The sequence below is a fragment of the Sorex fumeus genome, unplaced genomic scaffold (genome assembly GCF_029834395.1).
Source record: "Sorex fumeus unplaced genomic scaffold, SorFum_2.1 ptg000081l, whole genome shotgun sequence".
NCBI classification, from domain to species: domain Eukaryota; kingdom Metazoa; phylum Chordata; class Mammalia; order Eulipotyphla; family Soricidae; genus Sorex; species Sorex fumeus.
This window is the reverse complement of record NW_026606138.1, coordinates 15,400,151-15,544,329: the sequence shown is the minus strand read 5'-3', so window position 1 is coordinate 15,544,329 and position 144,179 is coordinate 15,400,151. Positions and strand designations below refer to the sequence as shown.

Here is a 144,179-nt window from a genome sequence, read left to right as displayed (position 1 = left end):
ATATGGCGCCATGCCTCCCTGGGAGGGAAAGGGTGTTGCTCCCTTCCGCCTCCCCGTCCCCCCCCCCCCCCACCGCCCCTGGCAGCAAGGTGGCTGCCGCCTCAGAGCTTATTGGATAGCCAGGTATGACCTGGCAGTGATGGGGCAACAGTCTCATGGGAAGGGGGACAGTACCGGCTCATCCTTCATGCCCTACCGAGGTCATGAGTTGCCCCCCACGAGTGGCTTTCTGGCACAGCCATTAACACCAGATGCACAGAAACCAATCTCATAATTATCTGGCTCTTTGCAGAAATCCAAAATCATTATATGACTTATATAATGACATTATATGGTTCTCATAACCAGCTATAGAAAACAAAGTATTTCACAATGCCTTTTCAGCAATTCGGATTGTTGGGGGGGCGGGGAATTCTAAAACAACAATGGTGCATTTTTGTCGAGATAATGAATGTAATCAATGTAGAGAAGACTTAAGTGGAAATCATCTGTCTCACAGGCATTGGGAGGGGTAGAAAGGTGGGTTTATTGGGGTTCTCGGTGGTGAAAAATGAGTACTGGTGAAGGGAAAAGTGTTTGATCATTGTATGACTGAGACTTAAACCTGAAAACTTTGTAACTTTTCCCATAGTGATCCAATAATTAAATATAAGAAGAAAAAATAAAAATAAAAAATAAATAAAAAATAAAATATTTTGACATAAAAAATAAATTTAAAAAATTTAAAAAAATAAAATAAAAGCATGTGCTTTGAGATATCTTTCCAATCCCAGAAACACTAGTATTTCTAACAGAATTTTTTTTGTGTAATTTTTTCTCAAACACAATCTAGTTTGAGAATAGCTGCTTAACTCTGTGGAATAAATCTGAATCTACTGAATCGCCACTATCTGGGTTGGAAAGTGGATTTCAGACTTCTCACTCGGAAGTGCTGTTTGATTTCTATTTTTAACTTACTATTTGAAAAACACATCAAGCCTCACATGGATTGACCTTTTTGCTAATGTATTTCACCTAAATTAACAGAGACAATTAACTAATTTATATTGGGACTGTGCACTTTCCAGTTCACATTTATCAACTCTTAAATGCTTGATCTGGTGTTGCAATTTAAATTTTTTATTATTACCCTTTAAAACTGAAAAAATGTCTTACATCTAATTAGCTAAACTTACATATTCAATTAATAGATCCATTAGGGGTTGATGAGTATGGAGACAGAGCCAGGACACCATCTGCTTGCCAGTTGAAAGAATTCAAACCTCTGCTATGAAAAAGAAAAAAATCTGTTATAGTACTAAAACAACTTCAATTTTTAGTTTCACAAGTTCTGGGTACTATAATGCTCTTGAGTTTTACAGGCCTGTTAACATAAGGAAGACAATATGTTACCTGCATATAACTTCTTTCTATAGAAATATGAGTGTCAAAATTTTAAAAAACCACATATATCTGAAGATATTTTTATATAAATAATACAGGCCTAGATCATAATCTCAAATGATTTTTATTAAAATTGTTAAGAATATACACTCAATGAGAAAATTATTATTACAAGTTATAGCTATTAAGTTACTATAAGATACTTTAGGATCATTCCAAACTGTGTGGTTTTACATATTTGATATTATGGTCAAGCATTATTTTGGGAACTGAATGTTCCAGGAATTTTGTTGTATTTAAAATCTAGATAATTTGGATAGCTAAAATAAATTTCCAGAGTTATTTTCAGTTCTTAAAATTCTGGTTTCCTTTTTATCTGATCATGAAGAAATAGACTTTTTTTTTTGCAATTATAAAAAATCCACAAGTTCAAGAGGTGAGTGAAGGCTAGAATTTACTCAAAAAGCTCTTTTTTCTGTGCTAATACTATGAAGAAATAACTTTTTTGTCAATTTTTTCTTTTCTGGGGGCCTTAGGTCACAGAGGCAGAGTTTTTAGGGCTTACTCTTGGCTCTGTACTCAGGGTCATCCTGGTGGAGCTCAGGTTAGCATATAAAGTGCTGGAGATTGAACCCAGGTAGGCTTTGTACAAAGCAAATCTCTTGCCTGTGCTATCACTCTAGTAAAAAATAACTTTTAAAGCATGTGTTATATTTCACATTAAAGCAAGAGTTGAACAGGTGACTTTGCGCTTATGTCAACAGTGCGACAATAATAGCATTTAAGAAAGTGTGTTTTGGGTACTCTGTTGAACATTAAATTTTGTGGTGGGGTGTTTTCTGCTTGGTTTGGGGGTCTTTGTGATGCTCAGAAGGCTACCTCAGCATCATGTTCTGCAGTGTGCCTATTTATTTTCAGGTACCATGTTGCCAGAAATTGAACCTGGGCCTCCAGCATGCAAAGTATGTGTGCTATCTCTATAAACCATCTCCCTGCCCCCCCCATTAAAAATTTTATTGAATCACTGTGAGAAACAGAGTTACAAGAATTGTTCACAGTGGGGTTTCAGTCATACAGTGTTCCAACACCCAGCCCTCTACCAGTTCATATTCATATTTCCCAACACCGATGTTCCAAGATTCCTCCCCAACACCCTTCCACTAACCTGTCTCTATGACAGGCACTTTCCTTCTCTCTTGCTTTCTCTCTCTCTCTTTCTCTCTCACTCTCTCTGTCTTTCTCTTCCTCCCTCTTCGGGCATTATGGTTTGCAATATAGATACTGAGAAGTTACGATGTTTATTCCTTTACCTATTTTCAGCATGCAGTTCCTATACAATTATTTCCAACTATCTTTGTCATAATGGCATAATGGTCCCTTCTCTATTCCAACTGCCTTCTTTCCCAGCACTTGGAGCAAGCTTTCAATCATGGACCAATCCTCTCTTCCTTTGTTTCTATTGTCCTTGAGTATTAATCTCATATTATGTTTTTTTATATCCCACAAATGAGTGTAATAATTCTAAGTCTATCCCATTTCACTTAGCATGATACGCTCCATGCCCATCCATTTAGAAGCGAATTTCATAACTTCATTTTTCCTAACAGCTGCATACTATTCCATTGTGTAGATGTACTGTCCTCCCGTTATTCATCGATTTGCTCAAGCAGGACCAGTAATGTCTCCATTGTGAGACTTCTTGTTACTGTGTTTGGCATATTGAATACTCTTGGTAGCTTGCCAGCCTCTCTGAGAGGGGCAGAGGAATCAAACTCGGCTTGGCCGGGCTGACTGCGTGCAAGGCAAACGCCCAACCACTGTGCTATCACTCCAGCCCAGCTATAGTTTCTTTATCTAGCCATCTGTTCTCCAGCACTCGGGTTGTTTCCAGGTTTTGGCTATTGTGAATAGTGCTGCAATGAACACACAAGTGCAGGTAGCATTTCTGAAGTGTATTTTTGGGCCCCAGGGGGTACATTTCCAGAAGTGGTATTGCTGGGTCATATGGATTTTCAGTTTCTTGTTCTTTGAGGAATGCCCATATTGTTTTCCAGAAAGGTGCCAGTCTCTTGGATGGTACACTTTATCAGATGAGTATTGTGTAAATAATTTTTCCCAGCCTGCAGGCTGTCTTTGTATCTTGATTACCATTTCTTTTGAGTTGCAGGACTTCTTGTTTAACGTAGTCCCATTTGTTTATATTTGCTTCTGCTTCCTGGTCAGCAGTGTTTCATCCTTGAAGATTCCTTTAGCTTCAGTGTCATGGAGGATTCTGCCCACAGGTTTCTCCATGTGTCTTAAGGATTCAAGTCTGATATTGAGGTCTTTAATCCATTTTGATCTGACTTTTCTGCTGGTGTTAAAGGTCTGAGTTCATTTCTTTTCATTTAGCTGTCCCGTTTCCAACCGCCGCTTGTTGAAGAGGTTTTCCTTGCTCCACTTCACATTTCTTGCTCATGTATCAAAGTTTAGGTGACTGAAGGTCAGTGTCTGGGATATTCACCTCTATTCCATTGATATGCAAGTGTGTCTTTATTCCAATACTATACTGTTTTGATTACTACCTCTTTGTAGCAGAGGTTGAACTTGGGGAAAGTGATTCCTCTCATATTTTCAATCCCAAGGATTGCTTTAACTGTTTCATATGAATTTCAAGAGTTTGATCCATTACTTTGAAAAATATTATGGGTATCCTTATCGGGGCTGCACTGAATCTTTATAGTGCTTTGGCAGTGTTGTCTTTGGCCCTTTATTTTCACTTTGCACTACTTATATTCAAGCTGGCACTTCTTTCCCTTTTGTTTTCAGACTACACTCAGTGGTGTTCAGGGTTAACTCCTAATTTTGTGATTAGGAACCACTCCTATGGTTGCTGGACCATATGAAGTACTGGGAAATACCTTCCCACTGTTCCCTGTAGAGATGCAGGACTACATCTGCAGCCATGATTCTTGGATTACTGAAATGCCACATTCTTAACCTCCAAATACACAAGTACTAAGTCTTAACATCCTGGCAAAAGTATCAAAAGCACATTTATTACATATGTATTTTAACTCTTTTACTGGAGTACTGTGATTTAGGATATTGTTAATTATGTGTTCATGCATTCATCACCTCAACACCACACCCATCACAAGACAGCTTGTTTCCCTCCAACAGTATCCCAAATGCCCCTTCCAGCAATCCTACTCCCTCATATGAGCTCAGTTCATAGATAGAATCTTCAGTTTTGATGACTTTAACAATTTGTCGTTTTCTTACTATGTCTCTTTTAATCCCACATATGGGAGTGTTCTCTCTCTCTTTCTCTCTCTCTCTCTGTTTCTCTCTCTCTCTCTCTCTCTCTCTCTCTCTCTCTCTGTGTATTTTGGTGGTCAAGATCAAGACCTGGTGGTTCTCAAGGCTTATTCCCACAAGGATCACTCCTGGCAGGTTCAGGGGACCATATGGATATAAATGGGATTGAATATGGGTGGGCTGCGGTAAGACAAATGCATTACCCATTGTACTATTACTTTAGCCTCTCTCTCTCTCTCTCTCTCTCTCTCTCTTAAATGTGTAGGTGTCATACCAACACACATAAAAACATATATAGATGAATAGAGCTAATCTCTGAATTCCACAAAACTATAAAAAATTTTTAAAAGCTTCATTTTTATTTTTTCAAGGTGTATATTTTTAAAAATTAATATTATAATTCTGTGCCAATATACTTTATATTTATGTGAAACAGGTAAATATTATAGATGTAAAATTTAGTAAGAGTAAAAATTTAGAAGAAAATTGAGAAAAAATTATCTTCCTGCTAGAACAAAACAGGTTTTACAGAAATGCTATAATTGAATTTGACATTAGGTTTGAAGCATAAAACAGTTTTTCCTGGTGAGTAACAGAGAAAAAAAGATATTCCAAACACAAAAAAGTAGCACATACAATGGTACAGATGCATAGTAAAATTTTTTATGTTTAAATTAAAATACCGAATGAAACACTTGGTCAATATGGAAAGTGTAGGATTATGTCAGGAGGGTAAAAGAAATGATGAAAATGTACATTGGAAGGGGAGAGTCAGGTTAGTGATAGAGAGAATAGTGTTTTCAAAGAGAGCCTCACCAAAATAGACCTCCATACGCAGGAAGTTATATTCCTCCTTGTAGAAGTGAGGTCTCCGTTTGAGTCTGGGCCACCTTTATAACCTACCTACAATAGCATGTGTCAGGAGAGATACCAAGTGATCTTTAAGACCAGTAAAAGGCCAGAGGGATAGTGCAGGAGTAAGTTGCTTATCTTGCATATGATTGATCCCAATTCCATCTCTGGCACCACATATGGTTTCCAGAGCTCCACTAGGAATGATCCCTGAGCACAGAGCCAGAAGCAAGCCTTGAGTAAACATGCATGGCCCCTAAAAAATAAATTAAAAAGACTAGATCAATGGAGAATAAGGTTTCTGCCCACATCATCCTTCCTCCCTTATTTTCTCCCTCCCTTTGAATCCATGTCTTTGGAAGTCAGCAAGTGCGATGAAGGTCAGGTCAAATGGAGATGTTAGTGCTGGGGTTCTGACCTTCAACCCTAACCAAGTCACAGCCAACGTCATACACCAGATGTGAAATGAGCAAGTCTTATAATGACTACATAGAGTGGCTTTCTTACAGGGTCCAGGGGAAGCAGATCAGAAACAAATCCCATAGTTGTCTGACCTAACTTCTACCTGAATTCATCGTGAGAGACATTGTTGTTTTAATCCCCAAGGTTTGAGGTATTTTCCTCATTATGTATTTATTTTTGCAAGAGTATAAATGTTTATATGGTTTTGGGGGTACAATGTTACTCTATCATACCTACCACCAAATTGCCAATAACCTTCCATCCCTGTCCAGAAGGCATAGCTCTTCCATGCCCCCAGGACTTTGGTAACCTCAGTTCTGTAGCCATAGCCTAAGGGTTTGTTTCATCAGGTTGGTCCCTTACTTTGTTTTGGAAAATAGACAGTGGTTCAGAGTTGAGTTTCATTTTCAAAATACTGGTGGATTGGTGTTGGAACATTGTGTGCCTGAAACTCTATTATGAGAAACTTTGTAAATCAGAGTGCTTTAATATAAATTACATATACATATTGTGTGTTTTCAAAAGTCTGGCGGCGCTCTGTCTCTCCTGCTGCCCACGTTTGGTGGTCTCATGTCGCTTCTCCCACCCCAGGGAGTTCGATGGCGATGGGCAGGTGAAGGAAGGAAATGAGAGCCAGACTGGTTGATATCAATTGTAGTTTATTCCAATCTTCACTCCCCTTCTGCTTCTCTCTCTCAAGCCTGAGCCCCCCTCACCTCTGACTCTGCCCTCTGGAGCCCCAGCTCGAGCCCGAGCCTCAGCCTGAGCCTCCACCTGCGCCTTCTCCTCCCCTTAGCTCTTACAGTCTTAGTTTATAATAGCAATCACTTAGGGTGGTGACACAAAGGTGGGTTGAACATTAACAAATCAACAAAGAGAGGTAAGACCACTCCTCAAGGAGATTAACTCAAGGATAAAATCTCATCTAAAAAGATTATTCCAGATTATTAGGAGATCTGTTCAAGGGTGGGATCCCAACAAGGGTGTATTCTTTCCTCAGATAGTAATCTCCTTACATAGTTGTAGTAAATCTACTTCCAATATTTCTAGCAATCTCATTCTGTATGAGCACAGTAAGAGATAAAAACTTATAGTTTGGTTCTTCCTGAGGACATCTTACTATATATTCCACAATCCTCAGGCCAGGTTAGTTTTCCTAACCCCAGCAGGGTCCTAGTCTCGTCGTTACTTACCTTTGGATCATGACAGCATTTGTCCATGATCATGCCTTCAACTTATAGTTGAGTATCGTGGCGCTTTGGCTTGGCCCATTTTGATGCCAGGGTAGCTCAGAGCTTGCCCTGGGTCCATTCAGTCTCTCGTTGGGACCCTGCTTTTGGGGTGCTAGGAACTAAGGGCAACTGAGTCAAGAAAGCAGATGCCCAGGAGTAAATATTATTCAGAGTCAATCAACTCCCAAGTTACAAAGCATAATATTAACTGTCTTCCTGTGTCCATACAGAAAGGACATTGCTTTAAGGTAAATTATACGAAAGACATAACTTAAAATACAAGTTCAGTTTCTTTAGAAAGATCTGATCTTACAAGTTAACAGAATCTGATTAGGGAGAAAAGGTGATTAGCTGATTGCGGAGGGGAGCACAGAGTAGAGTTTACAGATAAACAGAGGAATGGGAGTGACTCGGGAGCACTGTGATGGGTATAACCCTATAAACCTAAGCTCCCCGTGGCAATCTTATCCTACACATATTACATATATATGTATTTCTACATAAGTACATATTTATGTATATGTACATGCATACATATACACACATATGTATAAATAAACAGTGGGAAACTGGTAAAGGTATTTTCATCAGGGAAGTTACATAAGAAATGCAAATTTGGGCTTGATCTTTAACATGTACTCTACCTTAAATATATATCTTGCGTGCTTGCCTCTGTTTCTTTGCTTGCATATTTCAACCCTGGAGAAGCCTATATTTTCTCTCTAGCATGTACTTCTCTCTTTCTCTTCTTGAGCTCTAGTGTGTGTGACACCTAGCACTGAAATCAAATTTTGTTTCAGTGGTAGGGGTCCCACACACTGAGATCAGATTGGAAAGAAATTTTGAGGGGAAAAAAGAAATGAGGAGAAAATTCAGTAATTGAGAAACATTAAAAGAAATTCAGTGAGGAGAAAAGTCCAAGGAGAAAATCTATGATGAGAGAAAATGAGAAGAATCATTGGTGAGAAGGAAGAAATGATGGTTCATGAAACATCAATGAGGAGAAAAATATAGAGGTAACTCAGTAACAAGTAAAACATATGAGGAAATAATTCTGTGAAAAAATTTCAAGAAGACAAGTCTTTAAAGATTAAAATCTGAGGAGAAAATTAAGAAAGGTGGGTTTAAAGGATCTTAGGAGAAATGTCTAAGGACTTATATCTTAGGTAAAAATTTTATGAGGATGGAATTCTATGCAAAATTTTTATGGGAAAAAGCCTCTGGAGAAATTTTATAAGAAAAAGTAAATTTAGGGAAAAATATAATGAAAGATTTTGTTGGTGAAAAGCTAGCAAGTAGAAAATTCTGTAAGTAAAGAGTCTTTAAGATGAAAAGTCTTGAGGATTCAAGTCTTATAAGAAAGATCATAAAGAAAGACTGAGAAAAATATGAGAGGAAAAGTCTAAGAAATAATACCTTAAGGAAAAAGTACATAAAATAGACTTTTTTTGAGGAAAGAGTCTGAGAACAAAAGATTTTTAGGGAAATACTGAAAAAAAGAGTTTAAGAAAAAGTGTGGGGAGAAAGGAAAAAAATGTATGAAGCAAAAAGTTAATGAAGAAAATGTCCTATGCGGAAGATACATATGGAAAGGAAGTTATTGGGAGTATGGTGGTGGTAGTGGGGGGGGGTGTGGAATGTGAGGATAAAAATCAGTGAGGATAAAAACAGTGTAGGAGAGAATTTTGTAAAGAAACGGTAAAAAAATATAACACCAGGAATCTATGAGGAAAAGGCATATGAATTCTTGGGTGGGTGGTGAGAGCATAAAAGAATAGAATTCTGCGAAGGAAATGTCATTGAGGAGAAAACTTTATGAGAATTCAAGTATGGGAATGAAAAACATGAGGAGAAAACTCTGAAGAGAAAATTCTATGAACAGGGCTCTCCGGGAGAGACAATGTAGGGGTTATGATCCTGTCTTACACACAGCTGACCTGATGAGAACTCTGCACTGTGTATGGTCTGAGCACCAAGCACCGCCAGGTGTCACTCCTGAGTGCAGAGCCAGAAATTGGATCTGAACACTGCCAAGTGTGACCCAACATACTCTCCTTCCTACTGCCTCACCAAAACCACCACCAATAAAGAAAATAAAATTCTGTGAACAAAATATTCTACAAAAATAATTATAGGAGGGGAGAAATATGTAAGGAAAATCTGTCTAAGATGAGTCAGTCAGGAGAAAAATCTTGTGAGAATAAATTTTCCAGAATTACATTACTGAGCAATTTTTCTAGATCAGGCTCTTACATATCCATTAACTTAATCCTCGTGGTAATTTCCGCAAATAAATATTCAATCTCCATTTACAGTTATGAAAAAAATGTTGAATCTAAGTGACATGCTCAAGTTCAAAAGGTTCAGAGTGATAAAGCAGAGCCTACATATTTTTACTATCAAACTCAGATTTTTTTTTTCACTATTTTCCAGGAATTGTGAGAAACTTAGGTTATAGTTTTATGAGAAAGTGTCAGTTATAATCATTTGGCTAATTTTTATTCACAGGGTGGTAAACTCAAATGATTGCCTAGATGCTCACATCTTAGCTGCTAATCCTTTGAGTATGTGGAAATATTCAGTAGCCTAGAGCATCTTGGTCATTCTGTATGACATTGTGAGAACTTGGCAGGTAGTTATTGCATTAAAATTTTTGATTCTGGAGAATACTATCTGAATTCAGGTCCTAATACTCCCACTTATTAATTATTATGCTGTAGCAATTATTGACACACCCTGTGACACCTTTTAAATGTGAATAATGATAGGACTGGGAGATTGCTCAGAAGTAAGGACATGTGCTTTCATGCGTAAGGACCTGTGTTTGATCTACAGTACATGCCTCCACCTCTAGCATCACCAGTGATATAGTACTATTTCTCCCAAAATCGCCATAGCAATGTTTCATCTCTAGGTTTAAGCATCAAATATTGAACCTGCATGCTTTGTTCACAGAGTATCTCCGGAAGAGACCCTTCTGCTTTCTGGACACTGTTTGGAAGTCCTCCCCCCAAAAGACAAAAAGGACTGGAGATATAGTTCAGCTTTATAACACTTGGTTTGCATGTGTGAGGTCCTGGGTTTGACCCTCAACACCACAAAAGAAGAAATATGGGTAATAATAGAGTCTATGTTGTGGATTTGATTAAATGTCTAAATGTAGAAAGCATGCTCAGAACATTTCCTAGAACAAAATTTGTGCTATTTAATCATTCAGCATTATTTCTTGTTTTTATTGTTACTATTATTACTATAATAACAATTATTATCACTAAAACTTAAAAACCTAAAACAGTTAATAAATAATCATGAAATCAGTATATCTTAGTAACACACCTTTATGTGTTTCTGTATGTGTGTATAGATATAAATATATATCACTATACATATATTTTTCTGAATATAACATTCCAACCAAGAATTAAGTATTCCCATTGTTCAGTACTTGGAATCTGTCTCTTGTTAGTCATCATGGCAGCTAGATAATACAGTGATGACTTGCATTTGTTAAGACTGTCAAACATAGCAAAGGAACAGGGAGTGGGTGGCTTGCACAACACAAGTTTGTTTGCTCACAACTTGTGAGCAACTTGGACTTTTAACCAAGGTTAAAAGTCCAAGATCAAGGTGTCAGTCATTTCTCCTGAGACCTCAGGTGACCACCCCCTTGCTCATTATTCACATGGCCTTTCTTCTCTGCATGCACATCTCTGGTATCTTTCTATGTCCAAATTTCCTTTAATAAGGAAACCAGTTAGATTGGATGAGGGCACACCCCAAGTTCTTATCTTAATGTAAATATAATTTATATGTCCTACATACAATTAATATTACATTGAGAGTAAGAGTGAGGGGACACTTCAACATATCAATTTGTAGAACAAAGAGGAGAGGGTACAACTCAACCCACAATTCCATGCCACAGATCTTTCTTGCTTGTCAGAGTTCACATTTTACCATTTCTCTCTTCTAGGACAGATCTATCCGAGCATCTGTTTTCACTAACAAAAAGCAATCCAATGAGCATCATCACTCTCAGGTCTTGTAGAAATAGAAAAACTTTATTTATTTATTTATTTAATGTAGGAGTACAGCTATTTATTCAGCCACTGATTAGGCTGATTGAATTGGGCATGAATTCCACCTTACTTTTTTTTTCATTTTTTAATAATTTTATTTATTGAATCACTGTGAGAGCAGTTACAAAACTTTCAGGTTTAAGTCTTGAAAGAGTTCTACATTGTACATTTCATTCTACAATGAAGCACCCATACCTTTACCAGTGCCTATTCTCCACCACCAAAAACCCCAGAAAACCCCCATCCCAAACCCTCCCCCTACCTGTGGGGCAGATGACCTCCACACCTCCACATTACTCTCTCTCAACTTTGATTGCATTCAATATTTTGACACCTGACCCACCATTATTATTTGGGATTTTACCCCAACATTTGGATCTGCCAAAAAGACAACAGTAGACAATTTGTTTTCTATTATAAATAACGTATGATGTCAATTTTTAAATTCCGAAATTTTAACTATTAAATCTGGAGGAATTTATGCAAAGACCAGCTGGGTTCCAAGATTTGTTCCTGAGTCTCTGGGATCATAGCCATTTAGCAGCTTGATCAGGAGCCAGAGAGGCTGTTCATGGGTGATGACTTGTGGTCTCGTTGAAACAGGGAGGAAAGGGCCGGCTCCATCCCCATCCCACAAAGCCCTGCGTGTCTCATCACTGAGGGCCCAAACCTGACTGTCCAATGGCCTTTGGTGGATGGCAGCCACCGAGCCACCAAAGAAGAGCAGGCGGAGGGACAGCACCCTTACCCCCTTGGGGTGGCCCAGCGACAGTAACCTTCTGCATGGTCGGGACGCATTGCTGCCAAAAGCCGCTGGGTTTCAAGATTTGTTTCTGATTCTCTGGGATCATGGCCGTTAAGCAGCTTGATCAGGAGCCAGAGAGGCCATTCATGGGTGGTAACTTGGGGTCTTGTTGGGAAGTGGAGGAAAGGGCCGGCTCCACCCCCATCCTGTGAGGCCCTGCATGTCTTGTCACTGCGGGCCCAAACCTGACTGTCCAATGGCCTTTGGAGGATGGCGGCCACTGAGCCACCAATGGGGAGAAGGTGGAGGGACAGCACCCTTTCCCCCTTGGGGTGGTCTGGCGACAGTAACCTACTGCGGGGTCCAGACGCATTTCTGCCAAAAGCCGCTCAGTTTCGAGATTTGTTTCTGAGTCTCTGGAATCATGGCTGTTAAGCAGCTTAATCAGAAGCCAGAGAGGTCATTTGTGGGTGGCAACTCAGGGTCTTGTTGGGATGGGGAGGAAAGGGCCGGCTCCACCCCCATCCCCTAAGGCCCTGCGTGTCCCATCACTGCAGGCCCAAACCTGACTGTCCAGTGACCTCTGGAAGAGGCAGTCACCGGGCCACCAAGGGGAACAAGCCAAGGCACAAAATCTATTCCCACTTGGGGTGGCCCAGCGCTGGTAACCTACTGCAGGGACCAGATGCAGTTCTGCCAAAAGCCATTGGGTTTCGAGATTTATTTCTGAGTCTCTGGGATCATGGCCCTTAAGCAGTTCTATCAGGAACCAGAGAGGTCTTGCCTTCAATTATATAGCTGAGCCAGAGGTGGTTTGTGGGTGTGTCTCCCACATACCTAACTTTTGGCTCTTTACTTTTTTGGTAAACTTTGCCCCAAGTTTTTGGGGTCTGGCCAAAGACACAGCAGCAATTTTGGGGCATCTCGAAGTCTGAAGGTGCCATCAGGCTGCTGATGCACTCGCCTCACAGGTACAGATTGACCTGCTGGCGGCACCATACCCCCAGAAAAAATAGAAAAACTTTATAAAGTTTGCAGTCATAAAAGCAACCTCACCTTACATGGGGAGAGTAACACCACCAAGTTCCTTCACTAGAAACTACTTGTTAGTTGTGTATGTTTCATCTCATACCTGATTTTACTATGTTTGTGTGACGTTAGGATTTTTATGTTATTTGGAATGATTTGGTAGGTTTTTCAGGGGTCTGAGATTGCTGAAAAGTATTTCCACATCAAAATGGAAATTGCTTCCTCACTCTACACCCTATCAACTTATGGGAAAATATGTTGACCTGTCTACAGGGTAGGAGCTTCAGTCCCTTGACAATGTTATGCAAAGTCCCATAATTTTCCAAATATTGGAAAATGTTGGCAGCAGGAGATGACACATAGACACATGATTGAAATAGTGCTTAGTTAAGTCTCTTGAGCTTCTAGCTGCATTGCTAGAAAGAGTAAAAAGAGTAAAGCTCTATCTGAAGGTCCTCTGCGTAGAGTGTCTTTGAGCGTCCAGGTGCTGCAGCAAGGAACCTTTATGGGATCCAGACAGTGTATCTGCTATACATGCCAAGATAGATCAGTGGACTTTCTGTGGTTTTACTCCAAAGAGAGCTGGTCATTTAACTTGAAAGGGTAAGTTGACATTTCCAGGGCAGTCAGCAAAACACCTCAACAGAAAGAAAAGGGCAAAGACTAGAGGGAACAGCCAAGGAAGTAATGGAAGAACAAGGAGAGATTAGATTCACATCTGTGTATCAGTTAGCGCCAGGCTGTCCCAGAAAGTTTTCATGAAAAGACAAGCTCCTGCAATGAACTTAGCCAAAAAGTTTGAATCATCATATTACTCAGATTTCTGTCTTTTTTAATAGGAGTTCAAGTCTTTGGTAGAAACAAACAACAGAGTAAGTAATCAAAGCAGCAGGCTATGACTATTGGCTAATACCATTGATAGCCATTTGAGGCTTCCACTGCTATCAATGGCCTAAGCTCATAAAGAAAAGTATGATGAGTTGTTACTAACTTAACTCACAGGGTATTATACCGGGAGAAAGAATTCCAATAGTGGAATTTCTTCCTTCACAGCTGGGACCAATTTTAATTGATAATTCATGATGATTAACAGACAAAAGCTATTAACATTGCTGGTGACTACACAACAGAGGATGAACGTTGTTCTCAAGCTTATGCTTGAACGCATTAGTCTGACTTACAAGCTAAATCCATGTTCTTCTCACCTCATCTTTTGTCAACTGCGAAAATCTGAAATGCTTCCAGACCTGCACTAAAGTGAAAGGAACTAGAGAGCATATAACTTGGCTCTTAATCACGTTTTTCTCTTTTGCATAAGGCATTTCTTGTACAATATCATTAGCATAAGTAGAGGGCTGTGTAATCACAAGCAAAGGAGAGTGGATTCAGTGATTCAACATCTGCGATTTTTAAAACACTTGTTAGATTTTCTGATTATTCCCCTAGAGTCCACTAACGCCATACATTTTGTTCTATTATTTAATTTAAAACATTTCTCTCTACTAAAGTAGATTTGCCTCTGTATCAATAACAACCTGGACTTCTTTATCTTTTCTTTCTTTGAAGATTAAAAATTAGTTTATTAGCTTATTGAAAAAAGTGAACCTCAGATATTTTTCAGCTACTTCTATTCTGATCAGTCTTCTTTTTAAAAACTGTTTTTAATTTTTTTTACTTTGGGCCACACCCATAAATACTAAGGACTTACTTCTGGCTCTGCATTCAGGTCAGGATGGGGATGACTGACCCATATGGGGTGTGGGACATCAAACAAGAGTCAACCACGTACAAGGCAAACACCCTACCCACTGTACAATCTCTTCAGCCCCAAATCTTCCTATCTTAACTTACAAGATAGGAAAATTATTAAGTTGCTCAACTACAATGGCAAGATATGGGAAAACAAAATTTAATTCGGGCTATATCAAAATGAAAAGCTTTTATGCGGCAAAGGAAAATATTAGAAAAACAAAGACAGTTTACCGAATCAAGAAGATATTTGCATATCACACATCTATTAAGATCTTAAATACCTATGGCATGTAATGAACTTACAAAACTCAGCAATGAAAGACCCAAACATCCCAATTTAAAAATGGATAAATTTTAATACACACTGTGCAAGAGAGGACATAAGTATGGTCAATGGGCATATGAAAAGATGCTCATCATCACTTATTATTTGGGAAATAAAACCATAATTAAATACCACCTTGAACCCGTGGAAATATCTTACATCAACATGAATAATAAGCAATGGCAAGATATGAAGAAAATAGAACCGTCACACACTGTTGGTCAAAATGTAAATTGGTGCAATCAATTGCATTGTTTTGGTTAGTTTAAGGGCCAGATCCAGAGGTGCTAAGGGCTTACTCCTGTCTCTGTGCTCAGGGATCACTCCTGGCAGTGGTGCCAAAGTTCAAACTAAGGTTGACCACATGCCAGACAAATATCTTCCCTTCCCTATTCCCCAGTCCAGATTTCTTTTATGTTAAAATAGTTCTCAATTCTTTGTATGTGTTTTTAATTCAGGCCTTACATTTGATAAAAACAAATAAGAAAAGAATCTCATTATTTGTGCTACCGTATGATTTACATCCTATATTTAGCTGCTACTGTGAATTTGTGATGCTATTTAACTGGTTCATGTCCAAATTTTATAGGCAAGACATTTCATGAGTGATGTTAGAGATAACAATCTTTTGAGGACGACTAACAATGCATTTTTACTATGTAAAATTAAGTCAAAGAAATATTTATTTGCTATATATCATGCATATTATAATCACAATGGCAGTACCATTCAGTTGACTTCAGAATTCCTATATTTAACATTGCCACTACATAGTGGCTATATTGGTTTGTGGCTGATATTGTTTTAAAAAGGCTATATAATCTAGCAATATTTTGGAAGCTATGATACCTCTATCAAATAATCTTTGTTTAATTATTTACTATTTGTTTTATATGCTTAATATTTACTTAGAATTAGTACTGACTCATGGGATAAATATAATAATGACTCATTCCTTCGTAGAGTCTCTGATAGGAACTAGTCAGAAGACTATAATCATCTTCTCCTTAGTCATGCCTAAAATGAAAGATAGCTAGTTTTTAGTTCTAGATAATTCAGAATTTCAAAATAGTTCCCCTCTCAAATGTTAGACATTCTTTAGAAACATTGAGTCAATTCACAAGACTTTCCTTAAGTCATTTTAGACAATAGGCATCTCTTGAGTCTCTATTATTTTCCTTTTTCTTCATTCTTTTTTTTAGCTTTTTGGGTCACACCTGGCAATGCTCAGGGGTTACTCCTGGCTCTACACTCAGGAATTCCTTCTGGCGTTTCTCGGCGGACCATATGGGATGCTGGGAATCGAACCCAGGTTAACTCTGGGCAAGGCAAACGGTCTATCCGCTGTGCTATCACTCCAGCCCATCATTTGTTTCTTTTTAGACTTCTACTTTAAGAGAAAAAACTTTATGAGGTGCTCTAGGCATAAAAAGTACGACATAGATTCTTTTCTCAGGGACTAAATTTGGTAGGTAAGATAGTGAACACCTAAAAAACTCTAATTTTATGTATACAGAAAAAACAAAGATTATGAAAATTTTATTTAGAAGAATTGTCACTTGTCACTTGTCATTGTGCTGATCATCGATTTGCTCAAGCAGTTGCCAGTAACAACTCCATTCGTCCCTGTCATGTGCTAGCGTAGCCCAGTGGCCTACTGGGGGCTCTTTCAAGGTCAGGGGAATGAATTCCGTTATTGTTACTGTTTTTGGCATATTGAATACACCACTGATAGCTTTCACGGCTCTGTCATGCGGGCAGGATACTCTTGGTAGCTTGTCGTGCTCTCCGAGAGGGACAGAGGCAGCGATGCAGGAGATTCTGCATGGCTCTGTTCCAGGAGCTTTGTTTTATAGTCTCTGGATGTTGGCCCTTGATGAGATTACATGGCACCGGGGGCACTTTGTGGGTGTGACTGCCAAACTACTGAAAAACTGGGGATCTGGGTGGAGGAGGCCCAGTCCTGATCCAAGCAGGCTTGGAGATCTCAGCCATGGGTCCTGAATACCTGGGTTCCTCTGTCAGTTCCTTCATGCGTGAGGCTCATCTGAGTGTGTGGAGCGTGGCCTTGAGTATGGCTTCAGCTAGGTTCTGTAGGTTTTTTGTTGATGAAGTTCTGCTTGGGGCGGGAAGCAAACTCAACCTGCCCCCCTCCAAGGGGGCCCGGGTGAAGACAGCCTGATGTGGGGGCAGGAGAAAAAAATCCTTAGGAGAATTACATAAAAATTTTTAGTGGCAATCCAGAAGAGAATTCTTCAATCTTGAAAAATATGGAAGATTGAATTTGGCAGGAATAAAGGTGAAAGCATATAAAAAATCAGAGGACTATTTGTTGCCTCTAGTTAAAGTAATGAGATAAGGGATAAGGACAGAAAAATGAATTAACACAATGCAGAGATTACAAATATTACTGAATATTAGGAAGGTTGGTCTTCCTTCCTTCCTTCCCTCTTCCCTTCTTTCCTTGATTCCTCCCACCCTTCCTCCCTTTTCTTCCTCCCAGTTCCTTCCTCCCTTCCTCCCTCCCTCCCTCCCTCCCTCCCTCCTTACCATCCTTCTTTCCTTCCTTGCTTTTTTCCTTCCTTCTTTCCTTCCTCTTTCTTTCTTTCTTTCTTTCTTTCTTTCTTTCTTTCTTTCTTTCTTTCTTTCTTTCTTTCTCTCTTTCTTTCTCTCTCTCTCTTTCTTTCTTTCTTTCTTTCTTTCTTTCGCTCTCTCTCTCTTTCTTTCTTTCTCCCTCCCTCCCTCCCTCCCTCCCTCCCTCCCTCCCTCCCTCCCTTCCTTCCTTCCTTCCTTCCTTCCTTCCTTCCTTCCTTCCTTCCTTCTTTCCTTCTTTCCTTCCTTCCATGTAAACACTACTAAATGGAGTGTGAACCTCTACACCCCCAGTTTTCATGTGTTTAAGAACAACAATGAATTGTTCAACCCCAAAATGACTAGCTCTACTGAATGTGCAAGAACCCCAACCAGATGTGTGATCACCAGCCATCACCACAACCAAATGTGAAAGCACCACAACCAAGCTGTTTGTGATCTATACCCTCCATCACTGCAACAGCAAAGGAAAGGAAGAAGAAAAATAAACTAGTTTTAACATTAAGGGAAGCAATATTATTATACTTTTGCCTATTCAGTAGGCAAAGGGTACAAATGACTCAAATGCCTATTAATTAGTGAATAAATAAACACATATGTCATGTCATTATTGGCAACCATAAAAGGAAATAAAAACATCATATGATATGAAAAAAATCAGTCACAAAGCACTACATACATGAGTTCATTTATGATAAAATATCCCAAATATGGCCAGAGAGATAGCTCAATGAGGCTTAACAAAGCTTTGCATGCAGGAGGCCCAAGTTCAGTCCCCAGAACAGCACAGTCCCGTGAACACTATAGGGAGGGACTCCTGAACATAGATCCAGGAGTAGCTCTTGAGTGTCACCAGGTGTGGCCCTAAACGACAATAAGAGTTCCAGGAGCTGGAAAGAACACATGGTTAAGGTGTTTGCCTTGTACACTGCTGATTCCAGTCTAATTCTCAGCTTTGCGTATGATCCCTGAGTACTGTGAAGAGTAACCCCTGAGTATAGAGCCAGGACTAAGCCCTGAGTACTGTGAGGAGTACTGCCAGAAGTGACAAAAAAAAAAAAAACCAACCCTAAACTAAAAAGGTTTCAAAGAAACAAATATATATGTATATTAGATTAATGATCAACTGGTGGGACTGGGTAGTAGAAAGGAAATTGGTGGATGACAAAACTATAGATAGTGGGGTTTTACTGGGAAGAATGATGCACTCTAAAATGATTAATGATCAGTGCACAGCTCTCAATATATTAAAAGTCATTGGATACTTCATGTGGATGGATTGTGTAAGATGGAAATTAGTCGCGATATAACTATTTGATAAATGAGGACAATGAACACAATGATCAGAAGTATTGGTTTTTGTAAGATGGTCATGGAGGATGAATACTGAAAACTGACTTTAGAAATTGATGATTAAATTTATTGGTGACCTTTAAAAGGGGGGTTTCTTTTCTGAATTGCTGGTAGCAGAAGTCAGTGGGTAATAAGGAAGTGAAGACAAAGCTCTAGGACATGAACTCTTCCAACTTCCCCCAACTCAGTACTGACATTTGCTTAAAAATATTCCCATTCAAATATTTCCATTACTATGAATTATTTCTGGAGAAATAATTCTTTTGGGTCAGGACTTTCCTTTTTACCTGAGTTCTTGAACTCACTTTCTGCTCTCAGTCCTAGAATTTTTCCTGATTTATTGTTTTCCTTCTCCTTTGTATTAGAAAGAAACATCAGGTAAATCCAAACTGAGAAACATTCTACAATTAGCCTGTGATATTTAAAAGTATCTAGATCAAAAAAGTCCAGAAAGATGGCAGCATTCTTTTAGATTAAGATGAAAGAATTAGCATAATAACTAAATATGACTTATAATTATATAATTTTTGTATAATTTAATATACTATGTTTTAAAATTTGGTGAGGACCTCACCCAGCAGTACTTAGGAACTACTTTTTGCTCAGTGCTCCTGAGGTTGCTTCCAGTTGTGTTCAAGGGAGGACATGTGGTAAAAAATAGAATCTTAAAAAATATAGACATAAACTGTCATTAATAGTATTACAATGGTGCCCAAAGTAAAAATAATTTAAAAGTAAAGTATAGATAAATTGATTATCATGTGAGATATTTAATACAGTTATCTCATAGTTCAATCTCAGTGACATTTCAAACAAAAAAAATAGTAAACTAGAGAATATGTACCAAAGACAGTCAGTTTTATGGTAGATATAATGATTATGTATTTTATGACTAATTTTTGTAATCACAGTAAGGGAGACCAGAAAGATTCTTAAATTTTAATATTTGAGACACTTTGCTGGACAACTACAGAATCAAAGAAAAAAATCATGATAGAAATAAAAAAATAATAGAGCAAATCTTTTTAGATAAAATTAAAACCAAACGTGAAAAATTACTTTAGATGTTTTATTCTATCAGCTGTTGAAACTAATATTTTTTTTATAATTTATTTATTTATTGAATCACTGTGGGAAAAGTTACAAAGCTTTCAGGTTTAGGTCTCGGTCATACAAACATCAAACACACTTCCCTTTACCAATACTTATTTTTCACCACGTAGAGCCCCAATAAACCCCTACCTCCCACCCCTCCCAATGCCTGTGAGGCAGATGAATTCTAGTTAACACTCTATCTACTTTGACTAGATTCATTGTTTCAGTAAAAGATGCACCATTATTATTTAGAGTTTACCCCCCTAAATCAGACCTGTTGAAAAAGCATTTTGAAATGATTTGCTTTCTACAGCTGGGTTCAAGAATTAAATGATGCTATTACGGCCACGCGGTTTTGGATTTCTGCTATTTTACTTATTAACCCTGGAAGTATTTCTACTGAGAGTCAGATAATTAAGAGATTGGTTTCTGTGCTCTGGAGTCATGGCCATGCCGGAGAGCCGCTTGTGGGGGGCAACTGGTGACCTCGGTAGGGCGTGAAGGACGAGCTGGGAACGCCCCCCTTCCCATGAGGTTTTAGTCGCCCCATCATCACCGGCTCATACCTGGCTCTCCACAAGGCTCCCATGTGGCTGCCATCTTTCTTTCCAGAGCGAAACTGATTTTTAAAAACTTTATTTTAATCATTGTGCTTACAAGTTTATGATAATTCCAATGGTACAGTGAGCATCACCGCATCACAGTAAGGATCTTTTTACATTTATCCTTCTTTGGCTTTATGAAAAATTTTGAATACATAAACCTATCAAATTTTGTGTTAGATCTGGGAAATTTACAGTTGTTATTTTTCAAATATTTCTACAAAAATATCAGAATATTATAAGCACTTCAACCTTCAATTTTTTTAAAAAAATTTTTTTCTAGTTTACCCCTCAATGTATCCACATATCAAGCAGACATAATATTCGGCAGTTGTCCTTAATTGTTTCTGAAAAATTCTCAAGGAAAAGACCATTTCACCTGGATGAGTTCTAAATCAAATCAGGAAAACACAGGCTTTGAATTAAGTTGTCCACAGATCACTAGCTAAATAAAAATAATGACAATCCTTTGAAGCTTTGAAGAAATCTTTTTTTTAAAATTTTTATTAGTGAAACACCATGAGGTAGAATTGTAGACTTACAAATTTTTGTGCTTGGGTTTCAGTTGTACGATGATCGAATACCCAACAAATAGTTCACTTACAATATATTTTAATTTAAATTGAATCACCTTGAGACAGAGCATTACAAATTTGCTCATGATTGTATTTCAGTCGTACAAAATATATTGTAAGTACATCATGCACTTTGCCCCAATTTAGAAGTTAGACCTTATTTTATTGTTTTTTGTTTTATTTTGGTTTGGTTTTAGGACTACAATTGTCAGTGCTCAAATGACAATGTCAATTGTCATTACTCCTAGTTTTGTGCTCAGGGATCATTCCTGACAGAGTTCAGAGTACTATGTGAGGCATCAAACCCTAGTTGTGTACCTATGAGGCAAGTGCATTATCCACTGTTCTTTCAAGCCCCAGAATTAGGTATGTCTTCAAGGAGCCTAGTACTGAAATAGGATCTATCTATCTATCTATCTATCTATCTACTATTTCAAGTGTTGAAATAGGGGATATACATGTAGCATCCTAGTACCTATTAGTGGAGGATAGTATTTAAAACCAAAAATCTGGACCCTTGGAGTACTTATCGTTACAGGGATGTTGCAACCCTGTGGTTCTCTCAGTGGACAGAGGTAAAGAACACTTAACACACATGTATTTTAAAGATACATGCATATAAACATGCATATATACACACAAGTACCTACAAATATTTTAATATATATCTCTCTTTTTATTTTACTCCTAACTCAAACCTGACACCACAGTTTATTCTAGTTTTTTCCCATATCCATACTTGAAACTTCTTTATCTGATAGTGAGAAATTAGTCTCTTTTATCCTTAATTTATTTATTTAGGATAGATAGATAAATAGTAACCACCTTTCCATTTTTATCCTCATGTTTACCTTTATAAGATGTCATTTTGTCCTTGGTCAGACTGTAAGATTCACTTTATATTCTGATTTCATCTTCTCTGCAACTACCCACTTCAGCCAGACTAACTTCCTTTCCTTTCTTTGGACACTTGATTATCTGTATTTTCTATCTGGATTTCTTCCTTTTTGGATCTTCATAGGACTGAATCCTACAGTCATTTTAATTTATTTTTTTAAATTAAAAAAATTAATTCACACTTTAAATTTGTCTCTTCTTAGATAGATTTTTTTAAAAAAATGTATAACTTAAAGTAAGTTGCTAGGCACTGATCTATTTTATCATTAACAGAGATTTTTCCTTGACTCTTTTTATAATATTATATTTCCCTTGTTAACATGTTTGTAAATATTGCATCAAGCTATCTCAGAGTAGAAGACTTTTCAGTTCTGATCATTGCTGTGCCCCAATGGCCACTGCTTACACTTAATAATGCTTACCTAATAAGTGAATTAATGTCATTATTTGGTGTTGACTGGTACAGAAGGGCTAAAGGAAAGACTGAATGTGTTGTTTACATCTGAGATTTAGAAATAATCTGACGTTTGTGGGAGAGGACGTGTTGGACACACCCACTGGTGCTAAGGGGCCATTTCTTGATCTGAACTCAAGGGCCACACTTGGTGGTGCAAGATTCAAACATGTCACTGCAGGTCCCTCACACTGGGCAAGGACCTTGACCTCTGGACTACCTCTCCAGGTCATAATCTAACTTTTTTTTTTTTTTTTTGCTTTTTGGGTCACACCCTACTTTGGACAAACTTGCAGGCTATCGAATATAGCCTGCCCACAGGGCAGAGTCTGGCAAACTCCCCATGGCGTACCAAATATGCCAAATACCAGTAACAATGATGGGTCTCATTCTCCTAAAGAGCCTTGAATATAATCTCAGGGCTAGGATGAAAGAGACGTTACTGGGGGCTGCTCGAGGCAATCGACGAATAACAGGATGATGAAATGAAAAAAATGAAATGGGTCACACCCAGCAATGCTCAGGGGTTGTTCCTGGCTCTGCATCCAGGAATCACTCCTGGTGGTGCTCGGGGGACCATATGGGATACCAGGGATTGAACCCAGGTCAGTCACATGCAAGGCAAATGCCCTCCCTGCTGTACTATCACTCCAGCCTCAATAACATAATTCTTGTTTGGGTAAAAAAAACCATGGAGATTTAAGAACAAATTAAGAGATAATCAGAAAGCTTTAATTGTAAGATGCCAAACTATTTGCTGATGGGAGTAATTGCTATTTGTTGACTATATAGCAACTTTAAATACATACATACATCCTCTGACTTATGTTTAAGAAAAGAACATAATAAACTTTTATTATTAGTTATAATTACTGAGTAATGTTTGCTTCTTGCCAGTTGAATGCTTTGTATTTATTTCATTAAATAAGAAAATTTATGTCATTTGCATTGTACTTAATGAGTGGTTCAAAGTTAATAACTAAACTAAAAAAATCTTTCTGTCTGGAGAGATAGTACAAAACATAAGTCATTTGCCTTCCATGTGGTTGAGTCTGGTTTGATCCTCAGCATCATGTATGGTTCCCTGAGCACCACCAGAAATGCCTCTTGAGCAAAGAACTAGGAGTAAGCCCTGAATACCACCAGATGTGATCCAATCCACCTCTTATTCTGCCAGAAAGTCTTCACACGTGCAATAGATCTTTAGATTATATATCTTGTCACGTGTCATTTGTCATCCTGTTGATCATTGGTTTGCTCAAGCAGGCACCAGTAACAACTCCATTCATCCCTGTCATGTGCTAGTGTAGCCCAATGGCCTACTGGGGCTCTTTCAGGGTCAGGGGAATGAGGTTCGTTATTGTTACTGTTTTTTTGGCATATTGAATATGCCAGGGGTAGCTTGCCAGGCTCTGCCATAGATTATATATAATAAAGGAAAATTGAAAAGCAGAACAAATTTGAACCTAAGTTGAATAGGAAATTTAAGATATCTATAAAGTTCCTAGCACAGCAGAGTCTGGCAAGCTACCCGTGATGTATTCGATATGCCAAAATCAGTAACAATAATAGGGTCTCATTCCCCTGACCCTGAAAGAGCCCCCAATATGCCATTGGGCTATGCTAGCACGCGACAAGGACGAATGGAGATGTTACCGGTGCCCACTTGAGCAAATCGATGAACAATGGGGAGACAAGTGATACAAGTGATAAAGTTCCTAAGGCACTATGTTGGTGTTGTTAATGGTGTTGATGGTAGTGGTGGTGGTCTTAGTGATCTACCAAGCAGTGTCAAGGTGCTCAGGGCTATGTACAGTGACACTCAACTAATCTGGTGGCAGTTGATCTAGGGCCAGAGAAAGCAGTGCTCTCTGGCCTGTTAATGCTGAGAGCCATCAGGTTCATCCTGGAGGACATTGGGGGCCTCCAGAACAGCACTCAGAGGTGTTCAGGTGTCTTAAGGCAATCTGAAGTCTTCTATAGGTATCAGGTAAGAATTTAGCCTAAGTGAATCATGACACTATTCATCATCCTAGAAATACAAGATTCAAAATTAAAGGGACCTCAGGCACAGGACACTACTGAATGTGGCCCCTGTAACTATTAAAAACATTTTAAAAAATTAAACAGAAACACAGAAGCATAATTTATGCATTTAACTACCCAGCTAAATATCTTTCCCATAGAAAGAAAGATAGCGCAAATAAAAGTAGTATCTTGATACTGTTTAAGTCACCCTGAATAATACAAACTTAGTTCTGAGAATATGTGAATAATTTTGACTGAGTAAAAAATAAAATAATAGGGTTTTTTTTGAGGGGGGCTTTCACAAAAATTGTGCTCAAAGCTTTGATCCTGGCTGTGTTCAGGGCTTACCCCTGAATCTGCACTCAAGGATCACTTCTGGTGGCCTAGGGAACTCATTTGTGGTGCTGGGAATGGAACCCAGGTCACCTGCATACAAGGTAAGTGCCTTACTCACTGTGTAATGTCTCCACTGTAGCACTGCACTGTCCTCCTGTTATTCATCGATTTCCTTGAGCAGGGGGCCCAGTAACGTCTCCATTGTGAGACTTGTTACTGTTTTTGGCATATTGAATACATCACCGGTAGCTTGCTGAGCTTTGCCGTGAGGGCGGGATACTCTCGGTAGCTTGCCAGGCTCTCCGAGAGGGGCGGAAGAATCGAACTCCGGTCGGCCTTGTCAGCTGCGTGCAAAGCAAATGCCCTACCCACTGTGCTATCGCTCTAGCCTGATTCAATATGTGCTCTCTTCGGCAGCACATATACTAAAATTGGAACGATACAGAGAAGATTGGCATGGTCCCTGTGCAAGTGTGTGTTTTCAAAAGGCCCGCGGCACTCTATCTCTCCCGCTGCCCGTGTTAGGTAGTTTCACGCCGCTTCCCCCACCCCGAGGAGGTCAATGGCAATGGGCAGGTAAAGGAAGGAACAAGGGTAAGGCTGGTCAGTATCAATTGTAATTTATTCCAATCTTCTCTTCTGCTTCTCTCTCTCTCTCTCTCTCTCTGAGCCTGAGCCCCTCTCACTTCTGACTCTGCCCCCTGGAGCCCGAAGTCTCTCTATCCCCCCAAATAGATCTTTTTTAAAGTTCAATGTTTAATTTTGGACTAATTTGCTACACTTATATACATTCTCAATTCATAAAAATAGATTATTTGATGTTAATAGCATAGTATTTACTCTGTGCTAGAAATTATGATAGAAACTTTACATAGGTTATCATCATTACATCCCCATGAGGTAGAGAGGTAGATCAACTCCGTTTGCAGACAATGGATTAGGTACAACAAATCTAAGTGACATATCCAAAAGTCCCAATTGTTAGAGATACATTTGAACTCAAAAAATCAACCTCTCAATTCTGATGACGTTTCCGTTTCATTTTTATTTGTTGTTCAAGCAGCATGCCCGAAGTGAAAAACAACCATCCCTACCACCATCAGCACAACTGGCCTCTCGGTGTAGTTTTTGATTTGACTGCCTCTGAATTCAAGCCACTTGCACATTCAGTGTCTTTGGTCAGTGACTCTAAGTCTTGTCTCTGATAAAGATTCGTTGACAAATTCTGCAAGGCTTGTAGTAAGTGATCAACAATAGTTCACTATTAAAAGTTTCAGTTACTGGATCCTAAAACTGAAAGGGTACTAAGTTATTTTGTTTTTAAATCTAAACTCTTCAGCTTAGAAATCCGGGAACTGAAACCAAAAAAGGCAAGTAAAAGTTACTCTTAAGCGTTCATTGTTAAGGTCCTTGACTGTTTATTCTGTTTATTCAAGCAACATTCTCACATTCATTCACTGAATAAACATGTCAGACATAGTTTGTAACATTTTAAGTAAAGAGCATGGATACAGAAAAACCATATGAAATATGAATTTAGACACTTGAACTCAGTATTTGGGTCAGCTGTCCCCAAAGTTTTTCTGTACTTCATGATACCCTGAACTGGGTTTTTAAAATACCTGTCTGTATTTGTTTTTGATTTTATGATGAAAAGATATATTCCTAGATATATATTTATTAGATATCTTTTTTAGGTATCCTTTATTTCTATCCTTAATTTCTATTTGTTTTGAGTGGTTTGGTTACTAACACAAAGTCTCATGATGGAGACGTTACTGGGCCCGCTCGAGCAAATCGATGAACAAGGGGAGGACAGTGACAGTGACAGGTTACTAACAGGGATCAGGAGTTGGCCCAGGCTCTGTGTGACAGATCCACACCTATATTGCACAGGGGACCATATGGTGCTGCATATAGAACATAGGCCTCCTGCATACAAAAGCTGAGCTATTTTCCTAGACTCTGTTTCAGGTCTCTTTTCTTTTAGTTTTTCGTGTGTGTGTGTGTGTGTGTGTGTGTGTGTGTGTGTGTGTGTGTATGTGTGTGTGTGTGGAGGGTGGGTGTCTGGGGACAGATATGAAGGGAGGTGATTGGGAAGTGATGTTAAGGGCTTATTCCTGGATCTTTGTTTAGAAATTACTTTTCCTGGCAGTGCTCAGGTGACCATATGTGTTTCCAGGGATGTAAACTAGGTTGTCTATGTGTGAGACATACACTGAAAGACCTGTAATATCTCTCCGGCACTAGAACTTTTTGAATCTATAGATTTCCCTTTAATTCCTTTCTCTATGATTTATCTATGAAGAACTTTGATCATTTCATTTATTTAGTTGACAAAATTCTGGATTTTGCTAATTGTATCATCAAAGTGCCTTTCAGCTAATTTCTCAGACTTCTGTGTTTTTCTGCAAGTCAGGAACTGTGCCCAGAGATTGTACCAGACTTAGTTAAATCTCTGACAAAACTAGGTCTGGCATTCTTTGTTAGGAGGCACATGGTGTCTACTTTTCACTCTTTCTTGTTGTTGCCATTGTTAGCAGTCACTGTTTCTTAATGCATTCTAATTCAGTCATTTTGTTTCATATATTTGCTTCAATAAGTTTATAGGAAGAAATTCTGCTTCATTTTGCATTTACCCAGTCATCATGTTCATAGAGATAAAGAGGATAATTTTTTTTATTAACCCAAGTTTAAAGGTCATAGATTTACTCAGGAGATGACCAATTAATTAAAAACTCTTTCAGTGGGGCTGAAGCGATAGCAGTGGGTAGGGTGTTTGCCTTGCATGCAGCCAACATGGCCAACCCCCTCAGAGAGCTCGGCCAGCTACCAAGAGTATCTTGCCCACACAGCAAAGCCTGGCAAGCTACCCGTGACGTATTCAATATGCCAAACACAGTAATAAGTCTCACAAGGTTACTGGGCCCACTCCAGCAAATCGATGAACAATGGGTGGACAGTGACAGTGACTCAAGTTTAAAGGTCATAGATTCACTCAGGAGATGACCAATTAATTAAAAACTCTTTCAATGGGACTGAAGTATAGCACAGCAGGTAGGGCGTTTGCCTTGCAAGCAACCAACCTGAGTTCGATTCCCAGCATCCCATATGGTTCCCTGAGCACTTCCAGGAGGAATTCCTGAGTGCAGAGCCAGGAGTAACCCCTGTGGATGTGACCCAAAAAGAAAAAAAAATCTTTCAAATACCAAGCAAGAAAATTTTTCAATCAAAATCATGGGATCTGGAGATGACAAGGCAGAGCTGAGAATCAGACATTAAATTATTTGATTAAATGTGAAGGAAGAGAGAGAAGAGTTTTTAGGGAGAAATGATGAGATTTGATCTTAGAACAGAAAGTATAGGCACTAGAGCCGTAGTACAATAGATAGGGTATTTGCCTTGCACATGGTTGATCTGGGTTCAATCCCTGACATCTCATATAGTCCCCCGAGTACTTCCAGGAGTAATTACTAAGTTTAGAGCCAGGGGTAATCCCTGAGTATCACTGAGTGTGGATAAAAAGCAAATAAACAACAGCAAAAAGAATAGTAAGTGTGGTTAGTTCATGAAAGATGATATTGTAAGCTATGGGAAAGGATTAAGTGGGTAGGCCACATAATGACCCATATTTCAAAGTAACTATTATTGTAAGATAAAGAAAAGGCCAGAATGGAGGACACAGTGCATTTGTGAAATATAGAATTGTTTTCGAGGGGGACAGTGGAAAAGATTTAAAAAAAATTCATAAGCTCTTAGGCTTTTAAAGAAATGTTAAAGAGGCTTTGTCCTTAGAATATTTGCTCATCCTCAACTAGAGGGTGATTCAAAATAATTCATGATTATAGTATTGGTCAACCATCACTCAGGTTTCATAAAGGAAAACATGATGAAGATAAATGACAGGTCTGATTAAAAAAGGGAGGAAATTACAGTGGTGGAGAGGAGTGAGTCAGAAGTTATTCTTGGTAGGCAAACTGAGCCAGACTAGAGTGGGAATAATACTGCTTTATCAGGGAAGCGCTTAGAGTGTTTCAGCTGGAAAACTTGAATGAAATTGGAGAGATCCATGGGATCCACTGGGACCAATTGACTGATGATCTTAAATGTTGGGCTCAAAGAGTACATTGATCTGATAAGTAAGAGGAAGCCATTGTATACAGGAAATGGTAGGATGAGTGAATTTGGAGAAATAATTGTCTGAGTTGTACAATAAGTCAGTTAAGATAGTACTTTAGGGCATTGACTCATGGTACATGAAATAAAAGCTTTCCCAAAGATGTTCACATTCTGATACCCAGAACTGGTGAACATTGTTTTATACAGCAAAGCGAACTTCTAAGTGTGTCTGAGTGTGGACATGTAAATGTTCCATGATCCTATGTGATTATGGAACACAGGATCATATTCTAGAGTACCTGAGAGGGCCAAATCTAATGAGAAGGATATGAGGCAGGAGATCAGAGTGAATAATAGAGGAGGCAACAGAAGTAAGAAGTTGGATGGAGTGTAGGAAGAGGCCACAAACCAGAATGCAGGTGGCCTCTACAAACAGGGAAAAGGAAGGAAATAGGATATTGAAGAAGGAGTTTAATCAGGAACTGCCAGTAGTCCTCATGAAACTGCATGGTGCTTGGGATCAAAAAACTGTTGCTCAGCCAGCTGAGATGACTCTCCTAACTGATTAAATACTTTGATTTCAAACTTCTGACTTTCAGAACTATTAGAAAATAAATATTCACTGTTTTAAGCCACTGAAATTTTTTAAATTTGTTTCAATGGTTATAGAAAACTATTATAGAAAACTATTGAGAGACTGGTAGAAACAATTGTTTTACATAGAAAAATACACTAATGCACACCAGCACACTGGTATTTTAAAAAATAATGGGACTTTTATAGACCCACTAAAAATTATCTATGGACCTTATAGGATGTATTGTTTGCATATTAAAACTCTAGAACTCATAGAATTTTTTCTGAGATTTTATTTATTTATTTATTTTTCTTGATGATTTTTTTTTTTTTTTAGTGAGACACCATGAGGTACAGTTGTAGACTTACACATTTTTCTGTTTGGGTTTCAATTATACAATGATCAAATACCCATCCCTCCACCAACGCCCATTTCCTGCCAACATGGATCCCAGTATCCCTCCCACTCCCCATCCCCCCCATCCCACCCTGCCTCTGTGGCAGGGCATACCCTTTTGGTGAACTCATAGAATATTTTAATACTTTTTGTACATAACGAAAAAGTGTTCCACATAATCTGGGTTCCGTGGGACTTCACTCTTGTATAAGACTCGGCCCAAGTGTCTGGAAAGCAGCCTGGAGCATGATGGCGGTTGGGTAGTGGAGGCCGGCTGCCGGTGCTTGGTCCCTTGGGGCGGGGATGGCTCTTGCCCACCCCCCTCTAGGGTTCCCTGAGTAAAAACAGCCTGGTGCAGAGTCCGGTGGCATGGTTCTGGGGACCTCATTTTACACTCCTGTCTGGGAGGAGCAGCTGTGAGTTCTGGAGGGTGGTTGATGAGGAGATTATCTGGTGCCGCAGTGTGTGGCTTATGGGTGTGACCCCTGGGTCACTGGAGACTGGGGGAAGTAAGCAGAGGATCTCTGCTCCTGGGTCCTGTTGAGTCCAGAGTCCAAGGTCACAAAGTTCTGCATTATCTGGGTTCTGTGGGACTTCACTCCTGCATGAGGCTTGGCCCAAGCATCCAGAAAGTGGCCTGGAGCATGGCAGCAGTTGGGTAGTAGAGGTCAGCTGCTGAGGCTGGGTCCCATGGGGTGGGGAGGGCTCTCGCCTACCCCCCTCAAGGCTGCTCCTTCCATATGGGAGTATAAAATGAGGCCCTCCCCCATAACTATGCCACCGAACTCTGTGCCAGGCCCCAAAGTCCTCCCCACCCCAAGGGACCCAGCCCCGGCTGCCGACCTCCACTACCCAACCGCTGCCATGCTCCAGGCTGCTTTCTGGACCACACGGCTGCAAAGCAGCTGTGTGACACATCATGAAACACTTCCTACCCATTTTCCATAATTACCACACCATGTTTGATGGAGTTCAGACAACAGATCATAGAGAGAAATAAATAAATAAATAAATAAATACACAAGAAATAAGAAATAAGAGAGAACTGGAGCAGATTCAGAAGGAGCTAAGTGTTCTAGAAGAGAATAATAAGAGTGGAAGAAATGAGCGGCTTATACTCTCCCATCAGTGAGGATAGCACAGTGCCTCAATTTGAAGCTCCTTCTCCATCACACAGGTACAAAGCTTCAGACTTCCACTTGCTTAGGATTTATGTTTTTTAAAATGCACATATGGTACTATGACTTGGGAGCATTTTTCATGAAATGTACAAAACCCCTGAGAAAGTACTTTTGGTCATGATCTAGCAGTGAGGTTTGGATGGCCCATCTGTTGTTTCCTTACTGCTTTGAATTTTCATGCCAGGAATAGTCAGTGAGTAGAGTATTAGAATATTATGAACTGTTGGATTGTGAGTTTGATACATTTCTTGAGATAATCTGAAATCAGCTCAGACAGAATTAAAATGTGTAATTTGGGAGCATGAAATGGAAATACTAGAGACCTATTTGATGAAATAAAGCCTTTCACTTTCTCCCAGATTTTTGCATTTTTTTCTTGGCAGATTACTTTCCCCAGGCTTAAAATGAGGACATTTTAAGTGATAGTACAGTGGGTAGGTGTTTGCTTAGCAGGTGGCCAGCCCAGGTTCGATCCCCGGCATCCCATATCTTCCTCCAGCACCTCCAGGAGTAATTCCTGAGTGCAGAGCCAGGAGGAACCCCTGAGCATAGCTGAGCGTAACCCAAAAAGAAAAAAAATAGGGCATTAGACCTGTTGGTTTAGATCTTTTATCTCCCACTAACAGGTTTGATTAAGATTCCCCTTCTGTTCCTCTGCAGGGTCAGAATGCATATTCCTCTCACTCATGACTATTTCCCTCTAGTTCAGAGGAGTGGTCACAGGAAGGAGTCTTTTATGTTTGTGAGGGAAATGTATGAGGCCCCGTCTAGCTTTAAAGTTCTATTTGGTGCATTATACATTATCTAAGGACTGGAGTGATAGCACAGCGGCTAGTGCATTTGCCTTGCAAGCGGCCAATCCAGGTTCAATTCCTCCGCCCCTCTCGGAGAGCCCGGAAAGCTACCAAGAGCATCTCGCCTGCACAGCAAAGCCTGGCAAGCTCCCCATGACGTATTTGATATGCCAAGAACAGTAACAAGAAGTCTCACTTTTTGTTGTGAGATGTTACTGATTCCCACTCAAGCAAATTGATGAACAACAGGAGGACAGTGCTACATATATATATATACATATATATATATATATATATATATATATATATACATGCCTCTTGGAGAGCCTGGCATACTACTGAGAGTATCCCACCCACACGGGCAGAGCCTGGTAAGCTCCCTGTCGCGTATTCAATATGCCAAAACCGGTAACTGTAACAAGTCTCATTTCCCTGACCCTGAAAGAGCCTCCAATTGTTGGGAAAGATGAGTGAGGAGAGGCTGCTAAAGTCTCAGGGCTGGGGGGAATAGAGACATCATTGGAGTTCGCTTGAGTAAATCGACAAATAATGGGATGACAGCGATACAGTGATACAGTGAATGAAAAAGTGTAGGGTGGTGTCAATGAGAGAGAAAAAGATGCTACAGATGTAAGCAATTAAAAGGTATACAGCTAAATCTGCAGAACATGGACAGAGATACAGTAAATGTGACTTCCAGATTGAAAGTCTGGGAATCCAGGAAGATATGTTATCAAGAAAAGAGAAGGTAAGAAAGCAAGAAACTTTGCTGGGAAAAGATAAAGGTTAAACCCATGATAAAGGGTGTGTACAGGGACCAAAATAAAAATTCTTGGTTAATTTCAGGACTTGGGCTATCAAAAAGGGAATATTTGTGTTTACAGAAACCCTAGAAGCAAATCTGGGCTTTATGGAGGGGCCCAAGGTAGAGACTTTTAGGGTTCTTGTGCAACTATGAATTGAATGGATCTATAGAAGTGATAGAATGTTGGTTATCATGGAAACCAGAGTCCTAGGCTTGAGGATGGTGCACTAGACTTGTACTCACCAACAATCAATCTTGTATACACCTATAATCAACAAGATGTATTGATTACTATCTGAGAAACATCAGGACCAAATATGTTCCAAGAAAGAAGGGAATTTAGAAACTCTAGGTCAAGAGCTAATTGACTTGGCACATATGTTGCCTGAGCCCTTGTGCTGCTTGTGCCCATGTGGCTGAGCACATGTGGCCCCCACATCTCCCCTCTTGAGATGTGTTCTTTCATGCTTTCATTTCCAATGCTGGGATGTGTGTAGGTGCTCCCTCAGTCTCTGGAGAAGCCTGTGTTCTCTCTTGATTGCCTGACTCTCCCACTTTCTCTCCCTCTTTCCCCTTTCTTTAGAAACTTTCAAAAAATCTGTTTTTACTTCAGAAAGAAAAAAAGAAAGAAAGGAAAAGAATTCATTATCTCTAAGATCAGTAAGTGGGTCTTTTGGGAAAGAGCTATTCAAATGTAAATTTTTATTTACTGGCTCCTGTTAGAAATAAGCAATTCTAAATTGGCATCAAAATATCAAAAATAGAAGCAAGAGAAGTTAAAGCAAAACCTCAATACAGCTTGGTACCCAAGGGTACAATAAGGGCTGTCCAAGGAATACTATACTAGACTCTGGTCAGAGGGCATATGAATAATGAGCCAATGTTAATATCTTAGAACTCTAGAAAAAGTGTCACCCGGACTGATAGTACAGTGGGTAGGGCACTTACCTTGCACACAGATGAACCAGGTTCACTCCGCAGCATCATATAGGGCACCTAGAGCCCTGCCAGGAGTCCTGAGCTCAGAGCAAGGGGTACACCCTGAGCACAACTGGGTGTGGCTCAGAAAGAAGAAAAAGAATAATAAAAGATGGTACCTCTACCAAATGAAGACCAATAAAGTAAACTGACTCTGAATGTTAATGGGGGAGACAATATAAAATTCTGGAAATAGGAAAATCTTGGCTCATTTCAGGGATCCTCTAGTTGCTGTTCTTCCCAGAGCAATGTTGTAATCAGGAAGCCAAGTTTCCTCATCTTTACAGCTGCAATAACAATACTTCCTTTGTAAGGATTGTTACCTGTGGTGCTCAGCAAATGTGATTGCTATCAGTGAGATTAGGCAGCTGCCAAATTGTGCCCTGGAAATGGGTTGCAGATATGAAAGTGTTCATCTAATCTTGTCCTGTATGAAGAGGGTGTTACTTTGAAACTATGACCCACTCAATTGTTATGAAACACCTGAGGTCATTATTATTTCATCATTAAGTAAAGGAGCTGTCTGGTATTTAGAAAATTCACAAAGAGTAGTAACACGCATTGTGTACTTATGATGTGCCATGTGGGTTACATTTTATTGATTTCTATTTCAAAGCAATCCTTTTGAAGTCTGAGCTATTAAAATCCCTTTTCTACAAGGGAGAAAACTGAGGTGCTACGCAGTTAATGACTTGCCCAAACTTTTTAGGTGGTGGAAGGAAGGATAAGCCTAAACTCTCTTAGTTTTGGGATGAATTCATCTCTATAGTCTCAAAAGAAAGAATGCTCTCCAGAACAAAAAGGCAGCATGACCTATATCAATGCTATGTTCTTGTTTCATGCAGGGCTAGAGGTCTTCTGAGTAGAAAGAGATACACTAACTGGGTTATTTCCGGATCTCCCCTAGGTTATTTCCTGATGGGGTACTAGACAATTGGAAACAAATCCTGGTTGCTGTGCTAGAGGTGGGAATGAGGAAGGTTAGTGCCAAGAGTTATCTGAAGGACAGTAACTGAGGTTAAAATTCAGTATGAGAACAAGAGACCACCTGAAGAAACACCCAGTACTAGAGCAGATGAATTCAAAGATAAAAGACTATTAAGAGGAAGGGTCTATAAAAGAGAGCTAGTGAGATGCATCATCAGATTCAGGAATATCTGAAGCCTAAAGACAATCCTTGAGTGTGAGATGAGAAATGAATTTTTTTCCTGAAGAGTTCCAGCCAACTGAAAAGTTATTTAATGCAATCAGTTTCCTCTAGTCTAATCTATTTCTAAGTTTAATATTTCTAAGAGTAATATGGTATTTCTGAAGACGTCACTACTGAACAGGTGTGTGCTGATCTGCAAAGAGAAATAACATGGTTGTTTTTCACATTGCAGATTAACAGGCACCTCATTAGTCAGTATCTTAGAAATTTGACAAATTACATTTATCTTCCAGGGCAGGGGGTGGGGCTTGGTCACAGCTGGACAGCATAATAAAATTACATTTTTAGACCTGCCAAGCTAAATGTAACCATCCTGGATTTCATTTCATTCCACTCAAAGGAATTAGGAATCTCCTTTCCTACAACCTCTTGCTTTTTTTTCTATTCAAAATATAAATAATAATTTAATGAAAATTAAAATTTGTATAAGTAAAAAGTAATAACAAAAAATATCAAGGATTGGAGAGATAGCACAATGAGTAGGGTTTGCACACAGCCTCACACACAGTTGACCCAAGCTCAATCCCCAGTACCCCATATGGTCCCCTGAGCACTGCCAAAAGTGATCCTAGACTACTGAACCGAGAGTAACCCCAGAACAGAATCGGGTGTGGCCCCAAAATAAAAAAATAATGAGGGGCTGGAGCCATAGCACAGCGGGTAGGGTGTTTGCCTTGTACAAAGCTGACTCAGGTTTGATTCCCAGCATCCTATATGGTCCCTCAAGCACCGCCAGGAGTCATTCCCTGAGTGCATGAGCCAGGAGTAATCCCTGAGCATAGCTGAGTATGACCCAAAAAGAAAAGAAAAAAAGACAAGATGAAACCAAAACAAATACAACAACAACAACACAAACAGAATCCAATGACCCATAATATAATGTTGTAAAACATCTGGGGTACAACCCAAAACCATTAAACAGAAGAAGAATTAGAACAACATGACCTGTTCTCAAAATATAGATTAACCCTAATTTCAGTCAAATTTTGTACTGAGAAAAATAATATCATATATCTATCATAATTAAATTTAATTATATAAGAGAAAATCTGCCAACAAGTGTTTACATGAAATTTTAACAAAACCTATTTTTACAGAACTAAGAATAATTTTGCATCTGGAAAAATACAATATCTAAAATTTTAAGTTCTCTCAAGAGCAGTGTGGTAATCAGGAAGAGATTACTTAACAGAATGGAGGTAATAAGGAAAGAATCAGTAAACTTGAAAAGAAGTCAAGAACTGCCATTATTTTATCTGCTCCCATTTTTTTCTTTTGTATCTTACTTTTTTCAAGCAGGGGTGATTTCCCATTTGTGTGTTGGTTTGTTTTGGGGGTTACACCTGGCTGTTTTTAGGGTTTACCCCTGAATCCAAACTTGGGGATCACTCATGGCAAGCTCAGGGGACAATACTAAATACCAGGGATTGAACTTGGGTCTGCCACATGCAAGGCAGACACCCTACACATTGTGCTATCTTTTTTGGCCTCCAATGTAAGAGAACCTGAACAGAGATATGAGCCCTAAACCTTCAGATTAAAAGTTTGATGTTTTACTGACTGATCTACTCATGCCCACTTTTTCACTTATAGAAAACTCCCATGCCCAACACCCCATCTGTTCCCCAGCCCCACCAGAAGTAATCCCTGAATGCACAGGCAGGAGTAAGCCCTGGGAACTGCTAGGTGTGGCCCGCAAAATAAAACAAAACAAATACAACAGAGGATACCAATAAAACAATACAAAATCAGAATTCAAACACGGAATCCTGCCCATTATCTGAAATCTCATGGGAGAACTCAGCAACCACTTCTGGGAGCTTCACTACTGTGGAACAAGAAGCAGTGGTGCAAATAACGGGCATGACCCCAGGGAAGTTGATGAGGTAAAGCAGAAAATGCTAAGATGCAAAACAGCACCCTGGAAAGGGGAAGCAGGGAGCCGAAAACCTGTGTCTGTCTTTAAAAGTCTGCTTCCACAAGACCTGACAAAAAGGCAAGAACCTAGCCAGACAAGATAACCACGGTGGACAATTACAGGAGATACACCTCAGGGGTCCCCGGTGCAAGCCCTCCTAGGAGCACCAATCACTCTCAGAAGGGGAAGTAGTAGACAGGAAGTTGGGCCAATCCCACACCAAAGGCAAAACAGTATAAAACCATGTGAATTCTGCCTGCCCAAGTTAACACAAAGGCAGCCACCACCCAAAGTCATCAAGTTATCAAGTTAGTGCAGGAATTTAAGTAGGCTGAAAATACACTTTGTGTGACTTTCTAGAAAAAGAAAAATAGGTGCTATTAGGCTTCCTTCATTTGCAGTCACGAGGCGAAAATATCTTTTTTAAAATTTTTAAATTTTTTTTAAGCCTTTCCAGCTCCATGGGTCTTCTCCACAGTCCAAGTGGTGGGCACCTGTCCCTGAGCTCCGCCCCTTGCAGTCCGGACCTGAGCACCTCCCAGCATTCTGGGCCTCTGGGGGTGTGGCCTCCACATTAGTGGGCGTGGCCTTCTGTGAGGCCATGCAGCCGTAGTTATATTCTACCTTCCCAGCACTCTGTACTGACATCTCAATCTCAATCAAGTAATTCTTTTGAGATCTTCTTGGCAATCTCAAACAAAATAGGCCAATAGTCCACTAGCCTTTTCCAACTTCATCAAAAGACCAGTGTACACAGGAAATTGTACAAGCCCAATATAAAAGAACACATCTTCCAAGGCTTCACTAGTTCCTCACATAAGTCACAGAGAAATACCTAAGAGGAAGGACGTATTCCAGAAGGGCAAAAAGGTGACCACCACCGACCATGCTCTCAGTAAGACAGAACAGTGCTAGTGAACTGGAAGAATCCACCTCCATACAACCAAAACAACATGAAAAAATAATACAAATCCCCACCATGAGGAGAGGATGAAGAAAAGAGTCCAGAAGCCTCAACAGGGGTTACCCACAAATATGATCTTTCTGATAAAGAATTCAGAGATGAAATGCTGAAGATGATCAATGAACTCAAAGAAACAGTAAAGCAGACATTCAGTAAATTAAATGAGGACATGAAAGAAACAGTGGAACATACAACCAAAATACAGGTAGAAATGAGAGCAGAAATAAAGAAGCTACAATCAGAAGTGTCACGAATAAAAGATTCGGTAGATGAAATAAAAAAAGAAAAACTCAGTGAGTTCCCTCAACAGTACAATGGCTACAGACGAAGACAGAATAAGTGAGCTTGAAAATGAGCTGCAGAAAGCATACAGGCAACAACAAACAATGGGAAAAGACCTCCAAATAGCTCTAAGGCGAATCAGAGTCCTAGAGGATGATTCCAAGAGGAACAACATTAGAATCACTGGAGTGCCAGAAGGACAGGGAAGCAACCCTAATGAAAAAGCCACAATTAAAGAAATCATTGCTGAAAAGTTTCCAGAGCTGGAGAATGAAGGCATCCAGATTCAAGGAGTTCAAAGTGTGCCAGCTAAAAGAGAGCCTAATAAAAAGACTCCAAGACATATTATAGTCAGAATGATGGATGTCACAGAGATACAATACTGCAAGCATCAAAGTCAAAGAAGGAAATCATATACAAAGGAACACCCATTAGATTCACGCCAGATCTATCAGAGGAGACCCTCTAAGCCCGAAGATAATGATGGGATATAGTGAAAAATCTCAATGAAATGAACTCCTCACCAAGAATTTTCTATCTGCTAAACTCTCACTCAAACTAGAAGGAATGATACACTATTTTTCGGATAAACAGCAGCTCAGGAACTTCATGGATTCAAAACCCAACTTAAAAGAAGGACTAAAGGGGCTACTGTAAGACAAGAAAACCCCATACAAGCACAGCTAACCTCTACAGAAAGATGGCACAAAACCACATGACAATAATATCTCTTAATATCAATGGTCTAAATGCACCAATTAAGAGACACAAAGTGGCAAAATGGATTCAGAAACTGAATCCAACATTCTGTTGTCTACAAGACATACATCTCAAGAGTCAGAGCAAACACAGACTCAAAGTCAAAGGATGGAAAACAATCCTGCAAGCAAACAACTCCCTCAAAAAAGCAAGAATGGCTGCACTAGTATCTGACAACATAGGTTACAGGTTGAAAATATTATAAGGGAAAAAATTATTAATCAAGGGATGGGCTGGAGCGATAGCACAGCAGTAGGGCATTTGCCTTGCACGCAGTCAACATGGCCGACCCGAGTTCGATTCCTCCGCCCCTCTTGGAGAGCCCGGCAAGCTACTGAGAGTATCTCGCCCACACGGCAGAGCCTGGCAAGCTCCCCGTGACGTATTCGATATGCCAAACAAAGTAACAACAAAGTCTCCAATGGAGACCTTACTGAGCCCGCTCGAGCAATCAAGGGATACACACAACAGGAAGAAATCACACTCCTAAACGTATATTCACCTAATGAGGGATCTGCTAAATACTTAAAACAACTGCTAACAGATTTTGAGGAGTACATTGCTAGCAACACAATAGTAGTTGGAGACTTCAATATCACCTTACCACCCCTCGATAGATCAACAAGAATAAAATTGACCAAGGAAACACTGGCTTGAAGGAAGAAATAGAAGAGAGAGGGATAATAGACCTATACAGGGCCTTACATCTAAAAAAGAAAGAATACACGTTTTTTTTCCAATGCACACTATTTTTTCCCAAAATAAAACACATGCTGGGTCACAAAACGTACCTCAATAGAATCAGGAAGATAGAAATTGTTATCAACTATCTTTTCAGAACATAATGCAGTGAATTTAGAAGTTAATCATGCACAGAAGTGAAGAACCAAATCAAACACCTGTAAATTGAACAGCTCAATCTTGAACAACAAGTGGGTCAAGAAGGAAATCCAAGAAGAAATCAAAGATACCTGGAAACAAATGAGAATGATGACACGAGTTACCAGAACCTATGAGATGAAACTAAAGCTGTGTTAAGGGAAAATTTATAGCTCTTCAAGCATTTCTCAGAAAGGAAGAAAGGACCTACATAAATAACTTGACTTCACAACTCAAGATCTTAGAAAAGGACCCCAAAAAGGAGCCCAAATCAGGCAGAAGGAAAAAATAACAAAACTTAGAGCAGAAATTGACAACATAGAAACCCAAAAAAAACTATTTGAAAGGACAATGAAAACAAGAGCTGCTTCTTTGAGAAAACAAACAAGATCTATGAACCACTAGCAAGGCTCACAAAGAAAGAGAATCCTACTAAACCAATTGAGAAGTGAAAAGGGAGACATCACAACAGAAACTGAAAAACTTCAAAAGATCATCAGAGACTACTTTGAAAGTCTGTATGCCATGAAACAAGAGAACCTAGAAGAAATGAATAAATTCCTGGATTCCTATAACCTCCCAAGAGTTAGCCAAGAAGACTTGAATACCTGAATAGACCTATTACTATCAAGGAAATTGAAACAGTAATAAAAAGTCTTCCCCAAAACAAAAGACCAGATCTTGATGGATTCACCAGTGAATTCTTCCAAACTTTAAAAGAGGACCTGTTGCCAGTTCTTCTCAAGCTTTTCCAGGAATTTGAAGAAACACAAACCTTCCAAAACAATTTTTATGAGGCACATATCACCCTAATATCAAACACAAACAGAGACACCACTAAAAAAGAAAACTACAGGCCAATATCCCTGATGAACACATATGTGAAGAGCCTCTACAAAATATTGGCAAATAGAATCCAACATCTATCAAAAAGATCATACACCATGACCAATTGGGATTAATCCCGGGGATACAAGGATGGTTTAACATTTGGAAATCAATCAACATAATCCATCACATCAACAAAAGTAAAGATAAAAACCATATGATCATATCAATAGATGTGGAGAGAGCATTTGACAAGATCCAATACCTGTTATGATGAAAACTCTCACCAAAATGGATATTGGATGAACTTTCCTCAATATAGTCAAAGCCATCTACCACAAACCCTGGGGAAGCATAATCCTCAATGGGGAAAAACTTAGAGCCTTCCCTTTAAGATCAGGGACAAAACAAGAATGCCCACTCTCACCACTTCTGTTCAATATAGTACTGGAAGCACTTGCAATAGCAATTAGGCAAGAAAAAGATATTAAGGGCATCAGATAGGAAAGGAAGAAATGGAGCTCTTACTATTCGCAAATGATATGATACTATATTTAGAGAGTCCCAAAGCCTCCACCAAGAAACTCCTAGAGACAATAACTTGTACAGTAAAGTCTCAGGCTATAAATTCAATACCCAAAATCCATGGCTTTCCTATATTTAAATAATGAGACAGAGGAAAGTCACATGAAAAAAGCAATCCTGTTAACAATTGTGCCCCAGAAAATCAAGTACCTCAGAATCAGCTTAACTAAGGAGGTAAAGGACCTATACAAAGAAAACTACAAAACACTGCTTCACGAAATAAAAGAGGACACGGAGAAATGGAAGCATATCTCCTGCTCATGGATAGGAAGAATTAACATTATCAAAATGGCAATACTCCCCATGGCACTATACAGATTCAATGCGATCCATATAAGGATACCCAGGAAATTCTTCAAAGAAGAGGATCAAACACTCCTGAAGTTCATATGGAACAACAACCCCAGATGAATAGCTAAAGCAATTCTTTGGAATAAGAAGATGGGAGGTATCACCTTCCCCAACCTCAAACTCTAATACAAAGTGCTTATAATTAAAACAGCATGGTACTGGAACAAAGAATGAGACGCAGACCATTGGAACAGGGTTGAATATCCTTACACACATCTTCAAAATATGATCATATAATCTTTGATAAGGGAGCAAGATATGTGACGTGGAGCAAGGAAAGCCTCTTTAACAAATGGTACTGGAATAACTGGATGGCTGCATGCAAAAAAATGGGATTAGACCTCTACCTATCACCATGCACAAAAGTCGTATCAAAATGGATTAAAGACCTCAACATCAGACTGGAAACCATAAGGTACATTGAAGACAAGATCGGCAAAACCCTCTACAACATTGAAGCTAAAGAAATCTTCAAAGAAGACATGCCCTGACCAACCAAGTGGAAACAGAGATAAACAAATGGGACTATCTTAAACTAAGAATATTCTGCACCTCAAAAGATATAGTGACCAGAATACAAAGACAATTTACAGAATGGGAAAGGATATTCGCCCAATACCCATCTGATAACGGGTTGATACAAGGATATACAAGGCACTGATTGAACTTTACAAGAAGAAAACATCCAACCCCATCTGAAAATGAGGTGATGAAGTGAACAGAAACTTTCTCAAAGAAGAAATCTGAATGCTCAAAAGGTCCATGAAAAACTGCTCTTCATCACTAATCATCAGGGAGATGCAGATCAAAACAACAATGAGATATCATCTCACACCACTGAGACTGGCACACATCCAAAAGAAAAAAAGCAACTGGTGTTGGCGCAGATGTGTGGAGAAAGGGACTCTCCTTCACTGCTGGTGGGAATGCCAACTGGTTCAGCCCTTTTGGAAAACAGTATGGACGTTTCTCAAAAAATTAGAAATTGACCTCCCATTTGACCCAGCAATACCACTCCTGGGAATATATCCCGGAGAGGCAAAATATATAGTCAAAATGACATCTGCACTTGTATGTTCATTGCAGCACTGTTTACAACAGCCAGAATCTGGAAAAAACCAGAGTGCCCAAGGACAGAACAAAGTTAAAGAAACTTTGGTACATCTACACAATGGAACACTATGCAGCTGTTAGAAAAGATAAAGTCATGAATTTTGCATATAAGTGGAACAACATGGAAAGTATCATTTTAAGTAAATTGAGTCAGAAAGAGAGGGACAGACATAGAAAGATTGCACTCATTTTTGGAATATAAAGTAACATAACAGGAGACTAACACCCAAGGATAGCAGAGATAAGGACCAGGAGGATTCCTCCACAGCTTGGCAGCTGGCCTCACATATTGGGGGGAAAGGCAGTTCAGATAGAGAAGGGATGACCAAGTAAAGGGTGCTTGGAGGGCCTACTCAGGATGAGAGATGCGTTCAGAAAATAGACTATAGACCGAACACAATGGTCACTCAATACCTCTATTGCAAATCCCAACACCCAAAATGAGAGAGAGAGAGAGAGAGAGAGAGAGAGAAAGAGAGAGAGAGAGAGCAAAAGGGTATGCCCTGCCACCGAATGGTGGTGGAGTGGGGGGTTTTGGTGGGGTTGGTGGGAGGCACACTGGGATCATTTTTGGTGGAGATGGGCACTGGTGGAGGGATGGGTACTGAGCATTGTATGACTGAAACATAACCACAGATGTTTGTAAGTCTCTAACTGCACCTCATGGGGATTGATTACAAAAAATAAATTTAAAAAATAAATAATTAAAATTTTTAAAATCCTAGTCGAAAGTTTTAGGGTATTAAAAACATGAAATGTGGGAATGAAGAAAATAATAGCAGAGTCTCATACTATAAACTTTGTTTTCGTTTGCTTTGAACTTAAGAGAGGAAATAACCTCATAATTTCAGATATAAACTGTGTAATCTCAAGACAAATACACTTAGAAGGCATGTTCAAGTAGAGGTCAATAAAATCTGACCACTACAATAAAAACGCAAATGTCAAAGTTTAAGGGAAAAAATTAAAGAAGGCCAAAAAACACAGACAAATTTCACAAGCCCCAAAATCCACATTAACAATGGCAATATATTCTATTATTTCAACAATTTCACTGGTATGAACTCACTAATCAAATTAATTGTCAAAAATTAGAAATCAAAATACTAATCAAATAAACTCACAAATAAATCATGGAATTTCTGGCTAAATTAGAAAACTAATGTTTATAGGCAACACATTTGAACTGTTACAATAAACATAGGCTCAGAATAAAAGAAAACAATCATACAAGGCAAGAGTACCCTATACCCTAAAAAAAAAGACTGGTCACTGTTATAACAGACAAACTAGGTTTATAACCAAAAAAGTAATAATAAACAATGGTGTAAACAAAGGTGAGAAGTATGATGTGATTGAGGATCTATAAATCAAGAAGACATAACACTTATTAACATGTATACACCAAATGAAGGAGTGTCACAATATATAAAGAAAGTACAAACAGGTCTGAGAAAGATACTGACTCCAACACATTAGTAGCAAGAGATTTTAACAACTGCCTTCCTCTTATCATTGGACTACTTAGGACAAGAAAGCAAACATTAGCCTTAAAGGAAGAAATAATATTGAACTTTTCATCCTGGACCTAATATTGGGCTTTTCACCCCTCAATAGCTGAAAGCACACGTGATTAAACCACATGGTGGAACACATGAGAGGCTGAGTCAGAAGCAGATGGATAAATATTGGGTCTTATTTATAAGTATAGTATAAATAAAATAGGAGAATGCACAATAGCTAATGAAAACAGCTGAGATTCTGTTAATAAAACTGAGTCTATAAGGAGGGAGAATGGCTGTGGAGGAGATGAACAAAATTCTATTTACGGACAGTGGTCGTGAGATATTGTTACTCTGTTAGAGTGGAGCTGTAGCATTGTAAGCTTAAAACATTAATACTGTGTATATCATGACACCTCAATAAAAGTGCAGTTTAAGCACCCATTTGATAAGTGCTATTGACTGTCCCTTTATTTCAAATTGATTGTAATAGTGTCCTTCATGTCCTTAAATAGCATGCTAAATTTCAACATCCTCTGATGTTGTAGAACAAACAAAAACAAACTTGACTTTGCTTTAGTTAGTCAACACACTTTCCCTTAAATTCTCTCTGAGCAAATACCTGGTTAAATGCGTATTCGTTGTCTTTGTACCCAGAAAATCAATGAAATCAGATCACAGAGGACATGAGAGTCATGGACTCAAAGATCATTTCACTGACCATATTTATCCATGATTATTCAGCTCAAATAATTCACTCAAAATGGAAATAATAGTTGTTTTATTTTTTCTATTGCTTATGTGATGATCGATAGATCTTTTTAACTTTATCAATTCAACAGTAAAAGTACTTTAGCAATGTGGGGATTTGATGAGATATTTAATGATTATTTTACAAAGGATCAAAATGATAACCATTTTTCATAATCTCCAAATTCTTGGTTTAAAGCACAAGAGGATTAGAGGTATTTTAAGAGCACTTGTCCATTGAGAGATAGGCATTTCAAAAATTAGCTATAATTCACTAAGCAAAACAAATGTTTTCCTGCCAGTATCATCAGCAGTGATTTCCTAGATAATCTTGCATTTGAAACAATATAACATTTTTCAACATTTCCAGGGGTCAATACAATGTATTTTCACCCTTTAGGTATTTTTTAAATGTTGATAATAATTAAAACTGGTAGATTCAGGAGATATATAATACTTTTCTGATCTCTATCTCATTGGATTCTTCCTGAAGTCTATGATAGTTCAAGGATGTTCTTTACATTATCATACCATATCATTTCTAAAGATAAAGTGTGGGTTGCCCAGATCACTCTTCAAGTCATGTTCTCCCTTGAACACATACCTCACTTAACTTTGTTTCTTTGCTGTCTATCTGGATCCACTTTCCACTCTGGAAAAATCTGTTGAAAACGTATTTTCCCCTCTCTCTCTCCTCACATCAAAAATGAGAAATCTAGGTTATCCTTCACGAATTCCTTCACACCAGCCTTTGCTGAGAGGGGACAAATGACCTTGTTCTCTTTCCTCACTGAAGTCCATCACATAAGTTAGGAGAAGACCTTAAGAATAAATTTTTGTGCCCACTGTGCTTAATGAAGTAGTCATAATTATGAATTTGTGGAGTACCTCATGGGGGAAAAAGTTTTCTGACTCTTGACTTTTGTAGACATGGATGACATTATAACAAACTGAAAGAATGATAGTCACTTTGTAGAACAAAAGGAATTGTCAGATTCTCAGAACAGAATGCATCTGGGGACTCTTTACTTATTGTTTGTGAACTGTGAGTCTAAGTTACTCATTCTTTTTTTTTTTAAATTTTTATTAGTGAGACACCATGAGGTACAGTTGTAGACTTACAAATTTTTGTGCTTGGGTTTCAATTATACAGTGATCAAATACCCGTCCCTCCACCAGTGCCCATTTCCCACCACCACGGATCCCAATATCCTCCCACCCCCATACCCCCCATCTCACCCTGCCTCTGTGGCAGGGCATTCTCTTTTGCTCTCTCTCTCCTTTTGTGTATTGTGGTTTGCAAAAGAGGCATTGAGTGGCAATTATGTTTGGTCTATAGTCTACTTTCAGCATGCTTCTACCATCCTGTAAGGATCCTCCCAACACCCTTTATTTGGTGCTCCCTTCTCTATCTGAGCTCCCTTTTCTCCTATTTTCTCCTAGCATTTGTGGCTGGCCTCCAAGCCATGGAGCAAAATTCCTGGTACTCACTCTTATCAAAATTGTTGAGAAACTGAGGGGAAGAGCTTTCAGTATCTTTTCCCGGATGTGGGAGTCCTACCTCTTTCTTTGCTAGTGAAGTATGCATGGGGCGTGGAGAGATAGTGTAGTGACTAAGGTCTTTGCCTTGCACACACTCCACCAGGATTGGATCCTTGGCACCAATGGTCCCTAGGAGCTGCAAGGAGTCATCCCTGAGTGCAGAGCCAGCAGTAAGTTTTGAGCAATGCCAGTTGTGACTCCCCCCCGCCACAGCCACCAACCCCCCAAAAGAGAAAACATTAAGTTTTTAAAATTTTTAATGTACATAATATCAGAGTACTGAGAAATAGACACCCTAAATTTGTAGTCATCTTTTAATGTGTGGTCAGGACACATGACTCTATACTCTGGCCCCCAATCTGGTGAATAATTTGGGCTCTGAAATACTAGCACTGTAGTTACACTACTAAATGCCCTGTATTGAGCTGTTGTTAATGCACTTTCAGAAGAGCCCTTTTTTTTATTTCTGAAAATATAGTTGCATAAGATCACTCTGGGATTGTGTGATCAACTGCGTGTGCAGTTGGAGCATACTGACAGCAGTGTTGTAGAACAGACAGTCCTTGGCTTCTACCTCATCTGCACAAAGAACTGTGACATTGTACCAATGGGATTCTTTACCAGTATAGCATATTTATTCAACTTATAAAATAGTGAGATTGTAAAATAACTAGGAAAGCTTAAATAAAAATCTAAGTATAAGCCATAGTGACAAAACAAGATTTTTTCCATTGCCCCTGAGCAATGATAAAAGTTGCACTGTATCTCTCTTCTGAATCCAAAGATTTAAATTTGAATCTTCAGTTTTCCATTCAGAATAATTTGGACAGTTCTTGCTCTTTCTCAATCTTCATTTTTCTTTTTTTTTTTTAATTTTTTTTCCCTTTATTTTATTTTATTTTTTTTTAAGTTGTAGATTTACAATTTTTTGTGCTTTGGTTTCAATTATACAATGATCAGATACCCATCCCTCCACCAGTGCCCATTTTCCACCACCATGGATAATATCCCTCCCACCCCCATCCCCCCATCCCCCCTGTCTCTGTGGCAGGGCAATCCCCTGTGTTCTCTCTCTCCTTTTGGGTGTTGTGGTCTGCAAAAGAGGCATTGAGTGGCAAACATGTTCAGTCCATAGTCTACTTTCAACATGCATCTCCCCTCCTGGGAGGATCCTCCAAACATCCTTTATTTGGTGCTCCCTTCTCTATCTGAACTGCCCTTTCCTCTAGGATACCCGGCTGGCCTCTAAGTTATGGAGTAATCCTCCTGGTGCTGATCTCAGCTATTCTTGGGTATTAATCTCATACTTTGTTACTTTATATCCCCCAGATGAATGCAATCTTTCTATGTCTATCCCTCTCTTTCTGACTCATTTCGCTTAGCATGATACTTTCCATATTGTACCACTTGTATGTAAATTTCATGACTTCATCTTTTCTAAGAGCTACATAGTACTCCATTGTGTAGATGTACCAAAGTTTCTTTAACCAGTCATCTGTTCTTGGGCATTCAGGTTTCTTCCAGTTTCTGGCTATTGTAAAGAGTGCTGCAATGAACAAACAAGTGCAGATGTCACTTCGACTATACATTTTTGCCTCTCTGGGATATATTCCCAGGAGTGGTATTGCTGGGTCAAATGGGAGCTCAATTTCTAATTTTTTGAGAATCGTCCATACTGTTTTCCAGAAGGGCTGAACCAGTCGACATTCCCACCAACAGTGAAGGAGTGTCCCTTTCTCGCCACATCCACGCCAGCATCGGTTGCTTTTGTTCGTTTGAATGTGGGCCAGTCTCTGAGGTGTGAGATGGTATCTCATTGTGGTTTTGATCTGCATCTCCCTGATGATTAATGATGTAGAGCATTTTCTCATGTGCTTTTTTGCCATTCGGATTTCTTCTTTGAGAAAGTTTCTGTTCATTTCATTGCCCCATTTTTGGATGGGGTTGGATGTTTTCTTCTTGTGGAGTTTAACCAGTATTTTGTATATCCTGGATATCAACCCCTTGTCAGATGTGTATTCGGTGAATATCCTTTCCCATTCTGTAGACTGTCTTTGTATTTTGGTCACTGTTTCTTTGGAGGTGCAGAAGCTTCTTAGTTTAAGATTGTCCCATTTATCTATCTCTGTTTTCATTTGCTCGGCCAGTGGCGTGGCATCTTTGAAGATACCATTAGCTTCAATGTCATGGAGGGTTTTGCCAACTTTATCTTCAATGTACCTTATGGTTTCTGGTCTGATGTTGAGGTCTTTAATCCATTTTGATCTTACTTTTGTACATGGTGTTAGGCAGAGTTCTGAGCCTATTTTTTTGCATGTAGCCGTCCAGTGATGCCAACACAATTTATTAAAGAGGCTTTCCTTACTCCACTTCACATTACTTGCACCTTTATCAAAGATTAGATGAGCATATGATTGAGGAGAGATGTCAGTGTATTCAACCCTGTTCCATTGGTCTGCAGTTCTGCCTTTGTTCCAGTACCATGCTGTTTTAATTATTACTGCTTTGTAGTACAGTTTGAAGTTCGGGAGGTTGATTCCTCCCATTTTCTTTTTCCCAAGAATTGCTTTAGCTATTCGTGGGGGCTTATTGTTCCATATAAATTTCAAGAGTGTTTGCTCCATTTCTTTGAAGAATGTCATGGGTATCCTTATAGGGATTGCATTGAATTTATACAATGCTTTTGGTAGTATTGCCATTTTGACAATGTTAAGTCTCCCGACCCATGAGCAGGGGATATCTTTCCATTTCCTCATGTCCTCTTTTATTTCCTGAAGTAGCGTTTTGTAGTTTTCTTTGTACAGGTCCTTTACTTCCTTAGTTAAGCTGATTCCTAGGTACTTGATTTTCTGGGGCACAATTGTGAATGGGATTGTTTTTTTCATGTTGCTTTCTTCTCTCTCACTGTTTGCGTATAGGAAAGCCATGGACTTTTGGGTATTGATTTTATATCCTGCAACTTTACTATACGAGTCTATTGTTTCTAGGAGTTTTTTGGTGGAAGTTATTGGGTTCTCTAAGTAGAGTATCATATCATCTGCGAATAGTGAGAGCTTGATTTCTTCCTTTCCTACCTGAATGCCCTTAATATCTTTTTCCTGCCTAATCGCTATTGCAAGTACTTCCAGTACTATATTGAACAGCAGTGGAGAGAGTGGGCATCCCTGTCTCGTCCCTGATCTTAGAGGGAAGGCTCTCAGTTTTTCCCCGTTGAGGATGATGCTTGCTGTAGGCTTGTGGTAGATGGCTTTAATTATGTTGAGGAAGGTCCCCTCTATACCCATTTTGGCTAGGGTTTTCATCATAAAGGGGTGCTGGATCTTATCAAATGCTTTCTCTGCATCTATTGATATGATCATATGCTTTTTATCTTTTCTTTTGTTGATATGGTGGATTATGTTGATTGATTTCCGAATGTTAAACCATCCTTGCATCCCTGGGATGAATCCTACTTGGTCATGGTGTATGATCTTTTTAATGAGTAGTTGGATTCTATTTGCTAGTAGTTTGTTGAGGATCTTTGCATCTGTGTTCATCAGGGATATCGGCCTGTAATTCTCTTTCTTTGTGGTATCTCTGTCTGCTTTTGGTATCAGTGTGATATTTGCTTCGTAGAAACTGTTTGGAAGTGTTTTTGATATTTCAATTTCGTGGAAAAGCTTAAAGAGCATTGGGAGTAAGTCCTCTTTAAAGATTTGGAAGAATTCACTAGTGAATCCATCCGGGCCAGGACTTTTGTGCTTGGGGAGACTTTTTATTACCATTTCAATTTCCTTGATGGTGATAGGTCTGTTCAGGTATTCCAGGTCTTCTTGGTTCAGCCTTGGGAGTCTGTAGGAGTCTAGGAATTTATCCATTTCCTCGAGGTTTTGATGTTCCGTGGCATAAAGCTTCTCAAAGTACTCCCTGAGGATCCTCTGAATTTCTGTGGTTTCTGTTGTAATGACCCCCTTTTCATTTCTGATTCGGTTTATTAGGGTTTTCTCTCTCCCTTTCTTTGTGAGTTTTGCTAGAGGCTTATCGATCTTGTTAATTTTCTCAAAGAACCAGCTTTTGGTTTCATTGATCTTTCGGATTGTTTTTTGGGTTTCCATCTCGTTAATCTCTGCTCTGAGTTTTATTATTTCCTTTCTCCTGTTCGGGTTGTGCTCCTTTTTTTGGTCCTTCTCCAAGCTCTTAAGCTGTGAGGTTAGGTTACTTATGTGTGCTCGCTCCTCCTTCCTGAGGAATGCTTGTAGAGCTATAAACTTTCCTCTTAACACAGCCTTTGCTGTGTCCCATAAGTTTTGGTAACTCGTGTTCTCATTTTCATTCGTTTCTAGGAATCTTTTGATTTCCTCTTTGATTTCCTGTCTAATCCACTCGTTGTTCAATAGTGCACTGTTTAATGTCCAGGTGTTTGATTTAGTTTTCTGTTTTTGTGTGTGATTTACTTTTAATTTCAGCGCATTATGGTCTGAGAAGATTGTTGATACAATCTCTACCTTCTTAATTTTATGGAGGCATGTTTTGTGGCTCAGCATGTGGTCTATCTTGGAGAATGTTCCATGTACGCTTGAGAAGAATGTGTATTCAGCTTTTTGTGGATGAAGTGTCCTGTATATATCTACTAAGTCCCTTTCTTCCATTGTTTCCCTCAGATGAAGTATGTCCTTGCTAAGCTTGAGTCTGGTTGATCTATCAAGAGGTGACAAAGCAGTGTTGAAGTCTCCCACTAGTATTGTGTTGCTATTGATGTCTTTTTCCAAATCTATGAGTAGTTGTTTTAAGTACTTTGCTGGTCTCTCATTAGGTGCATATACATTTATTATTGTAAGTTCTTCCTGTTGTACAGATCCTCTGATCAATAAGAAATGGCCTTCACTGTCTCTTATGACCTTCCTCACTCTGAAATCGATGTGGTCTGATATAAGGATGGCTACCCCAGCTTTTTTATGGGAGCTGTTTGCCTGTAGGATTGTTTTCCAGCCTTTGACTCTGAGTCTGTGTTTGCTTTGACTATTGAGATGCGTTTCTTGCAGGCAGCAGAATGTTGGGTTCAATTTTCTAATCCATCCTGCCACTCTATGTCTTTTAATTGGTGCGTTTAGCCCATTGACATTGAGAGAGATTATTGTTATGGGATTTTGTCCCATTGTTCTGTTAAAATTTGGTGTATTTGAGGGGCCTTTCTTGCCTTAAAGTAGCCCATTTAGTTGTTCTTGTAACCATGGTTTTGAGTCTATGAAGTTCCTGAGCTGTTGTTTGTCTGTGAAACTGTGTGTTGTTCCTTCTATTATGAATGAGAGTCTTGCTGGGAAAAGTATTTTGGGGGAGGCATTTATTTCATTGAGTTTTTTTACTATGTCCCACCACTGTTTTCGGGCCATGAGGGTTTCATCAGAAAAATCAGCTGTGAATTTTAAGGATGCTCCTTTGTAAGAGATTTCTTTCTTCGATCTTGCTGCTTTCAGAATTTTGTCTCTGTCTAAGGTTTTGGTCATTTTGATCAGAATGTGTCTTGGGGTATTTTTATTCGGATTTCTTCTAGCTGGTACCCTTCGGGCCTCCTGAATGTGGTCACAAGTTTTCTTCAGCTCTGGAAATGTTGTAGCAATGATGTCTTTGACAGTTTCTTCTTCATCGAGGTTTTCTTCCTGTCCCTCTGGGACTCCAATAATTCTTATGTTACCCCTCTTGGCTTCATCACGATCTTCTCTTGCCATCTGTTCCCGAATTGTGAGTCTCTTTTCCATTTTCTGCTCTTTTCTGGAGAGTCTCTGAACTTCATATTCGAGCTCACTGATTCTGTTCTCAGCCGCTCTTACTCTGCTGCTGAGGCCTTCCACTGAGCTTTTCAATTCGCCTATGAGATTTTTCAGGTCTGACATTTCTGATTGCATTTTCCTCATTTCTGCCTTCAGATCCTCTTGTCTTCTATTGGCATTGGTTTCCATTGTTTCTTTTAATTCCCTAAGCATCCTAAGTAGCTCCCTTCTGAATTCCTTGTCAGAGAGGTTGTCTAACACTACAGTACTGTTGGTGTCATCTGGGCTAGACTCTTCAATATGAATGTTTGGTGGGCTTTTGCGTTGCTTTACCATTGTGAGAGGTGTGGTTTAGTCCTTCACGTTCAGTGTTACTATTCTGCTTGATATGCAGTATGAGTTAAGATAGGCTTATGAGTTATTGGCAACTGTGTTTCTAGTGGCTGAGCTAAAATAGAGAAGTTTCCATCTAAGAAGTTAGCTTATGGTTCCTATGGCATATGTAGTGGGAAAATATTTCGCGGCCGCATTAGCGGCCGCGGCTCCGGAAAGAGTCCCTGGCACTGGGCGAGGAGTTGGGAATGTCTCCTGTTTGGAATTGGAGCTGTTCAGCTTTGTTGCCCAGAGCTGGGCCTCTGTGCCCGTCCCACGCGGATCAGGGGTTGAAAACCGGCTGTCTAGGGGCGGTTTCTAGCTGCGTGTGCCCAGAGAGGAACCCAGGCCCTTGGGGGCGGGCTGTACCTGTTGGAATTGGAGCTGTTCAGCTTTGTTGCCCAGAGCTGGGCCTCTGTGCCCGTCCCACGCGGATCAGGGGTTGAAAACCGGCTGTCTCGGGGCGGTTTCTAGCTGCGCGTGCCCAGAGAGGAACCCAGGCCCTTGGGGGCGGGCTGTACCTGTTGGAATTGGAGCCGTTCAGCTTTGTTGCCCAGAGCTGGGCCTCTGTGCCCGTCCCACGCGGATCAGGGGTCGAAAACCGGCTGTCTAGGGGCTGTTTCTAGGTGCGCGTGCCCAGAGAGGAACCCAGGCCCTTGGGGGCGGGCTGTACCCATTTTTCTTAACTGTAAAATGAGAGTTCTCTGCACACTGCACCTCAACATGTGCTCTTTCGAAGACCGTGTATCACTGACACAAAAAAAATTCTGGTTATATAGTAAGGTAAAGGTAAAAGGTAAAGGCCCTCCCGTTGATCGTCGATTTGCTCGAGCGGGCCCAGTAACGTCTCCATTGGAGACTTTGTTGTTACTGTGTCTGGCATATCAAATACTCTCGGTAGCTTGCCGGGCTCTACGAGAGGGGCAGAGGAATCGAACTCGGGTTGGCCATGTTGGCCGCGTGTAAGGCGAACGCCCTACCCGCAGTGCTATCACTCCAGCCCGGTTATATAGTAATATAGTAATCCACATAATTTCTGACATTCCTGGCATCCATGGTGTTGTAGAACAAACACACGACAGGAAATTACAGCTTACATCTTTATATGATTTACTTTATGTGATTGCAGATAAACAATATATGTGAATGCTTGATGAATTATGAGGAGTTTGTTTTTTAAAAATAAACTTCATACTTGACAGGATATATTTGTTTCTCCACAAATATTTATTCAGTTGTACTTATATGATGAATTTTATTGGAAGAAGTTTTTGGCTTAGTAAAGACAGACTTATGAGGGTTTTTGTTTGTTTTGGGATCACACCTGGGTGTGCTCAGGGCTTATTCCTGACTCTATACTCAGAGATTACTCCTGGTGGGACTTGGGGGACCATATGAGGTGCTGGGGTCCAAATGCAGGCTGGCCATGTGCAAAGTGCCTCACCCTCTGTGCTATCTCTCTGATTCCTTCTGGAATTTCTTAATGCCTGAAAAGCGAGTATATTCAACCCTTGAACACCATAGGTTTGAATTGTGTGGTCCTCATCTGTTTGACTTTCTTGTAAACACTGTAAACTTACATTTATTTATTACAATAAACATAGTTCAATATTATAAATATATTTTCTCTTCTTTATAATTTTCTTAATAACATTTTCTGGACTGGAGAGATAGTACAGCAGGTAGGGTGCTTGCCTTGCACACAGCTGACCTTGGTTCAATTCCTGGCACCCCATATGATCCTCTGAGACCACCAGGAGTGATTCTTGAGTTCTGAGCCAAGTGTAAGCCCTGAATACCTCGAGGTGTGTCCCCGAAATGAAAAAAAAAATACTTACTTATATGAAGCTTACATTATAATAATAATTCAGCATATAACATATAAACTGCATAAAATATGTGTTAACTCTTTATGTAATGGGGAAGTAATGTACTAGTAATGTAAATAGTCTGCTTTTTGTCACAATAGACAATTATATTAAACTGATAAGAACAGATACTACACTTGATCTTAGCCAAAAGGCTGAGGGGCTGGAGCGATAGCACAGCAGTGGGGCGTTTGCCTTGCATGCAGCCAACATGGCTGACTCGAGTTCGATTCCTCCACCCCTCTCGGAGACCCCGGAAATCTACCGAGAGTATCTCGCCCGCACAGCAGAGCCTGACAAGCTACCCGTGATATATTCGATATGCCAAACACAGTAACAAGAAAGTCTCCGATGGAGACGTTACTGGGCCCGCTCAAGCAAATCGATAAAACGGGAAGACAGTGACAGTGACAGACAATTATAAGTAAAATTTGGAGTAACTCAGTAGTTGTAAGTAGATTTTTTTTACTACATGGTGTTTGGCATCCCTGATTCCTGAAGTGTTTTTCAGGATTAATAACACTCTAAAATAAGGTGCTATTTCTAAAGCAGAATATTTGATGAAACCCATCTTAATATGGCTTTGTGCTCTCTCCCTCTTTGACCTATAACCACTTCTCTTTAATTAAATTATAGTTTAGTTGAAAAGGTTACAAATGTATTAAATTTTAATTTAATTTAATACACATCCTGATGTATGATGTCATTGACTAACCACCCTTTCACCACTATCTTTTGAAAAATATGTAATTATTGCAGTGTAGGTAATATTTTTACAATAGAGTTTACATTTATGGTCTCAGCGTATAAAGTTACCTCACCTCACCATCACCAAAGTACCTGATTATCCTATGCCCTAGTTTACTTCCAGTTCCACTTATTCTTCCCCTGCTACTCATTCACCCACCTCAACCTGGAATTTTTAGTTCTGTGATTCAGTTCCCAGGATTTGTTATCAATTGGTATTGTCTATTTCTTGTTTCAATTTTCTATAATGCTGTAGAAGAGTAAGATCATCCAGTACCTGTACTCTTTCTGGCTTATTTCACATAACACTTTACCCTCCTTTACCTATCCAAGTTGCAGTGAACTGCATGATTATATTTTTTCTAGTGGCTACATATTGTTCCTTTAGTGTATATACTCCAGAACTTCTTTTTCCATTTATCTTTAATTAAACATTTGGGTTGTTTGCATACCCTGTTACACTAAATACTGCACTCTCCCTTATCCTTTGCCAAAGTCTTGTCTAAAAAACTTCTCAGCTTCTTCCTAAGTTGTCATTCTTTCCCACTCCTTACCCTGAAAATCCCTGATGGAGTAAGTCTGAAGACACAGAAAAGAGGGTGAAGGGTCACTATGCACCTTACTGACACATCATATTCTTTTTTTATTATTGTTATTTTATTGAATCATCGTGAGATAGTTACAAGCTTTCATGTTTGAGTTACAAACACACAATGATCAAACACCCATCCCTCCACCAGTGCACATTCCCCACCACCAATATCCCCAGTATACCTCCCCTTTCCCACCCTCCCCCTGCCTCCATGGCAGACAATATTCCCCATACTCTCTCTCTACTTTTGGGCATTATGGTTTGCAACACAGACACTGAGAGATTATCATGTTTGGTGCTTTATTACTTTCTGCACACATCTCCCTTTCCGACTGGTTCCTCCAGCCATCATTTTCTTAGTGATCCCTTCTCTATTCCAGCTGCCTTCTCCCCTTTGCTCATGAGGCAGGCTTCCAGCTATGGAGCAATTTACCTGTCTTGTGTATCTACTATTCTTAGGCTGACACATCATTTTCAAGTTAAATATTTAAAATCTCTTTCTTGGATCATAAAAAAATGCTATAATACCTAGATAAAATGGTAACATGATTCTGTCCTGTAACAGAGGATATTTTCAAAAGAGGAAGGGATATTGGAAATTAAGTATCACAATATATACTAAAAATTGAAAATTCACCAATAAATAAAAATCACAATTAATTACAAAAACAGTTTCCAGGTTTAGTTTGATTTTTAGTTATCTCACACCATGAAGAATAACTATTTTCCTGAAGCTTATATATTTGAATAATAAATGTGTATTATGCTAAGCCACATAAAAATTTCTCAGATGACCAAATGATGAATGCGGTGCTACCAGCATGTCAACCTGTACACACGGGGCAGTGCATCAGCAACCTGATGGTGTCTTTAGGCTTTCTGATACCCCAAAATTGCTGCTGTGCACCTGGCCGACTCCAAACACTTGGGACCAAATTTCTCGAGAAATTAAACACCCAAAAGTTAGGCATATGGAGCAACACCCACAAACCACCTCCAGCTTAGTTGCACAAGCTCATTTATTAGCCTTGCTTCAGAGACTCATAAATAAATGTCAAAATAATTTAAAAAAACACACACACAGTTAATTTCAGACCCAAGCAACGTTAAACAGACCAGGGCAAATTGGAGGGATGTGGTCAGCCTGCTGCCTGCCCAAGCAGAGCGCCTGGCAGCCACTTGCTTCCCCAAAATCATTGCCATGCCCCAGGTCACAATCCACCATCTCAAAATGGACCTCATTGAGATTAACCTGCTGAAAAATCATATGTGCGGGTTTTGTGACTGAAATCTCCAGACTTTCTCAGATTCAGGATGGGCTACCTCCTCTCACTTCCCTATACTCCCGGAAGCAGCCCCACGAATCAATTCTGGCTTTATCACAGAAGCTCTTCTATGGGCCTTGCTACACAGACCCATAAATAAATTGAGAGAAATCAAAAGCCTCAGGTAATCTCAGATCTGTGCATAGCTGAACAGACCAGTGGTTGGGTCAACCAGTGCCCTGGTAGCCGCTTGCTCCCACAATCCAAAATCGCTGCCATACCCTCCGTCAGACTCCACCATCTCAGGACTGACCTCACCTAGATATAATCTGCTGAAAATTCAAGTATGCAGGTTTTGTGACTGAGATCTCCAGGCTTTCTTGGGGTCGGGGATGGGCTACCTTCTCTCACCTCCCTATGCGTCCAGAAGCCTCATCAGTCATGTCCACACTTCAAGCTGCCATCCAATTAAAAATTTTACTCCAACTTGAACCTTCACGATAAAAATACAGAATGCCCCGAACAAATATGATGACCTCTTTGTACCTATATTGCAAACCATAATGCACAAAAGGAAAGAGAGAAAGGAGAAAAGTGCCTGCCATAGAGGAAGACTGGGTTTGGTGGGGTTGGGGGTTGGGGGTGGTGGGAGGGAAACAGGAAACGTTTGTCGTGGAAAATGGGCAATGTTAGAGGAATGGGTATTGGATTACTGTATGATTGAAACCAAAACCATGAACAGCTTTATAATGGTCTATCTCATGGATTGTCAATTAAAAAATCACTTAATCACTTAATCACTTAATCCCCGTTATTCATCGATTTACTCGAGCGGGTGCCAGTAACGTCTCCATTCATCCCAGTTGTGTGCTAGCGTAGCCCAATGGTATCTGTTCGTTCTAGGAACATGCAGAGCCTCAAACCGATCATTTAGGGTCTTGACGAAGAAGTCTGACCATCTTATAGGTGGGCGTCCACGTGATCTTTTGATGTCCCGTGGAATCCAATAAGTAATGGCTCTAGTCCAGCAGTTGTCTGTAAACCTCATTACGTGTCCAGCCTATCTGATTTTTGATGTCTTGGCAAATGAGACAGCGTCCCTGATTCTTGAGCGTTGACAAAGATCAGAACTCCAGATTCTATCTCTCATTTGAGTGAATCGTGATATTCCAAGCATAGCTCTTTCGATTCCTCTTTGAGAGACCCGAATAGCATTCTTACCCTGTTTTCGTAGGGTCCAGGTCTCTGAGGCATATGTTAATGCAGGAAGAATAGTGGAATCAAAGAGATGTGCTCGTAGCTGGAGGTTCTTTAATTGGAAAGAACCTCCAATTAAAAAATTGAAAACATATTTATCAGATGAAAATGAGTTGTGAATGGGAAAACCTTAAGAAGTTCTACTCTAGAAACCAGACTAATTCTAAATTAACTGAAATTCAGGGCATGACATCTAAAGCACAAGTAGCAAAATAGGAATAAATAACTATCTGCATTAAGTTAAGAAGTTTCTTTAAGGCAAAAAAAAACCATTAACAAAGTAAAAAAGTAGCCTGCTGGAAGGGAATATATAAGTACATCTTTAATGTTTTAAAAAAAATTTTTAATGAATCACCATAATGTACAGTTGCAGACTTACAAACTTCGGTACTTACATTTCAGTCATACAATGATCAAGTACCCATCCCTCCACCAGTGCCCATTCTTCACCACCAATCTTCCCAGTATCCCTCCCACCACCCTGACCCCATCTCTGCTCCCTGCCTCTGTGACAGGGCATTCCCTTTCACTCTCTCCTTTTCAGTGTTATGGTTTGTAATACAGGTATTAAGTGGCCATCATGTTCAGTCTATAGTCTACTTTCAGCATGCATCTCCCATCTCGAATAAGCCCTCCCAGCCTCCTTTACTTGGTAATGCCTTCTCTAGCTGAGCTGCTTTCCCCCCCAGCATGTAAAGCTGGCTTCCAAGCTGTGGAGGAATCCTCCTGGTTTCTACTATCCTTGGGCGTTAGTCTCCCATTATGTTACTTTATATTATACAAATGAGTGCAATATACCTATGTCTGTCCCTCTCTTTCTGACTCATTTCACTTAGCATGATACTCTCCATGTCAATCCACTTATATGAAAATTTCATGACTTCATCTTTTCGAACAACTGCATAGCATTCCATTGTGTAGATGTAACAGAGTTTCTTTAAATGATCATCTGTTCTCGGGCACTCATTTTTTTCCAGATTCTGGCTATTGAAAACAGTGCTGCAATAAACATACAACTGCAGATATCATTTCTACTGTACTTTTTTGTATCTCCGGGATATATTCCCAGAAATAGTATTGCTGGTTCAAATGGGAGCTCAATTTCTAATGTTTTGAAAAATGTCCATATTGTTTTCCAAAAGGGCTGAACCAGTCGGGATTCCCACCAACAGTGAAGGAGAGTCCCTTTCTCCCCACATCCACACCAACACTGGTTGCTTTTGTTATTTTGGATGTGTACCAGTCTCTGTGATGTGAGCTGATATCTCATTGTTGTTTTGATATGCATCTCCCTGATGATTAGTGATGTAGAGCATTTTCTCATGTGCCTTTTATCCAATCGGATTTCTTCTTTGAGAATGTTTCTGTTCATTTCATCACCCCATTTTCTATGGGGTTTGATGTTTTCTTCTTGCAGAGTTCAACCCGTACCTTGTATATGCTTTATATTCACCCCTGATCAGATGGGTATTGGGTGAATTTTCTTTCCCATTCTGTAGACCGTATTCAGATCACTGTTTCTTTTGAGGTACAAAGGCTTCTTGTTTTAAGGTAGTACAATTTGTTTATCTCTGTTTCCACTTGCTTGGTCAGTGGTGTGTCTCTTTGAAGAAAACTATAGCTTCTATATCCTGGAGGATTTTGCCGATCTTTTCTTCAATGTACCTGACGGATTCTGGTTTGATGTTGAGGTCTTTAATCAATTTTGATCTGACTTTTGTGCATGGTGTTAGGTAGAGGTCTGAGCCCAGTTTTTTTGCATGTAGCTTTCCAGTTTCTTTTTTTAAAAATTTTATTGAATTACCATGAGATAGTTACAAGCTTTCATGTTTGGATTACAATCACACAATGATCAAACACCCATCCCTCCACCAGTGCACATTCCCCACCACCAATATCCCCAGTATACCCCCCTTTTTCCCACCCTCCCCCTGCCTCCATGGCAGACAATATTCCCAATACTCTCTCTCTACTTTTGGGCATTATGGTTTGCAGTACAGACACTTAGAGGTTATCATGTGTGGTTCTTTATCTGCTTTCAGCACACATCTTCCATCCCAATCGGTTCCTCAAGTCATCATTTTCTTAGTGATCCCTTCTCTATTCCAATTGTCTTCTCCCCTTTGCTCATGAGGCAGGCTTCCAGCTATGGAGCAATCTTCCTGTCCCGTGTATCTACTGGGCGAAGTACAACAATCTTCACACACTTTCCTCTAAGAAACCTTTTTTGGATCATTTTTAGCATATTATCCATAAAACAATACAAATAAATTATTTTAGTTCTGTTTGGGAGTCAGGGGTTGGGGTTTAGGTTGAAAACATAAAAAAAATTGGTGATGGGAAGGTGTAGTGGTGTTGGGATGGGTGCTCAAATATTAAATGTAATCAAATAATACTTTATAAAAATTGCTTGAGCGGGCCCAGCAACGTCTCTGTCGTGAGATTTGTTGTTACTGTGTTTGGCATATTGAATACGGTCATGGGTAGCTTGCCAGGCTTTGCCATGCAGGCGAGTTACTCTCGGTAGCTTGCCGGGCTCTCCAAATTTTAAAAGATGTATATTTGATTAGGGATTAATCAAAATATACAAAAAAAATTCATAACTTAATAGCAAAAAAAAAGAAAGAAAATATCTTAGTCTAAAAATTGACTAGAGGTGTGAACATTTTTCCCAAAGTAGATATTCAATATATCAAGAGATATAGGACTAGATACTCCACTTTATTAGTTATTGGGGAGATTTGAGTTCAAACCTCAATGCATGATCATCTGTACCCTGTTGGGCTATTCATCAAAGATAGGGATAGCAAATGCTTGTAGTTATGTAAAGACAAGGGAATTATCTGTATTGTTGGTGTCATTGGAAATTAGCACAGGCACCACAGAAAACATTATGGAGGCTCCTTTAAAGGCATTAAAATTAGAACTCAAACTGAGGTCCTGTCTGACCAGCACAGTTCCCTCGCTCCCATCTCTCTCATTTATCTCTACCTTTCTCTCTCCCTGTCTTCATTCTCTATCCTTCTCTCTTTCCTTTATCTCTTCTTTTCTTTATGTGTCCCTCCCTCCTTTTAACCTCTTCATTTTTCTCTCCTGCTCTCTCGTCTTTCCCTTTCCCTCCTTTCTCCTTATCTTCTTTCTTCCTCTCTTTATTTCTCTCCTTTTTCTTATTTCTCACTCCCCCTCTCCTCTTTCTTTTCTCTCTCCTTTCTTTTTCTTTTATCTCCCCTCTTTCCTTTCCTTTACCTCTCTCTTCCTTTCACCAAGGCAAAAATAAAAATAAAAAAAAATAGAATCACCGTATAAATAGAATAAAAATAAATGATCACTTGATATCCCGTTACTCATCGATTTGCTCGAGTGAGCACCAGTAATGTCTCCCTTTGTTCTTGTCGTGTGCAAGTGTAGCTCAATGGCATCTGCTCGCTCCAGGAACATGAAGAGCCTCAAACAGTTTGTTCAGGGATTTGACAAAGAAGTCTGACCATCTCATAGGTGGGCAGCCACCTGTTCTTTTGATGTTCCATGGAATCCAGTTGGTAACAGCTCTAGTCCAGTGGTCATCTCTAAATCGCATTACTTGTCCAGCCGATCTGATTTTCGATGCCTTGGCAAACGAGACAACGTCCCTGATTCTCGATCATTGACAGAGGTCGGTATTCTGGATTCCTTCTCTCAATTGAGTGAAGTGTGATACCCCAAGCATAGCTCTTTTGATTCCTCTCTGGGTGACCCAAATAGTGTTCTCATCCTGTTTTTGTAGGGCCTAGGTCTCTGAGGCATATGTTAGTGCAGGGAGAATGGTAGAGTCAAAGAGCCGTGCCCAGAGCCGTAGGTTATTCATCCTCTTAGCTATTTCTTTGACACTCTTGAAGACATTCCATGCTGCTCTCTTCCTCCTGCGCAGCTCAGGTCCAGGTCATTCGTCATGTTGAGTTCTCAACCTAGGTACACATAACTGCTGCATTTGGAGATGTTCGTTCCATTGAGAGCAAATGGAATATCAGGAACTAGTCCATTTTTCATAAACATTGTCTTCGTGAGATTCAGTTGCAGACCAACCTTTCCACACTCACAGTTGAAGTCAGCCAGCATTTGTCCTGTTTGGCTAATGTTTGGTGTTATTAGAACAATGTCATCAGCGAAGTGGAGATGGTATGTTGCCAACTATCTATCTTCACTCCCATTCCTTCCCATTCCAGTCATCTTATGACGTTCTCGAGGGTGGCACTGAAGAGTTTCGTGAAATAGTATTACCCTGCTGAAACCCTTTCTTGACATGGATGATCACTTCCTTGTAGAATGGTGAGATCCTGGTGGTTAAACCATAATACAGCTCACGGAGGATTCTAATGTATTGAGTTTGAACGCCCTGTTTGGCTAGGGCTGCAATGACCACTTCAGTCTCAACAGAATCAAAGGCCTTCTTTCAATCAATGAACATTAGACAGAGAGGCATCTTGAACTCCCAAGGAACCTCAATGAGCTTGATCACCGTGCGAATATGATCGATCATACTGAATCCTTTTCGGAACCCGCCTTGCTCGCATGGTTGAACTTCATCTAGTATTCTGCCAATCCTATTCAGGATGACTCGAGAGAACAGCTTGTATACGATGGACAACAGGCAGATCGGGCGATAGTTGCCAATGTTGTGGATGTCTCCTTTCTTGTACAGTAGAACGGTCCTGCTGGTTTTCCCTTAGGATGGAACCTTACATTCAGACAGGTAGCGTGTGAAGAGCCGAGCCAGTGTATTGATGAGTGCTGATGGCAGATATTTCAGGTGTTCGGGTCTGACCTTGTCTGGGCCAGATGCTGTTCACTTCTTTGCAAAGAAATGGCATGTAGGATTTCTGAAGGGAGAACATTGGGAACGATATATCCATCCTGCGGAATTTGGTATGTGGGCAGGTGAATGTGACTATCTAAGAAATCCAATTAGAAGTCATGGATAATCTTCTCTGTTACACTTCTGGAAGATGTGATAGATGCATCAGGTTGTCATCTTGTTCTTGCAGTTGGCGAAGGGCAGGCAGGTGTAGCGAATACTCTTCCCGGCTTCTGCCACATCAGCCAGCATTGCGGCTTTTCTCTCTTTGAGGTCTAGCACAGCGGTAGGGCGTTTTCCTTACAAGCGGCCAACATAGCCGACCCAAGTTTGATTCCTCCGCCCCTCTCGGAGAGCCCGGCAAGCTACTGAGAGAATCTCACCCGCACGGCAGAGCCTGGCAAGCTACCCATGACATATTCGATATGTCAAACACAGTAACAATAAGTCTCATGATGGAGATGTTACTGGGCCTGCTCGAGCAAATTGATGAACAATGGGAGGACTGTGACTGTAACCGTGACCGAGGTCTTCCTTTATCGATTCTCTGCACTGCTTTGTGAGCTCGGACGTTTGCTTGTGGTTGCCTGAGGCTCGTGCCATTCCACGTTGTTGAATGAGCTTGAGAGTTTCCGAAGACAGGCATCTTTTTGTGGTTTTCTCTCTCTCTCGATGCTCCTCCTACAATCATGGAGGTGCTGAACCAGTCAATTGTATTTCTTCTTGATTTTATCAATGATGGCATCTTCCCATGTTGTCGCAATAGTGCCAAAGAGCTCCCAGTTGGTGGTCGTTCTGGGAGTTCTCTTAAACTTTGCAGCCCTTTCTCCCCGCTTCATGAAGTAGAATTTTGCACAAAGGAGACGGTGGTCTGATCCCATTTGGAATTTTGAAACAACAGCAACATTGGTCGGGCAAAACCATTGATTGAATATGATGTGGTCAATTTTGTTGTGGAACTGTCCACCGGGTGACTCCCATGTCCACCATTTAGATTCCCCCTTCTGGAAGGGTGAGTACCATGGATGGTCTTGTTTGACATGATGAACTCAGTCTCTCACCCTGTTCATTCCATTATAGGCCATGGGTCCTGATATGGAGTTTTTCGGCTGATCTCTCAGTTCTATCTTGGCATTAAAATCACTAACAATGATCTTGTAGAAGATGTGGTCTTCTTTACAGAACTACTCCAGCTCCATGTAGAATTTCTCAATTTCTTCTTCTTGGATGTTGGTGTGTAGACGCTGAAGATAGAAACTGCCAGTAATGAGCCACATCTATTCAAGCATAAGTGTCCCATTAGGGATATTAGGCATTTGAATGAATCAATGCTCATACTAAGTTCATGTTGACGAGGACACTGACACCACCAACACCTCTATAGTCACATGTTCTGAGTTACAGTTCTTCTCCAGTGTCAAAAGTGGTGTGATGTGGTTGATGCCTTCTTGCCTTGGTCAGACCAATGATGTTGTACTTGATCTTCTGCGCTTGCGCCATCAGGTCCTTAATGGATGCTTCCAATGCCAGTGTACATGCGTTGAAAGTACAGACAGTCATTTTAGTCCTTCGTTTTGGCAGCCTAGTTCGTTCCTGAGATTTTATCAACCTCTCCTTGCTCATCTTTCTTAACACTGCCATATTGGGGGCTTTTTCAGGGTCAAGGAAATGAAGCCCATTGTTTTTACTATTTTTGGCATATCAAATACATCATGGGCATCTTGCCAGGCTCTGCCATGAGGGCAGGATATTCTCGGTAGCTTGCCAGGTTCTCCAAGAGGGATGGAGGCTTTTAGGGTGGCCTCTAATTGCCCTTTTAGATGATCCCCTCATTCATACCATATTTGAACCCCATCAAATATGATGCGGTAGTCTTGGAAGATGTTCAGTAAATGTCTTATGATGTGAAAGCGGAAAGTGGCCTGGAGCGTGGCAGTGGGTGGTGGAGGTAGTGGAGGCAGTGTAGGTCAGCCAATGAGGTATTTATCTGACACCGGCAAGGTGGGGCTTCTGGGCATGATCCCTGGGTAGCCAGAGATTGGCAGAAGCAGGCAGAAGATCTCTGTTTCTGGGTCCCATTGAACCTCGAGTCCGAGGTCACAAAGCTCTGCTTACCTGGCTCTTTGAGGCTTCACTCGTGCATGAGGCTCGGCCTGAGTGTCTGGAAAGTGGCCTGGAGAGTGGCAGAATCTGAATAGTGGAATAGAATAAATAAATAGAATAAATAGAATAAAAATAAATAAATAGAATAAAAATATGGATAATAGATAAAACATAATAAAGATAATAAATCATAGATAATAAATAAAATAGATAATAAATGAATAAATAATAGAATAAATAAAATAAAAATAAATAAATAGAATAAAATAAAGAAATAGAATAAAAATATAATCAGAAATTCTATTTCTGAGAAGATAGACAAGGAAATAAAAACATTAACTAGAAAAATAATTTGGGACAGAAAAATAGTACAATAGGTGGGGTGCTTGCCTAGCACACAGCAAACCCTGGTTCTATCTCTGGCACAAGATATGGTCCTCTGAGCCTTGCTAAAATTGATCCATAGTACAAAGCCAGGAGTAAGGTCTGAGCATAGTCAGATATGGCTCAAAAAAAAAGAACAAATTTTTAAATGTATAAGAAAAGTTATCTATATCTCATGTTCAATGTTAGCTAACATGCTAACATTATCAGTTATAAGACAATTACAGAAACAATTTTATCATGTAGATGAAGCCATTATGCTAAGTGAATAAGTCAGACAAAGACAAACGCATTTTGACTTTGGGGCCTGGAGCAATAGTACATCTGGTAGTGTGCTTCTCTTGCACATGACTGACTGGAATTTGATCCTCAGCATCCCATATGGTGCCCCAAGCCCCACAAGAGTGATCCCTGAGTGCAAAACCAGTATTAAATCCTGAGCACCTCTGGGTGTGACTCCCCCCAAACAAACAAAAAACAAAAATATAAAATAAAGAAAACAACTATTTTTACCAAAATTTGGAGTAGACTTGGAGAAAGTTGGCTAAGAAGTATACATTTTCAGCTAATAAGACTAGTAAGAGGGCCCTGGGTATGACTTGGGCATATGCTTAGAGTACAGCACATGCTTAGCATGTGGGAGGCCTGGATTAAAAGTCCAGCAGTACGTACTTATTCCCTACCTCAAGCACAATCTAGTGCATTGCTGGTAGTCCCCAACACCTTTTGCAATCCTGAGAACTATTTTGCACAAGTACCGGAATCATATGGGGTGCCTAAAGTCAAACCCAGGTCAGTCACATGCAAAGCAAGAGCTATAGCTATACCTGCTATGCTATCTCTCCGGCCACACGGATTTTTGCTACTGATACTAAACATATTCCATTCAAAGTAGTTTGAAGACATGAAATATTGGCTTACATAACTGCAAGCACAGATTAAGAGGTTCTGAGGGTTAATTGATCCAGTAACTTAGAGCTATCATTAAGGACTCAAGTATATTCTGTCTTTATGTCCTGCTAATGTCCGTGTCAGCCGAATTAGAAGGTTACTCCCCAGCTCCCAAATTTATAAGATTGGCGTCTATAACACTTGGTGCTATTAGCTTATATATCCATGTTGAGTGTGACAATAAACTATTTTTTTAACTTTTCAGAGAGATGAGTTATTCCTTTCCAGGGTCATAGAAAGCTTCCTCAGAATCCACTGACCCAAATGAATACAAAGCATTATTTCTGAGACACTTATGGTTTCTAGGGAGTGGAAAGAATTCTTATAGGATTTTGTTTATATTGATTATCCTTCGGACTGGAGCTATAGCACAGTGGGTAGGATGTTTGCCTTGCACGCGGCAGACCAGGCCGACCTGAGTTTGATTCCTCTGCCTTTGATTCCTCTGCCTTTGATTCCTCCGCCCCTCTCTAAAGCCGGCAAGCTACCAAGAGTATCTCGCCCACACAGCAAAGCCTGGCAAGCTACCTATGACACATTCTATATGCCAAACACAGTAACAACAAATATGACAATGTTACTGGGAAAATTGATGAACAATGGGAGGACAGTGACAGTGACAGTGACAGTGACAGATTATCCTTTTTTTTATAAGCTAGTAAATATTTGTTGCTCAAACTGTTCTGTCTATGCATGATTTTTTGCTATGGAAGCCTAAGACAATATAATTTGAGAAAAAAATTGAAGGAATGCTTTTAGGTAAGATCTGAGCTTGTTTTAGGAATTCCAGGGCTGGAAAAAGAAGGCAATATTTTGACAGAACTTTTTTTAAAGAATTCAAAAATATTTGACAGAGATAAAGGTAAAGAGAATATTAATCACAGACAAGGACCAAAGTGTCTTCAACAGAACATCAAAATGATGGATTACTTTAGAAGGAACGCTGAGGAAAAGAACACAATATAAATAAAAGTGTGTAACCTTTTGAGCAGGTGTAAACAAAAAGTATAATTGTCAATGAGTCTATTTTTTAAGTGGATTGTAGAAAAAGATCACTAGCCAAGGAGAGTTGCAACTGGGATCTTGGGTGGGGTGGAAGGGTCAGAAACAAATATTTTTCTGCCACGGAAAAAGAGATAGGACATGTCATTTGAATTATCTGATATGCTTATGAAATTCTTGGGCTCCATCCCAAATATACCAACTCATAATCTCTGAATGTGGGTGAATCTAATGTGTGCTAAAATGTGGAACCTTTGAAATCAAAGTTTCACAAAGGATATAGGATCTGCAAATGCTACATCACAATTAACTTTGAAATCAATTACTTTATATGATTTTCTCCATCTCATCATTCAGTAGCCTAGGAAGATAGTATTTGAGAAGAATAGATTGTTGGGTATATCTGGAATTGGACTTTTGCAGTGTGGTTACAGAAGAAATTTAGTGGGTAAGTGGAAATGAGATAAGTGCATCATTAACCTCAGCAATCACTAGGTAAGAACTGGGTGGAGAGGGATGAGTTGAAATGCTGGAATTTATGAGGAGGATGTGAATCAGAATTGTGAAAGAGAGTGGGTGAAATATGAGAACTGGAAGCTTTAGCCAGTGAGATTTGTCTTCGTGTCAAAACTTTTGAAAATAGAAGATGACACTGTCCTAAAAGTGTCAATCAAAGAGACTTCGGTGGACTTTAGTGGATATTAAGTTGGTCAGAGTTAAAAAGGCTAGATAGATGTCACTGCATAATTGCGTAAACTGACTACCCTTATGAACATCAGACTTGTATAATTCTGTGAATGGAATCAAATCCAGATAGAGAATGTTAGAGTCAGGGAAGAGCAGAATCAAGATAAAATAAAAGAAATGGACAGGTTGCCTTTAAGATTCAGAGTCACATTGCATCAGAAATGATGACAAGATGAGTTAATATACAGTAGTAATATCTCAGAATTCTAGTTGAGGGATGACTAGAATTCTAGCTCTATATAGTAAATGACATGCATTTATTTGATTATGACATACTAATTTAGAGGTCTTTGTTATTTTGATGGCATAATTCTTTTTATTTGGGGAAGAAGATCACACCTGAGAATGTTCAGGGCTTACTCCTGGCTCTGCACTCTGTAAATGTTCCTGGAGTGCTTAGGGGACCATATAAGATGCCGGGAATTGTACCCTGGTTGACTGTTTCAAGGTCAACCCACTGTACTATATCTCCAGCCACTATGACATAATTCTTTAGCAAATAAATATATTTTAATTTTTGAGTCTCCACTGCTTTATTTGCTGGTTGTCTGGCGAGTGAGTTGTCTTTGAGAATGAATTGTTCGTAGTGATGGGAGTCTCAGATGTGATAGGCACCTGAAAGTGGAATAAAAGAAATATTAAGGATTTCCTTCTCTATTTGAACAAGAAATGTCTCATTCCATAATCACAGTCTCTACTCTCTTCAAACGCCCTAAGTAATTTCCTTTTTATTCATAATTTCAATTGACACCTCTCTGAGTGCACAGATATCAACCAACCTCCATGAGTCCCTTTTCCTGATCTTTCATAGTCAATGCACTAAAATGTTCCAGTTTTACCGGAACTGTTAAGGAATACTCAATATAAAGAATACTCAATTATATCCATTTTCCCCATTGTCACAGCCACTACTTTGTCCTAGAATTCTTATGATATCTACTCATGAATCTATACCTATAACTGACTACCTTAGGACCTTTCCAATCCCTTCATCACATCATGGCCAAGATGACTTTTTAAAAGTCATCTATCGCAGTATTTTTCTCCTTAAAACCATATCATGAGCTTATTACTGTTAGCTCTAACCATTATTTTCGACGTTCAGAATGGTCTGATACTTGCCCATGGCTCCAGGCTCCTTTGGCACCAGGTTCCTTCATGGTGTCTGGAGTCAATCAAAGGGGGCTCTTCCATTCTTGGATGTACATCATGATGCTCACATTCTTACTCTCAAGGCCTTTGAACGTGCACTTCATCCCCATTTCATATAGTTAGCCCCTACATATTCTTCCCAATTGGGTCTAGACCTGGTTTCCTTAGAGAAAAGCTTTTTTCACTTTGTCAGAGAGCTTTCTGACAAGATGAAATCACCCACCTATGTTTTCCCATAAAAATCAGTTTCCCTACCTTTCTATCATGTGCCTCAGTAGTGATTTTTTATTGGTGTGTGTGTGTAAGTGTGATTGTTTCACTTATGTCTGTCTTCCTCCCTAGACTATAAGTCTGTGAGAGGCAATAATCCCATACACTTCTACTAAGAGTAGTGGTTGGCACATAATGAGTATGCCATAAATATTTGTTCCATGAGTGAATGAAGAAACTAAAGAATAGCCTTGTGTATTACAGAAATAAAGCCCTGTTTCTCTGGTCCATCCACTGGGCATGGGATTACTGTGGTTATAGATACGTTGTCTAGACTATAGTTTCCATGAAACCTTCACCAGAGTTAGAGGGCTAATGCTGCCTCCTTGTCCTTGGTTTGCCATGATGTGTCCACAAGCAAGTTACAACTTTTTAGAGCTAAATTCTATATTTCCATATTAGGTGATTTTTTTATCCCCTGCTCTTGGACCCTCAACAGCTGTTCCCTTCACACTTCTCCTGCCAGCCTGCCTCTTTGGCTGGGAATGACTGCGGATCCCTTGCAAAGGTAAGTGAGGACTGGAATTAGAGCTGTTCCCTTGTGGGAGGGTTGGAGAAAGCATATAATGTGGGTGCTAATTCCCTGAGGCTGCCTTGGTATTTGCAAACTACTGCTGGATTTTATTTTTTCAAAGTAGTTTTGAAAAACAAAGCTTGAAATATTTGCCTTGACAAAAAGTCCTAAACATAGTTTGTACTGGCAAGGATGTTAATTATTTTAACTTAAATGGTCTAGCCTCAGACTCTTGTTTAAGTGGTGGCGTATACTTGAACCAATCTCTTTCTGGCTTGGTAATCTCAAAGTCGTTTAGAGTTTCAAGCTGCTATTGTTAATTTTCTGTTTCCTACATATTTCAATGAGGGGTGTATAACTTGATTTTCAAATTGTGTTTCTTCTTAAGAAGAAACTCAACAAATTGCCTTTTCCATCTTCTGAAGATTCAAACCAGTCTCAGCAGAGGAAGATTAGATAAGCCGCAGAGGAAGTTTACAAGTATGTAAGTCTATGTGATATTTGCAAAGGTCTCCCTTTGTGTTAACTTCATCTCCAAGTGGATGCAGAGGTCATTCAACCGCTAAAAGGATACTGGGAGAAAAATGTGTGATTAATTTTGCAAATAGTATATCTTTATTTTATTTATTATTTCCAATTTTCATGAAAAGTTCTTTCAGAAAATAATGTCTACATTGGATGTATTTGTACGCATCCTTGACAATCCCAAACACTTTAGCCACCCACTTTCAAAGAAGAAAAAAAAATCAGAAGGCTGTAGTTGTGAAACATGTAAATCTCTTTTGGACTCAGGCCCATCACTGTGGTTTGGCAACACGATCGCACAACATCTCTTTTCTCATCTCTTGAAAAAAAAAAATAACAGCAGAGAAAAAAAATACCTTGAGAATAAAGGTAATGATTAATCTACCAGGCACAATAAAAAAAAAGAGGTTTGTTTTGAGGATTTCAGGTTCCAACTCGCAAATTCAGTTCAACAGCAGGGAACAGGGAATGAAAGTTTTACTAGGAGAGGATTAAGTCACGGGCTGTAATAGGGAGTGTTAGTTGGTGCAGTCAGAGAATCTCACCAGACATCTCCAAGAATCTCTGAGCATTTGTCAAAACCTCTGTAACACACGCAAGTGAAGTAGAAGCCTGAAAAAGCAAGCATCCAACAAAAGAGTGGTCCTTGGAGAAACCGCAAGATGCAGCCAGAGAAGAAATACAAAGGGAAAAGCTTCAAGCAGAGACTGGTCTTAAAAAGCAGTTTAGCTAAAGAAACCATCTCTGAGTTCCTGGGCACATTCATAATGATTGTAAGTATTTCCTGACTTTCTGACCCAACAATGCTTCCCTATCTACTACTGGGTGGGGGAGAGTTTTGTTTTAGTTTGCTGTTTTCATAAAGTTCTTCATTAGATTCGTAGCTTTCAGGAAACAAGGACAAATTATTTCCATGTTGTTTGTCTGTTCAGTAGCCATGATATTAAGTTTCTATGTATTCTTTTCAGTTACCATAAAAGTTGATACGCACTAAGGGGGAGTGTTTTTCTGTTTCAGAGATTTTTCTCTAAGATGTCCTTATGATTCCAGCCAGCAGTTGGAAATTATTCTCTTTGTTTAATTGATTTATACCTTGTTTTCTTTAAAACTTGAGGTGACTCAGTCACTTAAAATAAGTATTGACAGTCAATAAATATGATGAGCAAAAACCTGCTCATTAATATTACAAATACTTGGCAAAGATTGTCTTGACAGATAATTTGACTTTTAATAAACTGTAAATTGCATGAGACACAAGTTATGTACTTGTGTTAATAATCCACTATACCCTGGTATCGTGTTTTCTCTCTTTGACTCAAACTAATCTCTCAAGATATTTAATTAGATAATTAAAAGAACTTTCTAGATATTAAGGAAAGACTGATTCTAAGAATCTCTCGAGGATTTTGTCCAGTGTCACAGCTATTAAATAAATACTGGAAAGTTAACTCCTGTGCTTTTTCATGCTGCTGAATCTTAAATTCTTGCCTCTGATTTCTTAGCTAGAACCAGACCGTTTGTGAACCACGTATTCAAAGTTTAATTATGTTCATGCATAACAACTACTGATTTTAATGGGCTTCAAAAAATAAAAATAACCCCCAAATAAATCCAAAACTTCTTCAAAGAGTCTTTACTACAAGTAAAAGCAATTTCATTTTTCTTACTGTTATAGAAAATTACCCATCAACTTTGGTCATTAAAAATGCTTTACTCTGAACAATTACGTAAGAATTTAGAAGGCCAAGATTGAGAAACAAACGTGTACTTGAAAATTTGTGCAAAATGAGTAGCAAGTTGGAAAATTTTTGTTTTCCAAAATCCCCCTTTCAAATGAATTTATTCAAGTATTTCTGGGGTGTTGTGACTGTTTCTTATATCCTTGACTGCCCTTAGGGGGCTTAGGTTAGGAGGGGAGGGAGTTCAATTTAGGTAGGGAAGAATTTAAAGGGAAAAAAAGGGGGGGGAATAAAAGCTGGTCTTTCCATTGATTGCAGTCACTGTTTATTGGGAAAATGCCCTCTGGGTGCCAGAAACCCCAGGGTCATGTACTTGACGGTTTGACCCAAAGAGAGGAACAGTGTCACCACAATTTCAAAGACTCAATATTGTTTGTTACCCAGGGGACTGAGAAGTAAGGATTATGCAGGCAGTCAAAATTCTGAGTGCTGGGCAAAACAGAGGAGGAAGCGAAGGAAACACTCATTTCACAACCTGGCCCCCACCCCCGCCTAAGTTTAAACCTCTGTTTCTTAATGAGATCCTGTTTCATTACCCTATCCTGCCAGGGCTGAGTAGGGGAAAGTGGTTTTCAGCTGGTCTCTGCTCTGCTTATATCATGCTTGTTTTCCCCTAGAATTCAAGTGGGAGAGAAAGAAATAGGGATAATACTGTGAATAAAAAAATAAGACAGTTTCTTCTGATGAAAGCCAATCTTTTTCCTGAAAGACCTTATTTCTATCATTTAAAACTTTTTTTTTCATCGAATCACCATAAGCTACAGTTACAAAACTTTCATGTTTGAGTTTCAATCATACAACGATCGAACACTCATTCCTTCACCAGTGTATATTTTCCACCACCAATGTCCCCAGTATCCCTCCCTCCCGTCGCACCACTTCCCTTGCTTCTGTGGAAGACAGTTTCCCTCTTTCTCTCTCTCTACTTATAGGTATTATGGTTTGCAATACAGATAATAAGAGGCCATGAAGTTTGGTCCTTTATCTACTTTCAGCACATGTCTCCCATACTACGTGATCCCTCCAACTATCATTGACTTAGTGATCCCTAACCTATCCCAGCTGCCTTCTCCCCCAGCTCATGAGGCAAGCTTCCAACTGAGGTGAACTCTAAGTAAATATAAGTAGTGACTACAATCCTCAATTTTATTTATTTTATTTTATTTTATTTTGGTTTGGGGGCCACATGCACTGGGTGCTCAGGGCCTATTCCTAGCTGTGTGCTCAGGAATGACCCCTGAAAGTGCTCATGAGACCATATGTGGAACTGGGAATTTGAACCAGAGTTGTTAGGAAGCCAGGCAAATGCCTTACCACTTACACTTATCTTTTTGCACTTAATCTTCAGCTTTGGGGAGAAGCATTTCCCAAGCAGGGCTTAGGAGCTCAGGGTCCACTCCAGGCCTCCTCCCAGAAATACGCAGCCAGATGAGATGGTTGAGCATAATGTGATGCTGCATTGCTGTCACGCCTTTGCAATGCTCAGGGTCTCCAGGGCCAAGAACTGCTATGTTGGGGGGCACCTGGTGCAAAGGACCCAACAAGCTGCCCCTGAGCTCTGTGCTATCTCTTTAGTCCTACTCTTCAATTTTGTTGAGTCTCATGGGGATGTTTCCGCCTAAACATAGTAATCTTTAATATAACTCCACATACTTTTACTCAATGGTATCCAACATAATTGTTTCTGCTCTTTTATAAAGCAAACATATATTTTATCTTTTACTGATGAAAAGATTCAGGTGTTGAAAAGACATGGAGGAGAGGAAGCATTTAAAAAGATGACAGATAGCAGAAAGTAGTTATTGAAGACAGATCTTCATCCAGTATTCCTTCAACATTTAAAGGGGTCCCTCTCTTTCTGACTCATTTCACTTAGCATGATACTCTCCATGTCTATCCATATATAAGCAAAGTTCATGACTTCATCTCTCCTAACAGCTGCATAGTATTCCATCGTGTAGTTGTACCAAAGTTTCTTTAACCAGTCATCTGTTTTAGGGCACTTGTTTTGCATATTGTGAACAGTGCTGTAATGAACATATAGGTACAGATGTAATTTCTATTGTGCTTTTTTGCATCCTCGGGATATATTCCCAGAAGTGGAATTGCGGGGTCATATGGAAGCTCAGGAGCATGAAACAACATAACACGAGGCTGAGGATAGTAGATACACAGGACAGGAAGATTGCTCCATAGCTGAAATCCTGCCTCATGAGCAAAAGGGAGAAGGCAGCTGGAATAGAGAAGGGAACACTAAGAAAATGATGACTTGAGGGACTGGTCGGGATGGGAGGTGTGTGCTGAAAGCAGATAAAGGACCAAACATGATAACCTCTCAGTGTCTGTGTTGCAAACCATAATGCCCAAAAGTAGAGAAAATTGTCTGCCATGGAGGCAGGGGAGGGTGGGAAAGGAAGGGTGTACTGGGGATATTGATAGTGGCAAATGTGCACTGGTGGAAGGATGGGTGTTTGATCATTGTGTGATTGTATCCCAAAGATGAAAGCTTGTAACTATCTCATGGTGATTCAATAAAATTTAAAAAAAAGTTAGTGCACAAAATATTCTAGAAACATAAAATAACAAATACTATAGTAACTCTGTAGTAAAAGGAAGAGATGGTAAATTAAGAATTACATGGCAAAACAATTCAAAATACAACAGTAAATGTTATCTAGTCTTGAAAGAATGTACAATTTGAACAACTTAGGACATTTATACCATTGATCTGGAATTCTTAATCCAGAAGACAATCACAATATTTGTCCCTAATACTAATCCAGTTGCTAATGATCTAACTTTTACCTGTACCTATAAAAATTGTCCTTTATCTTAGAAAAAAGAAAGATTTAAAGGAGTGAAATCTCTAGGGTGGTAGGGGGCAGGGAGGTTGACTGGGATGGTTGGGTGCCTGGTAATGAGCTTACTGGGCAACTGCCTACCCAGCAGCCCTGATAAAGCTCCAAGGGCACGAAGATCAAACTCCTTAGAGATGCAAATACTGGTCTCTTTAGAGACAGAAAATGAAGCACCACCGAAAAGATGGCTGCACCCAGAGAAGGGTGCCCCCTCCCCCTTAGAAAAGGATAAGGTTCTAGAGAATCTAGAAAATCTAAAGTTCCTAATAAAATAATAAAGGACCATCAGCAGCTCAACCTCTTCCTCTTGGCTCTAAAAGACATACAAAGCCCCCAGGTAGGGAGGAAGTTTAGGAGAATTCCTACTTGAAGCCAGACATTGTAAGGGCAAGAGGGTAAATCTTTGCCCTGGAGATTTAGCCCCATCTTTACCTGAGATTTTTCCCTCTCTAGAGAAACCTATGTTCTCTTTTAAATACATCTCTCTCTCCTCCATGTATTTCTCTAAGTAAATTTCTCTAGATAAGATTATTTTGTCTCTAGGGCTGAATCAATAGCACAGCAGGTAGGGCATTTGCCTTGCACGCAGCCGACTCGGGTTCGATTCCCAGCATCTCATATGGTCCCCTGAGGACCGCCAGGGGAAATTCCTGAGTGCAGAGCTAGGAGTGATCCCTGTGCATCCCTGGGTGTGACCCAAAAAGCAAAAAAAAAAAAAAAAAAGATTATTTTATCTCCAAAAAAACTAATTAAAAGAAGACATAAGGTGTACAGGATCCATCTATCCTTCAAACTGATGAGGCTGGTGTGTTCCCAGCCCTGGGACTCTGGTGCTATTTCCACCCTTTGCTCACAAGCTCTGTATTCAGGGGAAGCATCTCACACTCATCCATACCATTGTGTTAATGACTGATAGAGTTCACTGGTTGCTTTAAGGAAAGAGATGATTCATAAAAATTCACTTAAAGCTCCAACTGAAAGCAGAAACACCTGAGAATTAATTATAATGTGGCCTTTTAGACCTTGATGTGGGTGACCCGTTAGCCTCTGCTAGTGCCAGAGTGCAAGATGCCATATTTATTTCCCTCCCACAGAGAAGAGGCTACAAGATGGGGAACACCATATATCAAGAACTGTCCCTCTGTTAGTTTCTGTACACATCTGTATACATTTGTTTCATTCAAACAAGAGTTAGCTGCATTCAGAATTCTTGATAATCACCTATAAGTACTTCTAGAGAAGTGAGAATGCAAAGAGAGGAAGTAACTCTGTCCAAACCAGGATAGTGTGGAACTGTGTTCTTTTGATCTTCAGAGCTGAATGCTTCCCAGCATTCAAATACCACAATACCCTGCAGAGAAAATCAGACTCTATATTCTAATGGGTTGCTTCTGGGAATAGGGGTTCAATACATGGGCTATTCTGATGAAAGCAGGCTGTGCTGATAAAGGCAGGCTCCTGGTTGTTCCCAAAGTAAGTGTCCTCACTTTCTCTGGGGTAATAAATGCTGCTCATAGCAGGCATTCAGAAAACAGATGATGCTCAGCCTGCTGCTTCTACCTCCTACAAGTGGAGATTGTCTAGTCTTCTGTCAGGAACGTCCCTAAATGTTTTTCTCACCATGTCATATTTTCAGAAGAGAGAGTTTCTTTAGGGGAGATTTCCATGGTGGAAAAATGCAAATACACCTAACATGTCAGATGTGAATCAGTGCACTAAAGAGTAATAATAAAAGCAGAGAGGCAGGAGACATCTCAGTGAGACAGTCAAGTGCCGTCCAACATGAGGGAGTTGGGCTATGCCTTTGTGGCTCAAATGAACATGTTGACTGTACATTGCATTGTATATCTTCCTACTGCCTCTTTCCTTTGGATTCTCCTTGAGACCAACCTGTGACTCAAAGCAAAGGACTCACAGAGACTAGGATTTGTGAGACCCTTTGACACCTTTTTTACTTTCTGGTCCAACAATGCCCTTGTCCTTTCTCAGATTCCCCTCTGTTTGTTTCTGGTGTGAGCTGCATCCTTCCAGTCCTGGGATGCCCAGGACTGAGGCTTTTATGAAGCTTGATCTGGAGATGTCCCTGCAATGCAATGCCCCTATCTCGACTGTGTCCTGGAGCCTTACACACTGGCTTGGAAGTAAAGTGTCCTTTGTTGTCCAACCCTGCTACCCCAATAGTAGAGGACATATCAGCACACTGTCCAAGAAGTCCACTAAATGTTTTTCCACCACAGCTGGACTCTAGAGAATGTTCCCTATCAATCCCCCAGGCTTGCTGGCATCTGTAATGATTTATAACTGGAACTCAGCCTTTTGAGAGTTCATACATCTGGATAAGACAGCTGTCAAACCCCAACATTCTGGATCTGCTAGTGTGGGAGAAGAAAAACTGAGGTTCTGCAGGGTCTACTGCACTGTCAGTAAAAAGGCAGGAGGCTAAAGAGACACGGCTCCCTGCTTCAAATACAATCATGAGGACAGAAGAGTTAGCACCCAGAGAGCCTTTAATCCTCAACAAATCTCACCAGATAAGAGCATTGTTATTTTTCTACTGAGGAAGTGATAAATTCAGCAAATAGCCCAGGAACCAAGCTGAGGTAGAGCAAGGATTAGTGTCAAGTAACTGGTTTCTCCTGATGTGAAGTTACCATGCCTGTGTATACATTGAACTTCTATTGTTATGCTACTGTGGATTAGACCTTTCCAAGGCAATAGATGTGTCTTCAGAGCTTGGAGATCTTCTGAAATTTGAGATTTCTTTGCAAAGAGACTTTGTCAGATATTGAACTCGAGTTGGAAGAGGCGAGTCCGGTCTCAAAATGGAGGTAAAGCCACCACCCGGTAGCGCCCAGCCGGACTCCAGCAGTCACTGCCGCGGCTGGGGGGAGGAGGGTCATGATCCAAAGGAACCAGAGCAGTTGAGAAAATTGTTTATTGGAGATATAAGCTTTTGAAACTACAGATGACAGTTTAAGAGAACATTTTGAGAAATGGGACACACTTACAGATTGTGTGGTGATGAGAGACCCCCCAAACAAAACGTTCCAGAGGCTTTGGTTTTGTGACCGTTACTCATGTGTTGAAAAGGTGATGCAGCTATGTGTGCTTGACCACATAAGGTTGATGGGCATGTCGTGGAACCAAAGAGAGCTGTTTCTAGAGAGGATTCTGTGAAGCCTGGTGCCCATCAAACAGTGAAGAAAATTTTTGCTGGTGGTATTAAAGAAGACACAGAGAGATATAATTTGAGAGACTACTTTGAAAAGAATGGCAAAATTGAAACCATAGAAGTTATGGAAGACAGGCAGAGTGGGAAAAAGAGAGGATTTGCTTTTGTGACTTTTGATGATCATGATACAGTTGATAAAGTTGTTGTTCAGAAATACCACACTATTAATGGGCATAACTGTGAAGTGAAAAAGGCCCTTTCTAAACAAGAAATGCTGTCTGCTGGATCGCAAAGAGGTCGTGGAGGTGGATCTGGCTACTTTATGGGCCATGGAGGCAATTTTGGAGGTGGTGGAGGAAACTTTGGCCGTGGTGGAAACTTTGGTGGAAGAGGAGGCTATGGTGGTGGCGGGGGTGGCAGCAGAGGTAGTTATGGAAGAGGTGATGGTGGATATAATGGATTTGGAGGTGATGGTGGCAACTACAGTGGAGGTCCTGGTTATAGTAGTAGAGGAGGCTATGGTGGTGGAGGACCAGGATATGGAAACCAAGGTGGTGGATATGATGGAGGTGGTGGAGGATATGATGGTTACAATGAAGGAAGAAATTTTGGCGGTGGTAACTATGGTGGTGGTGGGAACTATAATGATTTTAGAAATTATAGTGGACAACAGCAATCAAATTATGGACCCATGAAACGGGGCAGTTTTGGTGGAAGAAGGTTGGGCAGTCCCTATGGTGGTGGTTACAGATCTGGTGGTGGAAGTGGTGGCTATGGTAGCAAAAGGTTCTAAAAACTCAGTAGAAAAGACCTCCAGTTCTTAGCAGGAGAGAGAGCGAGGAGTTGTCAGGAAAGCTGCAGGTTACTTTGGGACAGTCGTCCCAAATCCATTAGAGGAACTGTAAAAATCTGCCACAGAAGGAGCAATGATCCATAGTCAGAAAAGCTACTGCAGCTTAAACAGGAAACCCTTCTTGTTCAGGACTGTCATAGCCACAGTTTGCAAAAGTGTAGTTATTGATTAATGCAATGTAGTGTCAGTTAGATGTACATTCCTGAGGTCTTTTATCTGTTGTAGCTTTGTCTTTTTCTTTTCATTACATCAGGTATATTGCCCTGTAAATTGTGGTAGTGGTACCAGGAATAAAAAGTTAAGAATTTTTAATTTTCAAAAAAAAGAGACTTTGTCAGTTTTTTTATGATCCCTCTGTCCAGGATCATATGTAGACAGTGGTCATTCATTTGTAGCTGTTGGGCAGCACAGCATGTTTAAGATCCCTTCAAGATCAGGGATTTTATGTTGCTGGCCATTTGTCACAAATGCCTACATCACCACAGCAAATCCTGTGTTGCCAATTTTCTTTTAAGTATTTACCTGAAATTGGGCTTGGAATCCCTGGATTATCTGCTTCTACAACCTGCCATTACAAAAATTCTTCTCAAGTGCTTTCAAACACATACTATGAGCTACCACTGAAGGATTCCCTAACTTGTGGTATGTGTTGTCCCATGATATTGTCTCACTTTTCTATTTTGTCCATCTGACATTTGGAAATAGAATTTCACTAGTAATTTTAAGTAATCCTTAAAAGAGGTGACTGTCTCTCTTTACAATAGCCAGAAACTGGAAGAAACCTGACTGCCCAAGAACAGATGACTGGTTAAAGAAACTTTGGTACATCTACACAATGGAGTACTATGTAGCTGTTAGAAAAGATGAAGTCATGAAATTTACATACAAGTGGTACAACATGGAAAGTATCATGTTAAGCGAAATGAGTCAGAAAGAGAGGGTTAGACATAGAAAGATTGCATTCATCTGGGGGATATAAAGTAACAAAATATGAGATTAATAGTCAAGAATAGCTGAGATCAGCACCAGAAGGATTACTCCATAGCTTAGTGGCCAGTCGGGCATTCTAGAGGAAAGGGCAGCTCAGATAGAGAAGGGAACACCAAATAAAGGGTGTTTAGAGGATCCTCCCAGGAGGGGAGATGCATGTCGAAAGTAGACTATGGACTGAACATGTTTGCCACTCAATGCCTCTTTTGCAGACCACAACACCCAAAAGGAGAGAGAGAACACAGGGGATTGCCCTGCCACAGAGGCAGGGGGGGATGGGGGGATGGGGGTGGGGGGATATTATCCATGGTGGTGGAAAATGGGCACTGGTGGAGGGATGGGTATCTGATCACTGTATAATCAAACCCAAGCACAAAAAATTGTAAATCTACAACTGTACCTCATGGTGTTTCACTAATAAAAAAAGAAAAAAAAAAGAGGTGACTGTCTTTTTATAATATCGAATTTTTAGATTTTCTATTCTGTAAATTTCCTACTTCTCTCTGATGCATAATTTTTAACTATTTTTATTTTTTAAAACAAAATTAAATTAAAGCTTTCTTTTGGAAATATATCAGGAAGTAGGTTTGAGGAATTAATTTCTCAGTCATTTTTATCTGAATGTCCCAAGTTTCAAAAATAAATTAGCTCATAAATTATAGGTTGATGCATTAACTTAAAACTTACCAGTTATCATCTCTAAATGTCTCAAAATGTCTCTATTGTGTTACTGACAAGCTTGTTTTTTTTTTTGTTCTTAACAATAATTTTTATTCCTCTGGTAGGTTATTACTTTTTATCTCAAAATTTTTATTTTAATATGACTAGGTTGAACTATCTCATTCATAGTAGCCAGAATCCATTGTTTATCTTCAATTTAAGTACTGCGATTTTATTTATTGATTTATTTATTTTGTTTGGGGCTCATACCTGACAGTGTTCATGGGTGAACCTTGACTGAACTTAGGAAGTCCATATGGGGTGTTGGGGATCAAACCTGGGTCGGCCAGGTGCAAAGCAAGCACCCCACTTGCTATACTATCTCTCCAGCGCCAATTTGCAATTTCCACCAATTTTGAAATATGTCCAATTTTATTACCTCTTCCCTGATCTCTCTTTTTCATCCTGTTATAATTCCTCTTATATTCTATTTATATATAGGTTTAATCTTCTGACCCTTCTCTTTGTCTTTCAATCATTTTTTCATATTTTTACCTATCCATAATTACTTTTGTACACTTGTTTCAAATATATCTTCTGACTCCCTAATTCCCTACCATATTCCACTGTACAAAATTGAAGATTTTTTATTATAGTTTAGTAAATACAGTTACAATAGTGTTTAATCATATTGATGCACATACTTTCTTTTAAACCATTGCCACTGAAGTGCCCATGCCCCTCCACCCCTGTCCCTATGTCACCTCTTTCATTCCCCCATAGGTCTCCCCACTATTTTCTGATTGACAGTTATGGTTTGGGGGGCATACTGTTACCTCCCTTAGCACCACCTAGTTGCTCTAGACCCATTGCTTGGAATATAGAAATTTCTTACAAAAGAAAGAACCTAAAGGTTGTGAAAAAAATATATAGAAGGACCATCAAGAACCCAAATATTTTTTCTGTTACAATACCCAGGGCTGGAGCGATAGCACAGCGGGTAGGGCGTCTGCTTTGCATGCAGCCAACATGGCCGACCCGAGTTCGATTCCTCCGCCCCTCTCGGAGAGCCCAGCAAGCTACCGAGAGTATTCGATATGCCAGACACAGTAACAACAAAGTCTCCAATGGAGACGTTACTGGGCCGGCTCGAGCAAATCGACGATCAACGGGAGGGCCTTTACTTTACTTTACTTTACAATACCCAGATTTATACTTATATAGGCAGAGACCTCCAGGCCAAGTAAATTTGAGGAGATTGTATATAAACTCTCCCAAAAGCCGTTCTCTGCTTGTTCCTCTCTGGAGAAGCCCATGGTGTTCTCTCTTGAACATCTTTGTGTCTGTCTCTGTTTCTGTCTCTCTCTTCCCCTCTCTTGCCCTCTCTCTCCCTCCCTCCTTTACCCCCTGCCTCTCTCTCTCTTTTTAATCTCTTCTGGGGATCCAGTCCAGGACCTCACACATACATGCCAGACCAGCACTTTATGACTGAGCCACATCCGCGTTCTTTCATCTCTTTAACTCACTAAAGCTTATTATCATAAAAAGGACTTTATGACTGTCCTGTTTATTTATCATAAAAAGTATTTTATGATTTTCCTGTTTATTTATCATAAAAAGCATTTTATGATTGTCATTGCAAACTGTGGGGGAGTACACTGCCCTGCTTATTTCATCCATGGCCTCTCATGACCATTTCCTCACGTGTTCTATGACTGTGTTCTGAGCAATTCAAGAAGGTTTGTATCTCTCTGTGAGCATTTGGTGTGGGCTCAATGTTCTTCCAGAACTGGTGTACATTGGCTTTTGCTAGGTTACTTGGGTACATCATCAACCAGACATGATTATCATGACCTGTAAAATGAGAGAAAGAATAGTGATGACTATGGAAGGTTTTTGGAAAAGCGTTTCTCCTGAAAGAGTGGCTCTCCTCTCCCAAATAGACTATGAAGGAGTAGAAAATCTACCTCTGCTGTCTCTGAATGAGGCTGCTTCTCTTCACTGAGTCCTTAGAGGCTGAGTCTGCATGAGCTAGAGAAGGATTTTCCTGAAGGCGTCTCTTACCAGTCATGAATATGAAGAGACAAAAATACCTTAAGAAATCGCTTAGTTGCAAAAAATTGTGGGGCAGGGGAAGTGTTCCAGGTCTCTCATCTAAGTGCTGCAGACACTCCTACCTTGGTCCTGAGGAGCGGAAGCCTACTTTTGATCCCTTAGTTTTAATTTTGATGCGGAAAACTTTCTATTTTTATTGACTTTCAAAGGGGAACATTTGCTTTTCTTTTTTCCAGAAGGGGTTTGGGTCGGTATTCATTACAAAGGTCATCACAATACGTTTTCTTACCTCACAAGACAGGAGGCCAGACACAGGGAGCAAAAAGTAGCCCCTCTGTCCTTATCAACTTTACTATGAGGACATTTCATAAGGTGAAGAAACAGTGGGAAGAGAACATAAAATAGAAATTCAGAAAATAACTGATCAAATGGCCTTAATGAATGATTTTCAACACCTGAGTCTGTAGATATTTCCTGTCAGTCTGTGAAAAGTTATTGCCATTTAATTGGAGGTATAATTGGATAGTGTACTGATGCTTTTTTACATATTGATATATGAATATTTTTATTATAATGATTTTTTTAGTTTTTTTGCAGTCTGTGAATTATTTCGCCTATTTCAACTGTTTTAAAACCTTGAAAATCAATGGCCTAAAACAACTGAGAAACAACAATTACTTCATACACCTAGTGTACACTATATTTCATGACTGAGTTTGATGGGATTTTGTTTTGGTTTTTTTGTCTGCATTTGCCAAAACTGCAAAGCAAATACTTTCAGAGAAAGTATATTATACTATTAATCTTTTAACATAACATGAAATGTTGCAGTTTGCTGTAACTTGGATAAAAATTGTATTGCATCACGTTAAATAAAGTAAGTTTGAGGGGAAAGAATGAATACTGGATAATCTCATTCATCTGTAGTACACAGAGAAACAAAACAAGGGAATAGATTTATCTAATGATGACAAAGCCTTCGCCTTTGATTGCGGAACTGAGATTTCCAAGAACTAGTGGGGAGGGATATGGGGTTCTGGATAGACATAAACAAGTGGTGAACGAAGGAATAGGTGGACCAGAAGTGACATAAGAACAGCAGTGAAGGAGCTTGGGAACTTTGGTGGTGATGAAAGTATAGTAACCATGTACATAAATACCGCAAAAGTCAGCACCACTGTTACCATGCTACCTAAACTACAATGAATATAATAAAATTTTAAAAGAAAATATACCAGCAGAATGTGCTTGATCTACTGCCCTCCTTATCCATTTTGACACCCGATCATGCAAATACATGTGTCTGAAATGATCAATAAAGACCAGGACTTGAGAGGTTAATCCTCCTCATTCTAGAAACTGGTCACATGCTTGAGTTCCACTTTGGTAGAACTTCCTCGGATACCTATAGCTGCAACCACTAATAGTTTTGAAAAATTGGGTGTCTTGATGCAAAAGATTGGAGACAATGAGGTCAGTGTTTGTGTGGTGATGATGACATTCTAACTATTACATTGAAGGGCAGGCAGACAACGGCAAGTATAAAATATTCTTAGTTGTATAAGCACACTTTTTTTGACAGAATATACCAGAAAGTGTTGTTCAATAAATACATAGAATAAACTATGAATTTGGAAGAGTTGAGGTTTAGGTTAAGGTTATAATGCTTAACCATATGCACTTTGTTATTGAAAAAATTTACATATTCATGTACATTGTCTTTGCCCCTTACTCCTTGTAAAAGTTCACTCAGTGGAGTCTGACTCTTTACTGCTCTACGCGTTTTAGGGAGATGGTCAAAATGTGTTCTGAGGAAAAATAGTTATTTGAAATTCAAGTAGAAAATAAGTAAAGAAAAATAAATCAACTGAATGTCTCTTTCTAATATGTATAAGAAATAGAGTTGAGCCAACTGGAGTACAGTTTTCTCAACCACAGGAATGACTAGAGCCTTTAATGTTAGCTGTAAACATCAGGAGTGTAATGGGAATGGAATATATAATTATCCCAAATGTTTTTGACCACAAACTCTTTTATTTTAGGAATTTCTCATAGAACTAAAGAGGCAAGACACTTGTCTTACTTTGCAGAAGACAGACCTAGGATCAATCCCCAGTACCACATACGGTCCACCAAGTCCCACCAGGAGTTTCTCTTGAGCACAGAGCCAAGAGGAAGCCTGGAGCACCACTAGGTGTCTCCTCCCCTACCCCCATCCCCACAAAGTAAACTCATGATCATGAACATATTTGGGGAATTGCAAAGCCTAGAATGAATCTCGAAAACAAATCATTCTCTAGTACTCCTCTATAATCAGACATCTTTCACACTAAGATATGAAAGGTATGACCCAAGGTATACCTGACAAATTGGATTTCAGTGAATGGAGACAGAATCATTTTAGCAGCATCCCATTCACAGTGCATTCAGATCCAAGGTTATCTTAGTATGAATATGTTCAACTTAATAAATGTTCAGTATTATTCTGACCCCTGGGGCCATGACCAACTTCTTGTCCAGATTAGAACTAATTGGGATTCTTGTGAATGCCTGTTGTGGGTCAGCAAAAGAGGGCATTGTCCAGTTCAGCCTAGGAGGAAATAATGGGGTTGAATCACCTTTAATTTCTGAGACCTGCATGGTTCTTGGTAATCTTCTATTCTCAGAGCACTGAGGTTGGCCATTTGCCCATCACCTGGTTTTCTCAAATATCATATTCCTCTCTTTTTATGAGCCAGCCCCTAATATTATCTCCTTTCAAGTACAGCTGGTTCTTGAAGGGTGATTGATCTCATTCAGATAGTCTCTCCGGCTCTATGCCACCAAATACTTTATTTTTAGCCAGAATGTCCAGGTTTCGGTCTTGGTTCTTTGTGACTATTTTTGTTATGAATGAGAGAATTTTATTTTCCAACTGAGAAACTAACTGACTGGAAAGTAAAGCATAAATATGCATTCTGTCCTTATTAAGGGAACAAGTAGACCCAGAGAAGGAGAGCAATGGTTATCACAGGCAAACAAGTAAAACAGGACTTGGAACGGGAGAATTAGCTCAGATTCTAATTTTAGGGACTGGAGTGATAGTACAGCAGGTAGGGCACTTTGTCTTGCATACAGCTAACTCAGGTTCAATTGTCAGCAGCACTTATGTGGATCTTTAAGTACCACCAGAAATGATCCCTGAGCATAAAGCTAGGAGTAATCTCTGAGCACCAACCATATGGTATGAACAACAAAATCAAATTCAAGTTTTACACCTATTTGCTATAGGAATTTTGCCAAGTGGTCCAGTCTTCAATTTTTCAAATGGGACTGAATATTGGGAAGAATAACAGATGTAATGCACATCCTCCTAGTAGGGACTGCCTGATGCACAGCAGACATACTAAAATGTTTGCTCACTAACCATGCCAAACTAACAATGATGTAAAGTCAGCCTGGGCCGCTTCATATACTACCTATGAATGTGACATATTCTTTTGTCATATTAACTACTTAGCGTACTCTGAGTTCATTTCCTTGATTGTAAAATAGAGATAGCAAGAGAATCAGATTCCAAGGATCATTGTAAGGACTACTGAGCTGATGTAGGAAAATTCTTAGTTAATGCAAATCACTCAACAAATGTAGTAGCTGTTGCTGTGATCACTACATTTTCCAATGACTATAAACTAAAGATAAACATAGCATTGTATAAAGAGGAACATGTCCAGTTGAAAAACTTGGAGAGGGCTGTGAGACTTGTATGATACTTACCTAGAGCTCAGAGTCAAGGGCCAGCATCTGCAGAGAAGATGGATCATAGTTAATTGATTTCCTTGACATTGACTTTATTTTCACCTTCCTCTCTTGCTACAAACCATGAGATGTTTACAGAAAGAGGGGAGGATTTGGCAAGCCCTTAAGACCTTGGACTGATTTTTGGTCCCCTAGAACCATCATCTAATAGAAATTTTTGCTTCTAGTTTAGTTTTTCCTTTGAAGAAGTGACAGGTCTTTTTTGGGGACACTGAACTATCTTGCATTTTAGCTAGGTGTACTATCATGAGGAGCTGAGCAAACAGGAATTATTAGCCTCAAGGTTAAGTGGGTTTCTTTTCTAAGATTTACAGTGGAATTGAGTATTCTCAAAGTTTACTGAGAACAGGCAGATAGTGGATTACCGGAGTTGCATGGTGAAGGCACCTTCCACCTGTATCCCTTGTGGGCTCCACCTTCACTGTGGCTGAGAAAAAGTTCCTATAATGATTTTCCAGTTTTCCAATAATTGTCAAGCACAACAAATTATAAATTAAAAAATATCACATGAGTCCTGAAAAACACAGCTATACATCAATTCTACTCGGAGTCTGTCTGTCATGTGCCACTGGTTTGTGACTCTGAAGTTGTTCTTAAGTATATTATCTTAAGCAAAGAAAGAGCCATTGGAGTCTCTGAGTAAGCATTCCCTCCTCTATTTATTGGAGTAACTAGTTCTACATGCAAGACTTTGGTTCTTTTCTTTTCCCATACCACAACTGGCAAAACTGGTTGAGGCTGTGATGTGAAAGCCATTTTATTTTAGACTATCAAAAAGGAAATTTTAAACTCATAGCATCTTCATTTCTTCATTAGATTTATACTGGTATATTTTAATAACTCTATTGTTTCTGGAAATTTGGTATTTTGAATATTAATGAAATGATTCAAGAATGTGGGCAGATATAAATGTCAAAATAGCCTTCATCTAGTTAGACTACCAAACCATATCTCCGTGTATAATTTCCAAAGACATGAATGCTTAAGCCATTTATTATAAACAAGCTTGGGATGTTAAGTGACAGCTCCATACTTGCTCTGTACTTTTATTATGATATTTACAAGATCACAGCTCTCCTCCTCTTGTATTAGACAGTGAGGTCTTGGAGGAGCTCTGTCTGGTTTTGTTTTCAGTCACCTTGCCTACCTCTTAGAATGTCAAATGTACACATCCATAGAAGAATGGATGAGTAAATGTCAAATCCTAAAAAAGCACTTGTAGATACAGAATCTTCAGTATCTACAATTGTAGAAAAATACATATTTTGCTCAGATAATATTTTGGACTTAGTGTACATACTCGAGAGTTTTTGAAGACAGGCATCTTTTTGTGGTTTTCTCTCTCTTGGCATTCCTCACACAATTATGGAGGTGCTGAGCCAGTCGAACGTATTCTTCATCAATGTTTTCAATAATGCCATCTTCCCATGTTGCCACAATAGTGCCAAAGAGCTCCCAGTTGGTGGTCATTCTGGGACTTCTCTTCTTAAACTTTGCAGCCCTTTCTCCCCACTCTGTGAAGTAGAATTTTGCACGAAGGAGACAGTGCCCGATCCCGTTTGGAATTTTGGGACAACAGCAACATCGCTCAGGCAAAACCACTGATTGAATATGATGTGGTCAATTTCATTGTGGAACTGTCCACCAGAAGAGTCCCATGTCCAACATTTAGATTCAGCTTTCTGGAACTGTGAATTACCATGGATGGTTTTGGTCAACATGATGAACTCAGACAGTCTCTTACCCGATTCATTCCATCCTAGGCTATGGGTCCCAATGTGGATTTCTTCGGCCGATCTTTTCGGTCCTATCTTGGCATTAAAATCACCAACAGTGATCTTGTAGAAGGTGTGGTCTTCTTTAAAGAACTTCTCCAGCTCCATGTAGAACTTCTCAAATTCTTCTTCATCATAATTGGATGTTGGTGCATAGAAAACAAAGATAGAAAATTCTGGCAGTGAGCCACATCTATTCAAGTGTAATATCTGGTTCAGATTGTTAGGCATTAGAATGAATCAATGCTCATGGCTAAGTTCTTGTTGATAAAGACACAGACACCACCGACGTCTCTATAGTCGCATGGTCCTAGGAACAGTTGTTCTCCAGTGTCAAAAATGGCGTGATGTGATCGATGCCTTCTTGTCTCAGTCAGACCAATGATGTCTTACTTGATCTTCCATGCTTGCACCATCAGGTCCTGATGGATGCTTCCAATGCCAGCATACATGTGTTGAAAGTACAGACGGTCATTTTAGTTCTTCATTTTGGCAGCCTAGTTCAGCCCTGAGATATTAACAGACTCTTCTTGCTCATCCTTCTTAATGCTGCTGTATTAGAAGCTCTTTCAGGGTCAGGAGAATGAGACCCATTGTACTTACTGTTTTTGGCATATAGAATACTCCACAGATAGCTTGCCAGGCTCTGCCGTGTAGGCGGGATATTCTCAGTAGCTTGCCCCGCTATCCGAGAGTGATAGAGGCTTTTAGAGCAGCCTCTAATCACCCTAAAAAATAAAAAGTTTGAGATCATTCACCAACGTGGCTGGGCACGAGCCTCAGGCAACCACAAGCGAATGTCTGAGCTCACAAAGCAGTGCAGAGAAGTGATAAAAAAAAAAGGCCTCAATGAGAAGAGCAGCAGTGTTGGCCAATGCAGCAGAAGCCAGGAAAAGCATTCACAACGTCTGCCTATCCTTCGCCAACTACAAGACCAAGAGGACTGCCCTACGACATCCTGATGGATCTATCACATCTTCCAGAAGGGCAATGGAGAAGATTATCCATGACTTCTACTAAGATCTCTTTGATAGCCATATCCACCTGCCCACATACCAAATTCCGCAGGATGGATATGTTGTTCCCAACGTTCTTCCTTTCGAAATCTGACACGCCATTTTGTCGGTAAAGAAGTGAATAGCATCTGGCACAGACAAGGTCAAACCTGAACATCTGAAGAATCTGTTGTCAGTACTCATCAATACACTGGCTCAGCTCTTCACACACTACCTGTCTGAATGCAAAATTCCATCCCAATGAAAAACCAGCAGGACCTTTCTACTGTACAAGAAAGGAGACATCCATGACATTGGCAACTGTCACCCAATATGCCTGTTGTCCATTGTCTACAAGCTGTTTGCTCAAGTCATCCTGAATGGGATTGACAGAACACTAGATGAAGGACAACCAGCATGATTGACCATATCCACATGGTAACCAAGCTCATTGAGGTTACTCGGAAATTCAAGATGCTGCTCTATCTAACATTCATTGATTTAAAGAAACCTTTGATTCTGTTGAGACTGAAGTGGTCATCGAAATCCTAGCCAAACGGGGCATTCAAACTCAATACATCAGGATCCTCCATGAGCTGTATTATGGATTCACTACTAGGATCTCACCATTCTACAAGGAAGTGATCATTCGATGAGAGGGGTTTGGCAAAGTGATACCATTTCACCAAAACTCTTCAGCACCACCCTCGAGAACATCATGCGACAACTGGAATGGGAAGGAATGGGAGTGAAGATAGATGGTCGGCAACTACACCACTTCCACTTCACTGATGACATTGTTCTAATAACACCAAACATTAGCCAAGAAGCATGAATGCTGGCCGACTTCGACCATGAGTATGGAAAGGTTGGACTGCAGCTGAATCTCACGAAGACAATGTTCATGAGAAACACACTCGTTCCTGACATTCCATTTGCTCTCAATGGAACAAACATCTCCGAATGCAGCAGTTATGTGTACCTAGGTTGAGAACTCAACATGACGAATGATCTGGCACCCGAGTTGCTCAGAAGGAAGAGAGTGGCATGGAATGCCTTCAAGAGCATCGAAGAAATAGCTAAGAGGACGAAGAATCTCTGGCTCTGGGCACATCTCTTCGACTCCACCATTCTTCCTGCATTAACATACGCCTCAGAGATCTGGGCCCTATGAAAACAGAATGAGAACAATATTCAGGTCTCCCAAAGAGGAATCAAAAGAGCTATTCTTGGCACGCTTCACTCAAGTGAGAGAAGGAATCCAGAGTTCTGACCTCCCCCGACGATTGAGAATCAGGGACGCTGTCTCGTTTGCCAAGGTGTCGAAAATCAGATGGACTGAACATGTAATGTGATTTGGAGATGACCACTGGACTAGAACTATTACCAATTTGATTCCACGGGATGTCAAAATATTGCATGACCAGCTACCTATGCGATGGTCAGACTTCTTTGTCAAGACCCTGAATGAACGGTTTGAGGCTCTTTGTGTCCCTGGAGCGAGCAGACACCATTGGGCTACACTAGCACATGACAGGGATGAATGGAGACGTTACTGGTGCCCGCTCAAGCAAATTGATGAGTAACGGGATGTTAAGTGATGTAGTGATCAAGTACATACAGAAACATAAACTTGGACTGTCACTGTCACTGTCCTCCCGTTGTTCATCGATTTGCTCGAGCAGGCCCAGTAACGTCTCCATTGTGATACTTTGTTGTTACTGTGTTTGGCATGTCGAATACGTCATGGGTAACTTGCCAGGCTTTACTATGCAGGCGAGATACTCTGGGTAGCTTGCTGGGCTCTCCGAGAGGGGCGGAGGAATCGAACTCGGGTCGGCTATGTTGGCTGCATGCAAGGCAAACGCCCTACCCACTGTGCTATCCTTCCAGCCCAATGAATTTAGACATCAATATTAATCTTCTTAAAAAACTTTTTCTATTATGTGTATGTTCTCAGGTAAATTACATGGCTTCTTTCCCCACAATTTATTTAGAATAAAAGAGTGCTTTTTCATAAAACTCTAGAAGTCTATGGGAATCAAATGAGTATATTTGTAATGTGTTTGTGTAATTATGTATAAACACATCAGCTACACATGCATATGAAACAAATATGTTCATTTAAAGGATGGTGTTGCCACAAATAAGTTTTTATTTTGTTTTATTTTGGAATGGCCACATGCAGTAGAGCTTAGGGATCACTCCTAGGTATTCTTGGGAGACCATATGAGGTTCCAGGGGTCGATTTCAGATCAGTTACATGCAAGGCAAGACTCTACCCGCTGTACTATCACTTTTGCCTTGACAACATTAAAAAAAAAAACAACTAAGACTAAGTCTTTTATATGAGCATTGTATCGTTTAATGACAAAATACATCCTGGAGGATATTTTTCTTTTTTTATTATTGTTTTTAATTTAATTACCATGAGATACGCAGTTGCAAAGTTGTTCATGACTGGGTTCCAATGTTCCAACACTTTTCTCTTCACTAGTCCAACACTGGTCCCTTCACTAGTATGCATTTCCCAACACCAAAGTCCCCAGTTTTCTTCCACTCCCTCCATGCACCAGCCTGCCTCTGTGGTAGACACTTTTCTTCTCTGGAGGATATTTTTCATTGAAAATAAGCCCCCTTCTTTTCCCCAAGATGACTTGCAGCAAAGGGTAAGGTAAACAATCATATGTGATTCATGTTCTTGAGTAATCTGATTGCTGCCCACATGGCACATAGCTTACATGCCCAAACTGCCATCAGTGGTTTAAAGGAAGATTTTAGTTTACTAGAGACATTTTAAAAGAATAATAAACAAATACCAGCAAGCTGAGCATTGGAGGTACTGAGAAATTTTGGATTAGCCACCTGGGTTTTGTCTTCAGCTCTGGCGTAGTTAAAAATACTCAAAGCAGGCAGGGCAATGTTTTCACACCTTCATGCAGATAATAAACATTAATTCTCACAAAACTCCCCAAATGTTGATACCACAAGAAATCTATATGGTTTTGGGGTGGCACTTTTGCACTATTTGTGCTATTTTTGTTTTCTATTGGATATTTTTTTCCCTAGGAAGGCCATGCTTAGCAGTGCTCAAAGCGAATTCCTGACTCTGTGGTCAGGGATCACTCCTGGCAGTGCATGGAGGATCATATGTTGCCAGGGATGGACCAGTGTTGGCTGCATGAAAGGCAGGTGCCTTAAACCTTTACGATGACTTGGCACAAGGATGTTTATCAGTATGGAAATGGCCTGTCTCCTCCATTGTCTCAGCCTCAGTATTTGGCAAATTTAGTCACTATTCAGGAAAGAGTGTGCCTTCTGCTGAAAACCACACAGTTGTGGGATACTATAATATAAATGGATAGCAAGAGAGAACAAGGGAAGAAAGGGCTTAAGTCATTTTTCAGGTCTAGAATCTTGCTTAGTCATGTAGTAGAAGTTATCTGTGCAAGAGAAGCTATAAATCAAACCAATGCGGATCAATAATATAGAGTTTGCCTATACTGAAAAAAAGACGACTTTAATTCCTGGCATTATCAAGTCTTACTAAGACTCTGAACAAAAAGGAAGGGAAATGGGACTGAAAGAGCTTTACTCTGGCCTAGGGTGTTCCTGTTCTCATTCACATAGAAGGGCTTAATGGCTCTGGGGTGAAATACAACAATCTTCACATACTTTCCTCTAAGGAAAGTTTTTGGATCATAGGTAAAAAAAAGAATCCTTGCAAGTGAGTTTCAGCCTGACTCCTTTTTCTTGGATGGAAGTTTTTTGTCTACTCTGAGATCTATTTTGTCACTTACTACAGATGGCTGCTGTCTGGGGTCTCCAACTTCTTCAACCTCCCCAGGTAGCCCTATACTTTCCACATGCAAAAATAAAACAAAACAAAAACAACAACTGCTATGCCACTTCCTGTTAAAACTCCAAGTCTTCCCTGAATATTTATTGCTTCTGATGATGTCTTGCCTCATCTAAACCAATGTGTGGTCACTAAGTTCAGACCTCTGACTAAGGCAGAGCTGGGATCAAATCCTGGTTCTGGCTTTTTTTACAATCCTGACCCTGCACTTAGTGATCACTCCTGGTGGCATCCAACCTGGGTCTGCCACTTATAAGGCCATTGTTCTACTCCATTGTACCATCATACCAGTCTGTGGCTCTTCTATGCTTATTATGTAACATTGGGAGTATTGCTTAGCCTTTCTCAGCCTCAATTTCCTCATCCATAAAATGGAGAGAATTATACTTCCCTCTTAGGGTGATCATGAGTTCATAATGGATAATGACAAAGTCCTACAGAAAACACACCTAGCAGGGAAACCGACTAAAGCACATACCAAGTGGAAGCTAAGTAAAGTAAAGTAAAGGCCCTCCCGTTGATCATCGATTTGCTCGATCAATTTGCCCAGTAATGTCTCCATTGGAGACTTTGTTGTTACTGTGTCTGGCATATCGAATACGTCACGGGGAGCTTGCCAGGCTCTGCCATGCGGGCGAGATACTCTCGGTAGATTGCCAGGCTCTCCGAGAGGGGCGGAGGAATCGAACTCGGTCGGCCATGTTGGCTACGTGCAAGGCAAACGCCCTACCACTATGCTATCGCTCCAGCCCAAGTGGAAGCTAGTATTTGTATACCTTTCCTTATGCTACAGTAAACAGAATAGTAAAGAATAGTAAAAACAATAGATCCAATGGAGTACTGTGTGGTTATAAGAAAAGATTAAATCTTTGCAGTTTGAGTGTGAAATAAGTCAGAGAGAGTAGGACAAATACTACTTGATCTCAGTCATTTGACACATAGAAATAAACAAGGGAATAGATATTATAGAAAATAGCATAATAACCAACCTTTGACTTTAGATGAAAAAATTGAGAGAAATAAGTGGAGTAAAGTGGAGGAATGAAGAGCAGGACCAGAAGTGACTTAAGGACAGTAGAGAGTCTTAGGCACGTTGGTGGTAAGAAGCACTAACTGTGCATATTAGCACCATAAATATTATTATTGTAAACATGTGACCTGAAATTAAAAAATTTAAAGTAAAAAAATATTTATGCAGTCTGTTTCTTTTAACTATGAAAAATTTCAAGAATTTATAGGATTAAGGCTATTCTTTCATTCTCTGTTAATTCTGAAATTACTGCATCATAAACAATAACTGCAAGGAATACTGAGCATTTCCTCTTTGGATAATACTTGATGTCCACAAAGAATAGCAGACCTCTTGCAACAATTGCAGGAGGTTGGCCATGGCCATGGTTGCATGAATTGGCAAAAAACAAATTGACAAGGAATTTCAAACTTTCAGAAATTCTTTTCTGTAAGAGTTTTATTTTACATACTGACTGAACATGCAGTCACTGAGTATCTAATACTCTGTTCACTGTGCTAGGAACATGTTTGTTTACATGTTAAAGGAGTATCGAATGTTGAAACTTGAGAAAAATCTGTGTCCTAATGATTTTCTCTCACTCCCAGTGTTTTGATTCATGTTAGTCGCCTCCTCACGATGTGTTTTCTGTATCCAGGCATCAGATCATCCCTTATAGCTTAGCTGGGACTTCCCAGTGGTTCCAATAAATATTTTTAGAAATTACACCTCCCACTTTTCACTTCCTCCCTTCATTTTCTTTTGAAAAAATACAGCTTTAAAAAAACATGTGATTAGAACATTGAATACCTTATTTAGGAGGAGGACTTGAGTCTCACCTGGCAATGCTCAGCAGCTACTCCTGGCTCTGTGCTCAGGGATCCCTCTGTTGGTGTTCACATGAGAGGCAATTGTGTTTTCATCTCTGTATTCTCTCTTTGGCCACTAAATTTAGTATTTTAATAAAAAATTATTTGATGTAATATGCAAAAGAACAACTGCCCTGATAAACAGCTTAGACTAAGGAGGGTTTCACAGAGCAAGACAGAACAGATGATATGAGAGTATGTGATAGAAAAAGTCAGTGAGACTTTAGAGGGCTTACACTGCCAGAGAAAGAACCACACAGAAGGGAGGATTGTATCTCAGTGTCAAAGATCCACTAGGTTGTTCTGGAAAAAGCACAGGGGAAAGACCTTCTTGTTGAAAGAGCATGAACAGGTGTGCAGAGGTGAGAATGAGCATCATAAACTCATGCATTGAAAATGATGCAGACGCCAGCCTGATTGGTGCAGAACATTCATGCTGAGCAACACGGGGCAGTTACACTCTCTTTCAGACAGTGGTGCCTTTTCAGGAGACATATGCTAAAGGAGCCCTGAGGATTGTGTCCAGGTGCTTGTAGAAGCATTTTCTGCTCAATGGAGCAGGCAGAAGATGCAGTATCAGTTAACTTTCATCTGTATGGTGACTGAGAGAATGTTGCTAAAGATGGGAACCCATCATAGCAACTTTAGGAAGTTCAGCGAGTTCCAGTTATAAGTAACCAAGGTAGAGGAATAATGTCAGAGGAATAATGTCTGATCTCATGACTGGAAATGACCAAGGAAACTCACTCTTTCATAGGGACTCTGCTTTTCAACTATCTTTCTTTCCATATCATTGAATCTCATTCTCCTATTTTTGTCATACATAGAACCTGAGAGTAAAACTTTTTATTAATTAAGTATACACTTCTTTATTGGGAATGTATAGAGCCATCATCATTTTGACTCATCCACCAGCTCTGCTGTACTGATTCCTGACTTAATCTCGAAGGAAATTCATGCCAAGTAGCTGAAATTCATGGAAACACAGGTCCTAATGGCTGAAAATTCTAGGGGTCCCTCAAGAGACCGATGGGCCTAGAACCTCCCCTTCTGAAGCCTTGGTAGCTGGACCCACACCTGACCACTGCAGCCATGCTAAGGGCTTAATTTCACCCCGTCACTAATATTCTCTGAAGAGACACAGAATTTCAGGTGCCCTGGTGGCCAGACTGAGAACTCTGATGTCTTCTCAGAGTCAGGACGCAGAGCCTCCCCTAGCCCCAACCTGTACTTCTGGAAGTCCCGGCACCCACAGGCCACCTGTCATTTTTGTCACCATGTCAACTCATTGACTCGGACCATATCCTGAAGTCTCTGTACTCTGTGGCCATGTGACACCTCCTAATTCCTCAATACTGATTTTCCAGCAGAAGCACACCAAATTAGATAGGAAAGTAACATAGAAGACAACTAAACAAGCAAAAACAGTAATACAGAAGATACAAATGGCAAAAAACAGCTTAGTAAATTCTTAGACAAAGATGTAACAACCCTGTGGTGAGATAACAATTTTCACATAAAAATTGGTTTCTTTATACAGAAAAGCTCCAATCTAAAAATATTTAATATATGATTTTAATATTGGACTTTGTTATCTAATAAATTTCAACTCTAGAATTGTATCAACAATTGTGGCTGTTGTCTACATTAAAATAAATTTTACAAAAAAAGAAGCAATAGATTTTGATTTGGGGGCTATACCCAGCAGTGTTCAGGAGTCACTCCCTGCAGTGCTCAGGGCACCAGGAGGTGCTGGGTATGGAACCTGGGACTAACTTTGGGCAAAGTATGTGCTCCAGTCTGATGAATATCCGTGGCCTATAAGATATACATTTTTATGTAATTACTATTAGTAGTATAAAAATACTCCCCTTTTAAGTTTAGTTTTCTTATTAAAAGCATCCCAAACTTGCTAATTATTAAATGGACCATCTCTCAAGAGAATCACAAGTACAGATGTACTCCTCTGAGATTACACTAACTGGTTTTTGTTTATTTTGTTTGTTTGTTTGGTTGGTTTTGATATTATTCCTTGCTCCGCATTCAAGAATTATTCCTGTAAATGCTAGGGGGTTCATATGGGGTGCAAGGATTGAACTCAGGTCCACACCTTGCAAGGAAAATGCCCCCTACCCACTATAATATTGCTCTGGCCCTATACTAGCTCTTTAATGAGTCACATGGTGATCACTTGGGGTCTTGTTTTCCTACCAAACTGGTATGTGATGACTCCATCCTTTTTAGTAAGTATCCCTCACTTCATTTCCTTAATGGACCTTGATTAGATGGTTTTATTTGGTTGTTCAATGAAATATAGAACCTATGGTTTTAAAGGAGAGATGTATGAATATCGGGTGAATATCCTTTCCCATTCTGTAGACTGTCTTTGTATTTTGGTCCATGTTTCTTTTGAGGTGTGCAGAATTGGTTTAAGATAGTCCCATTTGTTTATCTCCATTTCCACTTGTTTGGTCAGTGACGTGTCATCTTTAAAGATACCTTTAGCTTCAATGTCATGGAGGGTTTTGCCAACCTTGTCTTCAATGTGCCTGATGGATTCTGGTCTGATGTTGAGGTCTTTAACCTAGTTTGGTCTTATTTTGTACGTGGTGTTAGGTAGAGACAAGGCACTTGTAGAACTCTACAAGAAGAAAATATCCAACCCCATAGGAAAATGGGGCGAGGAAATGAACAGAAACCTTCTTAAAGAAGAAATTCGAATGACTAAAAAGCACATGAGAAAATGCTCTTCTTCACTAATCATCAGGGAGATGCAGATCAAAACAACAATGAGATATCATCTCACATCACTGAGACTAGCACACATCCAAAAGAACAAAACCAACCGGTGTTGGTGCGGATGTGGAGAGAAAGGGACTCTCCTTCAGTGCTGGTGGGAATGCCGACTGGTTCAGCCCTTTTGGAAAACAGCATGGACTAGTCTCAAAAAGTTAGAGAATGAGCACCCATTTGACCCAGCAATACCACTCCTGGGAATATATCCCAGAAAGAAAAAAAGTATAGTAGAAATGATATCTGTATGTTGTATGTTCATTACAGCTGTTTATAATAGCCAAAATCTGGATAAAACCCGAGTGCCCAAGAACAGATGACTGGTTAAAGAAACTTTGGGACATCTACACAATGGAATACTATGCAGCTGTTAGAAAGGTGAAGTCATGAAATTTGCATATAAGTGGATCAGCATGGAGAGTATCATGTTAAGTGAAATGATTCAGAAAGAGAGGGACAGGCATAGAAAGATTTCACTCATCTGTGGAATATAAAGTAACGAAATGGGAGACTAAAACCCCAGAGTAGTAGAGATAAGGACCAGGAGGTTTGATCCATGGCTTGGAAACCGACAGCACAGTCTGGGGGAAAGGCAGCCCAGATAAAGAAGGGAACATCAAGTAAAGGATGTTGGGAGGACCCATTTGGGTTGAAAGATGCATGCCACAAATAGACTATAGACCGAACATGATGGCCACTCAATACCTCAATTGCAAACCACAAGACCCAAAAGAATAGAGAACAAAAGGTAATGTCCTGTGGCAGAGGAGGGGTGGGGTGGTGAGGGGTCATGTGGGGGTGGTGAGAAGGATACTGGGAACATTGGTGGAGGAGAATGGGCACTAGTGGAGACATGGGTAAACAATCATTGTATGACTGAAATGCAAACACTAAAATTCATAAGTTTGTAACTGTACCTCACAATGATTCACTAACAAAAAATTTTTTAAAAAATACCTACAGGCACAAAAAATATTTAACATGAAAAAATTTTTAAAAAATAAAAAAAATAAAGGGGATACTTGATGTTAGGATCCTAATGTTTGTGTTACCTCAAGATTCATTTGCTGGAAACCCAGAGACTGAAGTGATGGCATTAAGGGCTAAGACTTCGGGTACACGATTAGATCGATAGGTCAATGGGGGTTAATCTCATTAGTGCACTGAGAGACATCCCAGAGAGCGTGGTTTTTGCTGTTCTGGAAGGAAACAAGACTTCAGATAGAAAGAGGGCCCCCACCCAACCATCTCATCCCCTGATCTCTACCACTGAACAATGCATTTCTATTTGTAAACCACCCAATCGATGGCATTTATTATAGCACCCCAAACAGACTAAGACAAAGGGTTTAAAAGGGCACGTCAGAAAAAAATGGACTTTCCCCAGCACTTTTTTTGAAATAGTTATATTTCATTTCCCACACAAAACCCACACCCTTCTCTTGCTGTTGGCTAATATGGAAAGAAGCCATACCTATGAAAAGGAAAACTTAGCATTGCGCTCAACAATAACTCTCAGTGTGCTTTAATCCTGCCCTGCATCTTTTTCTACTTTAAGGCTCTCTCCACTTTGCTATCCACTGATCTCCCTCCATTCCATTTTATAATAGTCTGCCTAATGCTATAAAACATTTATGCCAAACATTTCTGAATAGTGATCTTATTCTCCAAAGTATCCTCTATCAGCTCAAAGTCAGTCTACAGATCTCAATCTCCAAGGACATGGAGTGGAGGGACCTTGAGAAACAGACACTGACATTTTAGTGGTGGCTGTGGTGTTGAAACATTGTATACCTGAAATTCTATCATTAAAAGAATTAAATCATCAATTAAATAATCAGGTCTGGAGCAATAGCACAGCAGGTAGGGCATTTGTCTTGCATGTGGCTAACCCGGATTTGATTCCCAGCATCCCATCTGGTTCCCAGAGCACCACCAGGAGTGATTCCTAAGTGCAAAGTCAGGAGTAAGCCCTGAGCATCGCCAGGTGTGACCCCCAAAAAATAATAAATCAAATTTATTAAATTGATCACTTAATCACTTGACATCCCATTACTCGTCTATTTGCTAGAGCGGGTGCCAGTAACGTCACCATTCATCCCTGTTGGATGCTAGTGTAGCCCAATGGCATCTGCTCGTTCTAGGAATAAAAAGAGCCTCAAACCGATTGTTCAGGGTCTGACAAAGAAGTCTGACCAACTCGTAGGTGGGCGACCACATGATCTTTTGACATCCCATGGAATCCAGTCGGTAATGGCTCTAGTCCAGCGGTCATCTCCAAATCTCATTACGTGTCCAGCCCATCTGATTTTCGACACCTTGGCAAATGAGACAGCGTCCCTGATTCTTGACCATTAACGGAGGTCGGAGCTCTTGTTTCTTTCTCTCATTTGAGTGAAGCATGATACTCCAAGCATAGCTCTTTCAAGTCCTCTTTGGCAGACCTGAATAGCGTTCTCATCCTGTTTTCGTAGGGCCCAGTTCTCCGAGGTGTATGTTAATGCTGAAAGAACAGTGGAATCAAAGAGATATGCCTGGAGCCAGAGGTTCTTCGTCCTCTTAGCTATTTCTTCAATGCTCTTGAAGGTGTTCCAAGCCGCTCTCTTCCTCCTGTGCAACTCAGGTGCCAGGTCGTTTGTCATGTTGACTTCTCGACCTAGGTACACGTTAACTGTTGCATTAGGAGATGTTCATTCCACTGAGAGTGAATGGAACATCAGGAATGAAACTGTTTCCATAAACATTGTCTTCATGAGATTCAACTGTAGTTCGACCTTTCCACACTCACAGTCGAAGTCGGCCAGCATTTGTGCCACTTGGCTAATGTTTGGTGTTATTAGAACGATGTCATCAGCAAAGTGGAGGTGGTGTAGTTGCCGAATGTCTATCTTCACTCCCAGTCCTTCCCAGTAATATTAAATTGAATAAAATTTAGTTTATAAATTTACAATACATTTATTAAATTTAATAAAATTAATTAAATTATTGATTAAATCATTAATGCTTTAAAAATCATTAAAAGTGAATCATTAAAAGTAAAACTACAGTGCCTAAATAAAAATCAAAATAAAGTAAAAGTACTTCTTGTTGCAGTGACTTTTATATGATAGTCTCCACTTATGCTTCAGTTTCCTCTCCTCCCAGGTTCTTGGATGTGGCTCTGTTGCCCAAACTGTCCTCAGTCGAGGAGAAGGTGGAGGAGTTGTCACCACTAACGTTGGCTTTGCAATGGCAGTTGTGATGGCGATTTATGTGACTGGAGGTGTCTCTGGTAAGTAATGAAAAAATAATAACTGCTCTCAACACATTCGCTCTGATGGGCTAACACAATGTTGGCTATTTGGTGTGCTTTTATTCACTTAGATGTCCACAATCCTGAAAGAATGTAAATTTGAGTCATTTGGCAGGGGGATGGAGTGGGGGGACGGGAAATGCATTTCACTCCTGGTTGTCTGCTCAGAAGTCCAGTTATGGCTTTCTGTCAGAGTACACACCTGGTAATGCTTGAGAGACCATATTTGGTGTCAGGATCCAAACCTACTGTGACTGCATACAAGACAAGCACCTAACCTCTGTTCTATCTTTTCAGTCCCTTAATTCTAATTTTATAGATGGCAAAGTATAAATTGGTAGCAAATAACAAGTGACCTGTATTAGCAATATTTAGCAAGAGGAAAGTGAGAACTTGAAACTCAAAACTTGCGACTGTATCATATTCTTCATCTGTAAACACACATTTTGATGTGCTTTACTCGACAACTGAAAGTCACTTCCCACTAACCTATGACTAGCTTAGTAAAGAGTCTCCAATAGAGGCAAGTCCCAACATTTTTATTATAGTGATCAGAAAATTTAGGTCTCTGGTGCTTTTCTGGAAAAGCAGTTTTGACCCAGAAAGTCCTGGTCCAATTCTCTCCTGAGAGGTGGGCCAGTTAGAAGCCATTCTCAGGGGTTTGAGAAGCAAAATGGAACAATGATAGTTAACACTCACCAGGAACTTCAGACTGGACTAGTGGGTTGGAATGATAGTACAGTGGGTAGAGTGTTTGCCTTGCACACGATCGACCCGGGTTTGATTCCCAGCATCCCATATGGTTCCCTGAGCACTGTCAGGAGTAATTCCTGAGTGCAAAGGCAGGAGTAACCCCTGTGCACCGCCAGGTGTAACCCAAAAAGCAAAAAAAAAAAAAAAAAAGACTGGACTAGTAATGGCCAAGTTGCCAAAGGCACTTGGGTGCTTTCAGAATCTGCTCTGAATGTTCAGAGCACTCTGAGAAAGAAGGAACCAAGGAACCAAGTAAGCACTGTGAGCCGGGAACAGGACTGGGCGTGGCATGCCAGTTCCTTTTTCTGTATTGCTGTTTCCATTCTACAAGAAACCAGAACTCCAAGGGATTGAGTAAATTGTGAAAGTGCCATAGCTGGTAAGAGGCAGAACAAAGGTCTGGTCCAGGTCTGCATGACAACAAAGCTCTGGTCGCTGTTACTACTCGAGCTTCCTACCAGTCCCATTGGAAGGTGCCTGAGAGGATTCAGAGCACTACTCTGGTGAAGCTATTGCCATTGGAGTTGTGAAGAATGACATGTAGACTCCCTGGGAGCCTCCTGGGGCTGGACACCTGGAATGGCCATCTGTCAGCCAGCACCCTCTCGATACCACAGCCAGACTTAGACAGGTTCCAGATTCCTGCCTCCGAGGCATGAGCGGAAGTACTGTTCTAACTTCTTATTGAGTCCTTACTGTGATGTCAGCCCTGAGGGGTCCTGGTGAGTGAATCTGGTCAACAGTGATGATGCACTTTTGACCCCAGGCACAGTACGCTCAGTTATGACAGGTCTACAGTCTGCTCTGATGCACTACATACTCCCTCTTCATCTTCACACTGTGTTTTCTGCAATCCTGGCCACGTAAGTGTGGGTACATTCAGAATTAGTTTTTAGGGAGAGACATTTTGTCTTATTTGATCAATGTCCCATGTTTTCTTAGGATGCGTGACACCAGATCCTACCAAAGTAGTTAATACCCTTTCCCACTCTCTTTGCCAATGTGTGTTTGAATCCCTTATATACTTGGAAATTCTGGTGGTCCTCTTAGAGGGAAAGGGGGGAGGGACCAACAGGAAGACCGAGGAAAGGGAGTTGGAGTGACCTGGAGTCTTCTCAATCAGCATCCAGATGGTGTTCAGACCTTCAGCTCAGGGGAACACGACCAGAAGTGCAGGGACTATTTCTGCTATAGATCACCTCCTCACCTCCTCAGGAACTGAGGACATATTGGAATACCAGCACTGGACAGAGCAGAGCCCAACTGAGACAAGGTACATCAGGTGGAAAGGGGTTTCTCTCATCTGAAACCTCCAGCTTTTAATCCGCCAGAACTGGTGTCCTGGGGAATATGCAGACAACACATCTGCTGGCCAGCCAGTAACTTCCATTCAAGGAGGCCACACTGCAGAGTAAAGGGCAGGTGCGTGCGTATGTGTGCGTGCTTGTGTGTGTGTGTGTGTGTGTGTGTGTGTGTGTGTGGTGGGGAAGGGGTCTGATATGGGTGTTGTGTTCATGTGTGTGTGTGTGTGTGTGTGTAATCTGTATGCCATGTGCGTGGTGTGTATTGAATGTGCATTTGTGGATGGGTATGGTGGCATGTGGGTGGATGTGTGTGACAGAGTGACTTGTTTATACCCACTGCAGCTTGAAGAAAGGTTGGCTGACCCCTGGCAGACTTCCAAATGCGACTCTGGTCACACTGGTCACACTGCCTGGCCTTCCTTCTGGTTGAACTTAACAAACAAGGCATCATTGTGCAGAGTCCCCTATGAAGCCTCTCACTGGCCACCTGTAGCCAGACTTGACATAGTCTGCTCTTGACATAGCATTTTACAAGAAATTCACATTGATAGGGAAAAGCAATAACAAAGGTTATCTTGATTCCAGAATCACCTGTCGGTAGAGGCAGAAGGGACCTGTTCTGGACAGAGAGAGAGAAGGCTCACCCCGCTCCCATCAGACACCCGCCCATGGCAAGTGCCCCAGTCCCTGCTTTGGTCACTCGATGGGAATAATCTGATCTGGCCTTTGGTGGAGCTGCAGCCTAAGAGCTACCCTCTGCCTCGGGTACTCCTGTTCTTTCCACTCAGAAGCTCTGCTGTGTTCTTGGTAAACTGATGACACTCACCTCTGCATGGGGGCCTGTTCCTCCCTGCTCTGCACCCCACTTCCAGGACTGCTCCCAGATAGACCCTCTCTGGCCTCTCCATAGACCTGCGGTCTGGTACCTGACCAAACCCTTCTGGCTCTTTCATCAACCTTCATGCCTTCAGCCCGTATTAAGAGTTTGACATCACCAGTCGGATCTCCTGCTTCGGAGTGCAAAGAGACACAAGCCCACCTTCCTGACAACCAACTCATTGTGGGGACATTAGAAAGCATTTTCCAGTCTTTTTTATTTTCTCCTTTGATTCTTCTTTTTGTTTGAGGGCCATATCCAATGATGTTCAGAGGCCACTCCTGAGAGCTCAGGGGGCCATGAGGTGTTGGGAGGGGGGTGAGATCCAGAGCTCATCTCCCTAGGCCCCAGCAGTGATTTCTCGGGTTCCTTTTTTCCCCCACAGGATTCACCTCCTGTGTGGTGTGACAGTAGCTGGCCAGGGGCTATTCCCGACAGTCTCCAGGAGCATGGTTTGGGGGAAGCTTCAGGAAGTTTCCAGGGCCCTGGGCTCTGCCCTGTTCTTCCCACTCTGTTTGTGGCTTTCCTTGTAGCTGAGCTTCTTTAGTCTGAAGTTGAACCCAAATATCCAACTAGAGGACTGTGAAGCAATAACACAGCAGGTAGGGCTCCTGCCTTGCACACAACCTACCTGGATTCTATCTCAGGCATACCAAACAATCCTCCAAACTTGCCAGAAGAGATTTCTGAAATCAGGAGTAACCCCATGTTGGAATTATGGGAAATTTATTTATGGGAATTATTTATGGGAAACCATTATTAATAGTATTGTAAATCACAAAATTTAAGTCTACTAAAACAGTTTAAAATAAGAATTTAAAACAAGGCTTCAAGCTCTACTACAAAGCGGTAATAATTAAAACAGTGTGGTATTGGAACAAAGGCAGAGCCGCAGACAAATGGAACAGAGTTGAATATCCTTACACACACCTTCAAATATACGCTCATCTAATCTTTTTTTTTTTTTTTTGCTTTTTGGGTCACACCTGGCGATGTACAGGTGTTACTCCTGCCTCTGCACTCAGGAATCAACCTGGCAGTGCTCAGAGGACCATATAGAGTGCCAGGAATCAAACCTAGGTCGGCTGCGTGCAATACAAATGCCTACCCACTGTGCTATCGCTCCAGCCCCATATGATAATCTAATCTTTGATAAGGGAGCAAGAAATGTGAAGTGAAGCAAGGAAAAGCTCCTTAACAAATGGTGCTTGCAAAATTGGACAGCTACATGAAAAAAAAAATAGGCTCACACCTCTACCTAACACCATGCACAAAAGTCAGATCAAAATGGATTAAAGAGCTCAACATCAGACCATCAGGTACACTGACGAAAAGGTCGGCAAAATTCTCCACAACATCAAAGCTAAAGGTATCTTCAAATATGACACACCACTGACCAAGCAAGTGGAAACAGAGATAAACAAATTGGACTATCTTAAACTAAGAAGCTTCTTTCACCTCAAAAGAAACAGTGACCAGAATACAAATACAGTCTACAGAATGGGAAAGAATATTCACCCAAAACCCATCTGATAAGGGGTTGATATCATGGATATACAAGGCACTGGTTGAACTCTACAAGAAGAAAACACCTAACCCCATCAGAAAATGGGGTGATGAAATGAACAGAAACTTTTTCAAAGAAGAAATCCGAATGGTCAAAAGGAACGTGAAAAACTGCTCTTAATCACTAATCATCAGGGAGATGCAGATCAAAACAACAATGAGATATCATCTCATACCACATAGACTGGCACACATCCACAAGAAAAAAACCAACTGGAGTTGGTGCGGATGTGGAGAGAAAGGGACTCTCCTTCACTGCTGATGGGAATGCCGACTGGTTCAGCCCTTTTGGAAAACAGTATGGATGATTCTCAAAAAATTGAAAATTGAGCTCCCATTTGACCCAGCATAACCACTTCTAGGAATATATCCTGGAGAGGCAAAAAATATAGTAGCCCACTTCTACTTTATAGTAGAAATGACATCTGCACTTGTATGTTCATAGCAGCACGATTTACAATAGCCAGAATATGGAAAAAACCCAAGTGCCCGAGAACAGAACAAAGTTAAAGAAACTTTGGTACATCTGCACATTGGAGTACTATGCAGTTGTTAGAAAATATGAAGTCATGGAATTTGCATATAAGTGGATCGACATGGAGAGTATTATGTTAAGTGAAATGAGTCAGAAAGAGAGGGACAGGTGTAGAAAGATTACACTCATTTGTGGAATATAAAGTTACATAATGGTAGACTAACACCCAAGGATAGTAGAGATAAGGACCAGGAGGATTGCTCCACGGCTTGGAAACTCACCTCCCATGCTGGGAGAAAAGGCAGCTCAGAATGAAAAGGGACCACCAAGTAAAGGGTATTTTGGAGAGCCTGCTCAGGATGGGAGATGCATGCTGAAAGTACACTATAGACCAAACATGATGGCCACTTAATACCTGTATTGCAAACCACAACACCCAAAAGGAGAGAGAGAGAGCAAAAGGGAAAAAGTCTGCCACAGATGTGGGGGTGGTGATGGGGTGGGGGTGGTGGGAGGGATAATGGGATCACTGGTGGTGGAGAATAGGCACTGGTGGAGGGATGAGTACTCGATCATTGTATGACTGAAACATAAGCACGAAAATTCGTAAGTCTGTAACTGTACCTCACAGTGATACATTAAAAAATAACAATAAATTTTAAATATTTTTTTAAAAAAGGGCCTGAAGTGATACTACAGTGGGTGGGCACACTACCTTGCATGTGACCAACCCTGGTTTGATCTCCAGCATCCTATATGGTCCCTAAGCCTCAGCAGTATTGATTCCTAAGCACAGAGCCCTGAGTACTGCCAGGTGTGGCCACCCCTCCAAAAAAAAATTTAATAAATAAAAATAAAAACAGTTGCCGTGTTTATATGCTTCAGGCAATGGTCTCTGCTTTGAAATATTGGCTTTGTCTTGTTTACATTAGCTCCTGAATGGCACGAATAGGTGAAGAAAGATAGCACTAGTTTACTTGGCAGCAGAGCTATCTTCTGTGAGCCCCAAAGAACACCTCTTTCTCTACAGGGGAAAGGTTTCCAGAAACAAGCTCCTCTGCAGTCATGTGAGTCAAATAGTCAAGTACCAATAAGCTCATCTACACCATGCTTTAGGGTCTGAAGTCCCATATTTCAACGAGGCACAGGACCAAGGATCCATTTTCACACAAATGTCATTTGTTCTTTCCCAATGAACATCCTCCATCCCAGAGTGAGCCCCTAAGCTCAAGACATGGAGTTTGAAATTCTTTATTCTCCCTCCCTTAAAGGAAAAGAATCTTCCAAAAACATGGTGAAGAAGGCCTAGACAAGGTATAGGTGCCAAGTGTAGACAAACCTCTTTTGTAATCCTAGTACTATAACTAATTAACCAGAATATCTGTTTTTAAAAACATTTTTATTGAGTCACTGTGAGATAGACCCTTAAAAGGTGTTCATTATTGGGTTTCAGTCATGCAGTATTCCAAAACCCATCCCTCCACCAGTGTACCTTTCCCAGCACCAGTGTCCCCCCACCCCCATGTGCCTATGGAAGGCACCTCTCTTTCTTTCTCTCTTTCTCTCTTTTTCTCTGTCTCTGTCTCTCTGTCTCTGTCTCTGTCTCTCTCTCTTTCTCTTTCTCCCTCCCTCCTTTGGTTTGGAATACTGATACTGAAAGGTTATCGAGAATATCCCTTTACCTATTTTTAATGATCATTTCCAGCTATTATCGTCATACTGGTTCTCTTCTCTATCTTACTTTCCCTTAGCCCCCACCCCCCCGCACACACTTGTGGTTAGTTCCAACCATTGACCAGTCCTCTTAACCCCTGTTTTCTAACCAGGCAATCTTTATAAAGGATGCTTTGTTCCTGAAGACTAAGGGGGTCTTCTTTCATGTAAACTGGAATAGCAGCCATCTCATGTGAGGGTTGCCATTGTTACTATCAAAGTAGGTACTGCTACTAGTACTACTTACTACTAGTACAAGGAGTAGATTACTAATAGTATTGCCAGTACTACTAGGTTAAGGTAGTAAAGTGTTGGGGAAATTGCTGATCCAGAATAGATAAGACCCCCTATTTGATCTTATGACTAGAAGAGACTTCAGGAGGCTGGTCTCTCTTGCCACAGTTGAGATGGGGCTAATGCATGTGTTATTACTTCCCTGTATGTGAGAAAATGTATTGTTCACGCAGAAGACCTGGGCAAAATCCACTCAGATTGACTGTGCCACCTCGGAATCAGTGGAGCATCTTCTCTCATTGAGAGCATAGTGAGAAACAAAGATTGTTTGCCCTTACAGAGATAGCAATGTCTTTTCCAATCTCAGGACATGGACAGACAGTTGCTAAGTACAAACAAAAACCTTTTAGTACATTGTATAAGTATTCTGAGTTTTTTAAAAGCAATAGAGTTAACAGTTTGCAAAATCTCATTGGGGCTTTTGCTTTATTGATTGTTAAAACTGTGTAGGTTGATAAATGAATAGATGGATGAAAACTATTTAGCATAAAACTTTTTCTCTATGTGTCATTTGCAGAAAACTAGAATTTCCAAACAATGTCAAATTATGCCATGGCATACTAATTCTCCTTTCCTACACACACACACACACACACACACACACACACACACACACACACACATGCACACACGCACACACACGCCAACTTTCTTTTGAGATACAGTTCTCTCCCTTTCTCTCCCTAGATAACCAAGTTTGGTGAGTTCAACCTGAGGTATTTAGATAAGATCCTTTTCATCATGAATTCTCCTTGGCCACATTCTGACATTCCTATCTTATCTTCCTTACAGGTGGCCACATCAACCCAGCTGTGTCTTTTGCAATGTGTCTCTTCGGACGAATGAAATGGTACAAATTGCCCTTTTATGTAGGAGCCCAGTTCCTGGGAGCCTTTGTAGGGGCTGCCACCCTCTTTGGCATTTATTATGGTGAGCAAGGTCTGCAGTCCAGGGGTTAGAAGTGAGCTGGGAATAGTGGGAAAGTCAGAATGATTTGATTGCAAGAAATGAGAGAAGGCAAGATTAAGAAGCGGTTTACAATTGAAGAGCATATTTTCAAATTGACAGTTCTAAGTTTGAAAATATGGCCAACCTTACTAGAAGGAAAGCAAATTCTTTGTGAAAATGGCCATACTTAAACGCAGCTGGGGCGGGGCTTGGGGTAGGGGTGAGGGAGGGTGGGGGTAGAGTTGGGAAGATCTTCAAGGCAGCCTCTATTCAGGCCCAGCCAAGGTTGCAGGGCTCTGAGCTCTGCATGCTCAGATTGAGCAGTGAGTTTATGCTTCTCCACACCTTTCTCTGAAGCGCTGTGCAGAGGGGGCACTGACATTGGTAAAGGGTGTGATGAGTGAGAATTTAAAGAAGGAATCCAGAGCAGTCTGCAGGTAAAAGCTTAGCAGAGGAAAGAGCTAATTGGCCAGCTCATTTGCTTTCTGTTTTAACAGCCAGGACTTCTCACAGTACCAGTCCTAGGGATAGCAGTTCTGATCAGTATAGAGTTTTGTGCTGGGTCAGTGAGTTGCTGTGTGACTTAAATAACTCATATGGCATCATGTTCTTCTCTGGGAAATGAGTATATTGAACTAGATAGGGATTTCTTAAACTTTGTCCATTTGCAATCAATGCCTTTGCATCAGAGAAATTTTACAATTTCTCAACCTGTATACAACCCTAGATATATAGAGTATATAAAAACAGGTGTCCAAATAAAACATGTTTTTATAACTAATCATAAACTTATTTTAAGACAATTCATTTTGGGAGCCATACCCAGCAGAGCTCAGGAGCTACTCCAGCTCTGTGTTCAAGTTCTCTCTCAGGAAGATTCCTGGGAAGTTGCTCCTGATTGTGCTCAAGGAATCCAGCAGTGATGAGGATGGGACCTCACCTTCTACACACAAAGCACGTGCTCAACCTGTTGAGGTCTCTCTCTGGCCCTAGAGTCAAATGTTAAGATTGTTTATGATTCCCATATTCTATATGGGACTGCAGCCCACAGTTTAAGAAGCTGGGAACTAGTTGACTTTCAAGCGCCTTCCACTAAAAGAAAATGAAAAAGAAAGTGGGGGGGGGGGGGGAATTACATGAACCTAGGCTATCAAAGCACCTTCTGTCTAACACAACTGGGGGACTTTAATTATGAGCCAAATTTTAGAAAGGGAATCTTTCCCATAGAGTGTCATTCTAAGAGGCAGATTCGAAAATACCAATGTTTAGTTCTAGACCAGACAAGAAATCAGACAACTGGCCACTGTTCCATGAGTGCCCTTGTCTGCTCTGGTGGGCCTACTGTTCTCCTTGATCTAAATTCTAAGAGCTTTCTTATTTCCCCATAGCACTTTCAAATTTTGGACTTATAATAAGGGTTGCTGTGAAGACTCATAAAATTATGAATTTCTTCCTAATGTAGGTCTAAACCCCTCCTTTGTTTTTTGTTCTTGTTCTTTAAGATGGGTTGGAGCAATAGCACAAAGTGTAGGGAGTTTACCTTGCACGAGGCCGACCTAGGTTCCATTCTTCCGTTCCTCTCGGGGAGCCTGGCAAATTACCGAGAGTATCCTGCCCGCATGGCAAAGCCTGGCAAGCTCCCCATGGCATATTTGATATGCCAAAAACAAGTCTCACAGTGGAGACATTACTGGTGCCTGCTCAAGCAAATCCATGAACAATGGGAGGACTTTGCTAGAGTGCTACAGTTCTTTGAGATACACCTGTAATGCTCAGGGCTTACTACTAATTCTGTACTTAGAGCTCACTCCTGGCAAAAGTTAGGTTATATTATGTGGTTCTAGGAACTGAACTGGGACCACCCCCATGCAAGGCAGATGATTAAGTCCTATTATCTCTTCAGCACCAAGATTATCTTTTAAAAATTCCAAGAATTCTCCCAAAAGATTTATTCCCAGGATACAGTGGGTCTCTTAAATGGAACCACCCAGTCAAGGCAGGGCTTATATCTGTGACTTCCCTGTGGAGATTTCCCTGCACCTATCTAAAACAATGACTTTGTAAAGTGAACAAAAGATGCAAATTATCTGGCTCTGTTGATTTGAAGCTGTATGTCTGAGTGTTGTTGTTTGGCATAAAACCTGACATAAGTCTGTCCCACCCGTGCCCAGGGTCCACTAATTTGTCAGAGCTCTGTCCTTCCATAGATGGATTGATGTCCTTTGCTGGTGGAAAACTGCTTATCGAGGGAGAAAATGCAACAGCTCACATTTTTGCAACATACCCATCTCCATATCTGTCTCTGACGAACGCACTTGCAGACCAAGTAAGTGGACATTCAACAAGGACCTAACTTTGAGAAAAGACATCATCTCATAAGAGGAATATCACTTATAGGCCTTATAAACCTGTGAGACAGGAAAGGATGTTACTTTATGGCCTTTTGGGGAATGGGAAAAGACTTTTTAAGAACTCTTAAGGAAATCCCAGTGCCCTAGGGTGGGAGTATGAAATAAGGCACCTTTAAGAGCCTTTCGAGGATTTTAGATTCTACTCTTTGGAAACTGGTGCCAGAAGGGGGAAGGAAGGTAATTATTTTATAAACTTGAAAAACATGAGAAGGCAAAACTGAGAGAAAAGAAAAATTACAAGCTTTCTGATGTCTATGGGTATCAATCTCTCTAAGAGAAAGGGTGGCCAGGAGTCTCTAATTTCAGGTTTCTGGAATCCACTCTCCTGAACTGATCTTTTCCTGCCCCAAGCTAGTTTTTTCTCCCTTCCTCTCTTCCCTCTAAACTTTATTCCCACCCCACCTCCACAGAATTTTATAGAATTTTACCTTTCCCTATTACTATTGTAGACATGTTTCATCAGCATCTTCCCACACAAAAAAAATTTGTTCTTCTGGTTAGCAGCGATCCAACCTCAATAAAGATTAATCATATTTTCCCTGGTGTTCATCCATATATCACTGCTTCAGTTTATTTCACTGTTATCCATTCTTCCTTAAGTGTTCATGGTTGTAACCAGTTAATATATATACATTGATATACGTAGATGTAGAGAAATATAATATTAGAAACCTTGATTTTGGCGCTTTGAGTGCTTGCAGTCTCTGAAGGTTCTGTGTCCTTAGGTTCTGAGGATAGTCCAGGCTGGAACCAGTTGTCAGTGGACACCTAACACAACTCTTGGACAAAAAAGCCATAGTTCTGTCACCTGCCAAGATTAGTCACTTATTTTGTTTTAATATTATAATAGCATATTCTATAATTTAATTAATAAGAAATTATATGTTGGACTAGTAAGGACTTACTGCCCAGTAAATACTAATTAGCATACTGGTCTGTGTGTCTTCTCTTCCAAGAGTTCAGTCCTGCTGTTGACAGTCAGACAAGTCACTCTCTTGAGATAGTCAGGCTCCCAACAGAAATAATGTCAGATTGTGATGGGAACAGAGGGGGTAACTATACCTCTGAAAACAACTACAGAACGTAGAAAAGACAATCAGCTCAGAGCCTGGTTTGATGGAGAGACACACAAATCCAGACATCTGAAGTTGGTGACTGCAGCATGAAATGAGAGGGAGAGGGATCAATTAGTAAAGAGACTCCCACCCCCAGCATGTCGTGGGGCATACCAATCATCATTACTGTTGGTGAGTTTGACCCAGCAGACAGAGAGAGGACAGAGACTGTTTAAAGCACAGTTCAGCTTCCAGACAGGGTGAAATATTTAATTGCTGGCAGAAAATGGACCCTGGGACCAAATGCAAACAATCCAAAGCCAGAAAAATTAAGTCTGGATTTTTATGTTAGCAATAATTGGAGCAGCCAAATTCCCTCCACCTCTCCTTTAGGAAAGAGCAAAGCAACTGGTTTGCAGCTTTGTTGTTGTTATTTTGTTTGTTTTTGACATAAGGAGAGGTCAGGAGTAGTGCTGAGAGCAGAGGTGCATTCGAATTTTCCCTGTGGATTGTTGCCCTTCCACCTCCCACTGGCAACACCACTTCATTGCACATCTCCTCATCGCCATCACCACTTTCCCTTTATGGACATCGAAACAGATTTGCAGCTCTAATCCCATAATTCCCCCTGCTAATCCAGATGTGTAAGCAGAAAAAGAATCTTTAAGTATGATGGATCAATAAGACTTCATTAGACAAACAAAAGCTAATAGTGTTATGGAAAGTAGCCTGATTTAACCGAAAGGAACAAGTGGCACTCATGGAGAAAAAAAGTAATAATAGCAGAAATTATTTATAACTGGCAAATACCTAGAGAAGCAACTCAAATCTCATGCTCTGGGCCTAGAATATAGGAAAAACAGGGCTTTTATACCTTTTTTCTTTTAGACATAACATCAGGCAAGTTTTTCAAGGATCCAGGATCCTTCAAGTGCGTACATGTTGCTGGGTAAAGTGCAAAACCTTTTATATTTTCCTTAGAAAAGACACATATGCTACTCTTGTTACAGTGCTTGGCTGTGGTATCTTACCCAGGGCAGTGTGCCTGACTCATTTGAGAAAGGGAAACTCGAGGATCCAAGCATGCTGAACTGTCTGGTTGCACCAGATCTGGCATAAGTTTCTGTCAGCTAGTATATCTGTAGCATCTGTAGTAGTGATCATAGGAGTTTCCCATAACAATAGAGTTCACCATCACCTCACCTACAAGAAACGTTGAAAGAATTTTTTTTTACATAAAAAGAAATGAAAACACAGTAACAGAAACATAAAGAGCTGTGACATGAACAACTAACAGAAGAAGAGGGAGAAAAGGACAGGATCTATAGAGTCAACTGATGAGGACCTAATACCCCAATAAAATAACTTTCTAGAAACAAAGGATGGGGAGTGGGATGGAAAGAAATAAAATTGTCATAAAATAAGATGTAGAATGACAGTAACAAGTCCTACGTACCAACAATCACCTTCAACGTGAATGGTCTGAATTGGCCAATTAAAATAGGATAAATGCAGCCCCCCAGCCCATCCCCCACCATCTCATCAGGCCCTCTTCCACATCTCAGACCCTCTGCTTGCTTACACAACCTTCCAGGTGAGGTTAAGCTTTTGATGGACATCTCCAGGGCCTTTTAGAACTCGAAACAGATCTCCTCCCTTCCAGGGTCTCCACAGCCTCGGTGCTCCATCGCTACCTCTCAGCCGATCCGCACCACACCACAGTCCCTCTGCACACAGAGCCACACAACAGCTTTACTCATCACAGCTCACACTGCTCATGTTTGTACCTCCTACTGTTGGGTGAAGTCTAGGGAAGAAAAGGAGCAACACCAAACAGAATCCCTCAGAAATTCCTAAGACAGTTAACTGCAAAGATTCACCCTCAGCACAGCAGGAGCACAGTTAAAAACAACGCGAAGGACACTTAGAAGCCCAAAACGCAGTAAGTGAAAATAATGACACAGAAGGCTCTACCTGTATCAATCAGTTCATAAGCCTTGTTGAGGATGATTAATGTTCTCAGAGAAACATGGCACAAGTAGTAAATGAAGCAGAAGTCTAAGAGGTCAGAGCAATAGTAGAGCAGGTAGGGTGCTTTCAAAACAAGCAGCCAATCAGGGTTTGATTCCCAGCACCCCACATTGTCCCCTGAGCCCACCAGTAGTGATCCCTGAGTGCAGAGCCAGCAGTAAGCCCTGAGTACTGTCAGGTGTGGACCAAAAAACACAACAGATTTTAAACTAAAATATAAAATGAGAGAAATTAACAACAACAACAACAAAATGGAAGTAAGTCTCAAGCATATGGCAACTAAACAACATGTTTCTACATAACTTTGGGCTCAGTGACAAAATCAAAGGAGAAATTAAAAAGCTATTACCCAGAGAACAGCAAAAACAAAAACATATATCAGATCTCACGGGATGCAGCAAAAACAATATTAAAAGTGATGTTCATTGCAGTACAAACCCACATCAGTAAGTAAGAATAGTTTCAAATGAACTAACCTGCAGAAACAAATGGAACCCAAAATAGCAGAAGGAAGGAAATTATTAAAAGCAAATGAAATATTTGTAATAATTGGTAAATAAAATTAAATGAAAATAAATGAAATAAAACAAAAAGAATGATACAAAAATCAGTGAAATGCTGATCTGCTCTTTCAAGGGATCAACAAGATTGATAAACCTCTTACTAAATTCACCAAAATAAATAAATAACAGAAGGTAAAAGAAACCAGAAATTAAAGAGGTAAAGTTACTACATTTAGTACAAAGGATCATGAAAAAATAGTAAGAAGAGGATATATAAGAAAATATTGAACCACCTAGAAGAAGAAATTTTTAGAATAACCCCATTATAAGCAAGATGAACCTGAAAAAATAGAAAGTTTGAACAGATCAATACAAGTACAGAAATCATAACAAGGATCAAATATCTTAAATTCAAAGATAGAGAGCGTCACCATTGATTTCTATAAACCTTTTAAAGAAAAATAGACATGTCCATGTAATTTAATCTATAATATAGAGCTTAATATCATAATAATTTTTAATATATATTTATTGTATTGTTTCCAGTGCCTCATTTTGGTCAAATTAAAAATTGAGGACTAGAGAAAGGGAATTGATCAGCAGGAAGAGGTTATTATCAGCTCCTTTTGACTTTTATTTATTTATCTACTTTGACTTTGGGGCCACACTGGGTGGTGCTCAGCAGTTACTCATGGCTCTATACTAAGGAATCACTTATGGGGGGCTTGGGTGCCAGAGATTGAATCTAGGTTGGGCACATGCAAGGCAAGCACCCTACTCACTGTATTATTTCTCCAGCCTCTAATTATGGTTTTTATTTTTTTAATAAGTTTTTTATTTTATAAAGTAGCTCACAATATTTTTTTTTTGCTTTTTGGGTCACACCCGGTGATGCTCAGGGGTTACTCCTGGCTCATGCACTCAGGAATTGCTCCTGGCGGTGCTCAGGGGACCATAAGGGGTGCTGGGAATTGAACCTGTGTCGGCCATGTTGGCTGCATGCAAGGCAAATGCCCTACCCGCTGTGCTATCGCTCCAGCCCCAAGTAGCTCACAATATTTCATTACATTTAATATTCAAACACCAATCCCATCACCATTAATTACACCTTCCCACTTCCCACCTACCATATTTCGGATGTTTCCATCCCAAACCCCAATCCCTGCCCCAAAGCAGAACCAAAATAATGTTTTGTATTGTTTGTTATGAAAAACTGCTGAAAATGCTACCAAAAAGTATCCTTAGGGGAAAGAGGGTGAAGATTGTGTATTTCATCCAGAAGCCATTAAGCCCTTCTATAAGAGATCACTAATATATTGTTAGAGGTTGAGCCTTGTGCGCATATATGTGTGTGTATACATATATATGTAAAAAATATATATTTCTCTCTAACATTGGTTGCCTCCTACTTTGAATCTCATCAAATGTGATGCAGCACTCTGAGAGTGTGGGTACGGTGTGTGATATGAAGTGTTCAAAAATAGGTTCACTTGTGGGTGAGGCTCGGCCCAAGGGTGCAGAGAGTGGCCATGAGCATGGTGATGGTTGATTTCCGGGGCTTTTCAGCTTCAGGGGCTGTGTTCCTTGGGGTGGGGAGGGTTCTCATCCATCCGCCTCTGGGACCCCCCGAGTGAAACAGCCTGGCAGGATTCTGGTGACATGGTTATGGCAAGCATCATGTTATGCTCCCTTCTGGGAGAGAAGCTAATTATTGTTTTTAATAGATGCACGTTAGACTATAAAATGAGCACATTATGTTCTAGCTTTTTCCTTATTGATGCATATACAGTTGACCTCAAGGTTTTTTGGTACTATTCACTATGCTTAAGTAAGCATATTTTATTATATTTTCCCTCATTTTAGATTAGTTCTCTAAGTATAGTTCCAAAATTCCCAACTGAATCAAGTTGTACAGCAAACTTTTAAAATGCCTACAATTTAACTATCATTGACTTTCCTTTCAAAAGTGTAATGCATGTTCAGTTCTACTAGGAAAGTCTGAGCTAACTGTTTTATTTCCCTTAGGATATATTTTTTCATTAATAGTTTTGGTAGTGACCAAGAGATAGTATGAGGGTAAAGGTGCTTGACTCGCATCCGGCCAATCTGGTTTTGATCCCCAATGGCTTCCTAAACACCACCAGGAGTGATCCCTGAGCAGAGTCGGGAGTAAGCCATGAGAACCAATGAGTGGGAAAATCAGTTTGGAGTGTTAGAAAGAAAGGTTGAGTTCATGCTTTACATAAGGATCAAATTTACATTTGATCCCTGGTACTTCATGGTTCCTCTAGCACCACAAGGAGAAATTCCCAAGCTTAGAGCTGTGAGGGCCCCCAAGCACCACTGGGTGTAACCTCCAAACAAAAACAAACAAAAATATCTGTTTTTCTCATTTGTCCCTTAAATTTGTTTTCCTTTTTCCCCTTTTGCTTTAATTGAAGTAACATTGCATTATAGCATGCACAGATCAGGTGCCCATAAAAAAAAAAAAAACAGAATACACGACATTAAGTTCACTGCTGGAAATCCAATTTTACTATACATTTTGACCACCCAATTTACCTATTTCCAAATCCTCTTACCTTCCTTTCTAATGACTACTAATTTAGTCTTCTTAGAGAGTTGATAGGCTTATTTTTGTTTTACTTAGTTCATCCATCTGAGTGAAATAATAAGGTATTTCTCTTTCTCTGTCTGGTTTATGTCACTAAGCCCAGGTCCATCTGTTTTGTAGCAAATGGAGGTATTTCATTTTTCTATATAGAAATTTTAATGGTATCATTCCATTATGTGTGTATATATATGTACATATATATATATCATATCTTCTTCATGGGCTGGAGCAAATAACACAGAGGTAGGGCGTTTGCCTTGCACGCAGCCGGCCCGGCCGAGCCGGGTTCGATTCTTCCGCCCCTCTCGGAGAATCTGGCAAGCTACTGAGAGTATCTCGCCTACATGGCAAAGCTTGGCAAGCTACCTGTGACGTATTCGATATGCCAAACACAGTAACAATAAGTCTCATGATGGAGACGTTACTGGGCCTGCTCAAGCAAATCGATGAACAACGGGAGGACAGTGCTACAGTGCTATATCTTTTTCATACAATGTTAATTGGCACTTGTTTTTAGCTCTTCATTATTGTTAACAATAAACATAGAATATATATATATATGTCCTAGAATTGAGTTTTTATTTTCAATTTTTATTTAGACAGGGTTATTTACAAAATTTTTCATAGTAGAAATGCTTCAGGCACACAATATTCCAGTAGCAATTCAACTGCCAGTGTCCTCTTCCCTCTGTCACTGTCCCTAGGTTTCCTCCCATCATCCAGCTTGTCCCCTTGGCAGGCATTGGACAAATTTATTTCTTATTACTTTCTCAAATAAAACTTAAAAACTGATAAATAAAATTATCAGAAACTAAATTTATAAGTCTATTTGTGATGATTTATTAAGTTATTTTAACCAATAAAAATAAGATTATTTCATTATTGAAAAAATATAAAATCCCCTAGCAATTTAGGAGTATGCATGCCTTTCTTTATCTCACAGAGGGCAACCACATGCCCTGTTAGTTACTCAGGGACACGTGTTGGGAAATTTGCCCTGACTTTTAGGTAAGATTTTATGATGCAACACTGGTTTCAAGGTTATGAATTCCCTAATCTGTTGCCTGTCCATGAAGCTCTGTATCATTCCTTAGAAATATGAATGACATTTTAGCTGGATAGAGTATTCTTGGGAAGGTGTTCATATGGTATTATACCCCTCCATACTCCTCTTCTGGCTCTTAAAGTCTTATTTGATAGTTTTAATGTACATTATATGGGCTTTCCTTTGTATTAAGTTCCAGTTTTGATCCTGCTGTTTTCAGTTTTCTGTATCTGTCTTTGGATTTCATCATTTTGGATACAGCATGTCTTGGATTTTTCCTAGTTGCATCTATTTTTCCTGGGACCCTTCAAGACTCTTGGGTCTTAGTGTCTGTAATCCTCAATTCTGGGAAATTTGGTCATTTCTGAGTGTAGTAGCATTTTCATTTATACTTTTTTGTGCTTTGCTGAGCTTTCTATATTGTATTATGCCGTCATTTCTTTGAGCTCATCGTGGTGCCACTAAAGACATTGTATGAGGATTTATTGGTATTGTTTATGTCCTTCTTGATACTGTTTTCACTCGTTAAGCTTGTTGGACTTCTACATGGTTACCTATTGGTTTTCTAGTATTCTTGCTGTGCTGGGCTAAGTTTTCATAGTTAGAGCCCTTGGAAGAAGCTGAGGGATTAGGCTGTGGTTGCGCTCTCTTTACCCTGCCCATCTTCACCAAATGACAGGAAGAATAACTGTGAGAAAAATGTAATTTGTTGAATAGATCTTTTGCACAGCCAGGTAAGTGGCCATGTGCCTTATATGGCACAGGTCAAGTGTGAAGGCTGCTGGGTCCTAGCCAAAAGGGAGAGACTGCCCACTGGGTCTAATCTCCCCATTCCAGATTAGGCCCAGTGATGTCAGCCAGAGGCAAGCCTCACCTGTAATGGCAGAGCAGTAACTAAATCTGTTTTTCTTTAGAAGTTTGTATTGATTTTCTTTGCCCATTAAAGTCTTTCTTGATTGTCTCACTATTTGGAAGTGGATTTTAAGTTTAATTTTCCAAGCTGCTGCTTCCCTATTTAGCTGGGTAGTAGCTTTGTGTGGTAAAGAGAATAATATCAACAATCAATTTCCCTGGGTTCCCTCCTGACTGCTTCTTACTAAGCATGTGACCAAGGGCAGGTAACTGATCTGTAAATAAGAAGAATATTAACACCCAGGTGTAGGGTTGCGTGATAAGAGGAGCACTTGTGCTCACCCAGTGTGTGTGTTAGGTATGTTTCAAATAATCAGGGATTAATTTTGAGGTAAACAATTTTGCATAGTACAAACTAACATCCATGCACATTTTCTCCCTCCCCAGGTAGTGTCAACCATGTTCCTCCTCATGATTGTCTTTGCTATTTTTGATACCAGAAACTTGGGAGTACCCAAAGGTCTAGAACCCATTGCCGTTGGTCTCCTGATTATTGTCATTTCTTCATCTTTGGGACTGAACAGTGGTTGTGCCATGAACCCAGCTCGAGATTTGAGTCCCAGGCTTTTCACTGCTTTAGCAGGATGGGGATTTGAAGTCTTCACGTAAGTATCAGTGGGGGTTGGGACTAAATAGGAGCCACACAGCTGCCTCATTGGGGTTATGAGATCAGAGTCTTTGTAGTTAGAGCCCCTGGAAGAGACTCACACTTTGAGATGTGAGAAGGGAGAATAGAGGCTGAGCAATATATTCTGGTATGTTCCAGATACCAGAATATATATTAGGAAATAATCTGGTATACATATGGAAGATTTCGCTGGTGATATGGTACACAGTGTGTACATGTGAGAGAGAGAGAGAGAGAGGGAGAGAGCGTGAGAGAAAGCAACAGTAAGAGGGACAGTGTGAGAGTGACTCAGAAGGGTTTCAGGTAAATTCAAAATAGGTAGATAGCTACATTAGATACACTTCCTGCTATAAACAGATTCCCTCATTGGTATATTTTTATGTAAATGTTTTTATCAATTTACTTACCTGCACACTCACTTTGCAATAAAGTTGAACTATAATTTACATTTTTTGGTGGTAATAAAGGACACTTTCTAGGGAACCACACAAGCTACACACCATTCATTCATTCATTCATTCAACAGATCTGCATTGAACACTATGCTATGGTCTATGTGCCAAGCAATATTAATGAAGACACTAGCCTTAAGCAATGTAAAATCCTATGGAAACACATAAAATATAATGCTGAGAGGAATGCTTCGTAGATGATTAACTGTTGGGGGAGTTGAGAAAAAGTCTGACTGTATAAGTGAAAGTTGCTTTGAGTCTGATGAGCAAGAAATTCCTGGCAGGAAAGACGTCAAAGAGTGCATGGGAAATGGCAAAACCCATGATTCCTACCTCAGAATGTGCTGAGGTTATATCCAATGCCAACACAAACTTCCCCAGCACAAACTTTGTTCATTAACTCCTTCCCATTTTCTCCCCAAAGAGCCTACCTCAGCCTAACGTTCTAAGAATGATGGTAGTAGGGCTGAAGTAATACTACAATGGCTAGGATGTTTGCCTTTCATATGCCAGACCCAGGTTCAATTGGCACTACATATGGTTCCCAAGTTCTACCAGGAATGATCCCTAAGAACAAAGCCAGGAGTGAGCCCTGAGCATTGCCAGGTGTGGCCCATAAACAAACAAAAAAGGAATTGGTGATAGTTATAAGATAGACATTTTGCCTTTGTGCTCTTTTCTTTGATAAGTATGTAGTATATCATGTCAATGGGAAAATGATGCAGCTGTCTAATGTCAAATCCTAAGCTCTATTACCCTCCTTAATCTAATTGTATTTGCCCTGTATGTACTCATTTGTTATCTATAAGGATACCAGATGCATTCAAGGCCCTCTGCTAAAGGTTCAGACCAAGATGCTGTTCTTCTCTGCTTTATGTTGGTGACGGTTTTGTTTTTCTTGCTTCAGAGAATTGACATGAGCTTTACTTTAAGACTAAAGTTATCAAGTCCAATAAAGGAGACTTGATTTATTAACTCCAGAAATTAAGATAAAGTTTGAGGCTCCAAGTTTTAGGTTTGGGGAGCAGAAGTGGGGCATTATATAATATTGAAACATGTCTAATGGAGGGACAGAGGATATTTCAGACCAAGAGAACCTTATATGCAGAGACAGAATTTTAAGAAAGTAAAGTGATCTAGTCTTACTGGAAAGCTGCATGAAGAAGGAAGGAAAGAGTAATTGTAAGATTTTCCATACCATAATGAAAATGGGGTGTGTGGGGGTAGAGGGTTGCTCCTTCCTACCTATAGGTTATGGAGAGCATCAAAGGAACTAGAGCAGAAGTTTTACATGATTAGAAGAGCTGATAAGCAAAAGTGATTCTTGTACCACTATAGAAGATATATTAAAGTGGGAAGAATGGAGGAATAGAAATTAGTCAGACAATATTTAGAAAAGAAAGAAAGAAAAGAAAAAAGAAATTAGTCAGGAAGACCTAGGATTGCCAATAAAAAAGTGCCAAGAAAAATTTTTTCAGGAAGACATACATCCAAAATGTCCCTCGGATCTCTCATTCTTTCAGAGGTCTCTCCTAAATAAGTACTTTGTTGGATATCCTAGTTTGTGCAGCACCCCATTTTTCAAATAAAATCAAGCCCCCCTGTTTTCATTTCTTCACTTGTCCTTGCATGCCAAGTGGTGGAATAAGAGGCTGGAACAAGGTCAGGAACTCATGGACTCAGCCTGATTCTTAACCTTTCTTAAAATGTGAGGGTTCCTATTCTCTTGACTAATTCTCAGTCAGGAATTAGTGACTTAATGGAACAAACGTCTTAAGGAAGCTGTTGGATTTAGCTATTTTATCCAAAAGAACAAATTTCTGATGATGGCACCTTAAACAGTTAACAGACCTTTTCTTGGGATTAATTTTAAATCAAATTAAAAAGTGATAATCCCTTTGATAATGATCAAATGGATCTATAGATTTATTTGGATCCTTAAATCCATCATACAGATGCCCCTTAGAGATGCAAGACCAGGCGGGCAGGTATCTCTTAGCATCTCCATTTACAACTTACTATCTTGGAACAATGAACACTAAAGGAAGAAAGGGCCCCACCATGGCAGATATCTTTGATTCTCCTCTGTGAAATAATAGAGATTCCTTATGAAAGAATGACAAAAGGAAAGAAATTATGGGTAGAATGAAGTGCCTCGAACACTTCATGAGTAAAGTAGAAGCGAAATGCTAGGTTTAAGTCTATGTGCCTGTTATCAAAAACTTCTAGATTTGGGAGTTTGGTAAGGGCAGCCAGGAAACAGTCAACCCACTTTCTCTCTCCCACGAAGCACGAGTGACATCTGGTGGCCGCTGTGCTTGGTGCTCTTTGCTGCATGAGCTCAGGTTAAAGATGGTCCGAGCTCAGGGCTCAGGGAAGCACTGAACTGAAGGGTCACTCATGTGGAAGAAATTCAAATGGGAAGACTTTTCTCAGAGGATTCTAGATCTCCCTGAGCTTAGAACTAGATCTCATGAACTCTAGAACAGGGGTTTTGTTTTCGGTTTCTTTCCTTTATTTTTATTCCTAGTGGGAATTTTATTTACACAAACAAAAGGCCCTGTGAGAGAAAAATGAAGTGACTAAGCAAAGCAGCAAAAAGATGAGCCACAGATTCTTGCTCCAGCTAGAACCTGTGAAAATTTTAGGTGCTTCTAGCTGCGCAGTCCTTCTGGTTTCCCATCTGCCAGCACCAACCTGAAATTTTGTGTTTATCATTTCCTGTGTTCAAAAGATTTTCTGTACTTTCACTAGCTTGTGAGCAACATGAAATTTCTATGGACTTATTTAATGTGTTCAAGAGATGGTGAGTAGTCAGAGAAGTTCCTCCTTTCTCCTTGAACTCTATCTTTCGTATAAGATACTGACATTAAGGATTTCCAGAAGAAAGACTCATTAGCATAAAATCCTATCAGAGAATGACTTTAAGCTGCAACCTCAAAAAAAATAAATCACCAAATAAATTTTATTTAGGAGGTAATTCAGCTGTCCACCTTTGACTTTTTTAATTCATGTATTTATGGATAAGCAGTTTCTGATTGTTTAGTTTGACTTGCTCTCACTGATAAATGATATTCAGGAATTGCCATGAATTCTTTTCATTCCTAATCCTCTAGACACATTATTTCAGATGAAGGAAAAAGAAATCTCTGAGTAGTCCCTCTGAATTTTCACCTAATTCTCTTGATTCTGGTTATGATTTCAAGACTCTATTTTCCAAAAAGAAAATAAGTGGGACGTGTACTCTGATAGGTACAAAAAGGACACTGGTATACCTGAAATCAGACGGACTGCAGTCTAGAGTGATGTTTCCAAGCTACCAGGAGTGCTCTAATACTTGTTCAAAGGGAGCCCGAGTATGCAAAAACAAACTGGTTAGTTAATAGCCAAACAGTCCTGCCAAAAGGAATGCCAGTAATATCAGTAATTTTTTGTTTTATTTCAGAGCTGGAAATAACTTCTGGTGGATTCCAGTCGTGGGGCCTTTGGTTGGTGCTGTCATTGGAGGCCTCATCTATGTTTTTTTCATTGAAATCCACCACCTCAACACAGACTTCAAGACTGAACACTCCGAGGACATACCAGAGAAATACGAACTGAGTGTGATAATGTAGTGCTCAGTTCTGGGTTTGCTGTTGGCTAAGCTGGTGCTCTCTTCAGAAAAGATGTCATCCAGGTGTCTGTTTTTGTGCCTGTAAGATGAAATCCACACAGTTCCTCTGCTAGTAATGTAGGACCCTACCTGGAAAAGCATCCGAATGAAGGTTTGAAAGCACTGACCGCTAACCTTCCAGCTTCCCCCAGAGTAGTACTGACCATCCCCAATACAAACTCTCTCCTGAAGTTTAATCTTTTTGTGAGAATCTGTATTACTGCTAATAACTTGGAACCTTGACCATGAACTTATTAGAAAGAAACCGCGTCTCCAAAAGCCTTGTTTGCCAAATCTACAATATTGGATGCTGAGTATCAATATCAGATATCTGATGGATTGAAAGACAGAGCAGTGATTGAAGTTAACACAATCATGAATTGATTATGCACAATCATCATTGATAGTGAATCAACTCTGGTTACATTATACCATATTTTTATATAAATACTACTATATAAATACTGATATTCTCCAAACCTAGTGATGCATGAAGCTGTAGAATATTGCTACAAGGCACAGAAGAACACCATGGCCTCAGACGCCACAGAGGACAAGAGAGATTTTGGAAACTAAAAGGAATATTTCCATGGAGATCATTTAGAAGATTAATCTCTTGCTCTTTGCATTTTAGAGGGCACCAAATTCATTTCCTGGTCTTTCATATCTAATGATCTACAATACAGTCACAACTTCAGTCATAAAAAATATATCACTATATTTTTAGCCCAAACGTGTTTTCCTAATTGCCCACTTGAGGGCAGACATTTGACAATTAATTCTCTGACAGCCCTCATCCATAATCCTACAGTTTTAAGATCCCCATTTAAAAGTCGCCACTAGTCTAATACCGTTTTCAGGATGGAGGTTCCCAAAATCATGGGTTACCTTATTAGATATTAGAACCAACAAAACAATTTTATGCATGTTATCTCACAGGATTCTCACAGTGGCTGAGGCCAATGACCTGCTGCACGTTTTTTAGCTAGGAAAACAAACCTCAGGGGAGTTTCCTAAAGCCACATGGAATGTTAAACGCATCTAATGCATCCTACTCCTGCCTGTGAATCATGGCCAGATCTTCCAAGCTACACAGAACTAGAATTCACAGCTTTTGTAGAATACAAAACACATATATCTTCTGGACATAATTTTCTTGGATCCTAAAGGCCTTCTTTGTCTGTATTTATTTCTGTAGTAACTGAAGTACTAATAGGAGAAGAGGGAGAAGTTCAATCATACTTATCAATGGCTGAAAAGCATTTTCAGAATGCCTCCTGTCCGTGCTGGGTCTTGGGAAGTCTTGATTGTGTTACCTGGCAAGTCCCAGGTATTCTGCTCAGAAAACATCCTCTTGGCCAGGCTCTTCATGGTGAATTTCTCTGTGATGTTACTTTGGTCAAGAGCATCTCTATGAGTTTTTAGCACTGGAGAAATTGTTTTAGGGGATATGACACACCTCCAACTCAAACTGTTACAAAGTCCAGAATTCCTAGAGATATTCCTGTTTCCTAATTACTTTCTGATAATAACAGCACAACCAAAAGCAACTGGAGCTGTATTTGGTGGCCATGTTCTATAATCCCTCATCAAAAGAAATTTCTTTCTTGCTCTGAAATTACCCAGCTGTTTCGTTTTTATTTTGTTTTTTTGTTTGCAGTGCCAGGGATCAAACCCAGGGCCTCACACATGTAAGACAAGTGTTCTATCCGTGAGCCACTTCCGCAATACTATATCATCCCATTTAGAAAATAGAATATTTTTGTAGTTTTAATATATGTATTAAAACTTCTTAAAAACATGTAGTTTGGAGGTTGGGAAACTGTCTCAAGTGGAGGTCTTCTGGGAAGCCGTTTGAAATGGTTATGCTCAGGTGATCACTGTGTATATTTCAGTAACAACTATGCAGGCAGGGTTGAGAATGCTGACAAGATTAAATTACATGGATAATCCTTGCTTGTAATGGATAGTGGTAGGCAGATCGTTTCTGGCAAAGTTCTGAGTCTGAGAATTCCCATGGGTTAGGTAACTGTGTTTCTCAGTAGGGGGTACTTTTGCTTCCTTCCCACCTTCACCTGCCAGCCATGCAAAGGGATATGAGGTGATGACTAGAGACATTGTAGATGAGACTGAACATCCTACAAGTCTCAGAATCTATCCCATTTCGCCTGTGCCCTGGAAAATTATTTATTCCAAAACGCCAGTCTTGTAGAGGTGGAGAGATTCTGAATTTGAGGAAGAACAAGAGGAATAAGAGAAGACGCATAAAACATAGAGTCCTAGTTCAAGTCCTATTACCAAGGGATGCCAAACAAATCAGGAGCATCCCTAAATGGATCATCAACATTAGAGGAAGAGGCAGCCCCAAATTTGAGTTTTCAGGATGAATTGCAGAATTGTGAGTAAAACAGGTGCTCATTACATGCTATTCAATGATGGATGACTAAGATTCTGAGAGGACATGTAGGCTTATGTAATCAGCACCTCAGCACCAGGAAGGTCTTCCTTCCTTCCTTCCTTCCTTCCTTCCTTCCTTCCTTCCTTCCTTCCTTCCTTTCTTCCTCCCTCCCTCCCTCCCTCCCTCCCTCCCTCCTTCCCTCCCTCCCTCCCTCCTTCCCTCCCTCCCTCCCTCCCTTCTTTCTTTCTTTCTTTCTTTCTTTCTTTCTTTCTTTCTTTCTTTCTTTTATTCTCTTTCCTTCCTCCCTCCCTCCCTCCCTCCCTCCCGTCTTTCTTTCTTTCTTTCTTTCTTTCTTTTATTCTCCTTCCTTCCGTCCTTCCTTCCTTCCTTCTTTCTCTCTTTCTCTCATCTTTTTTTTTATAATGAGAAAGAAAGATCTCTTGCTCCAGGTGCTCACACTTAGAACTCAGATCCTCCCCATTCTGTAAGTAACACAGAACATGTCTGTATGAAATTTCTACCCAAGACAGTGCTTATGAGGTTGAATGATGTGCATTATAAGTCAACTAGATAGAGATAATTAATCTATTACCAGAGGCTTTAGGAGCTAACATCTCCCATCCTCTCTTCTTTGCCAATTGTAAACCTTAACAGAAACATTTACTTTAATGCAAAAAATATATTTCCCCTATGATTCCCAAATGTGTTGAGATCTCAGACTACAGATGGTCATAGGACTTTTCTAACCAGTGGAAGCAAATGCAATCTCCAGTTGTAAAACAGGAAAAGTGACATAAGCACATGACATTAAAAGGTCTGATCTAAAGCTGTAATTTTTTTCCCTTTAAGTTGCTTATTCTTACTTATTACTCACAGAGATACCTACTAGTCATCTTTAAAGGTACACTTGTACTCAAAAATTCTATAAAAAGTTTTATTTAGCTAAATACCTTTGGTTAAAATAAAAACTCACGTAGTATCCACAACTAAACCAGAAATTCTTTAAATAGATGGGGAAGCGGGTTAAAAGCAGGTCGAAAGTGGGTGGGTGTTTCGACCTGCCTTTGATATCACCTTGCAGAATACTTCTCCAATGCAGCTGTGAGGGGTCTCTGAAGAGAAACTGTGTGTTTGGGGAGAAAGGGGACTTTCAGAAAAAATTCACAGTCAATGAAAAATTTGAGGCAAGATGCCGATGGGCATTTTTATAAAATTTCAAGCTATACTTGAAAAAGCTATGCTCAATCTTAGTTGAAGGAATTTTCCAAGGGAAATTTCCTAGATTTCTGAATAAACAAATTCTATTAAACACAATTACTCAACCCACCCAGCATCCCCCACAGAGAGATACTGTATGTGTCCATTCTCAAACTGGAAATCTAACTTCCCTGAGATAAAATGCTCACTAAGTACAGCTGTGGACAGAAGTTACAGAAAGTCCTGGTCGGGCTTACTGTGTTGGCTCTCAAAGTATATATAGACATAAATATGTAGGTAACAAGAGAGAGAGAAAAGACAGAGGGGCAGGGAGAGAGGACAGGTGGATAAGCAGAGAGGGAGACATTGAGATCAGTTCCCAGTCTCCTCATTGTTAATGAGAAGCAGTCTCTGCATTAATGAGAACAGGACTCCCATATGAGCCAAGCATGAGGAGTGAACTGTGTCATCTGAGACCATCTGTGGAACTGGATGGAGATGCTGCTCAAGCACAGGCGCCTCCCTCCTGAGCTACAGTGTGGCCTTGCGGGCTCCAGGCCTGTTAATTTCTGGTTGAGTCCCTTCTCTCACAGAAAACTTCTAATGAATTATTTTGTAGATATGCCTGTGGCATCTAAAGTTTATATCTTTTCTCAGAAGCTGTTAGAAATTGTTTCCTGGTGTACCCAAGTCTCTGAATACCATACCAAATGGGAAACTCACTCTAGTGAGCACTTTGGTCCCCAAGGATGCTGCAGCAGTTTCTCCGGGGTGTAGGGAATGGGAGGGAAACCTCAAATCCCTGCCTTCTGGGAGAACCAGTAAGCCTCAGTGGAGAGACAAGAGACAGACAGACAAGAAGCTGGGAGTCCTAGAAGCTGGAGAGATCCCAGAGTGGACAATTAGCAGCTTGGGGGGGATCCTGTAGCTTGACCCTCCCCCTCTTTTTCACACCCCGGGGAGAAAGGACTTCCTGGCATTCTGAAAAGAAAGCGAGGGAGGTCAGGCTCCTGACCCCACAGACTCCATACAATCCAGAGACCCTATCGCTATTAACTTACTCTTGTGAGGTGTCTCACAGCTTTCAGATGGCATTCACACCCTGTGGAAGAACCAGCTCTAAGGAGAGGGTAGCATTCTCATATAAGGTTCAGAAACCTAAAGGGTTTGCACCAAGTTTCAGAGTAAGAGGTATTGGAACAAACATGCAAATCCTGTTTCTGAGTAAGTTTTCCAAGCAAGTGCATTTGCAACTCCAAGACTTCCTGGGGTGCTGGAGAGTGAAGCACTGTCCTCCCAGTCTCCCCAAGCTTCTCATGACCCAGGCTGAACAGGGAGTCTCAAACTCGGGCCTTTTGTAGAGTTCCATGTTGAATTAGTTTGGGAGAATATCTTCCTTGGTCTTTCTAGCAATTATGTTTTAATAAATTTTTATTCATAAATATCTGACCTGATATTTAAGTTTGACACTGATTGGCCGCTCAGTAGATATCAACCTAGCCAGTTCATGTTCTGTCAGCTCAACTTTCAAGTTTATTCCAAAGCTAACCTCTTTTCACTCCAAATTCTGATGAAAGCCACTGGAATCTGGGCTGGTAAGTGCCACCCACGAGGATGCCCATGTCTCTGCTGCCTGTCTGGCATGCAGTATCCTGAACCTTACCCTTGGCTAAGGTTCCTCTCTGGCCTACTTCCCTCTCCTTGCCCCTACCCTGCTCAGATTTGAAGCCCAATCAGCCTTCAAAGCACCACAGGCTTTGACTCTCCCCAACCTTTCCTCGTCCTTGCTTTATTTTTTCCACAGCACTTACCACTGTGTCTGAAGGCCACAGACAACATGTTAAGCATATTGTGTTTGGTCTGTCTACTTTGGTTGTAATGGAAAGTTCACACTGGCGGGGCCTGGAACATGGTACTCATATAACAAGTACTTGTTAAATGAGTGAAAGAGTGAAAGGAGGGATTGTACAGCCCGACTCGGGGTTCAAATCCAGGCTCCTCAGTGATTTAGGATTCCACTTAACTTCAGTCTGGCTCATCTAATAAATAGGGATAATAATAGTGAAGTGAAGTAATCCATATGCTGCTCTTATTTTTTTTAATTTTTTAATGAATTTTTTTAATGAGATAGCTACAGATTTACAAACTTCCGTGATTACATTTCATTCATACAATGATCGAGTACCCATCCCTCCACCAGTGCCCATTCTCCATCACCAATGATCCCAGTATCCCTCCTGCCACCTCTCCCCTCCACCCCCCACTTCTGTGGCAGGCACATTTCCTTTTACTCTCTCTCCTTTTGGGTGCTATGGTTCACAATACGGGTACTAAGGGGCCATCATGTTCGGGCCATAGTCTACTTTCAGCACACATCTCCCGTCCTGAGTGAGCCCTCCAAGCATCATTTACTTGGTGGTCTCTTCTCTATATCAGCTGCCTTTTCCCCCAACATATGAGGCTGGATTCCAGTCCATGGATGATCCTCCTGGCCCTTATCTTTACTATCCTTGGGTGTTAGTCTCCCACTGTGTTACTTTTTATTCCATAAATGAGTGCAGTCACTCTGTCTCTGTCCTTCTCTCTCTGACTCATTTCACTTAGCATGATACTCTCCATGTTGATCCACTTATATGCATATTTCATGACTTCATCTTTTAAAACAGCTCATACACTGCTCTTAGAACAATTCAAGACTTGTGGTATATATTCAATAAACACAAGCTCTTGTTGCCAAAGTCAGTGTTCTTATTATTAACATCATTGTTGGAATATGTTAGAGTTTGAAAATATGGAGTAAGGAATTAGCATTTGGTTACAAACTTTTCTCATGGTCACTACAATGATTCTTGGCTATGTGTATCTTTCAGAAACAACCTTATAGGTACCTAAGGATTCAGTACTATTTTAAAATCTTTAATAGAACTCAGTAGGATTTCCTCAAATCTTTTAAATAGTAGGGAATATGTCTGTATATAATGAGAGTATAATGAGAGCATAATAGTATAATACTAAAAATATAAACATAATATATGCCTTATGAATGTATGTGTCTATTATGTAACCAGCATGTAAGATATATACATATGTATGTACATATGCTATACATGGGCTGGAACGTTAGGGCGTTTGCCTTGAACACAGTGGACCCGGGTTTGATTCCTCTGCCCCCTTCAGAGAGCCCAGCAAGCTACCGAGACTATCTTGCCCACTCGGCAAAGCCTGGCAAGCTACCCGTGACGTATTCAATATGCCAAACACAGTAACAACAAGCCTCACAATGGAGATGTTACTGGGCCCGCTAGAGCAAATCGATGCTATACATGAGAGTACAGTGATATAATGTATTATATTGTACATATACTTGCCATATATTACACATATTTATGTGCATATAGCATGTATACTACAGAGTATATATAACATAGTATAGACATCACTGTCACTGTCACTGCCCTCCCTTTGTCATCGATTTGCTTGAGTGGGCCCAGTAACGTCTCCACTGTGACACTTGTTACTGTGTTTGGCATATCAAATATGTCAAGGGTAGCTTGTCAGGCTTTGCCATGTGGGGAGATACTCTCGGTAGCTTGTCGGGTTCTCCAAGAGGCGCAGAGGAATCGAACCTGGGTTGGCCAGGTCGACCTCGTGCAAGGAAAACGCCCTACCAGCTGCACTATCACTCCAGCCCAGTATAAACATACATATCATACATAGCATAATATAGGCTATATATTACATAATTACATATAATATTATAGATTTTTGGGTCCTTGAAGAAATAGTTTGCCTCTGTTCCTTTATATCAGAGTTTTCTGTGAGATACCAAGAAAATGCTTTTGCCTGCTATTACTAAAAGTAGCCATCTGCCAGGAAGGATGCTATGTTTAAGCACAGAGGAAGTTGGATATACTTAAAATTGTGGAGAAGGTATTTAGTCACTATTGTTCCAACAAAAAGACACATTTGCAAAATGCTTACATTTAGAAACTAAAGCCCACTGTGAATGAAAACCCAAATATTTAACATCTGTGCAGCTGTGTGAGAGAAACTCTGGCTGGTTGAAGTCAGTGAAATTACATATTCCTGAGGTCCTAGAACCAGTAGTAGCAGCAGAACTGTTTTATCCTCACTTTTTATTTATTTGTATGTTTTAGCAAAAGACTTAAGACCTTTGGAAATTAAAAACTAATATGAAAGTGGCCCTTTCAAACCTTTTCATCAATCATTTCATCTGGTGATTTGTCAGTCCTCCCTGGCTGATCTCATCTTGCAACATTCTGAAGATGAGATCTCCTCCACTAAAGGAATAGTCATAGACAAAAATTGCCTCTGGAGGATCAAGAAGGCAAGATACAGCCAGAACCTGTTATTAGCTTGGGCTCAGGGTCAGGGAAGTGGTGTTTAGCTGCCCAGTCACTGACCTTTAGAACAGACAATGAAGGGGACCTATGACCACAGACTGGTGTTCTGGCCTGGTGATCCAGGGGCCGTGGATGTGGCTAAATGGTGAGCACTTGCCTTGCATGTGTAAGGCCCTGGGTTTGAAACTAGCATTGAATAATGAAGGAGGCCAGCCTTTACAGACAGTCAGGACGAATTCCAGTTCACTGACAAATAGCTGTGTGGTCCTCTAACCTCATAAAATGGAAATGATGCTAGCTTCTTTTTCCTATGGGTTGCCAAAAATATTAATAAAATGCTTGCATGTCCATAATTAGCAAATGGTTACATAAAATATGAGATCTCTTAACAGTGGAATGTTATTTAACCATACAAAGGATTGAAGCTAGGAGAGAAATGAATCTTGAAAAACAACGTGTTAAGTGAAGGAAACTAGATACAGGAGGTCACATTTGATTCTCTATGTAAGAAATATCCTGAATAGGAAGATCTATACAGACAGAAAGTTGATCTTCAACCTCCGGGTTGCCAGGCATGTTGTGGGGAGAGAGTGAGGAAGAAATAGAGAGTGACTGCTAATAGCTACAGGACACTCTTAAAGATGCTGGAATGTTCTGGAATTAGATGCATATCTCTGTGAATACGTTTCTTTAAAAAAAAAACACTGAATTATTTAAACTTTAAACGAGTGGATTTTCTGGCATGAAAATCATTTCTCAATTAAAGAATAATCTTATGATCATTTGAAGAACAAACTGTAAGCACTTAATGGTGCTAAATACATGTATCTCTATGACTCAGCAATCTCAGTGCTACCTATGTGCTCCTGCTAATCACATCCATAGGATCATATGCACAAGGATGCTTAATGCATTGTCTCTTAATGCATTGCCTTGTTAGAAGAAACCTTCAAATCCACCACTTTTGAAATAGATGAATAAAATGTGCTGGCTGTATATCATTAAAGACTAGCAGAAGCTAGAAGCAATGAGCTGGATGGACGCCTCACACTATAAATAGATCATGGAAATGGTGCTGCATTAAAAATAAATAAAAACATAAGAAACAAAACAAGTCCTATAGCAAGTTCCACTGATGTCAATTGAAAAGACATTGACAATGCCTGAGGGTTTAAGAATCACCTCCTAGACTGTCAACCACTGTGGGAAGAGACGTAAGACTAACATTTCAAAGTGAAGGGGTCATGATAAAATAGAAGCCAAGCCAAGGAGGTGCACAATTTAATCATGTGCCATGACCGAGGAGTATAAATAACTCAGATCTGCCCTTGAGGTCTCAAGAGAGATGAGGACATGAAGGAATCGGGGAGGAGAGGAGGGAGAGCACAGGGGAAGAAGTCTAGGCCCACTCCCACGTTTCAACAGTGAGGGTCTTCACAATGGGCCAAGGGGTGACGGCGATGAGATTTTCTTCTCCATACCTTCTAAAAATCATTTGGGTCATGTTTTCATTATAAAAGGTCAAGAAATGGCCAAAGTCTTAGGTAGCCTCTGAGTGAGTGAAGGGCACCTTGAAGTTACAGGCAGCTGAAGACTCACAACAGTCCCATTCCCTCAGGTCATTAAAGACGATTTAAAAGGACTGCTTTGGGAAGTATAAACCTTTAGTGACAACCCCCCCCCCCATTTTTATCAAATCTGGTCTTGCCTGAAACTGATATTTTTTAGTACTTGAGACTTAGCAGTGACCTAAACCCCAATCAGCTATGGTCAAATATTGTCATTCTAACAAGAACCAAAAATAGCCATGATTTTATTGGGTCTTAAATAAAGTCATCACTCAAAGTCTCTGAGATCGGTTGACAGAATCTCTAGGATTTTATTTAGGATCATCTCCAATAACTGAACTGTTTGAGCAAGTGATGGAGTCTTGAAAACTCTCGTGAAGGCCAGCTTAGTACCTCACTTGGTTTCCTACTGGAACAGCACAGTTCATTAACCTTCTCACATCAGTCAATTTAACTCAGAGATTAAACTTAGACACAAGATTTGCTACCACAAGATTTGGGGCCCTGATTTTGCTTTTTCAGATATCTATGTCAGCCTAGTCTATAAATTTATGCTAAGATATTTGCTACTATAATTGTATTTTATTTGGTAGCGTGTTCGCCTTACAAGCGGCCAACATGGCCGACCCGAGTTCGATTCCTCCGCCCCTCTCGGAGAGCCCGGCAAGCTACTGAGAGTATTCGATATGCCAAACACAGTAACAACAAAGTCTCCAATGGAGACGTTACTGGGCCCGCTCGAGCAAATCGATGATCAACGAGAGGGCCTTTACCTTTACCTTCTAATACCATTATTTCCCTGTGACTAAGGTATACCTCTGAATCTCTGTGTCCGCTTTCTAACCTTAGGTTCTATGACTTCTTATGACTGGTTTTGTCTTCCTTCCAGGCAAGTTAAATAACTTCTAGGTCTGGTTAAACCCATTTACGGTGATGACAAAACTATGCAAAATGTCAGGAGTATAGGAAGTGATCCTATTTGGGTCTTTCTGATGGTAGTCGGGGTCCCATATGAGTGGAGCCATGTGACACAAAATGGTGTAAGTTAAGCTACAGAGATTGGTGGGGTATCACCACCAATTTTGTCTATTTGGGGACCACCCCATTGGTCCCTTCCTGCAGTTTTAGGGGACAATATGATGGCAGGCATCAAACCTGGTCTTGTCTGCTGAGACATTTCTTCTTAAGGGGATGGGCAGAACACGTTTGGTAGTGTTCTGGGCATAAAGAACAAAAATTAGGATAGACCTACAGCTCTGGGCAGATGGTTAACTTTAACAGATGGCAGAGAGAAAGTAGAACTATTTTTATTTTTTTGCTATATTCTTCAAAGCAGTACCACAAGACCAGAGATAGACATATGCTTTCATATTTTCAGAGAAGTGAAAAGAAAGAGGTCAATTTGAAAAGCCATGCACTGAATATCAATTTATTATAATAGAACTAAAATAATAAGTACTTGAGCTCAACAAAAACTGCAGTATTGAATGCTGGATATGGATGAAGAAATATTTCTTATTCTCATTTTATAGAAGACACTGGAGCTCATTAGTCAAGACATTGAGTAACTTGCTTTAGTTCACAGTAAAAATATTCAGTATTTCAGCCCAGTTGCTTGACTACCAAACCAATGTTCTCCCAATCTTAAGAAAAAATGCTTATAATTGTTACGTAATAGGTCAGTTATTAAGAATCCACTGAAATTGATTAATATAGCCAATCACATCAGAATACAGTTCTAAACCGCTAATTTGGACAGGTTTACCAGTTCAAGGCAGACTAGAAACCAAGGAAAATTCTCTGTAGTATCATTATCAATAAATAGAGAGTAAGCAGCTTGGTACACTACAGATTTAACAGATATTGAGCCAGTACAACCATTTCCTAAGCATTGCTCAGTCAATGGAACAAACCCACTCCCCAGGAATTCTTCAGTACCTTGACAAAAGACTGAATTTTAACTCTTATTTAATAATTTTATCAATGATTTTGTGCAAGATAAGTAGGTCTAGAATGGTTAGCTCCTTCATTTTTTTAAGTGTTGCTCAATTAACCAGGAAGCTACCTTGTGAAAAGACTAAGTTTTTTCTGGCCCTATTCAAAAGTTTTATCAGTGATTTGAATAGAAGATATTTGGGATGTTTGTCAAACTTCAGAGTGCTTCGGCATAATTATCATAAACAACCACTAAATTAGGGTAGGGGTAGGGCACTTAAGGCAGTGCTCAGGGGACCACGTATGCTGAGGTTGGAACCTGGGTCTTCTACTTGCAGTATCTGAGCTCAAACCTGTTGAGCAATCTCTCTGACTCCACAATAAAATACTCTCTAAAGTGCTCACCAAGCCAGTAGGATAAATCACAAGGTGAAAATTTTCAATAAATAATAAATAAAATCCCTTCTTTAAGCTCCAAACACCATTTTGAAAGAGATTGGAGAGAGGTAGTCAAAGAGCTCTGTGACAAAAGCTTGAGGTTTACCCTGATACTATTACTAACTGCAAGTGAAAGGACCAAGTCAGTAGTGTTAGGGCATGCAGAGGCCTTCCTTCTTTAGCATTTAGTTCTAGGAACTTGTTTGACTGGGTTGTTTTAGTAACCTATGGGCTGGAGCGAGAGCACAGCAGGTAGGGTGTTTGCGTTGCACACAGCCAACCCAGGTTCAATTCCTCCATCCCTCTCAGAGAACCCGGCAAGCTACTGAGAGTATCCTGCCTGCATGGCAGAGGCTGGCAAGCTCCCCATAGCATATTCAATATGCCAAAAACAGAAACAACAAGTCTCACAAGGGAGACATTACTGGTGCCCGCCAGAGCAAAATTGATGAACAACAGGAGGGTAATGCTACATACAGTTCTATTGCTGTATAGTAAACTATGCAAACACAGTGACTTAAAAATGTTTTCTCTCTCATCTTGCATAAGTCTGTGTGTTAATTGTGTTTTTCTGGGAACTTTTCAATTGGTTTTGCTAGGATTCTGTCATGCAGTAGCAGTTAGTTGGCAGCTAGGGCTGGAGTGTACAGGAGGCTCTGGGCAAGAATATCCCAGATGGTTTCTTCCCTCACAAACTGAAGCCTGGGTTCTTCTCCATGTGGTAGTTCATCTCCCAGTGCTCTTTCTTCTACAGCAGGATAGCCAAACTTCTTACATAGTAGTTAATTAGTTTCCAAGAGCACAAAAATAAATTGTAAGCCTTTCTTTTATATATATATATATATATTTTTAACTGAATCATCATGAGATACACAATTACAAAGTTTTTTATGATTATGTTTTAGTCATACAATGTTCCAACACCCACTGCTTCACCAGTGTACATTTCCTACCACAATGTCCCCAGTTTCCTTCCTCCCTCCCTCCCCTCACCTACCTCTATGGCAGGCACTTTCCTTCTTTCTCTCTCTCTCTCTCTCTCTCTCTCTCTCTCTCTCTCTCTCTCTCTCTCTCTGTGTGTGTGTGTGTCTTTCTCTTTCTCTATCTTTTTGGGCATTGATTTGCAATACAAGTACTGAAAGGTTTGTCCCTTTATCTACTTTCAGCAATCGGTTTCTTACTCAGAGTGATCATTTCCAACTATCTTTGTCATAGAGGTCCCTTCTATATCCTATCTGCCCTCCCCCACCAACACTTGTGACAAGCTTCCAACCATGGACCATTCTTCCTGACCATTGTTTCCACTGTCCTTGGGTATTAGTCTCATGTTATTTTTTATTATCTTACAAATGAGTTCAACCAGTCAGTATCTGTCCTTCTCTTTGACTCATTTTACTTGGCATGATACTCTCTGTTTATACACAAATTCCGTGACCTCATTTTTCCTGGTGACTGCATAGTATTCCAGCAGAGATGTACCATAGTTTCTTTATCCAGGCATCTGTTCTCAGGCACTCAGGTTGTTTCCAGATTCTGGCTATTGTGAATAGTAGTTGTCAGCCTTTCTTAAGGCTGGGGTCCAAAACTGGCACACCCTTCATGTAGTCAAAAAACAACCAAAAATCGGTAGAGGAAGAACTACACAAGGATATAAATACCAGGAGGTAGAGTTCATTAGAGACCTTCTTTGGAGTCTATTGACGGAGGACAAGATTATAAAAGATTTTGCTTTCAATTGTATGATGAGGATGTCATGATTAAACTGAGGGAGTTTTGACACTAGCACGATGCTTTAGAGGATTCTAAGAGTTATTTGCAATCTTTTTACAGAACTGGAAGAGATGAGGATTTAAATATATCCTTTATCACTTGAGGGAAGAAAATTAGTGCTTGAAGTAGATTTCAACTCAACTGTGAAGTACCCAATTGTCAGGAATATGGAAAGAAGTTTCCTTCTGAGCATGAAAGAATATGAGATAGCCTCCAAGGCCCTGTTTAGCTCTCAAAATCTGAGTTTCTAATTACATTCCTCCTCTGGTTAATTATCTCTTGGTATATTAGTCGGATCTCTTCAGCCAGATTTTAAATTGGAGAAGCTGAATTAAAAGCTTTCTAAACTATCTTCTGGTCTTAACTCTGCCAACAGTCAGCTGCTGAGTAACTCTGGGTAAGTCACTTCATTTCGTGAGCTTCAATTTTTTTAATAGGAAAAAGATAGAATTGGATTCTAACTTTCTTGCTACTGCAAAACGAAATAAAAATAATTATACTGTACCTTATCTATTGTCAAAACAATTATTGTTGGATCTCATTATTTTTATCATAACTATGATAACATATTCTAAGTTCATGATTTCCATGTATACGAAAGAATCTTGAGTTACTTAAGATTAGTTGCTCACTTCTTTTTCCTCTAATCAGTGGTTATCTTAAAGTAATGCAGAATTATTTCTGGTCTGGGTCTTCTTACTAAGTTACCAGGAGCTCACCATGATCTTGAGTAAGACAGATCTTAAATACATCATTGGAATGAAATCTTAAGTGACTTTAATAACAAAAATATTCTCTCGTTCCATGCCCAGCAGAGGGAGCCAAAGAAAGGAAGAAATGTAACTATATCTCACAGTGATTCAAAAAATATATAATAAAATAAAATAATAATATAAAAAGGAAGAAATGTCTGCTAATTTAGGTATCAGGCAGAGGAAGCTGGAAGGTCAGGGTCTAATAGAATTCTCAAGGTTCACTCTACTCACTCCATCTACACCCTCTTATAGGCTGTGAATCTGAGATCAAGAGAGGAAGAAGAAATTCACAAGGTTAGCACTAATAAGTGTTGAGGTCCATAGAATAAGGAACCTGTGTTCTCCATGAAGTTGTTGGGCCTTTGACCTGAGACCCTTTTGAAACTACCTTGTTACTTTTTTGCATTTCAAGGACATTAGCTGAGACAGTGACCTCAGCAACCTCTTGCCTGAGCTACCTCACAGCACAGACCTGGCAAATTGACCTTGCCTTGGCTTCTTGCTAAGTCATACATTCTCTCTAAGATTTAGAATCTCTAAGATTTAGAATCCTTTCTTTAAAGTGGTTATTTCTAAACTTACCTCAAACTGTTGTAAGGAGAGATAAATAAGAGACTACAGCACAAAAGACCTTGAAACACATTTCCTGCCTCAAAAACACTAGGTATCTTACAAGTTGTGAGTACCAAACTTTGTTAAAAGAAATTATTTAATCTAAATGAATGGATAACGTTGGTTTCAAACTCCCATGCTTCTAGGAATCTGTCATTTAAAATAACATCTTTCTGGATATATGATAACAGGGACTTCTAGATGCTGTGGCAAACCATAGAACTCCTGGCTGTGGGGAACCATCCATTTGATCAGGACAAAAATTCAATCTCTGATTTTTGAAAACACTGTACAGACCAAAGAGGATCCAGGCCAGCCTTTTATTGCGGCTGTCTTTAAAGATAATTTTAGAGCTCCATATGCAGAAACACAACATATCAGAATTGAGAGACTCATTTCTCATCATTCAGAGGAGAAATGATGCCTCTCATTTGAAAAGAATGTGCCTATATTAGAAACCCCAGTATTGTTTTTCCAAGGACCTTACTCAGCAAATACACGGAATGCCCAGAGATTGTTGAGCAATCTCTATAATATTCTCCTGCTTTCCTGAATCACTTTAGACTTCCTACCCACTGCAAGTCTGATGCCATTTAAGTGGTCACAGTTTTTTAGCTTGACTATAAATTATACATTCAGCACTGACATATTTCTCTTTATCAGGTAGAAAATGACATTTCACAATTTTACATGGGATGCTCATTTTTATTTAACAGCTATCTTCATTAGATATTCATTGAAAAATAAGGTTCATTGTAAGTATCAACTAGATAGGGGAAAGGAATTGAGTCCCTAGAATTTTTTATACCAAACTTCGAATGCACGTTAAGAATAACTATCATTTCTGTTCAGCCAATGAAGAAAAACTATAGAAACATCAAAATAGGGAAAAAGGACATGCAATATTAAGTGAAAAAGAAACAAAATGTGGGGGCAGGGAGAAGAGGTATCAGGTAGTAGGAGAGGAAGTTCACCCAGAACAATCTCCTGTTGTCTCATTCTCTGCATAGGAAAGCCTAAGCACTGGGCAGTTGTATGGTTGATTTCCAAAAAGCATGTCCAAGGCAATCACACATCCCTTATAGGCAGGAGAACTGATTAGGAATCATCTTCCTCCCTCAATGTTCACTGCTTTCAGAATGCTCTAGAACAAACTCAGCCAATGCAAACCCGTATTTCAGTTTGCCCTTTAGAAATATGGGAAAATAGTGCCTTGAGTTCAGCACTATCGTTTGTTTTATTATATTTATTAATTTTGTTATTTTTGAGGATCATACTTGTGTGGGGGTGAGGGTAATACTTATGGCTTACTTCGGCTCTACGCTTAGGAATCACTCTTGGTAGGTTCAAGGGACCATATGGGGTGCCAGAAGTTGAACCCAGGTTTGCATTGAGCAAGTACCTTACAAGATATACTATCACTCTGGCCCAGTCTTTTGTTTTATTGATTTATTTTTATTTATTTATTTATTTTATTAGTAAAACACAGTGAGGTACAGGACTTACAAACTTAGTGCTTGGGTTTCAGTTATACAATGATCGAGTACCCAACCCGCCAGCAGTGCCCATTCTCACAGTAGCCCTCCCCCTCCACCCCACTATCCACCCCACTCCACCCCACTCCACTATCTCCCCACCCCACCCCGCCTCTGTGGCAGGGCATTCCCTTTAGCTCACTCTTTCCTTTAGGGTGTTGTAGTTTGCAATAGAGGTATTGAGTGGCCATCGTGTTCAGTTTATAGTCTACTTCCAGCATGCATCTCACATGCCGAGCGAGTCCTCCAAACATCCTTTACTGGGTGTTTCATTCTCTATCTAACCTGCCTTTTCCCCCAGCATGTGTTGCCAGCTTCCAAGCCCTGGAGCAGACCTCCTGGTACTTATCTCAACTATTCTTGGGTGTTTGACTCCCATTCTGTTACTTTCTATTCCCCAGATGAGTGCAGTCTTCTATGTCTGTCCCTCTCTTTCTGGTTCATTTCACTTAGCATGCTATTTTCCATGTAGAACCACTTGTATGTAAATTTCATGACAATCTTTTCTAACAGCTGTATAGTACTCCATTGTGTAGATGTATCAAGTTTCTTTAACCAGTATCTGTTCTTGGGCACTTGTTTTTTTTCCCAAATTTTGGCTATTGTGAACAGTACCACTCTCCATATGTTTGGATGAGGAACCGGCAGAGGAACCCAGGTGTGCGGGACCCAGTGCTGAGATCTCCATGCTTGCTTGGTTCAGGACTAGGCCTCCTCCACCCAGCTCCCCCACCTTCCAGTATCTAGACAGTTACACCCACCAACTGCCGTGTAACCCCATCAACCGCATCCAGAGACTCTAAAACCAAGCTCCCGGAAGACCTCTTTCTTATTCTCTGGTTCTCACTCTCAGAGAACCCGGCAGACTACTGAGAATATCATACCCACCTATACGCCTGACTAGGAACACCTGTAAATCTGATTAGAGGCTGCCCCAAAAGCCTCCATCTGTCTCGGAGAGCAAGCTACCGAGAGTATCCCACCCGCACGGCAGAGCCTGATAAACTACCTGTGGCATACTCGATATGTCAAATACAGTAACAATGAATGGTCCTCATTCCCCTGACCTTCAAGGAGCCCCTAATATGACATCGGGCTACACTTGCTCTTGACAGGGACAAATGGAGACGTTACTGGGCCCACTCGAGAGAATTGAAGAACACGGGGTGATAGTGAACAGGGCAGCAATGAACATAGAAGTGCAGATGTCATTTTGACTGTACTTTTTTGCCTCTCCAGGATAGATTACCAGGAATGGTATTGCTGGGTCAAAGGGGAGCTCAATTTCTAATTTTTTGAGAATCGTCCGTACTGTTTTCCAAAAGGCCTGAACCAAACGGCATTCCCACCAACAGTAAAGGAGGGTCCTTTTCTCACCACATCTGCACCAACACTGGTTGCTTTTGTTCTTTTGGATGTGGGCCAGTCTCTGCGGTGTGAGATGATATCTCATTGTTGTTTTGATCTGCATCTCTCTGATGATTAATGATGTAGAGCATTTACTCACGTGCCTTTTTGCCATTCAGATTTCTTCTTTGAGAAAGTTTCTGTTTATTTCATTGCCCCATTTTTTGATGGGGTTGGATGTTTTCTTCTTGTGGAGTTCAACCAGTACTTTGTATATCCTTGATATCAACCTCTTGTCAGATGGGTATTGGGCGAATATCCTTTCCCATTCTGTAGACTGTCTTTGTATTTTGGTCACTGTTTCTTTTGAGGTGCAGAAGCTTCTTAGTTTAAGACAGTCCCATTCGTCTATCTCTGTTTTCACTTGCTTGGCCAGTGGTGTGTCATCTTTGAAGATACCATTAGCTTTAATGACATGGAGGGTTTTGCCAACTTTGTCTTAAATGTACCTTATGGATTCCGATCTGATGTTGATGTCTTTAATCCATTTTGATCTTACATGTTGTTAGGTAGAGATCTGAGCCCATTTTTTTGCATGTAGCTGTCCAGTTTTGCCAGCACAATTTGTTAAAGAGGCTTCACATTTCTTGCTCCCTTATCAAATATTAGATGATCATATATTTGGGGGGAGGTGTCAGTCTATTCAACCCTGTTCCATTGGTCTGCAGCTCTGCCTTTGTTCTAATGCAATGCTGTTTTAATTATTACTGCTTTGTAGTAGATTTGAGGTTGGGGAAGTTGATTCTTCCCATTTCCTTTTTCCCAAGAATAGCTTTAGCTATTCGTGGGTGCTTATTGTTCCATATAAATTTCAGGAGTGTTTGTTCCATTTCTTTGAAGAATGTCATGGGTATCATTATAGGAATCACATTGAATTTGTACAATGCTTTGGGGAGTATTGCCATTTTGACAATGTTAATTCTCCCAATCCATGTGCAGGGAGTGTCTTTCCATTTCCTCGTGTCCTCTTTTATTTCCTAAAGTGGCATTTTGTAGTTTTCTTTGTACAGGTCTTTTACATCCTTAGTTAAGCTGATTCCTAGGTACTTGATTTTCTGGGGCACAATTGTGAACGGGATTGTTTTTTTCATGTCACTTTCTTCTATCTTATCATTTGCATATAAGAAAGCCATGGACTTTTGAGTATGAATTTTATAGTCTGCAACTCTACAAGTCTATTGTTTCTAGGAGTTTCTTGGTAGAAGTTTTAGGGTTCTCTTATCATATTATCTGTGAAGATCTTGATTTCTTCCTTTTCTACCTTTATATCTTTTTCTTGCCTAACCGCTATTGCAAGTA

General features: G+C 40.1%; 1 protein-coding gene, 1 non-coding gene and 2 pseudogenes across 2 annotated transcripts; 3 read left to right on the top strand and 1 right to left on the bottom strand.

The window, feature by feature from the left end:
- The first annotated feature begins 25,492 nt into the window (after nucleotides 1-25,492).
- LOC130039023 (U6 spliceosomal RNA) lies at nucleotides 25,493-25,599 on the top strand. Its single transcript, XR_008794823.1, has one exon. It is a non-coding gene; the product is annotated as a U6 spliceosomal RNA (small nuclear RNA).
- Nucleotides 25,600-54,663: 29,064 nt separating this feature from the next.
- LOC130039006 (uncharacterized) lies at nucleotides 54,664-54,778 on the bottom strand (annotated as a pseudogene).
- A 16,589-nt stretch (nucleotides 54,779-71,367) lies between these two features.
- Nucleotides 71,368-125,098, top strand: AQP9 (aquaporin 9). The gene is made up of 6 exons (XM_056130814.1): nucleotides 71,368-71,724; nucleotides 101,521-101,647; nucleotides 109,443-109,580; nucleotides 111,806-111,924; nucleotides 120,557-120,774; nucleotides 124,695-125,098. Exons 1-6 carry the CDS (start codon nucleotides 71,614-71,616, stop codon nucleotides 124,861-124,863), a joined length of 882 nt encoding a protein of 293 aa, XP_055986789.1. The 5' UTR covers nucleotides 71,368-71,613; the 3' UTR covers nucleotides 124,864-125,098.
- On the top strand, nucleotides 78,339-79,711 carry LOC130038979 (heterogeneous nuclear ribonucleoprotein A3-like; annotated as a pseudogene).
- Nucleotides 125,099-144,179: the final 19,081 nt, after the last annotated feature.

What these genes read in the sequence shown, in the direction of transcription:
- AQP9 (XM_056130814.1), top strand. Translation starts at nt 71,614, where the DNA reads ATGCAGCCAGAGAAGAAATACAAAGGGAAAAGCTTCAAGCAGAGACTG. An exon ending in CCTCTTTGGCATTTATTATG is followed by an intron (nt 109,581 to 111,805) that starts GTGAGCAAGGTC and finishes GTCCTTCCATAG; the next exon opens with ATGGATTGATGTCCTTTGCT. An exon ending in TGGGGATTTGAAGTCTTCAC is followed by an intron (nt 120,775 to 124,694) that starts GTAAGTATCAGT and finishes GTTTTATTTCAG; the next exon opens with AGCTGGAAATAACTTCTGGT.